At 46.1% G+C, this 143,580-nt stretch overlaps 10 protein-coding genes and 2 long non-coding RNA genes across 16 annotated transcripts in view; 4 read left to right on the plus strand and 8 right to left on the minus strand.

The window, feature by feature from the left end:
* Positions 1-799: 799 nt before the first annotated feature.
* sstn (stepping stone) lies at positions 800-5,307 on the minus strand. The gene has a single exon (XM_069505661.1). It carries the CDS (start codon positions 5,110-5,112, stop codon positions 3,991-3,993), a length of 1,122 nt encoding a protein of 373 aa, XP_069361762.1. The 5' UTR covers positions 5,113-5,307; the 3' UTR covers positions 800-3,990.
* Positions 5,308-5,820: 513 nt separating this feature from the next.
* Positions 5,821-14,761, plus strand: LOC117992250 (mitochondrial pyruvate carrier 2-like). 4 transcript variants are annotated; one of them, XM_069505666.1, is made up of 3 exons: positions 5,821-6,074; positions 6,144-6,184; positions 13,204-14,761. In XM_069505666.1, the coding sequence occupies exons 1-3, from the start codon at positions 5,990-5,992 to the stop codon at positions 13,423-13,425; spliced, it is 348 nt and encodes a 115-aa protein (XP_069361767.1). In that variant the 5' UTR covers positions 5,821-5,989; the 3' UTR covers positions 13,426-14,761. The 4 variants fall into 4 exon arrangements, with proteins under 4 accessions (XP_069361767.1, XP_069361769.1, XP_034835803.1 ...); XM_069505668.1 differs by lacking the exon at positions 13,204-14,761 and adding an exon at positions 9,231-12,336 and having other exon boundaries at positions 5,823-6,074; XM_034979912.2 differs by lacking the exon at positions 13,204-14,761 and adding an exon at positions 9,277-12,336 and having other exon boundaries at positions 5,832-6,074.
* Positions 14,762-22,266: 7,505 nt separating this feature from the next.
* Positions 22,267-47,556, minus strand: sip1 (septin interacting protein 1). Its single transcript, XM_034979911.2, has 11 exons — positions 47,225-47,556; positions 45,346-45,489; positions 44,767-44,963; positions 43,234-43,353; positions 42,947-43,116; positions 37,258-37,441; positions 36,168-36,371; positions 32,125-32,342; positions 31,242-31,660; positions 24,527-24,690; positions 22,267-23,092 (listed from the first exon to the last, which is right to left on the minus strand). Exons 1-11 carry the CDS (start codon positions 47,328-47,330, stop codon positions 22,724-22,726), a joined length of 2,295 nt encoding a protein of 764 aa, XP_034835802.1. The 5' UTR covers positions 47,331-47,556; the 3' UTR covers positions 22,267-22,723.
* On the minus strand, positions 40,713-41,310 carry LOC138403789 (uncharacterized). Its single transcript, XR_011237952.1, has 2 exons — positions 41,074-41,310; positions 40,713-40,878 (listed from the first exon to the last, which is right to left on the minus strand). It is a non-coding gene; the product is annotated as an uncharacterized lncRNA (long non-coding RNA).
* Positions 44,959-46,973, plus strand: LOC138403788 (uncharacterized). The gene is made up of 2 exons (XR_011237951.1): positions 44,959-45,119; positions 45,916-46,973. It is a non-coding gene; the product is annotated as an uncharacterized lncRNA (long non-coding RNA).
* Positions 47,557-49,329: 1,773 nt separating the features above from the next.
* Positions 49,330-101,875, plus strand: LOC117992251 (FHF complex subunit HOOK interacting protein 2A-like). Its single transcript, XM_034979913.2, has 14 exons — positions 49,330-49,677; positions 50,097-50,237; positions 52,215-52,436; positions 53,425-53,811; positions 53,971-54,161; positions 54,679-54,784; positions 57,065-57,239; positions 57,362-57,483; positions 58,485-58,648; positions 60,131-60,235; positions 69,675-69,765; positions 72,201-72,994; positions 73,112-73,468; positions 101,858-101,875. Exons 1-13 carry the CDS (start codon positions 49,633-49,635, stop codon positions 73,224-73,226), a joined length of 2,658 nt encoding a protein of 885 aa, XP_034835804.1. The 5' UTR covers positions 49,330-49,632; the 3' UTR covers positions 73,227-73,468; positions 101,858-101,875.
* Pi4KIIalpha (phosphatidylinositol 4-kinase II alpha) lies at positions 83,477-106,288 on the minus strand. The gene is made up of 10 exons (XM_034980002.2): positions 105,912-106,288; positions 101,442-101,560; positions 97,542-97,742; positions 96,719-96,844; positions 86,639-86,736; positions 86,286-86,415; positions 84,522-84,667; positions 84,258-84,333; positions 84,052-84,191; positions 83,477-83,710 (listed from the first exon to the last, which is right to left on the minus strand). Exons 1-10 carry the CDS (start codon positions 106,135-106,137, stop codon positions 83,623-83,625), a joined length of 1,350 nt encoding a protein of 449 aa, XP_034835893.1. The 5' UTR covers positions 106,138-106,288; the 3' UTR covers positions 83,477-83,622.
* A 1,257-nt stretch (positions 106,289-107,545) lies between these two features.
* LOC117992185 (sarcoplasmic reticulum histidine-rich calcium-binding protein-like) lies at positions 107,546-113,761 on the minus strand. Its single transcript, XM_034979844.2, has 3 exons — positions 112,716-113,761; positions 108,021-108,388; positions 107,546-107,690 (listed from the first exon to the last, which is right to left on the minus strand). The coding sequence occupies exons 1-3, from the start codon at positions 113,609-113,611 to the stop codon at positions 107,584-107,586; spliced, it is 1,371 nt and encodes a 456-aa protein (XP_034835735.2). The 5' UTR covers positions 113,612-113,761; the 3' UTR covers positions 107,546-107,583.
* A 20,488-nt stretch (positions 113,762-134,249) lies between these two features.
* On the minus strand, positions 134,250-135,345 carry LOC138403815 (uncharacterized). The gene has a single exon (XM_069505719.1). It carries the CDS (start codon positions 135,326-135,328, stop codon positions 134,354-134,356), a length of 975 nt encoding a protein of 324 aa, XP_069361820.1. The 5' UTR covers positions 135,329-135,345; the 3' UTR covers positions 134,250-134,353.
* A 2,374-nt stretch (positions 135,346-137,719) lies between these two features.
* Positions 137,720-138,845, plus strand: LOC117992186 (uncharacterized). Its single transcript, XM_034979845.2, has one exon. It carries the CDS (start codon positions 137,720-137,722, stop codon positions 138,656-138,658), a length of 939 nt encoding a protein of 312 aa, XP_034835736.1. The 3' UTR covers positions 138,659-138,845.
* A 932-nt stretch (positions 138,846-139,777) lies between these two features.
* LOC117992187 (uncharacterized) lies at positions 139,778-141,262 on the minus strand. Its single transcript, XM_034979846.1, has one exon. The coding sequence runs from the start codon at positions 141,260-141,262 to the stop codon at positions 139,778-139,780; it is 1,485 nt and encodes a 494-aa protein (XP_034835737.1).
* Positions 141,263-143,468: 2,206 nt separating this feature from the next.
* Positions 143,469-143,580, minus strand: part of LOC117992188 (R3H and coiled-coil domain-containing protein 1) — a 29,327-nt gene continuing 29,215 nt past the window's right edge. For both annotated transcript variants that reach the window (XM_069505657.1, XM_069505659.1), the window contains one exon: positions 143,469-143,580. This exon is cut by the window's right edge and continues 4,483 nt beyond it. The gene's annotated coding sequence lies outside the window, so the exon portion shown is untranslated.

Here is a 143,580-nt window from a genome sequence, read left to right on the forward strand (position 1 = left end):
CGCGACGACGACTTCGGCCCCGGGCTGCGGCGACGCGGGTGAGTCGTGCTGGGGCGAGGGATCCCTTCTTATACGGTATAACAACTGCACAATAACAGAATCCAAACCGCAATTTTGCAGTGCCAGTGCAGGCCGTTTTCAGCAACTAGATGGCTACGGAACCCGTCTTAAACGTGTTTGAGCTCGTAAAGTTAAAGTAGTTGTTAGGGTTCAATACCCGGAGGATAGAGGGACCCTAGATATTACCAAGTCTCCGCTGTCCGTCCGTCCTGTCAGCTGTATCTCGTGAACCATCATATATAGAGTTTTTCACAGAATGTGTATTAGTATTGCCGCTATAACAACAAGCAATAAAAAATGGCCGCCATGAAAATTAGAACTTTTATTTTCATTTTAGTTCAACGATGGTACCCGTCGTGTGCGTTCAAACTCAAACTCTAATTGCGAACCTGGTGGGGTCAACAGTGGATATGTTACCTACTCAATTCCGCCTATTTATTGCCTTTAGTTTCTCAAAATGTGTACAAAATATAGTTTTCTCTTCCAGATAACAAGAAGTCGAGTGACGCCTACCTCGCCGCTCGACTACGCTACATACTACTGGCGAAACTTCTCAACGACGCGCAATTCTAAAGTTCCTCTTAAATATACAATGGTTGATACAAGAATATATACACTCTACGGCGTATGAAAATGTTCTTTTGATAAGACCTTATTTATTTCTGAAATTAAACTTATAGGTACCTACCTACTACATATTTAAGGATAATGTTTCTTCCAGTAAATAAGACAAGGTACATAGTTGTAAAATAACTTTATTTGACGTAATCAAACCTGTGCTCTTCGCACAGTCGCTATATAAACAAACCTGTGCTCTCCGCACAGTCGCTATGTAACCCAACAAACCTGTGCTCCCCGCACAGTCGCTATAACGTTTTATAAACAATACAAAAAATATTTCTCTCCAATTTTTGATAGCGCAATTTAGAATTGCAATATCAATAACTATACAAACTACTTAGTTCATAGTGATGTGTACATCATCAACTTGGTGGACGATAGGCTCGTGTGACGTCACACAGGAGGGCAGTGCACCGACGTCCTCAGATAAAGTGTACCTACTATGTTGGGCAAGACGCGTGTCAGTCTGCGCTCTGCAGTAACTAACAAGGTAGAGTGCGCTACACGCTACACCTACACACGGCCGCGTCGCGCGTCGCGCTCTCCACACACAGCAGCAGCACGCAAGTGTCGTGTCGCTGTCGCGTGTCGCGGTCGCTCTTCTAATGCTCTCCACACACAGCAGCAGCACGCAAGTGTCGTGTCGCTGTCGCGTGTCGCGGTCGCTCTGCCGTGCCAAGGCAATATACTGTATCTTTAGATACGGTGTTTTATCGTAACAGATAAATGAGCTCGCACATGACAAATTCCAAATTGAAATATAAGTACTGTATCTCGTAAAACGCTAGAGTCCGTTTTGACAAAACAACTGTATTATTAAATACAATGTTTTGTCAGATCAATGCCGCGAACGAGGTAAATGTTTACAGTAAAAAACAGAAATCACGATTAATGAAAAATGCTTGTTTTTTAGATACAGTACATTGTCATGGCAAACTCACAGCCTCGAGTCACCTTCACAATAATATTTGTACATAGATTCTTCAAGCACTGCACAAGTAACCTGGCGTAGACCACCATCAAATCATTATTCCTATCTATTATATTATAACAATAATTTTATTTACAAGTATATTATAAATACATTCAACTACTTAATAATCGTATTGTATTTTGGACGACATAGGACAAGGCAGTCGATAAGGCTCAGTCACCCGGCATCGGCAACTATCACCTGACTATAACATGGACTCCCCCCACACCCTGAGCTCCCCACTCCGAGGTGTCAATGAGAGCAGAGCGGAGCTGATCTTCGCCGACCAGGGAATGCAAGTGGAGCAGGTCACAGGTCAGCGGAGGTCAGCTCCAACATTACAATATGTGAGTTCTCCTCTCGCAAGTGGCATAGCAATAAGATCACTTTACAAAGTGGTGAGGATGGAGCATATCTGTCACCAACAAGTTACATACAAATGAATCAAACCAAAGATGATTCTTGCAGCAGCTTGGTTCACTTCGGCCCAACATCAAATGTATATAAGTATACAAATAATGATCACTATACCTAAGTTACTGTGTATTTTAATCACACAAAAACTGAATGATTGTATTGAAATAATAATATAGTATGTGTACCCTTTGATACACCACGAGGAAATAATAATATAGTAAGTGTACCCTTTGATACACCACGAGGAAATAATAATATAGTATGTGTACCCTTTGCTACACCACAAGGAAATAATAATATAGTATGTGCACCCTTTGATACACCACAAGGAAATAATAATATAGTATGTGACAATATAGTGTGATAATATAGTAGCTGACATTACAAATTGCATTAATCATTGCTTGTACCATCTTTATGCTGATGATACACAACTGTACATCTCTTTTGGTGACATAGACACAGCGGCAGCTGAATCCAAACTTAATTCCGACTTAGAGCAAATACATATGTGGTCAAAAAGGAACTGTTTAGTACTAAATCCTGGTAAGTCTCAATGTATGGTATTGGGTTCCAAAAGTGTTGTTGCTAAAATAAACTCGCTCAATCCTATAATAAAAATTAATAATAATATAATTGAAAAGGTACGAGAAGCTCGAAATTTGGGAGTAGTTTTTGACACCACACTACATTTCGAGACTCACATCCTTAACGCTGTCCGTAATAGCTTATATCGCCTAAAGTTGCTTTATAAAATGAGGCCCTATATTAGTGTAAAGCTAAGAATACGTTTGTGCGAATCACTTGTTCTGTCAAGGTTAAATTATGCTGACACGGTGTATGGACCTCGTCTCCTTAGTAGGACTAAAAAGATTATTCAGCGTGTTCAAAACGCCTGTGCTAGGTTTTGCTTCAATATTCCACCACGCTCACATGTCACTCCTTACATTAACGAAGTAAATCTCTTGAAGATGGAAGCACGTAGAAAGCTACATCTTGCCACGCTACTTTTTGGGGTACTTAAACACGGAATTCCAGAATACCTGCGTAAGAAACTAATGTGGTTTGGTGATAAGTCAGCACGCGTTACACGAAATTCCCACCTCTTTCTATCTACACCAAGGCATAGAACAGCGGCATTTAAGGGAAGCTTTAAATTTGCAGCTACTAAGTGCTGGAACGATCTACCACCGCCGTTAAAATCGTCAATATCTCTTGGAACTTTTAAAACTAAATTAAAAACTTATCTTCTTACACAACAAAAAATTACAAGTTAAAATTAATTACTTAATCATTTCATACTATTCGGATCAGCACCTATCGTTTCAGCACTTATGTCACATATTATATTGCATTTATTGTTTTTACAATCATCATTTATAATAATTCCGTTATACCTCTTCTCATATTTATTTTATTTATTTTTTTATTTTTTTTATGTACGGTCTTAGTTTTCTTATATTGTTTGTCTTTTTTTTTTTTTTTAGTTACTTGTTCAAACCTTAGTTTAGTTGTTTGCGTATTTTATTTTTATAATATACTGTACTAGGTAAATCGTCCGTGACTTCACTTGTTAAGGCTCCCACTGAAAACCAGCGCTGCAGCTTGCTGCAGCATGATGCTGAGTGGGAGACCTATATTTGGTCACACGTACTTGTATATATATAGGTATTATTTTTTATTATTATATTTTTTTGTTATTAGTTTAATTATGTAGATTAACTTAATTAGCTTTTAAGGTTTATTGTAGTAGGTATTGTGATCAAATAAAAGTTTTCTTTCTTTCTTTCTTTCTATGTGTACCCTTTGATACACCACGAGGAAACCAAACTGAACAAAGATACACAAGTGCTTGTTGTAGAGATCCTGATATCCTGATAAGACTGCCGGGCACGTTGTGACCAGAGCTGGGCGCAGTGTCAGTGCCACTGGTTGGGGTGGCAGGGGGGCGGCGCGCGGGGCGCGGGGCGCGCGGCGGAGGCCTGCCGGAACTTGGTAGAGTACTTGTAGAAGTCCGACATCTCGAAGGGCTTGGTCTCCTCGCGGTATGGGATGCACCTGCCCTGCTCGATGACGGTCACGTTGCCGGGCGCCTCCAGCGACGCGGCGCCCGGCGACAGCGCCACGTGACGCCCCGCCGACCCCATCAGCTCGTAGGGCGGCGCGCGCTTCAGGCTGCCGCTCTTGCGCAGCGCGGGCGCGTCCAGCGACGTCTCGTACCACTGCTTCTCCTTGGCGCGCCCCTCCGTCGGCGACAGCGGCGAGAACCTACTCGTGCTCACCGAGTCCGAGTCGGTCGGGGAGTAGTCGTCGGTGGCCCCCTGCAGCTGCAGGAGCGGCGGCGGGCGCGCGGCGCGCTCGCGCAGCGGCAGCGTGCTGGGTACAGGCACGCCGCGCGCGCCGAGCGGCTCGTGCGGCGCCATGGCGTCCAGGTGCTGGCTGTAGTCGCTGTGCGAGGTGAGGTGGTACGTCTGCGTGCGCTGCAGCGCCACGCGGCGCGCGCGGTGCGGCGGCGGGGGGCGGGGCGCGCCCAGGTGCTGGCTGTGCGCGCGCAGCTGCGCCGCGTACTGGTACAGCAGCGGCGTGTGGCGCGCGATGTCGGGCTGGCTGGAGCTGAAGTGCGGCTCGGCGGGGTGGCGGTAGGGCGCGGCGCGCGGCGGCTCGGCGCGGATGCAGAACGTGTCAGGGTGGCGCTCCTGCGGCGGCGAGGGGAAGAAGTTGGAGCGGCCGCTGTCGACGCGGCGCGCGCGACGCGGGGGCGCGCCGTCGGGCGCCGCGGCAGGCGTGGACAGGCGGTGCGCCGGGTGCTTGGCGTCGGGCCGCGCGCGCCGGCGGTCGGCGCCGTCCTGCACGTCGGCGGGGCTGAGCGGCGCCTCGGGCGGCATGACGCCCGTCAGCTGCACCTCCTGCACGCACAGCTTGTACAGCTCCTCGTTCTTGGAGGCGAGCATCAGCTCGAGCTCCTTCTTCCGCGCCTGCAGCTTCAGCAGCTTGTCCTGCTTGTCGGAATGTAGATCGCCGCCCATCGTGCTCGTCCCCATCTTCCAAACTAAATAAGCACTTAAAAGTTAACACATAAGTCTGTGATCATGAAATTAAGGAAGACGTGAGAACAGAAAGTTTGAACAAAGTAAAATAAACAAACAAAGAAACGATTATTTTTGGAGACACTGACACCTCAGTCACTTCCATTGGCGGCCGCCATGTTTTGTTTTGAAAATTGACTTTTGCCCCAGTTTTTAAGCTCTACTATCGTGCTCATCTGTGGTGCTCATACTGCACATATTATTAATTTACTTTATTTCAAAAACACATTGTGTAGGTACTTATGTATGTAGGTACTTCCTATTTCACTCTACTTATTTTTGATTATTTTTATTAAAATATTAATTATTGCTGTTTAAATGAAAAAAAATTGTTAGATTTTTTAACAAATCTTGAACGTTCTTTTTTATTTTATTTTACATCTGTGGAATGTAAAAATAAAAGTTGAGTTACCAGGTCTGAAGTTCAATTTTACCCCAAATTCCTGTTAAAAAAAAATTTAAAAATCCTCGACCCAAAAACCCGTTTCTCAAGCTACGATACCACAGACAGATACACAGATATACAGACCTCAAACATACCTTATTACACCCCTTCTTTTTGCGTCGGAGGCTAATAAACCATATATCAGTCGTGTTTCACCCTAAAATGGGGTGAAATTCCTAAAAGTGTAAGCACTAACATGGTCGTGAAGTGACATTGACAGATGACAGCTCGTTACATACGTCGCTCAGTGAATTTTAAATTAAAATAATTTTATCATTATTAATTTCATTTCAAGGTCCCTTCTCGGCTGATTCGAGTGGCATGCAACCCAGCGTTTGTTAATATTAATAATTAAATTAAATAATCTGCCAGCTTCAGTGAGGAATCATGTCCAAAGCGTACCGAGCAGTAGTGGCGGTGGCGGACAGGTTCGTGCCGTCGAGGCTGCGTCCGCTGTGGGAGCACGATGCTGGTGAGTGCTAGTTGCGGAACGCTAGCTGCGGCGTAGTAGGTGCCATGCTAAACGCGAGTGTGTTTCCAGGTCCTAAAACGATCTTCTTCTGGGCGCCAGCGTTTAAATGGGTATGTATTATGTTATGGATGATCTACATTACACAAGGTCACTTAGTTTCGGGGTCCCCCTCACTGAGAAATGCTATTGTTATTATTATTCAACTTTAAACTTAATTGATTAAGTAGGTACCTACTAGATAATGTCAGTGACTCTGCAAGGTCTTTTATAAATCCTCCGGGAACTCTTTGATTTTCCGGGATGAAAAGTAGCCCATGGCCTTCTCCAGGATGCAAGCTATCTCTGTAGTAATTTCGTCACAATTGGTTAAACGGTTGGGCTGTGAAAAGCTAGCAGATAGACAGCGTGTCTTTCACCTTTACAATATTAGTATGGATATAATTGAAGTATAATGTATTGCATTTCTGGTCAGTTGAATTCAAGTAAACAGTAGATTTGTTGAACCTCATGGTGTAGCAGTCGTAATGTCTCAAATATAATATACTGTTGGTTGTGTGTGTGTGTGTGTGTGCTCACACTGAATGTGCTACAACATAATGTTGGCATAACATTCACGTGGCTCCGATCATAACTCTCCCCTTAGTAAGAAGATAACCGCATGTAATAGAACCTTGTGAGCACTGCTCACCTGCAGGTGGACTGCTCATGGGGGGGAAGGGGGTTGTGGGAGAGTGACAGCAACATTGAATTTCTTATGTTTATGACAACTGTCCTCAAGTAAACTTTTCAAGTGCTTTTGAATTGTCAGACTGATAATTGAGCATGAACTCAAGTATTGTAATGTACATAATATGTATGTAGGTGCAGATCTGGCAGATAATGTATGTATGTAGGTGCAGATCTGGCAGATAATGTATGTATGTAGGTGCAGATCTGGCAGATAATGTATGTATGTAGGTGCAGATCTGGCAGATAATGTATGTATGTAGGTGCAGATCTGGCAGATAATGTATGTATGTAGGTGCAGATCTGGCAGATAATGTATGTATGTAGGTGCAGATCTGGCAGATAATGTATGTATGTAGGTGCAGATCTGGCAGATAATGTATGTATGTAGGTGCAGATCTGGCAGATAATGTATGTATGTAGGTGCAGATCTGGCAGATAATGTATGTATGTAGGTGCAGATCTGGCAGATAATGTATGTATGTAGGTGCAGATCTGGCAGATAATGTATGTATGTAGGTGCAGATCTGGCAGATAATGTATGTATGTAGGTGCAGATCTGATAATCAACATCTGAAACTAATAACATGTTTGCCTCAAGTAGTGCTCAGTAGCTAGACGTTGGTAGTCACAAAGCAGTCCCATTTGTTGTTTGTCTTGACTGTATGTGTTCATAGTCCATGAGTAGTCTTTGTCCACAAGTAACTAAGTACATAGTTGCTAGTCTCTTTGTCCTGGATGTGTGTGTTACATGTGTCAGTATACAATATGTGCCATTGTTCATGTCAGCATACTGACAACATTACACAGATGCATCCTAATTAGAATATTGTACAATAGTGCTCAAGTGATGTCATATCATCTAATTACAATAATCATTATCTTCATACAAACATGGTGTATAATATAATGTTCCCATCTTCATGTAAGTCACGAATCATGCGGCGGCATGCGGGGCTCCATGCGGCATGCTCACCTGGCTACGTCATCACATTACAGTGGTGAAGCAGCCACCAGGGCGCGCTGACGTCACCGCGGCACGGCGGGCGCCGCGCTGACGTCACCGCGGCACGGCGGGCGCGCCGAGCTCGTTCGTGTCTGTGCCCTGTAATGCCAATATAGTTGTGTGAACATTTGCTTACGAATTGTAATGACGCATGTGGTTTTGTACAACACGGACGCGCGCGCTCTCTAGTGACGTAATTATAATCATAATAATAATAAAATTTATTTATTTAGGAAGAATATGTACATTTTACAACAAGTTTAGGTGTAATCATAAACTTTAAATCATAAGTTTTCCGTACACCAATGCCGTCGATAGTAGATAGGTACACGTAACACATTAATTTATTGGTATAATACTTAAAAACTAAATAACAATTGCTTATAAACTAACAACATTGAACTAAATGTAGGTTATTTTAAACTAAACATACTTAATGGTGACCAATCAATTGACAAAAACAAATGACAAAGTTTCATTTCCCAAACAAATTCTGACAAAATTATGAATCATTTTATGATCGTTATAAAACTTATGTTTCTACAAATAATTCACTTGATAAAACAAATTACCAGACAAATTGTTATTTCATCAAATAATTCAAAAAAAATTCTCTTTCCTCCCCCCCTCCCACCATCAAGAGCGAGCGAAGCGAGCTCGGAACTTGGGGCACTCGAAACGGTTAGGTTAGAAGGGGATGGTGGGGTCTGTAAGACCCCACCATCCCCCCTTCGTGGGTTATTTCTTTTTTTACCACCCAGAAAAAAGGAGCCCCGCGAAGCGGGGCTCCGTCAACGGGCCCCGGTTGACGAGAAGAGACCACCACTATGGTGAAGGGTCTCTCTCATTCCACCCGCTCCCACCATGAAGAGCGAGCGAAGCGAGCTCGGGACTTGGAGCACTCCGACTCGGAACGGTTAGGTTAGAAGGGGATGGCGGGGTCTTACAGACCACTTTTTTTACCACCCAGAAAAAAGGAGCCGCATGATATTATTGCTGCGTAATGCGTTGCATAGGGGTTCGCATATGTATGCAAAACAGACTTTTTGTGTGTTTTTTGTTAATTAGTTATTTTATCAAATAATAAATTTTTCATCTATTATTTTGTAAAATCGCGAATTTGAAAAACAAATTATTTGGTGAAATAATAATTTTTTTAATGATATTTTAACATTCGCAAATTTGCAAAGTAAAACATTTGTGAATAGAATATTTGTCAAATGATCTTTTGTAAAATGATATGTTTGCGGTATACAACGTTTGTGATTTGATTAGTTTTTCAAAAGTTTTTGGTGAACTGATAATTTGTCATAAGTTTTTGTCAATCATTAGTGAACCATACTTAATAGGTAAAACACAATCCGAGCAAGTGTCCGTCGCTGCCAGCACGGTGCTGCGATGTGGCATGTCATAGTGTTATGTAGTGATCGGCTCAGGAGGCTGGCGGTACAAGGCGGGTGTTCCCGGCAGGGGCTGGTGTTGGCGGGGCTGGGCGACCTGCGCCGGCCGGTGGAGGCGCTGTCGGTGCCGCAGTGCGCGTCGCTGGCCGCCACGGGGCTGGTGTGGTCGCGCTACTCGCTCGTCATCATCCCCAAGAACTACAGCCTGTTCGCCGTCAACGTGTTCGTCGCCGTCACCAACCTGTACCAGATGGGGCGCGCCTACCGCCACCAGCGGGCGCTCGACACGAAGCAGTGATCTCCTGCAGGCGGCTGTGCGGTGCGCAGCAGCAGGTCGAGTGGTCGTCGCCTGCAGGCTGCAGCTCCACCGACGAGCGGAGGGACATGTCGCGTCTAACTCCTTTTCACCGATCGTTCCTCGACGCAGCATGCGGGACAAGCGGGTGGCATGCCAGGAATGCGTTTTTCAAATCTTCCGCACTCCTCACACACACGGCTCATGTCGGGCAATGAAAATGAACATTTGGGCTGAATTCACTTGTGCTAAAGCAGAATTTGTATGATGTCAAAAGGTGCTAAGGTTGCTGCCTGCTGGCTCGAGCGTGGGGAGCGAACCCGGACGTGGGGGGCCCGGATCTGTGCCGGGCTCGTGTTGGCTCGTGCTGTAGAGGTGCCGCCGAGGCACATGGTTCAGACACAAGCGCATGGGGCCCTCCACTCCGCTTCGCTCCGCTCGCACGGCCGCTCGACTCTCGGACCTCGTTGATAGCGAATAGATACAAAAGGTGAACGATAAAATAAGTAGTTCGCGTATATTTTATTTATTCAATTTTTCGTAGTTGGTTTTTGAAAAGATGCATCTGTAACTAAATAGGATCACATTACTTGTCATCAGTACCTACCAAGAGTTGCCATCAAATGTGTTCCCCTTGGTACTGAGCTTGTTAATGTGTTGTCACAGACACACAGACAGACACTCAATAACGCATAAAATTTAACTCCCCACGCGCCATTTTAACTTTAATTGTATTAAATTTCATGTTAAAAGTATGATTTTATTACGTACTTTTGACATGACAGTTAGCATGGCGCGTGAGGCGTCATGTTGTGACATGTTGTCAGCTGTCGAAGTGCTGACAAGATGGTGTCAAGTGTGATAAGAGGATCGTGATGTTGTTGAACTGCTTGTGTGGAGTATACCGGACACAAGTTGGTAGGGCGCCCTCTGTGACGTCATTCCGTATTAACTACACAGGCAAAAATCTCTGTGGGCGTTAACCAACGTTATTTTGAATCACCAACCAATCACAAACATGTTTTCAAAAACATTCGAAATTCAATTAGTTACGCAGGCGAAGCCAGCGGCTGACACATAGTGAGCCAGCGCAACACGCATTGCCATTCGCACGTACGAAGACGAGCCGTATAGCTGAAGCGGCGTAATACCACATGTGAGAATCGAAATAAGGCAGAATATTCTCATCCGTAGATATATAATACCACATGTGAGAATCGAAATAAGGCAGAATATTCTCATCCGTAGATATATAATAAATACCACATGTGAGAATCGAAATAAGGCAGAATATTCTCATCCGTAGATATATAATACCACATGTGAGAATCGAAATAAGGCAGAATATTCTCATCCGTAGATATATAATACCACATGTGAGAATCGAAATAAGGCAGAATATTCTCATCCGTAGATATATAATAAATACCACATGTGAGAATCGAAATAAGGCAGAATATTCTCATCCGTAGATATATAATACCACATGTGAGAATCGAAATAAGGCAGAATATTCTCATCCGTAGATATATAATAAATACCACATGTGAGAATCGAAATAAGGCAGAATATTCTCATCCGTAGATATATAATACCACACGTGAGAATCGAAATAAGGCAGAATATTCTCATCCGTAGATATATAATACCACATGTGAGAATCGAAATAAGGCAGAATATTCTCATCCGTAGATATATAATACCACATGTGAGAATCGAAATAAGGCAGAATATTCTCATCCGTAGATATATAATAAATACCACATGTGAGAATCGAAATAAGGCAGAATATTCTCATCCGTAGATATATAATACCACACGTGAGAATCGAAATAAGGCAGAATATTCTCATCCGTAGATATATAATACCACATGTGAGAATCGAAATAAGGCAGAATATTCTCATCCGTAGATATATAATAAATACCACATGTGAGAATCGAAATAAGGCAGAATATTCTCATCCGTAGATATATAATACCACACGTGAGAATCGAAATAAGGCAGAATATTCTCATCCGTAGATATATAATACCACATGTGAGAATCGAAATAAGGCAGAATATTCTCATCCGTAGATATATAATACCACATGTGAGAATCGAAATAAAGCAGAATATTCTCATCCGTAGATATATAATACCACATGTGAGAATCAAAATAAGGCAGAATATTCTCATCCGTAGATATATAATACCACATGTGAGAATCGAAATAAGGCAGAATATTCTCATCCGTAGATATATAATACCACATGTGAGAATCGAAATAAGGCAGAATATTCTCATCCGTAGATATATAAGCACTAGTTTTTAGTCTTTTCATTTAAATGTAACTTTGAATATAATTTTTTTATAAGGATATTATCGCCAACTAGTTTTCTTCCATCCACCTGCGAGCCTAAACATTACTGATTAGAAAACATAGTTTCAATTGTTGTGATTGGTTGGTGACACAAAATGTTTAGCGTCCATTGTCTATCATTTGTGTGATTACGTAACAGAGAGAGCGCTATACAGTATACTATCATTGTTATTTCCGCGGAGAAGTCGCCTGCATCGCCGGCTGCCAAAATGTAGTTCTTTGTATATTCACTGTAAGTTCATATTTTTGTATGAATCTTGTGCAGATATGAGTTATGTAGATATGTTTGTAGTTTAGGCACTGTTGTCTTCCTAGATTATCATCACATGCAATGGTAGGTGGTAACCTGCTGGTGCGTAGTGTAGGCGTATATTACAGTTAACTATTAAACTGTTATAGACAAGAAAACATGTTGACTATTTTTGTAACAACCTTTTTCAATTAGATAAGTAAATCTATTTGTATACGAGTCACTTTTGTTTTGTTTCTCTTGTTCATCACGTCAGCTTCATCGGTGTTCGCCATCTCCTCTCCATCCTCCTCAGCCGCATCTGCCGCCTCACTCATGTCGCGGTGTCGGTAACGCGCATAGTTCCCGGCAATTAAATAGTCGCTTCCGACCTACTATGGTGCGAGTGCGAGCTCGCGCACGTACCGTGTACTGATGTAGCACTCACACTAATGCAGGTGGCGAGCGCGGGGTGAGGTGTTCCCCTCTCGTCGCGCGTCCCACTGACGCCTAAAAATGCTATTTCAACGCGTCTTGCGGTTAATTTCAATAGCGACTATTTGATTGGCGCGGACTATATCTAATGCTCATATATCGGCGTGTCGAGGTGTCGAGGTGTCGAGGTGTCGGTAACGCTCACGGGGCAGGCACGCGAGCGGCGAGGCGACGCTCTGCATGGGATGAAGGCATGTGACAGTTGACACCATGATGTCGCCACGATGCACAACGCTGCGCTGTTGGGAATGGGTTTCATTTTGATATGCACATAATACTCTCTGCAAGCATGTTTGAAACTTACTTGAGACTGTTTTAAAAAATTGTTTTATTTAAATTTCGTGAGATAGGTGTTCGTTAGGCGTCGCACATGTGTGAGCTCGCGGCTTGTCGTACGATCAACAGGAACGATGCCACGTGTGTCAGTACCAACCGGTTCATAATGCAGATTGGTACTGAGAAGAGCCGGCAAGTAACTCGGCAGTTGCTCTTTCCAAATCATAATTTCAACTTTCAGCAGACTCAAAATTGTAAAGTGAAACTCTGGTGTGTAGGTTTTCTGTGGTAGCACTCGCTCGCTCGTATGATTCACGAATGCTTGTCGGTCGGCGCAGGCGCTGGTGGCGGCGTCGCTGGAGCAGTACCGGCGGCCGCTGGCCACGGTGTCGGCCACGCAGTCGGCCACGCTGGCCGCCACGGGCCTCATCTGGACGCGCTACTGCCTCGTCATCCGCCCCGTCAACTACTCGCTGTCCATCTGCAACTTCTCGCTGGGCGTCGCCAACGCCGTGCAGTGCTTCCGCGCCGTGCGCTACCAGCGCGCCGCAGCCGAGTAGCCGCCGTGCTCTACCAGCGCGCCGCAGCCGAGTAGCCGCCGTGCGCTACCAGCGCGCCGCAGCCGAGTAGCCGCCGTGCTCTACCAGCGCGTCGCTGCCGTGGGTAACAGTGTCACCTGCTAACAGTCGCGCTCAGCTGATGTCCAGTCCCACAGCTGGGCACCTCGCGCTAGTTAGCAGGAATCACAAACCGCGCGTGTCAGCACTCGAATAAAGGTATTAGGTACTATTTCAATGCCATAGAGAATAGAGTCCCAGATTGTAAACTGAAGGTAGCAAATTATAGGTAATATTAATTATCAGCGCCGAACGCACACCGCACCGTGCGGCACGCACACCGCACCGTGCGGCGTGCGGCACGGCACGACGCACCAATGTGCCAGCAGCATTATAAACTCTAACCTTACTCGAATAGTCTGACCGATCTAAGATGTTCTTCTTTCTTCTGGCTTTAAACTGAATGTTAACTTGTCCAGTATTGAGCAATGTAACGAGTAGGTATATTGGACAGTAGGTACTCACAGTACACATGTCCAATATTGAGCAATGTAACGAGTAGGTATATTGGACAGTAGGTACTCACAGTACACATGTCCAATATTGAGCAATGTAACGAGTAGGTATATTGGACAGTAGGTACTCACAGTACACATGTCCAATATTGAGCAATGTAACGAGTAGGTATATTGGACAGTAGGTACTCACAGTACACATGTCCAATATTGAGCAATGTAACGAGTAGGTATATTGGACAGTAGGTACTCACAGTACACATGTCCAATATTGAGCAATGTAACGAGTAGGTATATTGGACAGTAGGTACTCACAGTACACATGTCCAATATTGAGCAATGTAACGAGTAGGTATATTGGACAGTAGGTACTCACAGTACACATGTCCAATATTGAGCAATGTAACGAGTAGGTATATTGGACAGTAGGTACTCACAGTACACATGTCCAATATTGAGCAATGTAACGAGTAGGTATATTGGACAGTAGGTACTCACAGTACACATGTCCAATATTGAGCAATGTAACGAGTAGGTATATTGGACAGTAGGTACTCACAGTACACACTGCCAGTAGGTATGCTATATGGGAAGTACACAGTGTAGTGGCATCCATCCTTGTGTTCACGTTGGTGTACGAAGGCAATTAAACTTTAAGAACATGTTAATTTTCTATTATAATATATGCCATTGATAAGTGTTAATCTTAAGTCGTATGTGCCAAAATATACTATTATTTACCTAATGAAGTAGGTCATTACTTCATATTATGATCTACAAATGCAAGCTGTTACTATTTAATTAATAAAAACATCATGTTATTATTTTATCTAATTATTGACTGTAATGTAGTAGGTAGGTAGTTCTGTGGACAAGGTTGGAACTTTATCTCGTGTCAACATTGCGGAGGTCATTCAGAGGTCAGAGCAGTGGCGGCGAGGCGCCCCATGCGTCATGCGTGTCGGACGTCGGTACACGTACCACGTACTGACGTCACGCGGGGCGTCCCCACCCCGACTATAAATACATTGCAACCGCAAAGATGCCAGCTGTCTGCTGTAGCGCCGAGTGAGGATTCAACTGATGTCCTCGAATGGTTAGTACAGTAAATAAAGCCGTTTTTTTTTTGGTCAACCTCGCACTAAATTTCCGATCCAATTTCTTTTTTGTTTTGGGTTAAGGGTCACTTAACTGACAATAAAATCACAAAATGCTGACAGATCCAGGTGGAGCTTCGATCGCAATCTTGAAGAAAAGTTTTTGGCCGATATCTCGAAAACTATCCACTTTATGGTAAAAATTATACAGACCATTATTGTAGAGAATAAAATTTTGCATCTTTTATTTCCTGTAAACTTTTTTGTAAAACTTATCGTTTACGATTTATGGCCGATTTAATGAACCGGTTTTTCCAATATTTTAAAAGTTATCAGCCGAAATAGAAAAACCACCAATAAACGGTAATATTTACAAAAAAGTTTACAGGAAACAAAAGATGCGAAATTTTATTCTCTACAATAATAGTCTGAATAACTTTTGCGCTAAAGTGGATAGTTTCCGAAATATCCACTGAACGAATAACACGAAGCTCCACCTGGATCTGTCAGCATTTTCGTCATTTTATGGTCATCAGTAGGTAAGTGACCCTTAACCTAAAAAAAAGAAATTGGATCGGAAATTTAGTGCGAGGTTAAATGCTCTATTTACTGGCACCATAGTGGTGTCCTCAAAGCCTTATTGCCTTCTTTGCTCAGTTTACACAACACTTATCATATTCTGTTGTGTACATAACAAAGTGGCCTTATCTGTACAAAACACGAATTACCTACCTACGTGCGACACACAGACGCACAGATATCGTCTGAACTGCAGCAGTGGGCAGTGGGCAGTGGGCACAGTAGGTACAGTAGAATGATTTACAATATACTAGTACCTAAATACTAATTATAATATTTTCCTCATAGACCTCTCGGGTAAACTATTTTTATATAACTACTAGAAATCCACGCGAAATTTACATTTTTCAAAATCCCAAATCCAAATGTGTGTTAGTCCAGGGTATAATGTATCCGTTCCACACCCAAATCCGTTCAGCCGTTATTGCGAGGTTGAGTAACAAACGTCCACACTTTATTTATGTCAATGGTGACAAGACGTCTAAACAAGGAAAATTTTGTAAATTTTAATTTATTATTTTAAAGTAACTACAAAAAGGCTCGAATTTAAACAAAATTAACAGGGAACAATTAAATTAACAAGGCAATTGTTTCAATATCGCACTTGCAGCTGAGTCGGCTGAAATGGAAACCCTTTGATTTACCAACGAAAGAGTTTGTTAGGGTCCAAGTGGAAAACTGGTCTCCTTGGCACTGGGGAAGCTTTTGGTCTGCGGCACTAACAGCTTCAAGTCCGTCTGCAGAGTGCAGAGAGTACAGCGTTCAACGGGACTCCTACCACGTGGTGAAAGAGAAGTCCGGCCAAGCGGTGTATCCACACAACCCCGACTGCCACTTCGATTGCGGACAACATTTGCGACTTTTATTGAGGCAAGAAGGCAAGCTACGCGTGTGCCCTGTGCACCCCCGTGTGCGCGTGTGCGCGTGTGCGCGTATGCGCGTGCGCTTGACCATTTTCGTCAAAGTTTATTTCGGCTCTTTGGCAGTTATTTGTGAAATTAACGGCTCCCGAAATTTATAATTTTTTATTACAATGCTATCACGAACCATCAAAATTATTACACAAAAATAACGAAATCCTTTCGGAAGTAGGTAGGTTGATCCCCTCGGCCCAGCTTTATTTAGTTTAGCAATCAATTCGATTATACACAGTCTAAATTCAAAATTAAATGTATGGTACCTTGACGATGGCACGCTAGGTGGTGATTCTCAGACGGTCCAATCAGATTTAATTCAAATTAATAACAAATTTAAAGATATTGGCCTTGAATTAAACTTCAATAAATGCGAGTTGTATATTTCTGAATCACTAGATTCTCCTATTGCAGTTCAACATCTTAAAAATTTCATTAACGTCGCGCCTAATATTAAGATTGTATTCAAAGAGAGTGTACATCTCCTTGGATCACCCGTTTTGGATGAAACTGTAGCTGAAGGGTTGATGTAATGAAGAACCAGCTACATATAGTGATGTTTATTTTACACTTTACAATTGATATGTTATGTACAATACAGACGGGCTCGCGAGCTTTATATAATACAATGGTAGAAGATGTTGACGTGACGAGCGGATGATAGGGAATGTGGAATCTTGTAACGTGCGTGACCAGGAGGATTCTCCACTGCGTTCCAAATTTGAATATTGTTGTGTGGCAGCTGCGAAGTTATCTTAATAGCTGCCAGCCAAGTAACGGCAGAGGTTGCACCTCTACAAAACCATCCCAACTGTTCTAACAAATTTGATACCTATCTAAATTTAATAACCATTCGGTCCGCCTTCTTAAAATTAGCAGCCACTCCGCTCTTTTTATTTTAAAATTTTGTCGTTTCGTTCCAAAATTCACGTATTTACTCCGCTGCTGTCCTACATGGAAACAGCCAATTGATCAGCTTCTAAAGTCGCAGTTAGAAATCTATACTAAATATACAATTCAATGAGCAGGCATGGGCGCAAGCCACCTTGCCGATAAGGTATGGTGGCTTAGGTATACGCAAAATTTCAGGCATTGCGCTACCAGCATTCTTGGCCTCAATCCATAGCACCTCCGATCTCGCAGGTAAAATCCTTAAAGCCCCTCTGGGTACGAACTGCGAGGTTGCGTGCTCGGATGAGGGCAAGAATGCCTGGCTAACAGATACAAAGGATTAGAATTTTGCTTGAAAATTGCGAGAATAGTCATTGAAAGGAACAGAACCAGATAATAAAGGTCCAATGTTGTTTTATATTATAAGAATACATAAACTAACATGGACAGAAATTGCATGGTTCTGTTCCTTTCACCTTGCATAAAGTGACACTTCTGTCAACAAATAAAATTAAATAAATAAATTAAATAAATAACAAATTAGCGTAATTCAAAATTTATAGTCTAAAAAAGTCTCTGACATCTTGTCAGGGGAGCGGTGACACTTGTCATAGCGACAAGTAAAAAAAAAAAAAAAAAAAAAAAAACAGATACAAAGGGCTTGGGACGACTTAATATCGGTCATCGACACCGCTGTAGGCAGGCACCGGGCGAGGCTACTACCCCTCACCATTACGCATTGCCGCTGCACTGTGCGTAGCCCACGAAGGTGCCTCTTGCGGAGCCCACGTGGCCGCTTGTCTCGCCACTCGCGCGCGTCAGTGCCGACGTGACGATACACTGGCGGCGTCCTATACACAATCGAGCCGGGGCTGCGGCGGACGCGCGAGAGCGCCACAGAACAAGCAAATACAGTTGTCTCGGCGCCCAATACGAATTTGTCCCGTTTGGCGCCGAGACACTGGGTCCGTGGGGCAAGGGTGCCCGGGGGCTCCACAAGGACCTCAGCAAACGCCTTAGGGAGGCAACAGGCGACCCTCGCGCGGGCAGCTTTCTCGCGCAACGACTTTCAATAGCTATTCAGCGCGGGAATGTTGCCTGCATAATGGCCACCCTACCTAGGGCTCAAAGTTTTGATAAGTATTTTAATTCATAGTTTTAGTTATTTTAATACTACTCACTACTAGCACAAGCCTGACGCTTAGTTGGAGAGGAAAGGGGAATATTAGTCATTTAACATGGCTAATATTCTTTAAAAAAAAAAATTATTGATATTTTTAAGTATTATAGTTTTACATAATAAATTTTATTCCACACTTTCACATTTATAATATTATCAGGATAACTGAAGAAGGTAGGTATTTGCCTTTTCGCTTTTCAGTCTTATAACAAGTCATATGCAGTGATGTCGGTGCTGGTCCCGGCTTCCCCGGGATGCAAGCTATCTCCATACCGATTTTCATCGAAATCGGTTAAACGGATGGGCCGTGAAAAGCTAACAGACAGACAGACACACTTTCGCATTTACAATATTAGTATGGATGATCATCAGCATGTGCAGCCTATCGCCAGCCCACTACAGAGCATGGGTCTCGTCTCAGAATGATAGGGTTTAGGTCATAGCCCGCCACACTGGCCCAGTGCGGATTGGCTGACTTCACACACCTTTGATTATATTATTATAGAAAACTAAATAAACTTTGAATAAGTAAATTATTCAATGATGAAAACAGTGCTGAAACATTAGTCACATCTAAAGTATTGTAAGAGAAGGTATATAGCATTCACACGATTGTGGAGGATGTTCATACAAAACATATACAAACTAAAATGACGTCTGACATACAAGTCTCGTTTGAAGGTTGTTCCGTAGAGAAAGTGAAACATCCGATTGGATTGCGAGTGAAACTATCTTCGTTACCACCATAGCACCATAGCACCATAGCACCATAGCACCATAGCACCATAGCACCATAGCACCATAGCACCATAGCACCATAGCACCATAGCACCATAGCACCATAGCACCATAGAGCTATATATGTGGCATGAAAGTGAGGGTGGAACGCTACATGGTTCAAGTGACGCAGTGTAGTAAGTGTTGGAGATATGGGCACAGGCATGAAAGTGAGGGTAGAACGCTACATGGTTCAAGTGACGCAGTGTAGTAAGTGTTGGAGATATGGGCACAGGCATGAAAGTGAGGGTAGAACGCTACATGGTTCAAGTGACGCAGTGTAGTAAGTGTTGGAGATATGGGCACAGGCATGAAAGTGAGGGTAGAACGCTACATGGTTCAAGTGACGCAGTGTAGTAAGTGTTGGAGATATGGGCACAGGCATGAAAGTGAGGGTGGAACGCTACATGGTTCAAGTGACGCAGTGTAGTAAGTGTTGGAGATATGGGCACAGGCATGAAAGTGAGGGTGGAACGCTACATGGTTCAAGTGACGCAGTGTAGTAAGTGTTGGAGATATGGGCACAGGCATGAAAGTGAGGGTGGAACGCTACATGGTTCAAGTGACGCAGTGTAGTAAGTGTTGGAGATATGGGCACAGGCATGAAAGTGAGGGTGGAACGCTACATGGTTCAAGTGACGCAGTGTAGTAAGTGTTGGAGATATGGGCACAGGCATGAAATTGAGGGTGGAACGCTACATGGTTCAAGTGACGCAGTGTAGTAAGTGTTGGAGATATGGTCACAGGCATGAAAGTGAGGGTGGAACGCTACATGGTTCAAGTGACGCAGTGTAGTAAGTGTTGGAGATATGGGCACAGGCATGAAAGTGAGGGTGGAACGCTACATGGTTCAAGTGACGCAGTGTAGTAAGTGTTGGAGATATGGGCACAGGCATGAAAGTGAGGGTGGAACGCTACATGGTTCAAGTGACGCAGTGTAGTAAGTGTTGGAGATATGGGCACAGGCATGAAAGTGAGGGTGGAACGCTACATGGTTCAAGTGACGCAGTGTAGTAAGTGTTGGAGATATGGGCACAGTAAATCATTTTGGCCGTCAAAAAAATACTTCGGAACTGTATTTATAATATTTTTTTGCTATGCAGAACTTGCAGGCATGCAGGTTTTTGCTATGCAGAACTTGCAGGCATGCAGGTTTTTGCTATGCAGAACTTGCAGGCATGCAGGTTTTTGCTATGCAGAACTTGCAGGCATGCAGGTTTTTGCTATGCAGAACTTGCAGGCATGCAGGTTTTTGCTATGCAGAACTTGCAGGCATGCAGGTTTTTGCTATGCAGAACTTGCAGGCATGCAGGTTTTTGCTATGCAGAACTTGCAGGCATGCAGGTTTTTTGCTATGCAGAACTTGCAGGCATGCAGGTTTTTGCTATGCAGAACTTGCAGGCATGCAGGTTTTTGCTATGCAGAACTTGCAGGCATGCAGGTTTTTTGCTATGCAGAACTTGCAGGCATGCAGGTTTTTGCTATGCAGAACTTGCAGGCATGCAGGTTTTTGCTATGCAGAACTTGCAGGCATGCAGGTTTTTTGCTATGCAGAACTTGCAGGCATGCAGGTTTTTGCTATGCAGAACTTGCAGGCATGCAGGTTTTTGCTATGCAGAACTTGCAGGCATGCAGGTTTTTTGCTATGCAGAACTTGCAGGCATGCAGGTTTCTCGCGATGTTTAATTAATATCAGTGTTGAGTAACATAATATTCAACATTTATGAAAGATCATGGATAATTTTTCCCAATAATTTCATAACAAAATAGAGCCCTTTTGGAATATTTTAAAACAAAGTATTACGCTTGCATGTGTGACGCACACGCGCATGGCGGCACAGACCACACAGAGCTGGCGCGGTGTGTGACGCACACGCGCATGGCGGCACAGACCACACAGAGCTGGCGCGGTGTGTGACGCACTAGCGCATGGCGGCACAGACCACACAGAGCTGGCGCGTTGTGTGACGCACATGCGCATGGCGGCACAGACCACACAGAGCTGGCGCGGTGTGTGACGCACTAGCGCATGGCGGCACAGACCACACAGAGCTGGCGCGGTGTGTGACGCACTAGCGCATGGCGGCACAGACCACACAGAGCTGGCGCGGTGTGTGACGCACATGCGCATGGCGGCACAGACCACACAGAGCTGGCGCGTTGTGTGACGCACATGCGCATGGCGGCACAGACCACACAGAGCTGGCACGGTGTGTGACGCACTAGCGCATGGCGGCACAGACCACACAGAGCTGGCGCGGTGTGTGACGCACATGCGCATGGCGGCACAGACCACACAGAGCTGGCGCGTTGTGTGACGCACATGCGCATGGCGGCACAGACCACACAGAGCTGGCGCGGTGTGTGACGCACATGCGCATGGCGGCACAGACCACACAGAGCTGGCGCGGTGTGTGACGCACATGCGCATGGCGGCACAGACCACACAGAGCTGGCGCGGTGTGTGACGCACATGCGCATGGCGGCACAGACCACACAGAGCTGGCGCGGTGGGTGACGCACATGCGCATGGCGGCACAGACCACACAGAGCTGGCGCGGTGCGTGACGCACATGCGCATGGCGGCACAGACCACACAGAGCTGGCGCGGTGCGTGACGCACATGCGCATGGCGGCACAGACCACACAGAGCTGGCGCGGTGTGTGACGCACATGCGCATGGCGGCACAGACCACACAGAGCTGGCGCGGTGTGTGACGCACATGCGCATGGCGGCACAGACCACACAGAGCTGGCGCGGTGTGTGACGCACATGCGCATGGCGGCACAGACCACACAGAGCTGGCGCGGTGTGTGACGCACATGCGCATGGCGGCACAGACCACACAGAGCTGGCGCGGTGTGTGACGCACATGCGCATGGCGGCACAGACCACAGAGCTGGCGCGGTGTGTGACGCACATGCGCATGGCGGCACAGACCACACAGAGCTGGCGCGGTGTGTGACGCACATGCGCATGGCGGCACAGACCACACAGAGCTGGCGCGGTGCGTGACGCACATGCGCATGGCGGCACAGACCACACAGAGCTGGCTTAGTACGGGAGCGGTGTGTCGTCGGCTCCACCGTACAAGGGGGAGATCTCCCTCCGAGCGGCTGTCATGCTCAGGGGCCGGGGCCCAGCTGATTCCACCGTTGTCATTTGTATCTCGGAACTTGTAATATTTTCGGATTAAAACTTCGTTAGCGTGATTCAGGCTCGTTGTAAGTTGCTTTTCGTCTTAGGTTCGTATCGCGTCAACATTGTGGCAACCTACGAGTAGGCTTCAAAGTATGGCGGTTCTCTGATGACGATCTATGGCGATGACTTCTTCTGTGTGCACCGGCTCACTCCGCCACCAGAGCCAGCAGCCGCTCCAAGGGCACGGGCGCGAAGCTGCGGCCGCCGTCCGACGAGTACATGATGACGTTGCGGATGACGTAGCACTGCAGCGCGCCCACGGCGTACAGCGGGCGGCCCTCGCGCGCCTTGCCCGGCAGCGGCACGCACGTGACGCCGCGCTCGGCGCAGCGCGCCTCCAGCAGCTCGGAGAAGCTCTTCTGCTGCGAGGACGGCGCGAGGTCGGCGACGGCGGGGCGCGGCGCGGGCGGGGGCTCCACGCCCTGCAGGTCGGAGCTGCGGTTGAGCATGTCCAGCGCCTTGCGGAACAAGTCGCGCACGGCGGGCTCCGCGAGGATCTCTTCGGGGAACATTTTCTGAAATAGTTAACATGGTTGAATTGTTTGCGTGTAAGTATACAGGCGGCTGAGCAGCGCTCGGGAAGCTGCGAGATGTCTTCTCGTCCGAACTTGAAGTACTTATGGGCCTTATCAGAAAATGTCTGTCACTGAGAACTGTCGAGCGCGGATCAGTTACCTTGAAGTCGGTGTAGGAGGCCAGCACGGAGGCGTGCGGCGGCGCCGTGTTGAGCCACGCCGCCAGCGCGGCAGGAGCGCGGATCAGTTACCTTGAAGTCGGTGTAGGAGGCCAGCACGGAGGCGTGCGGCGGCGCCGTGTTGAGCCACGCCGCCAGCGCGGCAGGAGCGCGGATCAGTTACCTTGAAGTCGGTGTAGGAGGCCAGCACGGAGGCGTGCGGCGGCGCCGTGTTGAGCCACGCCGCCAGCGCGGCAGGAGCGCGGATCAGTTACCTTGAAGTCGGTGTAGGAGGCCAGCACACAGGCGTGCGGCGGCGCCGTGTTGAGCCACGCCGCCAGCGCGGCAGGAGCGCGGATCAGTTACCTTGAAGTCGGTGTAGGAGGCCAGCACGGAGGCGTGCGGCGGCGCCGTGTTGAGCCACGCCGCCAGCGCGGCAGGAGCGCGGATCAGTTACCTTGAAGTCGGTGTAGGAGGCCAGCACGGAGGCGTGCGGCGGCGCCGTGTTGAGCCACGCCGCCAGCGCGGCAGGAGCGCGGATCAGTTACCTTGAAGTCGGTGTAGGAGGCCAGCACGGAGGCGTGCGGCGGCGCCGTGTTGAGCCACGCCGCCAGCGCGGCAGGCGCGCGGATCAGTTACCTTGAAGTCGGTGTAGGAGGCCAGCACGGAGGCGTGCGGCGGCGCCGTGTTGAGCCACGCCGCCAGCGCGCCAGGAGCGCGGATCAGTTACCTTGAAGTCGGTGTAGGAGGCCAGCACGGAGGCGTGCGGCGGCGCCGTGTTGAGCCACGCCGCCAGCGCGGCAGGAGCGCGGATCAGTTACCTTGAAGTCGGTGTAGGAGGCCAGCACGGAGGCGTGCGGCGGCGCCGTGTTGAGCCACGCCGCCAGCGCGGCAGGAGCGCGGATCAGTTACCTTGAAGTCGGGGTAGGAGGCCAGCACGGAGGCGTGCGGCGGCGCCGTGTTGAGCCACGCCGCCAGCGCGGCAGGAGCGCGGATCAGTTACCTTGAAGTCGGTGTAGGAGGCCAGCACGGAGGCGTGCGGCGGCGCCGTGTTGAGCCACGCCGCCAGCGCGGCAGGCGCGCGGATCAGTTACCTTGAAGTCGGTGTAGGAGGCCAGCACGGAGGCGTGCGGCGGCGCCGTGTTGAGCCACGCCGCCAGCGCGGCAGGAGCGCGGATCAGTTACCTTGAAGTCGGTGTAGGAGGCCAGCACGGAGGCGTGCGGCGGCGCCGTGTTGAGCCACGCCGCCAGCGCGGCAGGAGCGCGGATCAGTTACCTTGAAGTCGGTGTAGGAGGCCAGCACGGAGGCGTGCGGCGGCGCCGTGTTGAGCCACGCCGCCAGCGCGCTGAGCCAGCGCGGCAGCAGCGCGCGCGCCGCGATGGCGCCGATGGTGGGCGCGCCCACGAGCTCCACCCACTCCACGCACCACAGCCACGCCGCTGCAACACACGCCCACGAGGAGCTCTACACCCGAGCGGACATCTGGACAGTACAGATATCCACCACATATGTAGTTCCTGAGCTCTCTAAGTATATCCGATAGAAGCCCGACAGTGCGACAACAGCGCCGCGGCCGGAGGCAGCGACTCGGCCGGGAATCACGTGAAAAGCCATTTCATATGTAGCATTTGCTATTTTCCATAAAATAGCTTGTGAATAAACGTGAAGCAAAATCGCACTAAGTTTGAGAGTTTAATCGCGCTTTATTTTTGTTTTGCATACGCTATAACGTTCATGAGTGTGCGAGCGAGAACACTCGGCTGCGTGTTTAACATGAGTGTGCGAGCGAGAACACTCGGCTGCGTGTTTAACATGAGTGTGCGAGCGAGAACACTCGGCTGCGTGTTTAACATGAGTGTGCGAGCGAGAACACTCGACTGCGTGTTCAACATGAGTGTGCGAGCGAGAACACTCGGCTGCGTGTTTAACATGAGTGTGCGAGCGAGAACACTCGGCTGCGTGTTTAACATGAGTGTGCGAGCGAGAACACTCGGCTGCGTGTTTAACATGAGTGTGCGAGCGAGAACACTCGACTGCGTGTTCAACATGAGTGTGCGAGCGAGAACACTCGGCTGCGTGTTCAACATGAGTGTGCGAGCGAGAACACTCGGCTGCGTGTTCAACATGAGTGTGCGAGCGAGAACACTCGGCTGCGTGTTCAACATGAGTGTGCGAGCGAGAACACTCGGCTGCGTGTTTAACATGAGTGTGCGAGCGAGAACACTCGGCTGCGTGTTTAACATGAGTGTGCGAGCGAGAACACTCGGCTGCGTGTTTAACATGAGTGTGCGAGCGAGAACACTCGGCTGCGTGTTTAACATGAGTGTGCGAGCGAGAACACTCGGCTGCGTGTTTAACATGAGTGTGCGAGCGAGAACACTCGGCTGCGTGTTTAACATGAGTGTGCGAGCGAGAACACTCGGCTGCGTGTTTAACATGAGTGTGCGAGCGAGAACACTCGGCTGCGTGTTTAACATGAGTGTGCGAGCGAGAACACTCGGCTGCGTGTTTAACATGATGTGTGCGAGCGAGAACACTCGACTGCGTGTTCAACATGAGTGTGCGAGCGAGAACACTCGGCTGCGTGTTTAACATGAGTGTGCGAGCGAGAACACTCGGCTGCGTGTTTAACATGAGTGTGCGAGCGAGAACACTCGGCTGCGTGTTTAACATGAGTGTGCGAGCGAGAACACTCGACTGCGTGTTCAACATGAGTGTGCGAGCGAGAACACTCGGCTGCGTGTTCAACATGAGTGTGCGAGCGAGAACACTCGGCTGCGTGTTTAAACATGAGTGTGCGAGCGAGAACACTCGGCTGCGTGTTCAACATGAGTGTGCGAGCGAGAACACTCGGCTGCGTGTTTAACATGAGTGTGCGAGCGAGAACACTCGGCTGCGTGTTTAACATGAGTGTGCGAGCGAGAACACTCGGCTGCGTGTTTAACATGAGTGTGCGAGCGAGAACACTCGGCTGCGTGTTTAACATGAGTGTGCGAGCGAGAACACTCGGCTGCGTGTTTAACATGAGTGTGCGAGCGAGAACACTCGGCTGCGTGTTTAACATGAGTGTGCGAGCGAGAACACTCGGCTGCGTGTTTAACATGAGTGTGCGAGCGAGAACACTCGGCTGCGTGTTTAACATGAGTGTGCGAGCGAGAACACTCGGCTGCGTGTTTAACATGAGTGTGCGAGCGAGAACACTCGACTGCGTGTTCAACATGAGTGTGCGAGCGAGAACACTCGGCTGCGTGTTTAACATGAGTGTGCGAGCGAGAACACTCGGCTGCGTGTTTAACATGAGTGTGCGAGCGAGAACACTCGGCTGCGTGTTTAACATGAGTGTGCGAGCGAGAACACTCGGCTGCGTGTTTAACATGAGTGTGCGAGCGAGAACACTCGGCTGCGTGTTTAACATGAGTGTGCGAGCGAGAACACTCGGCTGCGTGTTTAACATGAGTGTGCGAGCGAGAACACTCGGCTGCGTGTTTCAACATGAGTGTGCGAGCGAGAACACTCGGCTGCGTGTTTCAACATGAGTGTGCGAGCGAGAACACTCGGCTGCGTGTTCAACATGAGTGTGCGAGCGAGAACACTCGGCTGCGTGTTTCAACATGAGTGTGCGAGCGAGAACACTCGGCTGCGTGTTAACATGAGTGTGCGAGCGAGAACACTCGGCTGCGTGTTTAACATGAGTGTGCGAGCGAGAACACTCGGCTGCGTGTTTAACATGAGTGTGCGAGCGAGAACACTCGGCTGCGTGTTTAACATGAGTGTGCGAGCGAGAACACTCGGCTGCGTGTTTAACATGAGTGTGCGAGCGAGAACACTCGGCTGCGTGTTTAACATGAGTGTGCGAGCGAGAACACTCGGCTGCGTGTTTAACATGAGTGTGCGAGCGAGAACACTCGGCTGCGTGTTTAACATGAGTGTGCGAGCGAGAACACTCGGCTGCGTGTTTAACATGAGTGTGCGAGCGAGAACACTCGGCTGCGTGTTAACATGAGTGTGCGAGCGAGAACACTCGGCTGCGTGTTTAACATGAGTGTGCGAGCGAGAACACTCGGCTGCGTGTTTAACATGAGTGTGCGAGCGAGAACACTCGGCTGCGTGTTTAACATGAGTGTGCGAGCGAGAACACTCGGCTGCGTGTTTAACATGAGTGTGCGAGCGAGAACACTCGGCTGCGTGTTTAACATGAGTGTGCGAGCGAGAACACTCGGCTGCGTGTTTCAATATGAGTGTGCGAGCGAGAACACTCGGCTGCGTGTTTAACATGAGTGTGCGAGCGAGAACACTCGGCTGCGTGTTTAACATGAGTGTGCGAGCGAGAACACTCGGCTGCGTGTTTAACATGAGTGTGCGAGCGAGAACACTCGACTGCGTGTTTAACATGAGTGTGCGAGCGAGAACACTCGGCTGCGTGTTTCAACATGAGTGTGCGAGCGAGAACACTCGGCTGCGTGTTTCAACATGAGTGTGCGAGCGAGAACACTCGGCTGCGTGTTAACATGAGTGTGCGAGCGAGAACACTCGGCTGCGTGTTTAACATGAGTGTGCGAGCGAGAACACTCGGCTGCGTGTTTAACATGAGTGTGCGAGCGAGAACACTCGGCTGCGTGTTTAACATGAGTGTGCGAGCGAGAACACTCGGCTGCGTGTTTAACATGAGTGTGCGAGCGAGAACACTCGGCTGCGTGTTTAACATGAGTGTGCGAGCGAGAACACTCGGCTGCGTGTTTAACATGAGTGTGCGAGCGAGAACACTCGGCTGCGTGTTTAACATGAGTGTGCGAGCGAGAACACTCGGCTGCGTGTTTAACATGAGTGTGCGAGCGAGAACACTCGGCTGCGTGTTTAACATGAGTGTGCGAGCGAGAACACTCGGCTGCGTGTTTAACATGAGTGTGCGAGCGAGAACACTCGGCTGCGTGTTTAACATGAGTGTGCGAGCGAGAACACTCGGCTGCGTGTTTAACATGAGTGTGCGAGCGAGAACACTCGGCTGCGTGTTTAACATGAGTGTGCGAGCGAGAACACTCGGCTGCGTGTTTAACATGAGTGTGCGAGCGAGAACACTCGGCTGCGTGTTTAACATGAGTGTGCGAGCGAGAACACTCGGCTGCGTGTTTAACATGAGTGTGCGAGCGAGAACACTCGGCTGCGTGTTTAACATGAGTGTGCGAGCGAGAACACTCGGCTGCGTGTTTAACATGAGTGTGCGAGCGAGAACACTCGACTGCGTGTTAACATGAGTGTGCGAGCGAGAACACTCGGCTGCGTGTTTAACATGAGTGTGCGAGCGAGAACACTCGGACTGCGTGTTCAACATGAGTGTGCGAGCGAGAACACTCGGCTGCGTGTTTAACATGAGTGTGCGAGCGAGAACACTCGGCTGCGTGTTTAACATGAGTGTGCGAGCGAGAACACTCGGCTGCGTGTTTAACATGAGTGTGCGAGCGAGAACACTCGGCTGCGTGTTCAACATGAGTGTGCGAGCGAGAACACTCGGCTGCGTGTTTAACATGAGTGTGCGAGCGAGAACACTCGGCTGCGTGTTTAACATGAGTGTGCGAGCGAGAACACTCGGCTGCGTGTTTAACATGAGTGTGCGAGCGAGAACACTCGGCTGCGTGTTTAACATGAGTGTGCGAGCGAGAACACTCGGCTGCGTGTTTAACATGAGTGTGCGAGCGAGAACACTCGGCTGCGTGTTTAACATGAGTGTGCGAGCGAGAACACTCGGCTGCGTGTTTAACATGAGTGTGCGAGCGAGAACACTCGGCTGCGTGTTTAACATGAGTGTGCGAGCGAGAACACTCGGCTGCGTGTTTAACATGAGTGTGCGAGCGAGAACACTCGGCTGCGTGTTTAACATGAGTGTGCGAGCGAGAACACTCGGCTGCGTGTTTAATGTTTAAACAGACTGTGTCGAGCGAGAAAAACTGGCTGCGTGTTAACCTGAGTGTGCGGCGCGAGAAACACTCGACTGCCGTTGTTCAACATGATGTGTGACGGCGAGACACTCGGCGCGTGTTTAACATGAGTGTCGCGAGCGAGAACACTCGGCTGCGGTTTAACATGAGTGTGCGATCGATCGAACACTCGGCTCGCTGTTAAACATGAAGTTTGCGAGCGAGAACACTCGACTGCGTGTTCAACATGAGTGTGCGAGCGAGAACACTCGGCTGCGTGTTTAACATGAGTGTGCGAGCGAGAACACTCGGCTGCGTGTTTAATATGAGTGTGCGAGCGAGAACACTCGACTGCGTGTTCAACATGAGTGTGCGAGCGAGAACACTCGGCTGCGTGTTTAACATGAGTGTGCGAGCGAGAACACTCGACTGCGTGTTTAACATGAGTGTGCGAGCGAGAACACTCGGCTGCGTGTTTAACATGAGTGTGCGAGCGAGAACACTCGACTGCGTGTTCAACATGAGTGTGCGAGCGAGAACACTCGGCTGCGTGTTTAACATGAGTGTGCGAGCGAGAACACTCGGACTGCGTGTTAACATGAGTGTGCGAGCGAGAACACTCGGCTGCGTGTTTAACATGAGTGTGCGAGCGAGAACACTCGGACTGCGTGTTTAACATGAGTGTGCGAGCGAGAACACTCGGACTGCGTGTTTAACATGAGTGTGCGAGCGAGAACACTCGGCTGCGTGTTTAACATGAGTGTGCGAGCGAGAACACTCGGCTGCGTGTTCAACATGAGTGTGCGAGCGAGAACACTCGGCTGCGTGTTTAACATGAGTGTGCGAGCGAGAACACTCGACTGCGTGTTTAACATGAGTGTGCGAGCGAGAACACTCGGCTGCGTGTTTAACATGAGTGTGCGAGCGAGAACACTCGACTGCGTGTTCAACATGAGTGTGCGAGCGAGAACACTCGGCTGCGTGTTTAACATGAGTGTGCGAGCGAGAACACTCGGCTGCGTGTTTAACATGAGTGTGCGAGCGAGAACACTCGACTGCGTGTTCAACATGAGTGTGCGAGCGAGAACACTCGGCTGCGTGTTTAACATGAGTGTGCGAGCGAGAACACTCGACTGCGTGTTTAACATGAGTGTGCGAGCGAGAACACTCGGCTGCGTGTTTAACATGAGTGTGCGAGCGAGAACACTCGACTGCGTGTTCAACATGAGTGTGCGAGCGAGAACACTCGGCTGCGTGTTTAACATGAGTGTGCGAGCGAGAACACTCGACTGCGTGTTCAACATGAGTGTGCGAGCGAGAACACTCGGCTGCGTGTTTAACATGAGTGTGCGAGCGAGAACACTCGGCTGCGTGTTTAACATGAGTGTGCGAGCGAGAACACTCGGCTGCGTGTTCAACATGAGTGTGCGAGCGAGAACACTCGGCTGCGTGTTTAACATGAGTGTGCGAGCGAGAACACTCGACTGCGTGTTTAACATGAGTGTGCGAGCGAGAACACTCGGCTGCGTGTTTAACATGAGTGTGCGAGCGAGAACACTCGACTGCGTGTTCAACATGAGTGTGCGAGCGAGAACACTCGGCTGCGTGTTTAACATGAGTGTGCGAGCGAGAACACTCGGCTGCGTGTTTAACATGAGTGTGCGAGCGAGAACACTCGGCTGCGTGTTCAACATGAGTGTGCGAGCGAGAACACTCGGCTGCGTGTTTAACATGAGTGTGCGAGCGAGAACACTCGACTGCGTGTTCAACATGAGTGTGCGAGCGAGAACACTCGGCTGCGTGTTTAACATGAGTGTGCGAGCGAGAACACTCGACTGCGTGTTTAACATGAGTGTGCGAGCGAGAACACTCGGCTGCGTGTTTAACATGAGTGTGCGAGCGAGAACACTCGGCTGCGTGTTTAACATGAGTGTGCGAGCGAGAACACTCGGCTGCGTGTTTAACAGAAAATCAGTAGCTACTGCTGTACTAAGAGATTGTGCGAAAATTATTGGAAACTTAGTTTCCGTGACAAATCACCCGTGGAGTGGAGTCATTGAAACAGAAATTGCACTCACAGTTCTGCTTGGCGTGCAGCAGCTCGATGGGCGCGGCGTGCAGGCAGTGCTCCAGCTTGGGCGCCACGTGCTGGTGCAGCAGCGGCGCCAGCGCCGGCCCCCAGGCGCCGCGCCAGGCCGCCAGCAGCGGCTTGGCGCTCTGGTCGGCGGGGTGCCAGGCCGCCAGCGCCGCCGCCAGCCGCGCGCGGATCAGCGGGTACACCTCGCGCGCCAGCGTGTCCCCGGCCAGCGCGTGCCAGGGCAGCACCCAGGCGTGCAGCGGCTGCGGGTCGCGCGTGGGGTCCCACGCCTTGACGCCGGCCAGCACGCGCGGCACCACGTGGCGCGCCACGGCCGCGCGCGCCACCCACGCGGGGCACGCGTCGCGCCACGCCTCCAGCACGCCCAGCAGCAGCTCCGGCGCGCGCGGGTTCCACTCCCTGCCACCAGAACACGCTGTCACACCTCTCTCTCGCCCACACACCGCCGCATCACCATACGAAAGAACACCAATCTCGGGGCCCGTGAGCGAAATAAAATTCGATGAAATACTTTGTGGCGGTTGCCACAATAGAAACTAGATGGCGCTGTTCAATCGATGACATAGTCCCGAACAAATGTACCGCTGACAGTACTCGCACTAACAGAGTGTTCTGCAATCTGGACTATATATAGAAGTTTCAAGATACAACCGTCGGCCCAGCTGGCGCTACCGAGCACAACCAACCGCTCGGTGGGAGATCTCCCCTTTGGTACGGTCGAGTCTGCACACCGCTCTCGTACAACTTAATACGCGATCGGTCCACTTGGGGTTTTATGATCCTCTCCCCGAGTCGGAAAATAACTACCAGCCAGCCCAGCTCCAGCCCGCCGTGAGCGCCGTGTGGCGCGACCAGTGACTCACTCGGCGGCCGCGGCGAGGCGCGGCACGAAGTGCTGCCACAGCAGCGCGTTGTAGGCCTCCTCGTCCAGCAGCGCGCGCCACTTGCGGAAGGCGGGCGCGGGCAGCGCGGGCGCCGCCAGCGGGTTCCAGCCCGCCGTGAGCGCGCTGAACAGCGGGCTGACGATGCTGCCGCCGATGGTGCCCAGCCCGAACATGCCGTACTCCAGCGGAAACGCCTCCTGCACAACACGCGCACACTGCAAACTGCACACTACACTTCACCCACCCTCACTTTGGAGGTTATTGGGAGCTTGATACTTGTGTCCCAATAACCTCCAAAATGAGGACTAATGAGGAATGTTAGTGTATCGCGCCTGTACGTCGGCCCAGCTGGCGCCACCGAGCACAACCAACCGCTCGGTGGGAGATCTCCCTTTGCTACGGTCGAGCCTGCACACGGCACACGGCACACGGCACACGGCACACCGCTTCCGTACAATATATATATTGGAGGGTCGATATTGAAAGAGTTCTTACTGTCGTAGACTCCGTGAAAAGAAACGTATGAAGGAAGCTTTACTCTACGGAAGGTAGCCATCTTTATTTTAGTTGTCAGAGTTGGATTTTGACACGCACGTATTTTGTTGTTGTTCAGATTATTATTTTTTTAAGAATATTATGACTAATATTCCCCTTTCCTCTCCAACTAAGCGTCAAGCTTGTGCTAAGAGTAGGTACGACAATAGTGCAACGGGCGGGATTTGAACCGTCAACCTTTCGGTTTTCAGTCCACTCCTATACTGGTTGAGCTATTGAGGCTCTAATTCTCTCTCGCGTTAAATTAATTAAGTATCAGATTATAGCTCAGCTAATTATTATTATTTGAGATAGGTAGGTAGTTTCTTAATCGTGATATTGAATTCGGTATAGTTAGAACAGTAATTGTTCGATGCTAATGTACATTGTGTTAAATCGTAACATCTAGTGCCATCCGGTGACTTTGTCTGCAAAGCACTATTAATAATATTCTCGTGATAAGTGTTTAACGAATATCGAGTATCGAGTATCGATTACTGTTTAATAATAGAGTAATTCGTGAGTTCAAATGATGACTGAGTTATCAGATTGTGTTTAGTGACTGTCCTTGGCTAATAATACGATCAGATTTAGATCAAGGGTGATGATTCTTTAAAGAATGTTCATTGTTGAGATTAGTGATTGAGTTAGTCGTCATGCGAGTTTCTTGCTGCCTCTTCTCGCAGTAGTAGGCTGTGGCATTCCGAACCAGTGGTAGATTGCCTTTAGATTTTCAGATAAAGAAATAGCTAGTGATTTGATTGAGAGGTTGCAATAGCAATTGTGCCCTAATCACATGATGCGATGATGATGATGATGATAATAATAAATAATAATAATAATAAATAAAACGTTTATTTTTCAATCATCTAGTTACACACATACATGGATTTGATCTTGAACAAATTTGCGTGCTCGTTGACATAAGCATACAGGGTTACAGGAAAATAGGACACGATCCCGTTAAGGGGTTATAGTACAGGACATTAGCTATCAAACGACCCCTAAAGTGCTTATGCGAAAGTGTATCGTTTTCGAGTTATTCATTTTTTTATTTTTTTCTTGGTAAAAGGGCGTTTGCCACTTTAAAAATTAATAAAAAAAAGGAACAATGTATTTCAGCAGATTTTTTTTTATTTCTTGCTAGTACATATCCTTGTTAATAATAAACAGTTATAAAACTAAAAAAATCTTCAAGCATTTTAAAATTACAGCCCAAAAACTGTACAAGTTTTCGCTTTTTAAATTTAATTCTTTGAATAACTTGCAAATTTTCTGTAAAAATTACTATGGCACTTATCCTGCGGATTATTTTAAAAACATCTACGTTTCGTTAGCTATCCATTGGTACAAAAAAATTATAAAAAAAAATTATAAAATCAAGAAAAAATTACACAACAAAGAGACCAGGTAGAAAATTCTAACAAAAAATCTGCTGAAATACATTGTTCCTTTTTTTTATTAATTTTTAAAGTGGCAAACACCCTTTTACCAAGAAAAAAATAAAAAAATGAATAACTCGAAAACGATACACTTTCGCATAAGCACTTTAGGGGTCGTTTGATAGCTAATGTCCTGTACTATAACCCCTTAACGGGATCGTGTCCTATTTTCCTGTAACCCTGTATACAATATTAAAAATGGTACAAGATCTAGAACTGGCTATCCTAGCTAGATTTTTAGATCTGTGTTAAGGATAGCCATACGATAATGATAATGATATTGAGATTAGGTTAGAGTGAGGTGAGGGGTCGCTGTGAGGGGTGATGGGAGGCGACCTAGGTAGGGTTAGGTTAGGTTTACCTATGTTACGTTGCGCTAGTGGTTTTCACGTGTGATAAGTGAGTATTACAATGATTGTAATTGAAGGTAGCTCATGTCATTTGATAACAAAAGAATATAGTTAGTTCAGATACAAGTGACAACAAGGACGCGTCGGGGCGCGTGAGCTGCTGCACGCGCGCCAGCATGTGTGTGAGGCAAGCGGTGACATGTTCCAGTGCTACCTTCAGGTCGGCGAGCACCTCGTGCGCGGTCTCCAGCGACACGTCGGGGCGCGTGAGCTGCTGCACGCGCGCCAGCATGTGTGTGAGGCAAGCGGTGACATGTTCCAGTGCTACCTTCAGGTCGGCGAGCACCTCGTGCGCGGTCTCCAGCGACACGTCGGGGCGCGTGAGCTGCTGCACGCGCGCCAGCATGTGTGTGAGGCAAGCGGTGACATGTTCCAGTGCTACCTTCAGGTCGGCGAGCACCTCGTGCGCGGTCTCCAGCGACACGTCGGGGCGCGTGAGCTGCTGCACGCGCGCCAGCATGTGTGTGAGGCAAGCGGTGACATGTTCCAGTGCTACCTTCAGGTCGGCGAGCACCTCGTGCGCGGTCTCCAGCGACACGTCGGGGCGCGTGAGCTGCTGCACGCGCGCCAGCATGTGTGTGAGGCAAGCGGTGACATGTTCCAGTGCTACCTTCAGGTCGGCGAGCACCTCGTGCGCGGTCTCCAGCGACACGTCGGGGCGCGTGAGCTGCTGCACGCGCGCCAGGATGTGTGTGAGGTAAGCGGTGACATGTTCCAGTGCTACCTTCAGGTCGGCGAGCACCTCGTGCGCGGTCTCCAGCGACACGTCGGGGCGCGTGAGCTGCTGCACGCGCGCCAGGATGTGTGTGAGGTAAGCGGTGACATGTTCCAGTGCTACCTTCAGGTCGGCGAGCACCTCGTGCGCGGTCTCCAGCGACACGTCGGGGCGCGTGAGCTGCTGCACGCGCGCCAGGATGTGTGTGAGGTAAGCGGTGACATGTTCCAGTGCTACCTTCAGGTCGGCGAGCACCTCGTGCGCGGTCTCCAGCGACACGTCGGGGCGCGTGAGCTGCTGCACGCGCGCCAGCATGTGTGTGAGGCAAGCGGTGACATGTTCCAGTGCTACCTTCAGGTCGGCGAGCACCTCGTGCGCGGTCTCCAGCGACACGTCGGGGCGCGTGAGCTGCTGCACGCGCGCCAGCATGTGTGTGAGGCAAGCGGTGACATGTTCCAGTGCTACCTTCAGGTCGGCGAGCACCTCGTGCGCGGTCTCCAGCGACACGTCGGGGCGCGTGAGCTGCTGCACGCGCGCCAGCATGTGTGTGAGGCAAGCGGTGACATGTTCCAGTGCTACCTTCAGGTCGGCGAGCACCTCGTGCGCGGTCTCCAGCGACACGTCGGGGCGCGTGAGCTGCTGCACGCGCGCCAGCATGTGTGTGAGGCAAGCGGTGACATGTTCCAGTGCTACCTTCAGGTCGGCGAGCACCTCGTGCGCGGTCTCCAGCGACACGTCGGGGCGCGTGAGCTGCTGCACGCGCGCCAGGATGTGTGTGAGGTAAGCGGTGACATGTTCCAGTGCTACCTTCAGGTCGGCGAGCACCTCGTGCGCGGTCTCCAGCGACACGTCGGGGCGCGTGAGCTGCTGCACGCGCGCCAGGATGTGTGTGAGGTAAGCGGTGACATGTTCCAGTGCTACCTTCAGGTCGGCGAGCACCTCGTGCGCGGTCTCCAGCGACACGTCGGGGCGCGTGAGCTGCTGCACGCGCGCCAGGACGGCCTGCACCTTGCCGATCACCTCGTCCTCGCCGCGCAGCTTGAGGTTGCACTCCTCCAGGTCGCGCTCCAGCACCACGATCTCGTCCTCGGCTTGCTGCAGCTCGCGCGCGTTCTGGATGATGTCCTGCGGACGGCGCACCCACGTATATTATACAATAGCTCCACTATGAGACAGGTCAGAAGTGCCTAAAAGTATCGATATATTTCAAACTAGCTTCGCTCGTGGGAATACCCACGTGCGCGGCGCGGCTCGTGCTCGTAGCGCGGCGCGGCTCGTGCTCATAGCGCGGCGCGGCTCGTGCTCGTAGCGCGGCGCGGCTCGTGCTCGTAGCGCGGCGCCGCGGCCCTCAGAGCGTGGTAGCCGCTCAGCACGTCATGTCGATTGTTCACTCACCCGCTCGCAGCAGTCCACGGCTAGATGCAGGTTGTGCGCGAGCGCGGGCGCGGCGAAGCGCGTGCAGGCGCGGCGCGGCTCGTGCTCGTAGCGCGGCGCCGCGGCCCTCAGAGCGTGGTAGCCGCTCAGCACGTCATGTCGATTGTTCACTCACCCGCTCGCAGCAGTCCACGGCTAGATGCAGGTTGTGCGCGAGCGCGGGCGCGGCGAAGCGCGTGCAGGCGCGGCGCGGCTCGTGCTCGTAGCGCGGCGCCGCGGCCCTCAGAGCGTGGTAGCCGCTCAGCACGTCATGTCGATTGTTCACTCACCCGCTCGCAGCAGTCCACGGCTAGATGCAGGTTGTGCGCGAGCGCGGGCGCGGCGAAGCGCGTGCAGGCGCGGCGCGGCTCGTGCTCGTAGCGCGGCGCCGCGGCCCTCAGAGCGTGGTAGCCGCTCAGCACGTCATGTCGATTGTTCACTCACCCGCTCGCAGCAGTCCACGGCTAGATGCAGGTTGTGCGCGAGCGCGGGCGCGGCGAAGCGCGTGCAGGCGCGGCGCGGCTCGTGCTCGTAGCGCGGCGCCGCGGCCCTCAGAGCGTGGTAGCCGCTCAGCACGTCATGTCGATTGTTCACTCACCCGCTCGCAGCAGTCCACGGCTAGATGCAGGTTGTGCGCGAGCGCGGGCGCGGCGAAGCGCGTGCAGGCGCGGCGCGGCTCGTGCTCGTAGCGCGGCGCCGCGGCCCTCAGAGCGTGGTAGCCGCTCAGCACGCGCCGCGAGCGCCCCGTCATGTCGATCACAGGCGTGCTGCATGCCGTCGCACTGCTGCAAGTTACATAACACTCAAAATCCAGTTCCACATCCATCCACATTCCAGTTGGAAGGATCAGATACAGATTCCTGCTTGATGGACCAGAAAAGCGAAATCCGGCTTGAGACACCAAAAACACAAAATCCGACTCGTAGGACCAGAAATGCCAGCAAGCAATACACAATTCAGGTACGAGGGACCAGAAATGCAAAATCTGACTCAATGGTTCAGAAATACAAAATCCAACTCATAGTATTTATTTACATATTAGTATTATACAATTACAAAATTTAGGCCGCAAAACCAGACATACACAACCTGCTTTGAGGGACCAGAAATACAAAATCCAGGTTGAAGGACCATAATCAGAAATACACAATTAGACTCAAGGAACCACAAATTCAAAACTGGGTTCGAAGGACCAGAAATACAATATTCGACTCATAGAACCAAAAATACAAAATCGTGCTTGAAACCAAAATTTTAGTTTTACTATTGATTAAAACCTCCCTAAAAGTCAAAATGTATTAGACACTTGCCCTCCTGTATAACATTAGCATGTTGACGGAGGAGTGGTAGAGTACCTGGTGACAGTGTGCATGGTGGCAGTACCTGGTGACAGTGTGCATGGTGGCAGTACCTGGTGACAGTGTGCATGGTGGGCTTGCCCTCCTGTATAACATTAGCATGTTGACGGAGGAGTGGTAGAGTACCTGGTGACAGTGTGCATGGTGGGAGTACCTGGTGACAGTGTGCATGGTGGGAGTACCTGGTGACAGTGTGCATGGTGGGCTTGCCCTCCTGTATAACATTAGCATGTTGACGGAGGAGTGGTAGAGTACCTGGTGACAGTGTGCATGGTGGCAGTACCTGGTGACAGTGTGCATGGTGGCAGTACCTGGTGACAGTGTGCATGGTGGGAGTACCTGGTGACAGTGTGCATGGTGGGCTTGCCCTCCTGTATAACATTAGCATGTTGACGGAGGAGTGGTAGAGTACCTGGTGACAGTGTGCATGGTGGCAGTACCTGGTGACAGTGTGCATGGTGGCAGTACCTGGTGACAGTGTGCATGGTGGGAGTACCTGGTGACAGTGTGCATGGTGGGCTTGCCCTCCTGTATAACATTAGCATGTTGACGGAGGAGTGGTAGAGTACCTGGTGACAGTGTGCATGGTGGCAGTACCTGGTGACAGTGTGCATGGTGGCAGTACCTGGTGACAGTGTGCATGGTGGCAGTACCTGGTGACAGTGTGCATGGTGGGCTTGCCCTCCTGTATAACATTAGCATGTTGACGGAGGAGTGGTAGAGTACCTGGTGACAGTGTGCATGGTGGGAGTACCTGGTGACAGTGTGCATGGTGGGAGTACCTGGTGACAGTGTGCATGGTGGGAGTACCTGGTGACAGTGTGCATGGTGGGCTTGCCCTCCTGTATAACATTAGCATGTTGACGGAGGAGTGGTAGAGTACCTGCACGGCTAGCATGGGCCGAAGATAAAAATTATATCCCCCGATTTTATCCACTGCACAGGAGATAACATTAACTTCTCCACCCCTCAGAGCACGGCAACAGGGGAGAGGAGAAGTTTATCCCCGTTTGACATTTCACGGGGACTCGGGGGACTATTTATCCACCGTCTATAGCATGGGGCCAAATAAAAGAAGATAAACTGTCCTTTTTTGACATTTGAGAGGGATAATTTTATCATCGAGATTAGAGGTGGGTATAAGCTCATAGAACTTTAACTCAATTATTAAAAGATCAAAAAACATGTCTCGCGCTTTTTTTATTAGTTTGAAATAGAGAATTTAGAACGAAAATAACATGAGCACGTAATTAGTGATGGAAGTAATCCCTTTGAATTTCCCGACGCTAATTCCAACACTTGTTTCGGATAGACAAATATTATGTGCTGTACTTATGCGAGCAGCTTAATGAAGCACTAAAGCCGATTAATTCGGTGGATGGATTCTTAAAAGTAAGTAAGTACTTACCTATTACCTAAAACCATCTTGTGCAAACGAATAGGTACCTAATTTAGGTTACCTACTTAGGTAGGTAGTAGATACCTACAAATAGGTATTCGCGGCTATTCTCTATTTATTCTACGTCCTCACATCTATAAGACTCTTGGCAGATGGTAGTTACCAGTGAGATACAAGTCAAGGTCATGGGATGTTTATTTCCCGCGGCTTCATCTGTGTGGATTTAGGTTTTGAAAATCCTGTGAGAACTATTTGATTTTCCAGAATAAAAAGTAGCCGGTGTCCATCCTCGGGATGTAAGCTAACTCTGTAGGTACTAAATTTCATCTAAATCGGTTAGACTGTTGGGCTGTGAAAAGCTAGCAGACAGACAGGCAGACACACTTTCGCATTTATAATATTAGTATGGATTATTGGAAATATAAAATAACACAATGACTCATTATAATAAAATCATTTATTTGAACAAAATAGGCAGGAGTCTAATTTAACAAAACAATTCTTAAATTAAAATACACACCTATATCATAGTTAAATACATAATGATACACAAACACAATAAACACTACAAATTATAATGGTTCATCATAAGTGTTTTGTAAGAGTAAATATGTTAGCCTATTATACTTTATAGACCATTTCAGTATATCCTCTTACTCTTAATTTATTATTATTGAAAATCATTAATGTATAAATTGTATATTTCAGAATTCCAATGGAACAACCAAAGGACAGACTAGAAAATGTAACAAATAAAGAAATCTCACATATCTATGGATCAAACCAGACTGCTAACTGTTGCCCGACAATAAAAGGGAAAAAGGGATGGAATAATAAATACATATTTGCATTAAAATATATTTCTTTAAGTACCTATTACCTAAAACCACCTTGTGCAAACCCATCCTTATATCTACTACTACTACTAGGGTTCTGTAGGGTATCAATGGGACCCTATTACAGTCTCAGCTCTCCATCTGTCTGTCTCCTGAAACCTAACAGGTTAAAGTTGAAATTTTGTACTTATTTCTATTGCTGCTATAACAAAAAATAAGTTTCTTCAAAAAATAATTTTGCTTTAAGTACTCTTTCTGTGTGATTGAGTAACAAACACAAACTTTTAGGCATAATATTAGGAATACCAATTAAAACAATGCTTATTTGGATGTACACAAATCTCTGATGTTAACTTAACAGATCTAAAAGTAGTGCTATTATCCTTAAGAAAAGGAAGTAACAAGTTTAATGTTCAATCAAACCACACTGCCATAGAATAACTTCCTATATTCATAACTATTTACAAATTACAAAAATGTACATATCCTCTACTTACTTTTTATTTATTTATTGGCATTTATAGGAAAACCACTCGGGGCTATTGGTTTTATAAAGTACCCACTGTGTACAAAGTGGGTTAAACGACAGTCTCACCATAGTCCACCACCGACACTTCAAAGATTTCCTGCCATAAGATAAAAACATTGGCTTGACATGCTTATAAAGAAATAAGTTAGTTTAATAGCTCAAACCATACCAGCTTAACCAATTTTAAGTGATATTGAACTCTTCTCAGTGCAGTGTGCTGAACTGTTAGTTTTATCATCATCTCAAACAATAATGAAAAATTTTATGTTGATAAGATGTGTACCTAACTTACCTATTCCAATAGGTAGGTACCTAAAGTTATTTTGAGTTTGTTATACAAGACACACATTTAATAGAACTAAATTAATACACGCATCTCCCTGGCTGGCCCATTATGGAGTCTTCAGGTCCAATTCCTGTTGAGCATTTATGCCCAACAGTGATAATTAATATTGAACACTTATGTGCTCATATATGTGACCGACGGCACTATTGAGACATTTCCCGGTGGTCCTACATCCCGAGCTGCCTCATCATACTTGTCAGTCAGTGGCCAGTGCCCTTCTTCAAGTACCTACATATTTCCATGTCTGCAAATAAAACAACAATTTATGCATTTCTTTGTCGCTAACAATATCAATATATTATCACTTCAATTTTGTGTACTGACTAACACAAATTGTCTTTGTGATACTTACTGTGATAGCTAGGAATTTCAACTATTCGATTATTTTTTAGTTTGGATAAATCAAAAGTGGAGTTAGGTTAGGTAAACACAAACAATAACAATACTTACGTGCATAATCTTCTGTGAATGTTTTTTAAACTATTTTACGGCTCCGGCTTCTAGCTCTTTTAAAATAAAAAGCAGCCACAGACGAGTTACGAGTAACGAAAACGAGCAAAATCAAAAGCACAGATAAAAAATAATAACACTTTGACATTAACCGAGGACTAGTCTTTCCCCGCCTTATCACCGGGGATAATTATATCCAACCCTGTGCCCATGCTCGGAGAGTGGAAATAACTATCGGAGGGGATAAAATTTTTATCCTTTCCTCGGGGAGAAAATTTCCCGGCCCATGCTAGGCCTGCTGGTGACAGTGTGCATGGTGGGAGTACCTGGTGACAGTGTGCATGGTGGGAGTACCTGGTGACAGTGTGCATGGTGGGCTTGCCCTCCTGTATAACATTAGCATGTTGACGGAGGAGTGGTAGAGTACCTGGTGACAGTGTGCATGGTGGCAGTACCTGGTGACAGTGTGCATGGTGGCAGTACCTGGTGACAGTGTGCATGGTGGGCTTGCCCTCCTGTATAACATTAGCATGTTGACGGAGGAGTGGTAGAGTACCTGGTGACAGTGTGCATGGTGGGAGTACCTGGTGACAGTGTGCATGGTGGGCTTGCCCTCCTGTATAACATTAGCATGTTGACGGAGGAGTGGTAGAGTACCTGGTGACAGTGTGCATGGTGGCAGTACCTGGTGACAGTGTGCATGGTGGGCTTGCCCTCCTGTATAACATTAGCATGTTGACGGAGGAGTGGTAGAGTACCTGGTGACAGTGTGCATGGTGGCAGTACCTGGTGACAGTGTGCATGGTGGGCTTGCCCTCCTGTATAACATTAGCATGTTGACGGAGGAGTGGTAGAGTACCTGGTGACAGTGTGCATGGTGGCAGTACCTGGTGACAGTGTGCATGGTGGCAGTACCTGGTGACAGTGTGCATGGTGGCAGTACCTGGTGACAGTGTGCATGGTGGCAGTACCTGGTGACAGTGTGCATGGTGGCAGTACCTGGTGACAGTGTGCATGGTGGCAGTACCTGGTGACAGTGTGCATGGTGGCAGTACCTGGTGACAGTGTGCATGGTGGGCTTGCCCTCCTGTATAACATTAGCATGTTGACGGAGGAGTGGTAGAGTACCTGGTGACAGTGTGCATGGTGGCAGTACCTGGTGACAGTGTGCATGGTGGGCTTGCCCTCCTGTATAACATTAGCATGTTGACGGAGGAGTGGTAGAGTACCTGGTGACAGTGTGCATGGTGGCAGTACCTGGTGACAGTGTGCATGGTGGCAGTACCTGGTGACAGTGTGCATGGTGGCAGTACCTGGTGACAGTGTGCATGGTGGCAGTACCTGGTGACAGTGTGCATGGTGGCAGTACCTGGTGACAGTGTGCATGGTGGGCTTGCCCTCCTGTATGACGTCCGCCGCGTCCTTGTAGAAGTAGCGACCTTTGTGGGACTTCTTCCAGTTGTATGTTTTCTCTTTTGTGCCTTTCTCCTCTTCTTCCTTCTCCTTCAGGCGACGCTCTTCTTCCTTCTTGGCTTTTTGCTACAACAAGTATATTTTCACTTCATATATCTATCATCACTCATACTACTTAACTCTCATTTTACTTTAAATTCACTGTAATTATATTATGTGTATTATGTAGTGAATATAACTTACAGCAGCTTTCTCCGGCCCGTAGGCGCCCACGGCGCCCCGGCCCTTCCGCACGGTGGCCTCCACCGGCGCGGAGATGCCCTGCAGGTCCTTGCCCAGGCCCTTGCCCGGCTGGTAGCCCATCTACAGGACACGCTACTATTATTATAAATGCACAGATTGAAGGATTCAATGATTTCATTACAACATAAGAGTAGACGCACAACAGAAGGCAGAAACCGCTGGACTACTGGCCAGAAAGTAGATGCTAGCGACGCACAACAGAAGGCAGAAACCGCTGGACTACTGGCCAGAAAGTAGATGCTAGCGACGCACAACAGAAGGAAGAAACCGCTGGACTACTGGCCAGAAAGTAGATGCTAGCGACGCACAACAGAAGGCAGACACCGCTGCACTACTGGCCAGAAAGTAGATGCTAGCGACGCACAACAGAAGGCAGAAACCGCTGCACTACTGGCCAGAAAGTAGATGCTAGCGACGCACAACAGAAGGCAGACACCGCTGCACTACTGGCCAGAAAGTAGATGCTAGCGACGCACAACAGAAGGCAGACACCGCTGCACTACTGGCCAGAAAGTAGATGCTAGCGACGCACAACAGAAGGCAGACACCGCTGCACTACTGGCCAGAAAGTAGATGCTAGCGACGCACAACAGAAGGCAGACACCGCTGCACTACTGGCCAGAAAGTAGATGCTAGCGACGCACAACAGAAGGCAGACACCGCTGCACTACTGGCCAGAAAGTAGATGCTAGCGACGCACAACAGAAGGCAGACACCGCTGCACTACTGGCCAGAAAGTAGATGCTAGCGACGCACAACAGAAGGCAGAAACCGCTGCACTACTGGCCAGAAAGTAGATAAAAATATTGAATCAATCAAGATTATTAATTTTGTAACATTTTATCATGTTTTTGAAGATACAATTATTGTGATTCAAATTATAGCAGTTATTGCAAAAATCCAGAAGATACTTTTGATCACTGTCTCTGGTAGAAGATAAGATTGTGTTTGGGTAAACTTTTCTGTATAATAAACTGTTGGAACCCCCAATTTGATAAATAAACATGATAAAAGCGAGAAGAGTGCAGCGTGGTGGACCTGCAGCAGCAGCTTGGCGCCGATGCCCTTGGTGTGGCGCTCCCACGTGCCCACGCTGCCGCCCAGCTGCGCGCTGCGCATGCCCTGGCCCGCGCGCCGGATGCCCGCCGTCTGCTAGAAGCGAGAAGAGTGCAGCGTGGTGGACCTGCAGCAGCAGCTTGGCGCCGATGCCCTTGGTGTGGCGCTCCCACGTGCCCACGCTGCCGCCCAGCTGCGCGCTGCGCATGCCCTGGCCCGCGCGCCGGATGCCCGCCGTCTGCTAGAAGCGAGAAGAGTGCAGCGTGGTGGACCTGCAGCAGCAGCTTGGCGCCGATGCCCTTGGTGTGGCGCTCCCACGTGCCCACGCTGCCGCCCAGCTGCGCGCTGCGCATGCCCTGGCCCGCGCGCCGGATGCCCGCCGTCTGCTAGAAGCGAGAAGAGTGCAGCGTGGTGGACCTGCAGCAGCAGCTTGGCGCCGATGCCCTTGGTGTGGCGCTCCCACGTGCCCACGCTGCCGCCCAGCTGCGCGCTGCGCATGCCCTGGCCCGCGCGCCGGATGCCCGCCGTCTCGCTCTCGTCGGGCGCCGGGGCATCCTCGTCCGAACTGTCCACGAACTTGGCCTTCGACGAGGACGCGTCGGACTTTTGCACTTCTAAACAAAACAATAAAATATAACTATAAATAAATATATTCCTAAGTAAAAATTCACTCAACACATGTTTACCAAATGAACATGAAACAATCAAGTCATTGCAGAGGACGCCAGTGTTTACTGCCATGTTTGCAGAATGCTGCAACTGACCGAAAGGTACATACACTCACAAAGTTCACAGCTTATTTATATTTTATGTGTCACTAGATTACTAAAGGTGTTTAGAGCCCCGGGGAAACACTTTGATTTTCCAGGATAAAAGTAGCCGATCTGCTATGCCTGTGCAAAATTTCATCAAAATGGGATAAGGCCATGGTTACAAACAGAGTAAGAGAACAGAGGATTCATGTGTGTTGAGATCTGTGTCACAAATGTATTGAACCTCGTTTGTCCTCCTTCCTCTTGCCCGCCTGCTGCACGCCGCCCGCCACGAAGCCGATGGGCGCGGAGAAGTCCTTGGGCTTGCGCGTCCGGCGCCGGATGTTGTCCTCGTTGTCCTCGTCGTCGCTGTCGGCCGCCCACACGCCTGCACACACACTACTCACTTTCAAAACGTTTTTATCTTTTTATTTATCTGTACAAAACTACTGTACAAGTTGATACAAAACATTTCCAGTGCTAAAGCAAAACTGAAATCAAATTGTTCATTAATTAGTTAATTATAATTATGAATTAGTTAGCCAGCAACAGCTGCTCGTTTATCAAACGAACTGATAACTATTGAATGCTTGCTGCTACACAGCAATGTGCACCTCTGCAGTCACCACGAGTCACGACCTCCCTACAATGTAAATAGTAGGGGTTAAAGTAAAGTAATAGGTACTTCCAATTGACATAGAACCTTCGTGCTTTGAGATTTTTAAGTGAAACTTTTTTCATACGGTACCTATGTCGTTCTTCTTTTAAAAAATGTGCAACATTCGATTATCAACTTTCAGTTGTTTTTTTTCAGCTTAGACAATAAAGATGGATACTTCGAAAATTCGTGTGATTTTTGAATACGAGTTCCAGCGAAACTAACGCGGCAGAAACAGCTCGCAATATTAATGTTGCGTTTGGAGAGGGCACTGCTAATGAACGCACTGTGCGATTTTGGTTTAAACGCTTTCGTGATGGAAACTTCGATGTGAAGAACGAACCACGTGGAAGACCGCCCACACAAGTGAATAACAATGATTTGAAAGAGATGGTGGAAGCCGATCCAAGCCAAACTACCCAGGAATTAGCGGCATGGTTTAACGTTACCTTACCAACAATATTGAGTCATTGCGTCAAATCGATAAAATAAAAACCCATGAAAAATGGGTGCCTCATGATTTGACTGATCTGCAGAAAGAAACGCGTGTTAAAACTTGCGTTGCCTTGTTGAATCGATACAGAAATGAAGGAATATTGGATCGAATTGTAACATGTGATGAAAATGGATTCTTTACGATAATCGTAAGCGGAAAATGCAATGGCTGACCCCAGGTCAAACGCCGCAACAGTGTCCTAAAGCAAAGCTTACCAATAAAAAGGTAATGGTAACTGTTTGGTGGTATCAGCGTGGTGTTATTCACTATAGCTTTCTCCGATCGTCAAGCAATAACGGCAGATGTCTACTGCGCCGAACTCCGAACAATGATAGCGAAACTAGCAGAGAAACAGCCCCGACTTATGAATCGATCTTCACCATTATTGGTCCATGATAACGCGAGACCTCATAGAGCACGAGAAACTGTTTTAACTCTCCACGAACTGCAATTAGAAACCATTCGTCACCCTCCGTATTCGCCAGACCCTTCTCCAACGGACTACCATTTTTTTCGTGATTTGGACAATTTTCTGCGTGATAAAAAGTTTTCTTCTCAGGAGGCAGTGCAAAATGCTTTCACACAGTTTGTCGAATCTAGATCACCAGAGTTCTATCGCAAAGGCATAAATGAGCTTCCTATTAGATGGCAGCAATGTATAGATAATAATGGTAATTATTTTGATTAAATAAATATGTTAAATTAAAAAAAACTAATTTTTATTTTTCAGTACAAATCGGCAATTTCATACTTTAACCCCTAATATCAATGAACATTGTTAAAATACTTATGTAATATACATTATTAATAGTGGTCATTTCAGGTTGGTCTACATTACAGATTCTTGAAAAGTTTGTCATATAAGTTCAGTATAGTTTCATCAGTTCTACTGAAGATATTATATTGTGAAGGTACAGCTGAATACTGCTGCTGTTGGCTGGCAGTCGGCAGAAGAGTTAACGTACGTACCGTATATTTGGTGTTCTTTTTTCGCGCGTCGGTTCCGGTTGGGATTGAACTCATTGTCCAAGTCGTGGTCGGTGATCTCGAAGCGGATAACCTCGTCGTCGGACATGGCTACAGCCTACATCACATTCAACTCTGGCTTTGATTGCAGATTCTTACTGTAAATACGATAATGTATTAAATGGATAATTAATACATGTACTCTGTTTTTACGCAAATTTCACGTAAATATTCTATTGGCATGTGACGTAAATTCAAAATAATTGTACAATTTTTTGAATTTTGATTTGACGTTGCTGAGCTTCCCTTAACATTTTGACAACACCACAGATTAATAGGGATTCTACGTACTGGACAACACCACGACAACACCAAACACTTTGACAACACATCCAAGACCATTCCAAGACCATATCTACACTAATATTATAAAGAGGAAAACTTTGTTTGTTTGTTTGTTTGTTTGTTTGTTTGTTTGTTTGTTTGTTTGTTTGGTTGTACTGAATAGGCTCAAAAACTACTGGACCGATTTTAAAAATTCTTTCACCATTCGAAAGCTACATTATCCACGAGTAACATAGGCTATATTTTATTTTGGAAAAAAATAGGGTTCCGTAAGATATTTGGGTTTTTCGGACACAAGGTGTAAAAAATCAACCAGAAAAGTTACTTATTTTGCGTACGCTGCCTAAACTATAAAAGATAGAACCATAAAATGTTCTAATTAATTGTAGATCTTATAAATATCTACAAAAAAGTCCGCGACACACTATACCCATCTATGTCGAGTGAGGCACAGCAACCATTTTTTTATTTAAAAATCTTGAATTTTTTTTGGACTACATTTAAACGCGTTTATTTTACTCATGCTATTAATCCTTATCAAAATAAATGATTTCATCACTAAGAACAGTTTATGGAGATAATGGGGCCGATTCTCTTGTACACAATCTCTAAACTAAACTAAATTAACAGGTCTAAATCTAGTGCTATCCTTTTCCGCAAGCAACATTATGAAAGGGATAGCAATAGATTTAGACGTGCCATTTTAGTTTAGTTTAGAGATTGTGTACAAAGGAATTAGCCCCAATATTTGGTCTTTGAATGATTAAAATTGGACGTTTGGTTTTGAAGTTATGGCGAAATTAAAATATTACGATTTCTGCTGCACGGCCCGTTGTATTATCTACACTAATATTATAAAGAGGAAAACTTTGTTTGTTTGTTTGTTTGTTTGTTTGTTTGTTTGTACTGAATAGGCTCAAAAACTACTGGACCGATTTTAAAAATTCTTTCACCAGTAGAAAGCTACATTATTCCTGAGTGACATAGGCTATACGGGATCTTTAAAAACCTAAATCTACGCGGGCGAAGCCGCGGGGATCAGCTAGTTATATTATAAAGTTGTAGTAGGTACCTACCTACCTCAAACTAAGACCTCAAAGTACTCTGTGGACAACACCGACGAAAAAAGATTTGACAAGACAAATGGTTGACAAACAACGTCCAACGACATTATTTTGACAAAATGAATCCACAGACTAACGATTGTGCAAAGGATACTCAAAATAATCGATATTCATATTCCATTCGATAGAAATCTAATTTAGTCATAATATGCATCCTCACTAAAATGAAAATATGTAACTAAATCTTTATCAATATAAGATAGGTAATCTTTTAATGTTTGAATTTTTTACAATAGGTTTTGCAAAATTAAAATTATTGCACTGGATCGTGTTGGATGATAATAATTAGTGTCACATTAGTGTTTATTGTTTACCACAGAAGTCAGAACACTACCTATTATACCGGAGGTGTTTACCCTATAGTAGATAATCTATGCCCGTGTGCTTACAGTTTACTGCTGCGCAAAGAATTTGGAAGTACTACTACGTAGTACTCCACGGAGTACGGTGTATTCCTATGTCGATGCTGCTGCGTTGTCCTCACAGAGTACTTTGTAATATATGAAAGTTGTCCTACTGGATGTCTTGCTGCTGTTATTATTTAATCTGTGGAATTTTTAGCATGTCATCATGACGACTGGTCGATTGCGGGAAAACTACATCAAACACTATTACAATCGCAATCGTTACGATTGGCTAAATTTATGGTATTCTTGTTGCAATAATACATTGTAACCAATAGTGAGCGAGCATCATCAAGAGGTGATTACGATTGTAGCTTCTGTCACTCTAACCTCAAATGTCAAGAAAATGGAAAATATTGGAAAATTTACTTGTTTGACATTTTGAAAATAAATATCTCAAAAACTCGCTGTTTTTTACAATTTTGTGTAATGTAAAATTTTAAAAATGCCTTAGAAGTAATCGAAGATCTTTCTGAGGACTTGAAATCATAGCAGGGTCGTAATTGAATGACATGGTGGTAAACGGAGCGTGTCAACAATGCTAAGTCGATTTTCCGACGTTCTGCAGAGTGCCGCAGACGTTGTAAGTATAATTAATTAATTACAATCGCTACAAATTAATACATATACACATTAATACACTAGCTGATAATACATATTCATCACAATGAGCATTACATAGTGCATTTCATTTATTAAAGGTACCAATAGAACATAGTACATAGTACATAGTACATAGCTCGTCTGATAACCTTATAAGGTTTTGCTCATTTATTTTTTTATACTACCTATTCTTGAAAATCTGAAATAGCACTTTATGTTTTTGATGTTATTCCAAGTCCTAAATGGTGCCTCAGGTTTTCAAAGTCCAAGTCAAAGTCAAATATTATTGGGATTGTACTGAGCTCATGTAGGACGTCAGTCGGGGGACTCTCGTACCTCAAAGTTTACATTGTTGGCTCAATGAGCTTCACCTAAGTGTTACATGCGCGTGTGTGTCAGCTGGCGCCGCCGGCGTCCCGGCTGGAGGACCTGGAGTACCACTGGAAGATGGTGGTGAACTTCTACGGGGGCTACGACGAGAGCAGCAAGCTGCACATGGAAGACACGCGCGTGCCGCACCATCTGCACCAGATGCTGCAGGTAACACACACATAGTGATATTATAAATGTAAAATTGTGTCTCTCTGCCTATCTGCTATATCCTTTCGACCGATTTTAATGAAATTGGGTACAGAGATAGCTTGCATCCCAAGAAAGGAAATAGGCTACTTTTTATCCAGGAAAATCAAAGAGTTTCCAGGGATTTATAAAAACCTAAATCTACGGGGAGCAAGTCGCAGGCATTATCCAAAAATTTACCTGCTTATAGTTCACCTGCTTGTAGTTTACCTGCTTGTAGTTTACCTGGTTGCAGTTCACCTGCTTGTAGTTTACCTGCTTGTAGTTTACCTGCTTGTAGTTCACCTGCTTGTAGTTTACCTGCTTGTAGTTCACCTGCTTGTAGTTTACCTGGTTGCAGTTCACCTGCTTGTAGTTTACCTGCTTGTAGTTCACCTGCTTGTAGTTTACCTGCTTGTAGTTCACCTGCTTGTAGTTTACCTGCTTGTAGTTCACCTGCTTGTAGTTTACCTGCTTGTAGTTCACCTGCTTGTAGTTCACCTGCTTGTAGTTTACCTGCTTGTAGTTCACCTGCTTGTAGTTCACCTGCTTGTAGTTCTTCAGTTTATCTGTTATTACTGATGTCAGTTAATTAGCTGAGCATACAGTCATCTGAATGAGCGGCCACTTAGACCGGTAAGACCGCAAACCCGCTTCCTACGCAGAGACGGTCATCCCTTTGATTTTCTGGTATAAAATTTACAAATAGCTACATCAGGATCTGATGGACATTTATTTTCAAATCCAAGATCATGAACTTTTTACAAAAAATAGACACGGGTGTCGTTTTCAGGGTTTTCAAGAATGCTGATTTTGATAGTGACATTTATTTTCCTCGAAAACGACACCCATGCCTATTTTTTTTTTAAAGTCTATGTCTGCCATCTTAGATTCGAAAATAATTGTCACTATCAAAATCGGCATCCTCGAAAACCCTGAAAACAACACTCATGTCTATTTTTTGTAAAAAGTCCATGTCGGCCATCTTGGATTTGAAAATAAATGTCACTATCAAAATCAGCACCCTGGAAAACTCTGAAAACGACACCCATGTCTATTTTTTGTAAAAAATCCATGTTCGCCATCTTGGATTTGAAAATAAATGTCATCATCAAATTCAGCATCCTCGAAAACCCTGAAAACGACATCCATGTCTTTTTTTGTAAAAAGTCCGTGTCCGCCATCTTGGATTTGAAAATAAATGTCATTATCAAAATCAACACCTTGGAAAACCCTGAAAACGACACCCATGTCTATTTTTTGTAATAGATCCATGTCCGCCATTTTGGATTTGGAAATAAATGTCATCATCAAATTCAGCATCCTCGAAAACCATGAAAACGACACCCATGTCTAATATTTTGTAAAAAGTTCATGTCCGCCATCTTGGATTTGAAAATAAATGACATCACGGAAAAGTGCACATTCAGTTAACACTTGTTACACACGCAATATTATGTAGGTGTCACTCAACGGGAATAACTCCCAGCACACAGGGTCACTCCTATCTTTCCACTGGTCGAAATGATCCAGAACACCCACTGTTCACTGACTCTAGTTTCGCTCGGGGATCCCGAGATTAGGATTCTACCGCATTTAGCTGGTGAAGTGGTAAAGCGGTGACCTGAACAGGGGTATCGTTACAATCCTTATCATCCCGAGTGACACTTCAGTCATTTTTTTCAGATAACATGATGACTCGTGTTTAGATCTCTAAGATAACTTAAAGATAGGCCGATGCAACGGTAATCCGATACAACCGGTGAGAGATCAGCTCGGGACAGAAGGCACTGGGGTGGAACATCGCCAAATTCCTAATTTCGGGCTGCTGTTGAAACTATTTTGACAGAATATCATATAACTGTTCCGACTCGGGAGCTCGCGATCAGCAGCGCCCGAGCTCCGAGGTGTATATGCTAGTCGCTAGACGCAGTATGTAATGCGTGCCGTGTGCGTCAGCTGATAGTGGAGGAGCAGACGGAGCAGGCGGACGGCTGCGTGGGGCCGTGCCTGGAGGCGGTGGTGCGGCGCCGCGTGGCGCTGCTGGACGCGCTGGCGGCGCTGGCGCGGGCCGACCGGCCGACGGGCGCGCGCTCCGCTGCGCTCACGCTCGCCGCCGCGCTGCTGCGCCGCACGCGGCAGCCCTGCCTGCACAGCGCGCACGTGTACAGGCCGCTGCAGGTGAGTGATGTCACACTCGACAAACGATATTTGATTCGTATCTGATACGAGATAGTTTGTGATGCATCTTGTTGCAATGTGCACAAATACGGGATAATTATATCCGGCTGTGGTTCAATCGATAACATTTCATGACGTAGTCCCGAACAAATGTACCGCCGACAGTACTCTCACTAAGTTTTCTGCAATCTGGACTATATATAAAGTTTCAAGACAACCGTTGGCCCAGCCGGCGCTACCGAGCACAACCAACCGCTCGGTGGGAGATCTCCCTTTGGTACGGTCGAGCCTGCACACCGCTCCCGTACACGGTTATTAGAGAAGACTAATTCTTGCATCTTATTGATAAGTGGATTTAATTATTTGATGACCACTCCTTAATTGTGTTGGAGTAGTTTCTATTGGAATTGTGGATATTCAAATAGTGAAGTGTCATCTCCAATTATTGTCGTGATACAAATAGTGGTGCACCAAGAAAGTGTTGCTACATGGATTCCGGAGACTGTCGGAAAATTGGGCTATATGGATCCCAATTTTTTTTCTAGAAGTGCTAGATTGAATTACAACTAAATTTTTTAATACTAAAATCTAAATATTTAAAAGGAAAAGGTGACTGACTGACTGACTGACTGATCTATCAACGCACAGCTCAAACGCTGCAATTTGGCATGCAGATAGCTATTATGACGTAAGCATCCGCTAAGAAAGGATTTTTGAAAATTCAACTCCTAAAGGGGTGAAATAGGGGTTTAAAATTTGTGTAGTCCACGCGGACGAAGTCGCGAGCATAAGCTAGTATTAAATAAAATTAAAACTTGCTTTTTTTGTAATATCTTAGATATCCCTATTGAAATACAATGTTGCGCTTCTTGCTAACTCTGCTCACAATTATTAATGTTGCCAACATTTGTGAACGTGTAAAGCTTATATAAAACTGTGCCTGTTATCATTTGATTGGGGCGTAAAAATGTAATGTAATGTTTGGCAGCGGATGTTGCTGCAATGCAACGAGAACCCCGCGTCTCCCACTGAGAAGGAAGAAGTGGAACTGCTGCTGACGCTGTGCGGGCTGGTGCGCAAGGAGCCCGGCCTCGCCAACCTGTTCACGACGCCCTACGTGGAGGAGCGCGCCGGCCTACTGAGCGTGCCCGAGGATATCCAGCGCCTGTTCCCTGTGCGCAGCGAGGCCCGCACGCCGAAGAAGAACCCGCTGTTCGACGTGGAGCCGCCGCGCGCGCGCGTGGCCATCGTGCGCCTCGGCCGCGACGACGAGGATGAGGACGAGGAGGGCTCGAGCCGCAGCCGCAAGACGCAGTACGACGACAACGACAAGTTCCTGCTCATCGACCTGCTGCTGACCTACTTGCACAGTGCTGTGAGTTACTTTCTTACTGGTTCACTTAAAGCGACGCTTTTATCCTGTCCCAGGGAACTTGTTCACTATAGTCTCTGTGTGACTATTAATTTTACTGGCTTCACAGCTCTAGGTTCTTTGCCCTTTAGAGCGTCTGCAAGTGTCTGTGTGTGTGCGCAGGACAACCAGGTGGTGCTGCGCGCGTGCGAGGGCATCATGATCGTGTGCTCGCTGCCCGAAGACGACATCGCCAACCTGGTGACCAGCAGCCCGGCCTGCGAGAGCGTGGTGGAGCAGCTGCTGCGCAAGTACCGCGCCGTGCCGCCCGACCTCGACCCCGGCGACGTGGACCAGCTCAACATCACCTGGGCGTGAGATACTGCACTTGTTACAGCCCAAATCTCCACCAGACACACTCGACCTTTGGGGGGTGAACATGAAATACGCAGTTCTTCCAAATATATCCGATGTTCCTAACAGGTGACCAGAGTGGCTAAGGAATATCCAAAGGTGTCGGTCATATACTGTATTTTACTAAGCTTCAAGATCCGTTTGATTTGACCAATGTGTTGATTATGATCCTCATTAGTTTTTTTGTTTTAACCAAAGAAATTTAAATTCAATTTTGGGAACGATAGTTGTAGAACATGGTTTGTCCTTCGATTCGTTTGAGAGCACAGGGTTTTGATAAAGCTTCCCATGCCAGACCAATCGCTCTAAGTTTATTTGGCACTGATCGTTTCCCAAGGTTCAGACAATGCTGATTTCCGTCAAGTGTTCAATGTGACGCTAGTTGATCTGGTTACGTTACGGAAGCTGTATCCGCGTCAACTCCTGAATATCTTGGAACATGAGGAGCTGACTGATATTATGTTGTATTGTGTCCAGGTACGTATCCCCGGAGTTCTGCGAGCAGAGCGCCCCGCGGTTCCCCGGCCGCAGACAGCTCACTGCCTTCTTCTCGTGGCTCGACTACTGCGACACGCTCATGAAGGTGAGGCCCGTATGTTGTATTGTGTCCAGGTACGTATCCCCGGAGTTCTGCGAGCAGAGCGCCCCGCGGCTCCCCGGCCGCAGACAGCTCACTGCCTTCTTCTCGTGGCTCGACTACTGCGACACGCTCATGAAGGTGAGGCCCGTATGTTGTATTGTGTCCAGGTACGTATCCCCGGAGTTCTGCGAGCAGAGCGCCCCGCGGCTCCCCGGCCGCAGACAGCTCACTGCCTTCTTCTCGTGGCTCGACTACTGCGACACGCTCATGAAGGTGAGGCCCGTATGTTGTATTGTGTCCAGGTACGTATCCCCGGAGTTCTGCGAGCAGAGCGCCCCGCGGCTCCCCGGCCGCAGACAGCTCACTGCCTTCTTCTCGTGGCTCGACTACTGCGACACGCTCATGAAGGTGAGGCCCGTATGTTGTATTGTGTCCAGGTACGTATCCCCGGAGTTCTGCGAGCAGAGCGCCCCGCGGTTCCCCGGCCGCAGACAGCTCACTGCCTTCTTCTCGTGGCTCGACTACTGCGACACGCTCATGAAGGTGAGGCCCGTATGTTGTATTGTGTCCAGGTACGTATCCCCGGAGTTCTGCGAGCAGAGCGCCCCGCGGCTCCCCGGCCGCAGACAGCTCACTGCCTTCTTCTCGTGGCTCGACTACTGCGACACGCTCATGAAGGTGAGGCCCGTATGTTGTATTGTGTCCAGGTACGTATCCCCGGAGTTCTGCGAGCAGAGCGCCCCGCGGCTCCCCGGCCGCAGACAGCTCACTGCCTTCTTCTCGTGGCTCGACTACTGCGACACGCTCATGAAGGTGAGGCCCGTATGTTGTATTGTGTCCAGGTACGTATCCCCGGAGTTCTGCGAGCAGAGCGCCCCGCGGCTCCCCGGCCGCAGACAGCTCACTGCCTTCTTCTCGTGGCTCGACTACTGCGACACGCTCATGAAGGTGAGGCCCGTATGTTGTATTGTGTCCAGGTACGTATCCCCGGAGTTCTGCGAGCAGAGCGCCCCGCGGCTCCCCGGCCGCAGACAGCTCACTGCCTTCTTCTCGTGGCTCGACTACTGCGACACGCTCATGAAGGTGAGGCCCGTATGTTGTATTGTGTCCAGGTACGTATCCCCGGAGTTCTGCGAGCAGAGCGCCCCGCGGTTCCCCGGCCGCAGACAGCTCACTGCCTTCTTCTCGTGGCTCGACTACTGCGACACGCTCATGAAGGTGAGGCCCGTATGTTGTATTGTGTCCAGGTACGTATCCCCGGAGTTCTGCGAGCAGAGCGCCCCGCGGTTCCCCGGCCGCAGACAGCTCACTGCCTTCTTCTCGTGGCTCGACTACTGCGACACGCTCATGAAGGTGAGGCCCGTATGTTGTATTGTGTCCAGGTACGTATCCCCGGAGTTCTGCGAGCAGAGCGCCCCGCGGCTCCCCGGCCGCAGACAGCTCACTGCCTTCTTCTCGTGGCTCGACTACTGCGACACGCTCATGAAGGTGAGGCCCGTATGTTGTATTGTGTCCAGGTACGTATCCCCGGAGTTCTGCGAGCAGAGCGCCCCGCGGCTCCCCGGCCGCAGACAGCTCACTGCCTTCTTCTCGTGGCTCGACTACTTCGTGAACGTGAGGCCCGTATGCTAGGGTAGTTGGAAATTGAAGCATTCGATCTTCAATATCGAAAATAGAATATTTCTCGCATATTGACTTTTAAATTAGAATTTTAAAAAAATATCTTTCATTTATTGTGATTTTGAAAAGGGTATCGTACCAAAACTTCCGTAAACAACGTAAAAGTGTACTTACATAAATTGCACTGACGTATAACAAGATAAAAACTTCCCATAAATGTACTAGTAGATGTAAGACTAGGTCAATGAATGTGAACATCAGAAGTGGGATAATCCTAAAGTATTTGCCAATGTTTACTGCCGGTGTGAATATAGCTACGTTCGATGCTCAGAAAGTGATCAGGCGACAGTGAGACGTAGATCGCGCGCGTCTGCTTCCTGCCTGAAGTTAGCGGAATTTGGTTAAATGATTTGACAGTTCCATGCAAACTCATATAACCTCCAACTCCAGTGACTAGAATTTTCACTCAAATATACACAGTTATAGATTTAACGCGTGCCATTCAAGAAACGAATCGAAAGGAGCAACGTTAATCATTTGATTTCACTTACACGTATACCTGTGTATAGTGTGTGAGTGTCGTGTCTGGGTGTGCAGGAGTGTCACCCCATCATCGCGCGTATACCTGTGTATAGTGTGTGAGTGTCGTGTCTGGGTGTGCAGGAGTGTCACCCCATCATCGCGGCGCACCTGGCGCGCGTGTTCCGCTCGCACTTCCTGGAGGCGGCGGCGGAGGCGCTGAGCGGAGCGGAGCGGCCCTCGCCGCGCGCCGCGCTGCTCACCACGGCGCTGCTGGCCAAGTGCCTGCGCGTCGTGGACTCGCCCGACCTCATCAACGGTGAGCCCGAGCATGCATCCGCTTGAACGACTTGTCTTGCACTATATGGTGCCTTAATTATAATGTCTTGTCTAAATATACAAAAGAAAAAGGTGACTTGTGTTATGTTATTGTTACGCCAGAGTTCTCCAACTGGCTGGTGGGTGAGGGCCACATGTCGGAATGGCCGTTGCTGCTGGCTCTGATAGACAACTGCCTCGCGGATGACCACGACTTGACGCTGGAGACGCTGCGCTTCTTCGAGGTGAGTGTGAGAGAACTGTCTCCGATTGACTGGCGAGTGACGAATATATCAGGATGGCCGTTGCTGCTGGCTCGTATAGACAACTGCCTCGCGGATGACCACGACTTGACGCTGGAGACGCTGCGCTTCTTCGAGGTGAGTGTGAGAGAACTGTCTCCGATTGACTGGCGAGTGACGAATATATCAGGATGGCCGTTGCTGCTGGCTCTGATAGACAACTGCCTCGCGGATGACCACGACTTGACGCTGGAGACGCTGCGCTTCTTCGAGGTGAGTGTGAGAGAACTGTCTCCGATTGACTGGCGAGTGACGAATATATCAGGATGGCCGTTGCTGCTGGCTCTGATAGACAACTGCCTCGCGGATGACCACGACTTGACGCTGGAGACGCTGCGCTTCTTCGAGGTGAGTGTGAGAGAACTGTCTCCGATTGACTGGCGAGTGACGAATATATCAGGATGGCCGTTGCTGCTGGCTCGGATAGACAACTGCCTCGCGGATGACCACGACTTGACGCTGGAGACGCTGCGCTTCTTCGAGGTGAGTGTGAGAGAACTGTCTCCGATTGACTGGCGAGTGACGAATATATCAGGATGGCCGTTGCTGCTGGCTCTGATAGACAACTGCCTCGCGGATGACCACGACTTGACGCTGGAGACGCTGCGCTTCTTCGAGGTGAGTGTGAGAGAACTGTCTCCGATTGACTGGCGAGTGACGAATATATCAGGATGGCCGTTGCTGCTGGCTCTGATAGACAACTGCCTCGCGGATGACCACGACTTGACGCTGGAGACGCTGCGCGTCTTCGAGGTGAGTGTGAGAGAACTGTCTCCGATTGACTGGCGAGTGACGAATATATCAGGATGGCCGTTGCAGAAACGATGACTAATATTTACATGACAAATATCTAGGTAATTTTCTGCTTGTTTAATCGAATGTATGCTTTACACGATCTTCTATTTTATGTACGAGTTGTTTATTGAACGTGTGACTGGACGCAGGTGATCATCGAGAAGGGCACGGAGCACAGCATGGACCGGCTGGTGCTGTCGCGCGTGTGCGCGCGGGGCTACTGCGCGCCGCCGCCCGCCGCGCTCGCGCCGCTGCAGGACGAGCGGGACAGGCTCAACGACCTCTCCTTCGCGAGGGAGCGGGAGAGGAACAGGTACGTGTGACTGGGACGCAAGTGATCGTCGAGAAGGGCACGGAGCGCAGCATGGACCGGCTGGTGCTGTCGTGCGTGTGCGCGCGCGGCAACTTCTCGCCGCCGCCCGCCGCGCTCGCGCCGCTGCAGGACGAGTGGGACAGGCTCAACGACCTCTCCTTCGCGAGGGAGCGGGAGAGGAACAGGTACGTGTGACTGGGACGCAAGTGATCGTCGAGAAGGGCACGGAGCGCAGCATGGACCGGCTGGTGCTGTCGTGCGTGTGCGCGCGCGGCAACTTCTCGCCGCCGCCCGCCGCGCTCGCGCCGCTGCAGGACGAGTGGGACAGGCTCAACGACCTCTCCTTCGCGAGGGAGCGGGAGAGGAACAGGTACGTGTGACTGGGACGCAAGTGATCGTCGAGAAGGGCACGGAGCGCAGCATGAACCGGCTGGTGCTGTCGTGCGTGTGCGCGCGCGGCAACTTCTCGCCGCCGCCCGCCGCGCCCGCGCCGCTGCAGGACGAGTGGGACAGGCTCAACGACCTCTCCTTCGCGAGGGAGCGGGAGAGGAACAGGTACATGTGACTGGGACGCAGGTGATCATCGAGAAGGGCACGGAGCACAGCATGGACCGGCTGGTGCTGTCGTGCGTGTGCGCGCGCGGCAACTTCGCGCCGCCGTCCGCCGCGCCCGCGCCGCTGCAGGACGAGTGGGACAGGCTCAACGACCTCTCCTTCGCGAGGGAGCGGGAGAGGAACAGGTACATGTGACTGGGACGCAGGTGATCATCGAGAAGGGCACGGAGCACAGCATGGACCGGCTGGTGCTGTCGTGCGTGTGCGCGCGCGGCTACTTCGCGCCGCCGTCCGCCGCGCCCGCGCCGCTGCAGGACGAGTGGGACAGGCTCAACGACCTCTCCTTCGCGAGGGAGCGGGAGAGGAACAGGTACATGTGACTGGGACGCAGGTGATCATCGAGAAGGGCACGGAGCACAGCATGGACCGGCTGGTGCTGTCGTGCGTGTGCGCGCGCGGCTACTTCGCGCCGCCGTCCGCCGCGCCCGCGCCGCTGCAGGACGAGTGGGACAGGCTCAACGACCTCTCCTTCGCGAGGGAGCGGGAGAGGAACAGATGCGTACATTGTTGACATTCCACCGGAAGTTTATACAAGTTTGTTTGGTTCTACACAAATATCGAAGTATAAAGCTATCCTTTTTACGACGCCTCTAGTCCCTGGAAGAAGTTTTCTTGTTTGATACTGGTAACGTGTGTAAGTCGTTCAGGACTATTGACTATTGAGTGTATGCGCCCTGCTTCGGGCGGGGATCCCAACTTTCTTTGGTCTTCTTTGAACTTTTTAAACACTTAATTTGTACTCCATAATACACAGTAATGAATACAGACACGAATGAAAGAGTTGCACAGGAAGAAAGAAGTAAAATACAGATGGCGGCTTTGTATCTATCGCGAGGAGTGACAAGTAAGGGTGCGGTCGGTCGGCAGGGAGGCGCTGCAGCAGCTGCAGCACGAGCAGCACGTGAACTCGCACGTGAGCGCGCTGCTGGCGCATGAGGCGCCCGCGCCGCTGCTGCACCGCACCATCAACAGGTGAGAGAGCACCTTTATACGCACAACATTACACTCGCGCAACACTCATGGCGACTTCATACTGCTTGCAATTTATTAAAATATCAAAATTTACGGAGTCAAGTGGTGATTTTTTTAAATGTACCCAGTTTTCCCACATCATTCCAAGACTTCGTGTATAATCCTCAAGCCTATAGCACATCATTCCAAGACTTCGTGTATAATCCTCAAGCCTATAGCACATCATTCCAAGACTTCGTGTATAATCCTCAAGCCTATATCACATCATTCCAAGACTTCGTGTATAATCCTCAAGCCTATAGCACATCATTCCAAGACTTCGTGTATAATCCTCAAGCCTATAGCACATCATTCCAAGACTTCGTGTATAATCCTCAAGCCTATAGCACATCATTCCAAGACTTCGTGTATAATCCTCAAGCCTATAGCACATCATTCCAAGACTTCGTGTATAATCCTCAAGCCTATATCATATCATCGGTTTGATATCGCAGCCGAGTATAAACAGCAATTTCTCGGTTTCATAAATATTAATTAAATCCTTAAATGCATAGCATTAAATGCTTCATCAATATGTACATTATTAATTAATTTGAATCTGTACAATATGTGGTCAGCTGACGCGCCTGTTTGCTTCTAGGCGACTAACGCTACTGCAAACACGCGTCGCGCAGCTCGTGGTGGCCGACGCCTCGCGCTCGCACGCTGCACCCGCCTCGTAGACCGAGCCGTGCCGTGACCGTGCCAGAAGCGTGCCACATCGCTACACTCGCGTTTTGAGTTCAACATTTGGGTTTAAGTGGAATTTTCAACTAAAAGACGCGTATTCAAAGTTAGCGTGAATTCTGTTTAATGATTCGACAGCTCCGTGCGAACACAGATAACCTCCAACGCCAGTGATTACACTTTTCACTTAAATATACACAGTGCCAACTCGTGCCAATCATTCTGTCACTTACACACTGTACCTGTGTATAATGTGCGAGTGAGACGGAACGATCAGTGCCACTGCTGGCACGAGTCATGCCCGCTGTGCTGGGAAGTGAACGGCACGGTCGCCGGTCGGTAGTGGGCGGGAACAGTATTATGCTACCTAGTATAAGATAAACTATAAATAGATTTTGTTGAAATAAGGTAAATACGACGACATATCAGTGGCATATTGTTAATTTAAACCAAAGTACAAATTATCTCTAACCAGAGGGCCATGGTTATCGGTTCATTGAAGTGAAACTTCTTTATTCGCGCGGAAAATACTATACCGCATAGACTTCTTGTAATCATAAGAAAACTTGCCAAAATTTTAGAAAACGACTGCTGAGTAATGAGCGTAATATGAATATAAACCAAAGAAGTTTCACTTCTTCTGCATGTACGCAACACAAATGCGCGACTATTTTTTAAATTATATACATATATTTGCATTTGTCTTTTTTTGAATATACATATAATTGATCTTTAATATATTGTACATAAACATAATGAGAAAGTTTATATTATGTTCGAATTGGTTGTGATATAAGATTGCTCAGTTGCTTGAAGTGTACAAAATTGCCATTTAAATTAGGTGTAAATAAGTACTGCTGGTAAATAAAATAAAATTATAAAAGAACAGAAAATGTGAAATAATATACATACTTCAGCATAAAATAATTTCGTTTACGAAATATCTCAGTATCAAAAAGACGATCTCCCTCGACCTCGTAACATCTAATGTATCTATCTTTAAAAACATAAGACTTTGATATAACCTTCCACCCCCATTCCACCCTCTTAGGGAAGGATTTTCTGAACGCCGTGTCTTAGCTAACACCTAAGTTTTATAAAGAACCTACTTTCCAAATTTCACCTTAATTAACAATAATAAAACTTCCATACAAACTTTCATCCCCTATTTTACCACCCTTAGGGGGAGTTTTTCCAGAATAACTTCTACAGGTTTTATTATTTAAAACTAATAACCTAAATCTCGATTTTCACGTCTGTAACTTCAAAAACCTAGGACTTTCATATAACTTTCCAACCCCCATTTCATCCCTTTAGGGGGGGATTTTCTCATAGTCGTTTTTTAGCTGACACCTCACCTCATGACTTTTTCCTTTCCAAATTTCAAGTTAATAATATCAATAACTAGCTTATGCTCGCGACTTCGTCCGCGTGGACTACACGAATTTCAAACCCCTATTTCACCCCCTTAGGGGTTGTATTTTCAAAAATCCTTTCTTAGCGGACGCCTACGTCATAATAGCTATCTGCATGCCAAATTTCAGCTGGATCCGTCCAGTAGTTTGAGCTGTGCGTTGATAGATCAGTCAGTCAGTCAGTCAGTCACCTTTTCCTTTTAAAAGACGGATAACTGCAAATTCAGCCACTTATCTAGATAACATTTTCTGTAACTGCACGATTGTCGAAAAATCCATCATCACGAATCTAAGATCCGATCACTGTGGACAGATGATATCTGTCCCCAGTGATAAACAAGACACAACAAAACTAATAAAATATAGGCCAGTTACCATTAAAAAGGTAAAGCAGTTCAAACAAAAGGTTTTAACTGCTTTACCTAAACTTGAGTTCACACAGGGTGGTCCGGATGAACACTATAATGTTTTTTTTTTGATCTAATAAACTCTCAATTTAATTCTACTTTTAAAACTGTAGAGAAAAAAGCTGTCTAAAAATCTTAAATTTAGTGACTGGGCTACTGTTGGCATTTATAAAAGCAGAAATAAGTTGTTCGACTTGTATGCAGAAAAACAATATAATTATACTCCCTCATTTGTCGAATATGTCAGAAATTATTCTAAATTATTCAGAAAGGTTTGCATACAAGCAAAGTCACTTTTCATAAAACAAAAAGTTATTAACTCTGATAATAAAATAAAAGCAGCTTGGGATGTTATCTCTGATGAAATTGGGAAACAAAAAGTGGACAGCAATAAATTGGAGCTTAAAATTAATAACCGTGTTATTGACTCCAACATTGAAATTGCAAATACATTTGAGAATTTTTTCCGGAATATTCCAGTCACCACTACTAGTTCCCTTAGTTCCTCGCCAACAGAAGCCTATGATCTACTCAGGGCCAATGTTGCTGAGTGCGGTGTCTTGTTTAGGTTTGAATACGTTACACCACATGACATTATTAAAGTGTTCAAATCTTTACAAAGCAAAAAAACAGGAGATCTATGGGGGATATCAGTAAAAATAATCAGCAATATATCGATATTATTGCGCCATATCTAGCCATAATTTTTAATGAATCTGTGGATTCAGGATCCTTTCCAGACCTCTTGAAATGTAGTAAATTGATACCTCTTTTTAAATCTGGTTGCAGAAGTGATCCAAATAATTACAGGCCAATTTCAATTTTGCCAAAACTGAGCAAGATATTTGAGAAAATCATGCTCAACCAACTGCTTCGGCATTTTAATCTAAATAAGCTACTCCATTCTGAGCAGTATGGTTTCACTAAAGGTCGATCAACAACCGACGCGGCCGCAATGCTGTTAAAGCATATATTCAGTGCATGGGAAGGCTCACAGAATGCCATTGGTATTTTTTGTGACTTATCCAAGGCATTTGATTGCGTTGAGCACGAGACTCTCCTGGTTAAATTGAGCCACTACGGAATCAAAGACACTGCGCTTGGTCTCATTGCGTCTTATCTTGGTAATCGTATTCAAACAGTGTGTGTTAACGATGTAAAGTCATCCGGATCAGCCTCACTAATGGGTGTTCCTCAAGGCTCTATTCTAGGTCCTTTCATGTTCTTGGTATACATAAACGATTTACCATATTTTGTCCAAAATACTTGCGATATTGTACTATTTGCTGATGATACGTCTTTGATTTTTAAAGTTGATAGAAATAAAGACAATTTTGACGATGTGAGTGGTGCCATATCTCAGGTAACTCACTGGTTTACCGTAAATAATTTACTTTTAAATTAAAAAAAAACTAAGTGTGTTGAATTCGCACTGCCCAATACCAAGAACACAAGTAACATTAATTTAATGATAAATAACGATACATTAAAAATAGAAGAGACTACAACATTTTTGGGGATAACCTTAGATGCGAAGCTTCAATGGGGCACCCATATATCAACTCTTGCTAGCATATTAAGCTCTGCCGCTTACGCTGTTAGAAAGATTCGGCAGTTAACTGACGTGGAAACCGCAAAGATAGTATATTTTGCTTACTTCCATAGTATTATGTCTTATGGAATCTTAATATGGGGTAAAGCGTCAGATATTGGGAGAATTTTTGTATTACAAAAAAGGGCAATACGCGCAATTTATAACTTAAGACCACGCGATTCCCTTCGAGAGAAATTTAAGGAAATAGATATCCTTACTGTAGCCTCTCAATATATTTATAATAACATAATTTTTGTAAGACAAAATATTCTTAGTTACAAGAAAATTGGTGATCTACACAATACGCTAACTAGAAACAGAGACAAACTTGCAGCTCCTGCCTTCCGCCTCAGGAAAGTCCAAAAGTCATTTGTGGGTATTGGTATTACCTTTTATAATAAAATCCCGCAAACTATTTTGGACTTACCTTTGCACAAGTTTAAAAAATCTATTAAAAATATGCTCCTGAAAAAAGCATATTACACAATTGAAGATTATCTAAATGATAAAAGAGCGTGGATTTGACCTGCAGCTCGTTCCAGCAACGCACAAGACTGCAAATACTATTTTATACATGGCATAATTTTGTACCTATATCAAATATTTGAAAAGAGCAACCGCCGAGTTTCTTGCTGGTTCTTCTCGGCAGGAAAGGCATTCCGAACCAGTGGTAGATGCATCCGACTATTCGTAAGCACTTGTAAAAGTTTATACGAATAAAAAAGTTTTTTCATTTTCATTTTCATTTTCATTTTATATATTTAGATTAAAAATTTCCCATACAAACTTTCATCCCCTATTTTACCACCCTTATGGGCCAATTTCCCAAAAATCCTGAAACACGTATTTCTTCATTTGTGACCGAAAACCCAAATACCAATTTTCGTGCAAATAACTTGAAAAATGACGGACTTTCATACAAACTTCCATCCCCCATTTAACCCACTGGGTGGAATTTCGAAAAATCCTTTCTTAGTGGATACCTACTCTTTACAAAGAATAGACCCTCCAAATTTCATGTCTTTAAGACCAGCAGTTTAGGCTGTGCGTTGATATATATGTCAGTCAGGACTTTGAATTTAATATATATAGATAGATATCTTTTGTATACTAGAAAGTATTACTACTGTACTTACTAAAAGTTTAAATTATCTGCACAATCAAACGAAATGTTGTCGTTAGATCCGTTGCCTCACTAACGAAAGAACCCTATAGTGAGATCAGGCTCCATGAGATACAGCGGTCGGTCGAATTGGTGGTTCTGGGTCTTCTCAACCGAGTGTGAAAATAATTAACCCATTAGAAGTCACTGTACTCAATTGTGTACAGCCATATAATTAACTGTGGGTTTTATATTTCAAACAATTGACGGAATTATTCTTGATATTTTATTTCATAACAATAGTGTTCAAAGCTACAGATAAATAATATGTGAGTAGTGTGATTGATTTTGAATAAAAATCTCAGTCAAAGTTGTGTCACGGGAGTACTATACAGGTAAGTGAATAATTTTGGAAATATTTTAATAATTACTGTATAATAATTGGTTTTCACATTCAATTACAATACGATACATGTCAAGGTAAATTTTAAAAAACATTCTAATCAAATAGCTATAATTACAACAAAACTATAGCAATATACATCTTGGTGTACTCGATTGTGTACAATGACAACATCCATAAGTAAAATTTTTTTTTCTTCAGATTCCTAACAATGAGCAAACAACAAATATTTTTGGCTCGAAACAACTACAAAGAACTTGAAGAGGCTGTTGACGCCATTTTGCGTGATAGCGACGATGATGCGTTTGATATGGCTATCCTAAATCCAAGTGCGTTGACTGATGAAGAAGAAGGGGCCGATGAGAATATGGTGTCGTCGTTCATACCACATGACATGCCTGGTACTATCGAGATATTTAAGAATCGTAAGGTTGGTGGTAACGAAGATAGTGGTAGCGATGTGGCGTCGAAAAGAAGGCGACAAGATGTTACTCGCCGATCAATCCCAACCTGGCGCAAATGTTTGAATTGTACCCCAGCAAATCACGAGGGTTTTTTTTGACAAATTTTGTTACCAGCTACGATATTTTAGTAGACTTGAAAAACCTAGGTTACTGTGTTATAGGGACTATAACAGAAAACGACTAAAAATGTCTACTGACTAGCACAAAGGACATGACCTTGCCTCTTACGACTACAGGTTTGACAAGCGAAGTGAGCTACTTATGGTAAGATGGAAAGATAATAGTGCGTGTACAATGGCAACCAACTACGATAGCATTGAACCACTAGGGTCTATCAAGCGATGGTGTCCAGTAAAGCGACCGACGTGGCGATACCACGATTGTTCTAAAACTATAACAAAAATATGCTGCTGGGCTTGATGAACTGGATCAGTCCATCTCGCTATATAGAATTGCTGTTCATGGTACAAAGTGGTGGTGGGTGCTATTTACATTATAATATGTTGGACATGGTTATTACTAATTTCTGGTGTTTACATGTAATAACTAATGATGCTCCCATGGATCAACTCGCATTCCGCCGTCATATTGCACGATTTTATCTACGCCAAGGTGAACAAAGAAAATTGCGCCAGTCTGTATCAGTGGTTCCAGAGCTGCCTCAAGATGGAATTGGACAGTATCCCACCAAAATTGTAAAACTGCTGCGGTGTGTCATTCAAGAGTGCGCTGGCAACGTAAGAAGTGCCTAAAACACTTTGTGTCGAAAAAGCATGTTTCGAAAATTTTCATACTTAAACGGTCAGTGTACCCATTTGTGTACACCCCTGTAATTTGCTGAAAACTATGTTTTCATAATTTTTTTCCTTGATTTTATGTTTTTTTGATCTGTATTAATACATAAATAAAGATGGTTCCAAAAAAATATTTGTACTTTTCATTTGACCTCTAATGGGTTAACCTAGACCATTTCTAAGACGGTTGAATTGGGGGTTCTGGGTCTTCTCAACCGAGTGTGAAAATAATTAACCTAGACCATTTCTAAGACGGTTGAATTGGGGGTTCTGGATCCTTTCAACCGAGTGGAACAATGATTATCCTAAGACATTTCTAAGACGGTTGAATTGGGGGTTCTGGATCCTTTCAACCGAGTGGAACAATGATTATCCTAAGACATTTCTAAGACGGTTGAATTGGGGGTTCTGGATCCTTTCAACCGAGTGTGAAAATGATTAACCTAGACCATTTCTAAGACGGTTGAATTGGGGGTTCTGGATCTTTTCAACCGAGTGGAACAATGATTATCCTAAGACATTTCTAAGACGGTTGAATTGGGGGTTCTGGATCCTTTCAACCGAGTGGAACAATGATTATCCTAAGACATTTCTAAGACGGTTGAATTGGGGGTTCTGGATCCTTTCAACCGAGTGGAACAATGATTATCCTAAGACATTTCTAAGACGGTTGAATTGGGGGTTCTGGATCCTTTCAACCGAGTGTGAAAAAAATTAACCTAGACCATTTCTAAGACGGTTGAATTGGGGGTTCTGGATCCTTTCAACCGAGTGGAACAATGATTATCCTAAGACATTTCTAAGACGGTTGAATTGGGGGTTCTGGATTCTTTCAACCGAGTGGAACAATGATTATCCTAAGACATTTCTAAGACGGTTGAATTGGGGGTTCTGGATCCTTTCAACCGAGTGGAACAATGATTATCCTAAGACATTTCTAAGACGGTTGAATTGGGGGTTCTGGATCCTTTCAACCGAGTGGAACAATGATTATCCTAAGACATTTCTAAGACGGTTGAATTGGGGGTTCTGGATCCTTTCAACCGAGTGGAACAATGATTATCCTAAGACATTTCTAAGACGGTTGAATTGGGGGTTCTGGATCCTTTCAACCGAGTGGAACAATGATTATCCTAAGACATTTCTAAGACGGTTGAATTGGGGGTTCTGGATCCTTTCAACCGAGTGGAACAATGATTATCCTAAGACATTTCTAAGACGGTTGAATTGGGGGTTCTGGATCCTTTCAACCGAGTGGAACAATGATTATCCTAAGACATTTCTAAGACGGTTGAATTGGGGGTTCTGGATCCTTTCAACCGAGTGGGAAAATAATTAATATCCTAGGGTAACCATACCACATATCCTAGGGTAACTAGGAACCAAACCAATGTGGGATTAAGTGGCTTAAACGTACCTTCTTCTTCTTCTTCATTCTGGGCTGGTTTCCGCACTTAAACGTTTCCGTCTGTTGTGCGTGCGTCGCCCCTCCCCGCCGAAGTCTTCACTCCAGCCATCCAAGCTCGCTCCAGAAGCCAAATAGACCGCCCAGGTTGCCGAGGGCTTCATGGAGTGAGGTCGGGGAACCTAAATGGCGTTCGCGTTGTTCTGCTACGCCCGTGCACTCCAGGAGCACGTGCGTCGGTGTTTCATCGACCTCCATGCTATGCCCTGTTATGAGTCCCACCACCTTCCTAAGTTTACCTCTGTCCAGGCGGAGTAGTGTGTTAGTTTGTCGTTTATCTATGTTGGGGAAAGCCTCTTTGGCTTGCCTGCAGTCTGTTGTGTTAGCCCATAGTTTAGAATGTTCTTTTAGTGTTAGTTCATGCAACCAGGTTTTATACTCACTGAAGGGTATGGGTACGATTGGTTCTGGCCCTGTCACCTTCAGTGTCGTAGCCTTTCGTGCTAGTGCGTCTGCTGCCTCGTTTCCCTGGTCTCCATCATGTCCTTTGACCCACCTTAGGGTGATGTCGTTTGACATGGCGAGAGTTTGCAGAGCCTTGTGGCAGTCTTGTATAAGTTGGGAGGTCGTCGAGAATCTAGCCAAGGCTTTAAGAGCAGCTTGGCTATCTGAGTTAATGTTAATCTTAATGTTTGTTACCTGTCGATTGGTCATGGCTATAGCCGCGGTCATAATGCCCACACACTTTGCTTGGAAGACAGAGTTGTCCTTACCTCTGTAACGTACCTTGTGAAACGAAATAATCGCAGCGATTATCCAACCCGAGAGTGGTGTTTTGATTGTAATGCGAGTAAATTGTGGGTCAAGGTACGAACAACCCGAGCTCGCGGCGGCGCGCGGTGACCACTTCCACACACGGGTACATAAATAATAAATCACCACATTCCACGGTTAACAACATAAAGGAAGACAATGTTCTGTTTTGCCCTCGGCTTTTTATATAGCTAAAGCCAATCCATAGTCTATAAATTTAAAAAAAACAATGGTCACAAATGATTTTGTTTGGTTGAACAGTTCTGTGATGCTTCGTAGCTGTAAGCATTTCATGAGATGTATGATGTTGGCGCAGTTTCCTGCTGCTGCTGCCGCGGGCCGTGCTGTCGGACCCGGGGGGCGCAGACTGCGAGCACTACGTGCACGACGCACAGCGCCACTACCAGGTACCTGATGCTGCTGCCGCGGGCCGTGCTGTCGGACCCGGGGGGCGCAGACTGCGAGCACTACGTGCACGACGCACAGCGCCACTACCAGGTACCTGATGCTGCTGCCGCGGGCCGTGCTGTCGGACCCGGGGGGCGCAGACTGCGAGCACTACGTGCACGACGCACAGCGCCACTACCAGGTACCTGATGCTGCTGCCGCGGGCCGTGCTGTCGGACCCGGGGGGCGCAGACTGCGAGCACTACGTGCACGACGCACAGCGCCACTACCAGGTACCTGATGCTGCTGCCGCGGGCCGTGCTGTCGGACCCGGGGGGCGCAGACTGCGAGCACGACGTGCACGACGCACAGCGCCACTACCAGGTACCTGATGCTGCTGCCGCGGGCCGTGCTGTCGGACCCGGGGGGCGCAGACTGCGAGCACTACGTGCACGACGCACAGCGCCACTACCAGGTACCTGATGCTGCTGCCGCGGGCCGTGCTGTCGGACCCGGGGGGCGCAGACTGCGAGCACGACGTGCACGACGCACAGCGCCACTACCAGGTACCTGATGCTGCTGCCGCGGGCCGTGCTGTCGGACCCGGGGGGCGCAGACTGCGAGCACTACGTGCACGACGCACAGCGCCACTACCAGGTACCTGATGCTGCTGCCGCGGGCCGTGCTGTCGGACCCGGGGGGCGCAGACTGCGAGCACTACGTGCACGACGCACAGCGCCACTACCAGGTACCTGATGCTGCTGCCGCGGGCCGTGCTGTCGGACCCGGGGGGCGCAGACTGCGAGCACTACGTGCACGACGCACAGCGCCACTACCAGGTACCTGATGCTGCTGCCGCGGGCCGTGCTGTCGGACCCGGGGGGCGCAGACTGCGAGCACTACGTGCACGACGCACAGCGCCACTACCAGGTACCTGATGCTGCTGCCGCGGGCCGTGCTGTCGGACCCGGGGGGCGCAGACTGCGAGCACTACGTGCACGACGCACAGCGCCACTACCAGGTACCTGATGCTGCTGCCGCGGGCCGTGCTGTCGGACCCGGGGGGCGCAGACTGCGAGCACTACGTGCACGACGCACAGCGCCACTACCAGGTACCTGATGCTGCTGCCGCGGGCCGTGCTGTCGGACCCGGGGGGCGCAGACTGCGAGCACGACGTGCACGACGCACAGCGCCACTACCAGGTACCTGATGCTGCTGCCGCGGGCCGTGCTGTCGGACCCGGGGGGCGCAGACTGCGAGCACTACGTGCACGACGCACAGCGCCACTACCAGGTACCTGATGCTGCTGCCGCGGGCCGTGCTGTCGGACCCGGGGGGCGCAGACTGCGAGCACGACGTGCACGACGCACAGCGCCACTACCAGGTACCTGATGCTGCTGCCGCGGGCCGTGCTGTCGGACCCGGGGGGCGCAGACTGCGAGCACGACGTGCACGACGCACAGCGCCACTACCAGGTACCTGATGCCTCACTTCTGACATTCGGAAATGGATGCTTTTGAATCAAAAAGAACCAGTATTTAAAACTAGGAGAAGGCGGATAGGGAGGTGTGAGGGGTGCAACGGATCGACGTGCTTTTTTGCATGGATATAGTTAGTCTGTAGAGTGACACAGGCTACTTCTATCCCGGAGAATCGAGTCCACGGGCTTTCAAACATCCAGCCGACATCGAACGGAGTCGCGGGCATCAGCTAGTATAATATCTAGGTCGGTAAGTAGTTTCCCGCGACACTGCGGTCGGTAAGTAGTTTCCCGCGACACTGCGGTCGGTAAGTAGTATCCCGCGACACTGCGGTCGGTAAGTAGTTTCCCGCGACACTGCGGTCGGTAAGTAGTTTCCCGCGACACTGCGGTCGGTAAGTAGTTTCCCGCGACACTGCGGTCGGTAAGTAGTTTCCCGCGACACTGCGGTCGGTAAGTAGTTTCCCGCGACACTGCGGTCGGTAAGTAGTTTCCCGCGACACTGCGGTCGGTAAGTAGTATCCCGCGACACTGCGGTCGGTAAGTAGTTTCCCGCGACACTGCGGTCGGTAAGTAGTTTCCCGCGACACTGCGGTCGGTAAGTAGTTTCCCGCGACACTGCGGTCGGTAAGTAGTTTCCCGCGACACTGCGGTCGGTAAGTAGTTTCCCGCGACACTGCGGTCGGTAAGTAGTCAAACAAGCAGAAAAAGTTAAAAGAGGCAAATAGAAACGATCAATATCCTGCCTGGAGAGACGAGCCCCGTTCCTCCGCAAGTACCACGGACGTGGCTGCGACACGCGACACGCGACACGCGACACGCGACACGCGACACGAGGACATGCATGTCCGTATGATCGAAGTAAGTAGACTTCCTACATAGCTTTTTAATGGAGAATTTTCTATTTCTTCTCGCCAATATTATTTTAATTTTCGTAACAGAACTATAATATTATGTAACAATGACTGTTTCAGCTGTGGCTGGACATCACGTCCTCGTACAACTGGCGAGTCGGCAGCAACGGGAGCGACACACTGCTCGACAACACGGCGAGCTCCACGCACAGCTACGACAGCCGACCCGAGGCCGACATGCACTGCGACACCCGACACGACCCCTCACAGCAGGACGCCCAAACATACACACCGAATGCTACCCGACCCGACCTCGACCACACGGACGCAGATAATGTCACCGAACAACCTCTCGTCGATCGCGACCAACAACCGGCAATCAATAAACACAACAAAACATATCCCCTCGACGAGAGACCCGCCAACCTCCACACGCGGGCGACTAACAGACGACTGTCGCAGGTCGACAGACGCGGGGAGGGTGACGCACCCGAGCCGAGCACTTCACATTCACCACGAGCGGAACGCCGAAAAGGCGAAACCTGCCCCTTCACTCAACAACTAGTCATACTAAATAGAGATGACCCTGAAACTTTCCAAGAGGAATTCGATGAGGGCCCATTTTTACGGATGCTGTTTAAACTGCTGTCGACGATGCCCGACCAGCCCTACCAAGTGAACTTGCATCTCACTTCGATAGTGTCGAAGCTGGCGCTGATCCCGCACCCCGCCCTGCACGAGTATCTGCTGAGCCCGGGGCTGCCGACCGCCGCCGCCACGCGCACGCTGTTCAAGGCGCTGCAGCGCGCGGCGCGCAGACTGGCCGTGGAGGTGCCGCGCATCAAGAACTTCCCGAAGGTGATCGAGAACACCCGGCTGCAGCTCATGAGCGAGGACCCCGCCTACGACGACATGTAAGTGTTGAGGCTCCGGTCAGTTTACAATTTGTTACGCACCAAGTTGCCTCTTTCTCTATAAAAGTGATATTTCAAGGATGTGTAGAAGTTGATCGATGGTCGTTTGGTCTACAGCGGCGACCACGACCGACTGGTGGAGAGCCTCATCGTGCTGGAGGAGTTCTGCAAGGAGCTGGCCGCCATCGTCTTCGTCAAGCACCAGCACCAGTACCTCGCGGCGCAGCGGTAGTCGTGCCGTGTCCCCCGCACCCTGGAGCCAGGCCCCGGGGCCCGTGAGTGGGGGCCGGCCCGATGCCTGCAGGGTCACGGTCGAATTGGAGCTTCTGGACCCTTTCGACCAATGGGAAATTAGTTGCCCTAGCTCCTTTCTAACCATTAAATACATTACCTATGGTATCTTTAACCAGTGATTTTACAAAAAATCCAATTATATTTTTATGTAAACAATTCGGCGCGCGGCGGCGGGACGATGTCGGGTGTGCGGAGCGTTCCCTCGCCGACGCCCCGCCCCCCGCACACGCCCGCACCGGGTTCCCGCATGGAACAAGTTAGGATGAACGTCTCATTTAGTCAGATGACGTCAAGTTGTATGTAACAAATGGGACTTACTCAAAAAGATATCACTCGGACCTTGTCAGTTTATTTGATTTGTGTACAACCGAATTATAGTCCGTACGAAATGACTTCTCACGCGCCATGCTAACTCTGTGGATCAACTGTCATGTCAACAGTGTGGTTCACCCTCAGAATAAATACCTGTAAAAGTAGCCCTATCGTGACTCTTACTGTTAGAGCGAGATAGCTAAATGCATTTAGGCTCTATTAGAACGTGACAAAATTATTTCTTTCTGTCCTTATCACCGTTGCCACTTTTTGTTTGTCAAGATGTATTTGTACGTGAGATCTTGACAAACAACGTAAAAGTAAGGTTATGTTGACTTACGTATTTTAAAATTTGAAGAAATAATTGTTTGTTTTGTTGTTTTTTAAGTTGTGCTGGGTTGCAGTATACTGGGCTACAATAGCCGAAGCGAACGTAAAATAGACGGAATAACATTTCACAAGTACCTCTGCTTGAGCGGGAGGGACTGAGGGGGCCACGCTTGTTGCATATCTGTAGGTGTATATCTGTGGGTTCACCTTTGTAATAAAGACTAAAATCGTAGGTACTTTGACACATAAAGTTAAAATGGTGCGTGAGAAGTCATTTTGTACGCATCATACACTAACACATAGGTATACAATTAAATGAATGGTTTGTATTCACTCGAATGAGTCGAATATATTTAAAACATTCGATAATAATAATAATTTTATAATCATGTATGATATTGTCAATTGTATGTTGAAGTTTTGTTCTCGTTTTAATATTCTATGATTGCACTGAATACCTACAGCGTGACAGCTAGACAGACACACACACGAGCGCGTTGCACTGCACACGTACGCGCGCGACCAGTGTTGTCGTCCTGGGCCCTACTACCGACTGCCACAGCAGCTCGAAGTAGTAGGTAACACGAGTCGTTCTACGAAAATGTACTACCCAAATATATGTATGATAGGAAAAGGTGACAGACTGACTGACTGACTGATCTATCGACGCACAGCTCAAGCTACTAGACGGATCGGGCATGCAGAATGCAGGTAACTATTATGACGTAGACATCCACTAAGATAGGTCCAGTTGCAGCAAAATCAACCAATTTCTAGTCTATGGATCAATGATTTTGAAACATTCCTTTCAAAATGTATTTTGTTGAATCCTCTAAATATTGCATTAAGTATGATTTTGTTTGTTTGATGCACAAGCCGATAATATTATATGTACCACTGGAAAGTATTTGTTAATAAATAATATACATACTCGTTAATAAAAGCATTTTATTTTCCACAGTACCATTCGAATTACTGTAATCCGTCGACAAGTTAGTTACTTAGAAACGTACTGTACCTGTCCTCACCATAAATGTCATGGTCTCTTGTAAGTTGTAACGAATAAGATCGTTGCTAAGCAACTTGCCGCCTTACAGATGGAATGAATATTGAAACCGGACGTAACCCAAGTCCTAAAGCGATATCCTTTACAGCCTACAGCAGACGGCAGGCACTTTACCATGGCGCGTGGAAAAGGTGAAGGAAATCAAACAATTGTAAAATGCAATGGTGATTATATTTTTCTGGAAATTAAATAATTATGTATATTATAATAATAATTATATAAACATGAATTACTTAGTTACAACAAAACTGTTCAAAACTATTTACAAACTGGAATTGTCTTACAATTTACACTTCCCGGGAAAAACTGACTTTACATTGTAGATTTAAGATAGTTTGATACTTAATAACGATTTCAAGAGGTTTCAATTTTTTTTAAAGATCTCGATTTCTATGTCCAGATGATGGGAATCGATATACTTTCGATGTAATTAAGCTGCCATGAACCCCAAAGACTTTGGTCGTTGAATAAAGTTTTATACTTACACCGTTACTTTTACATATGAATCTTCAATGTAAACGTCCAGTTTCTTCCCAAAGCGGGCTGTATCTCTTTCCCTTTCACAGACACGCTCTCACTCACTCACTCATACAGTACACTAACACTAGTTTCACTTGATCGGATATTGGCTACATACGTCTGTCTGTGTTCGTGCGCAGAACACACACACACACACGTGGGATTACAACATTGTACTATACGAGCTGAGGCACACGCACACTTTAATCGAAAATGGCGGCGTCAATTATTCCCTCTCACTCGCACACTATATACAAGTAGTGTGTGTAAGTGAAACGAAATGATTAACTGCCTATTTTCGATTAGTTTTGTATTGGCAGGAGATATGCTAGTTTAATCTTTATTTCAATTATCATAGGGTTCAGATTGAATATATTATTTCAGAAGTGAATGTTTTAGGCATTAGTTGTGTGTAGGTGTCTGTGTGTGTGTGTGTGTGCGTCGGCTCTCGATGAACGTGCCCTTGCATGTATATTTATGTTCCTGTCATCTTACCTTGGTTAACACATTGACACCCTATCCCCTTGGTTTCTGTATTTAATATTACCTATTTTTACATACCGCATATTTAAATGATACCTAAAAGGAGATCTTGAGAAAAAGACTGTCCTTTTCCAAGCTTACTTACAAGTCGCAGTGCTGCGAGGGTAGCTACCTACTACCTACTACCCACTACCCGTGCTACTAGCTACACTGCAAACACCCTATATTGGTATTTAGTTTAGCACTATAGGCCTTTGACTGGTGCATTTTTGGTTTGTTTGTGTGATTTTATCTAGCGAGTGAACTTGCAAACGCCATCTCGTAAGTGGTACTACTCGCGGGAATTCAATGAGACGAAAGTAACAAACGCCATCTCGTAAGTGGTACTACTCGCGGGAATTCAATGAGACGAAAGTAACAAACGCCATCTCGTAAGTGGTACTACTCGCGGGAATTCAATGAGACGAAAGTAACAAACGCCATCTCGTAAGTGGTACTACTCGCGGGAATTCAATGAGACGAAAGTAACAAACGCCATCTCGTAAGTGGTACTACTCGCGGGAATTCAATGAGACGAAAGTAACAAACGCCATCTCGTAAGTGGTACTACTCGCGGGAATTCAATGAGACGAAAGTAACAAACGCCATCTCGTAAGTGGTACTACTCGCGGGAATTCAATGAGACGAAAGTAACAAACGCCATCTCGTAAGTGGTACTACTCGCGGGAATTCAATGAGACGAAAGTAACAAACGCCATCTCGTAAGTGGTACTACTCGCGGGAATTCAATGAGACGAAAGTAACAAACGCCATCTCGTAAGTGGTACTACTCGCGGGAATTCAATGAGACGAAAGTAACAAACGCCATCTCGTAAGTGGTACTACTCGCGGGAATTCAATGAGACGAAAGTAACAAACGCCATCTCGTAAGCGGTACTACTCGCGGGAATTCAATGAGACGAAAGTAACAAACGCCATCTCGTAAGTGGTACTACTCGCGGGAATTCAATGAGACGAAAGTAACAAACGCCATCTCGTAAGTGGTACTACTCGCGGGAATTCAATGAGACGAAAGTAACAAACGCCATCTCGTAAGTGGTACTACTCGCGGGAATTCAATGAGACGAAAGTAACAAACGCCATCTCGTAAGTGGTACTACTCGCGGGAATTCAATGAGACGAAAGTAACAAACGCCATCTCGTAAGTGGTACTACTCGCGGGAATTCAATGAGACGAAAGTAACAAACGCCATCTCGTAAGTGGTACTACTCGCGGGAATTCAATGAGACGAAAGTAACAAACGCCATCTCGTAAGTGGTACTACTCGCGGGAATTCAATGAGACGAAAGTAACAAACGCCATCTCGTAAGTGGTACTACTCGCGGGAATTCAATGAGACGAAAGTAACAAACGCCATCTCGTAAGTGGTACTACTCGCGGGAATTCAATGAGACGAAAGTAACAAACGCCATCTCGTAAGTGGTACTACTCGCGGGAATTCAATGAGACGAAAGTAACAAACGCCATCTCGTAAGTGGTACTACTCGCGGGAATTCAATGAGACGAAAGTAACAAACGCCATCTCGTAAGTGGTACTACTCGCGGGAATTCAATGAGACGAAAGTAACAAACGCCATCTCGTAAGTGGTACTACTCGCGGGAATTCAATGAGACGAAAGTAACAAACGCCATCTCGTAAGTGGTACTACTCGCGGGAATTCAATGAGACGAAAGTAACAAACGCCATCTCGTAAGTGGTACTACTCGCGGGAATTCAATGAGACGAAAGTAACAAACGCCATCTCGTAAGTGGTACTACTCGCGGGAATTCAATGAGACGAAAGTAACAAACGCCATCTCGTAAGTGGTACTACTCGCGGGAATTCAATGAGACGAAAGTAACAAACGCCATCTCGTAAGTGGTACTACTCGCGGGAATTCAATGAGACGAAAGTAACAAACGCCATCTCGTAAGTGGTACTACTCGCGGGAATTCAATGAGACGAAAGTAACAAACGCCATCTCGTAAGTGGTACTACTCGCGGGAATTCAATGAGACGAAAGTAACAAACGCCATCTCGTAAGTGGTACTACTCGCGGGAATTCAATGAGACGAAAGTAACAAACGCCATCTCGTAAGTGGTACTACTCGCGGGAATTCAATGAGACGAAAGTAACAAACGCCATCTCGTAAGTGGTACTACTCGCGGGAATTCAATGAGACGAAAGTAACAAACGCCATCTCGTAAGTGGTACTACTCGCGGGAATTCAATGAGACGAAAGTAACAAACGCCATCTCGTAAGTGGTACTACTCGCGGGAATTCAATGAGACGAAAGTAACAAACGCCATCTCGTAAGTGGTACTACTCGCGGGAATTCAATGAGACGAAAGTAACAAACGCCATCTCGTAAGTGGTACTACTCGCGGGAATTCAATGAGACGAAAGTAACAAACGCCATCTCGTAAGTGGTACTACTCGCGGGAATTCAATGAGACGAAAGTAACAAACGCCATCTCGTAAGTGGTACTACTCGCGGGAATTCAATGAGACGAAAGTAACAAACGCCATCTCGTAAGTGGTACTACTCGCGGGAATTCAATGAGACGAAAGTAACAAACGCCATCTCGTAAGTGGTACTACTCGCGGGAATTCAATGAGACGAAAGTAACAAACGCCATCTCGTAAGTGGTACTACTCGCGGGAATTCAATGAGACGAAAGTAACAAACGCCATCTCGTAAGTGGTACTACTCGCGGGAATTCAATGAGACGAAAGTAACAAACGCCATCTCGTAAGTGGTACTACTCGCGGGAATTCAATGAGACGAAAGTAACAAACGCCATCTCGTAAGTGGTACTACTCGCGGGAATTCAATGAGACGAAAGTAACAAACGCCATCTCGTAAGTGGTACTACTCGCGGGAATTCAATGAGACGAAAGTAACAAACGCCATCTCGTAAGTGGTACTACTCGCGGGAATTCAATGAGACGAAAGTAACAAACGCCATCTCGTAAGTGGTACTACTCGCGGGAATTCAATGAGACGAAAGTAACAAACGCCATCTCGTAAGTGGTACTACTCGCGGGAATTCAATGAGACGAAAGTAACAAACGCCATCTCGTAAGTGGTACTACTCGCGGGAATTCAATGAGACGAAAGTAACAAACGCCATCTCGTAAGTGGTACTACTCGCGGGAATTCAATGAGACGAAAGTAACAAACGCCATCTCGTAAGTGGTACTACTCGCGGGAATTCAATGAGACGAAAGTAACAAACGCCATCTCGTAAGTGGTACTACTCGCGGGAATTCAATGAGACGAAAGTAACAAACGCCATCTCGTAAGTGGTACTACTCGCGGGAATTCAATGAGACGAAAGTAACAAACGCCATCTCGTAAGTGGTACTACTCGCGGGAATTCAATGAGACGAAAGTAACAAACGCCATCTCGTAAGTGGTACTACTCGCGGGAATTCAATGAGACGAAAGTAACAAACGCCATCTCGTAAGTGGTACTACTCGCGGGAATTCAATGAGACGAAAGTAACAAACGCCATCTCGTAAGTGGTACTACTCGCGGGAATTCAATGAGACGAAAGTAACAAACGCCATCTCGTAAGTGGTACTACTCGCGGGAATTCAATGAGACGAAAGTAACAAACGCCATCTCGTAAGTGGTACTACTCGCGGGAATTCAATGAGACGAAAGTAACAAACGCCATCTCGTAAGTGGTACTACTCGCGGGAATTCAATGAGACGAAAGTAACAAACGCCATCTCGTAAGTGGTACTACTCGCGGGAATTCAATGAGACGAAAGTAACAAACGCCATCTCGTAAGTGGTACTACTCGCGGGAATTCAATGAGACGAAAGTAACAAACGCCATCTCGTAAGTGGTACTACTCGCGGGAATTCAATGAGACGAAAGTAACAAACGCCATCTCGTAAGTGGTACTACTCGCGGGAATTCAATGAGACGAAAGTAACAAACGCCATCTCGTAAGTGGTACTACTCGCGGGAATTCAATGAGACGAAAGTAACAAACGCCATCTCGTAAGTGGTACTACTCGCGGGAATTCAATGAGACGAAAGTAACAAACGCCATCTCGTAAGTGGTACTACTCGCGGGAATTCAATGAGACGAAAGTAACAAACGCCATCTCGTAAGTGGTACTACTCGCGGGAATTCAATGAGACGAAAGTAACAAACGCCATCTCGTAAGTGGTACTACTCGCGGGAATTCAATGAGACGAAAGTAACAAACGCCATCTCGTAAGTGGTACTACTCGCGGGAATTCAATGAGACGAAAGTAACAAACGCCATCTCGTAAGTGGTACTACTCGCGGGAATTCAATGAGACGAAAGTAACAAACGCCATCTCGTAAGTGGTACTACTCGCGGGAATTCAATGAGACGAAAGTAACAAACGCCATCTCGTAAGTGGTACTACTCGCGGGAATTCAATGAGACGAAAGTAACAAACGCCATCTCGTAAGTGGTACTACTCGCGGGAATTCAATGAGACGAAAGTAACAAACGCCATCTCGTAAGTGGTACTACTCGCGGGAATTCAATGAGACGAAAGTAACAAACAGGAACAACAACATTTATCTTATACGTACCTACATTCAAATGTATCACAAATATTACGGTTTTAGCACTTCACGGTAAAGTAACGGACACAGTCCAGATGTAGTTCGACGAAGCAAACTAGCTAAAAATACAAGCAAATCAAGGGGTGAAAGAGAAATATGAAATATTGGAATTCTGTTCTCGAGGCTTCATAATAATTATGCTCTCAAAGCTATAATCTAGTAAGCTGAAAGTTTGCAGTACAGGATCCATGGAGTAGTGACCTACGGCGGAGACGTGCGGTGCCTCCACCTCCACCTCCACCTCCAGTAATGCGAGGATATAAAACTTAAACAATAAAATTATCGAGTGTCTTTTAACAAATATATTGTATGTGGGTAATTAAATTGTTGCTTCGAACATTTCATTTTGTTAATTTGTCAGCAGCCATCTTTCGTTCTCAATTTATTACATGCTATCGAATCCCAAATTTATACATACACTTTATATACATAGACGAGTCTCTTTACGTGCATAACTAGTAACATTTACCTCCTCACGCGCCATTTTAACTTTTTGTGTCAACCATCATGTCAAAAGTACTATTTTTAGTCTTTATTTTAAAAGTGAACCGTACTTTTGACATGATAGTTGAGCAATAGAGTTAAAATGGCGCGTGAGGACTCATTCTGTAGGGACTATAGGTATAGATTCTCGGCACAGGTATTATTTAAATAAAATATTACAGAATTGTATTTGTATTATGCGAGTTAGATCCGTCAGTATATTTATGTACCGACAGATTGTACGTTTGTAGTTAACTGCTCACTTGTCAATAATCTAACGACGCATATTACCAATGTTCATGCTAACATTAAAAAATCTGAACTAAAAATACAATAACTTATCACAAGTATACAAAATTAACAATAAATTATACATTACTCGATATAAATACAATAATGCTTTGCACTGTAGTTATTATAATAAACAAAAAAAATTGACTACCTACTGTATATTATATACCCCATTGTATACAAATCTCTCAACTATATTGACAGCTCCAAGAGGTGCCGTCCCGTTCAGTTTGCCCTTTGAAGAAGAGGATGGCACTACTGTTGGAGTCCGAGTTTATTTATTTTGCTTGAAAACTGATAATTTCAATTTGCAGACCTTTCAATTTATTTCAGAGATTTGTATCTAACTGAATAAAGCTGTATTCTCTTATTTCTCAATGATTTCATAAACCCTTTTAGGTACCTAACTCGAATAGAGGCAAGAAGTTTTAAAATCAATATTCTCACCAATTTATACAGAAAGAAGTATACAGACAACAAGTGTGAAATGAGTGTAACTATGAAGAGATTTTATATGAGCGAGCACTTACTCAGCAAAACGAGAAGAAGTTAGAGGGATTGCGATTGTGTCAACACTGTGAGAGCTGAGTGCTGACATCCTGCAAGTGACTCGTGCAAGTGACTCGTGCAAGTGACTCGTGCAAGCGACTCGTGTCAGTAATGTAGCAGTTACTTGTGTCACTTGTGTTGACTTCACACAAGTGGAAAGGAACAGTATCACAAACTCCGGACAGACAGACAACTTCGTACCTACACATATATATGAGTGCGAGGTTTACGCACCTTTTGACACCTTCGAACGTGTGTCAAATTATGGCGGCCCCTTTGTTAGTCGTCGGCTGCGATCTCAGCTGGTGGCGATATGTGTCCTAACATAAGGCCGGTAGGCTAGCAAACTGGACGTATCACTTCAGTTTGATGTTCACTCGACTTTGAGCCAATAGGGATAGTTATACAATGTACTCTGTATTTTCAAAAAATAGAAGTACCTTTTTTAGCGTTTAAACTATCGTGAGTGATTTCCATTGTACATGTCGCACGTGTTTAGTCGACGTCAGCCCGACTAGTTTCCAACTGAGTCCCGGTGAGTCAGGACCCCGGAAGGGTTCGAAACTGTCGGGCTACCGTCGACTAAACACGTGAGTAACGCCAGGTGTGAGACATGTATAAAAGTACCTATTGATAATTTAAGTTTAAATTGCTGCCATAAAATCGTGTCAGCTTGTATGAAATCAAACTGCATACAATAAAGTTGGTGACCGACCGTCGGCGACCGTCGGCGACCGTCACCGACCGTCAGCGACCGGTGAAACGGTAACGCCTGAGCCGCGAGCTGTCTGTCGTTCAACTTTCGTGACGCGTTCGTGTCACGTCTCTGTCACAGCTCTACAGTGCGACAAGTCTCTCTTGGCACTTGAATGACATCGACAGGGGGGCGCTGCTGGAGAATATTTAAACAAGAACAAAGGGGACACTTGACGGCAATGTTAGTTCCGATTTTCGCCACGCGCCAAGATAGCCTTGTCGCACTGTACTTATGTAGGGTTCGTTGTCTCGCTCCAACATGTATTGTCCCGTTCCCGCGCACTGTTCACAGTGCTCAATAGTGAGCCGGCGATGGGGTTGATGATGGCTATGTAACATCGACATACAATAGTATTGATGCAGTAGCCGGCAGAAAATAATGTACATAGATGTTTAGAAAGAGAGTTCGGCTTCGTACAGCGTTCTCTGTCACTCATACCTATGTGACGTTTTGTCGGTCTCAACGACAGAGACAACGCTCTACGAAACCGTTATCTCTTTCTAAAGGTCGATGTACGATATTTTCTGCCGCATACTGTAAATAGCTATAACTTGTGTCAGCAAAGGCGACAATCGAAATTGGTGGCGGTAATCACTACCTCTCACTCGCACAGTATACCTGGGTATAGTGTGCGAGTGAGACGGACTGATTATTGCCGCTTCGTTTCAATTAGTTTCTTTATTGGCACGAGTTATACAAGTGTATTCTAATTTCCAACGAGTCAATGGTCGTTTCTTTTCAATATAATATATAGTCCGCGACAGGTCGAGATGGCAATCGGGGTATGAGGCGTCCTCGTGCTCGCCCGCGCCCGGTTAGTGCGGGGGCTGTGCGGGTGCCTGCGGCGACGGCGACGGCGACGATGCGACGACGTGACGATCACCACCACGAGAAGAAGGGCGACTTGTGCTGGAAGCGCTGCTGGAACGAGTCGAAGAAGCGCGACGAGGGGGTGCCGCCCTTGGACCTGACACAAGTACCGTTTACACGCTAAACTAATTTCTCCAAATCCATGCTCTACAAATAACAAAAAGCAATGATAGTCTAGTGGTTAACAAGTCAGCCTCCTGTCCCGGGGTCGAACGTTCGATCCCGGGAACGCACCTCTACTGTTACGGAGGTGCAGCGTATACCTATCGCTTGCCTTAACGGTGAAGGAAAACATCGTGAGTAAACCTGCACTTCTGAGAGTTCTCCACAATGTTCTCACAGGTGTGTTAAATCTGCTAAGCCCCGCTCGACCAGCGTGGCGGACTGAGATCTGTGCTGGCTACGGGTCGGCATCGGCGGAGACAGGGTAGTGGGTACCTCTCGACGACGACGGCGGGCATCTGCACGAGCTGCACGGGGCTCTTGTTGTCCTTGAGCGCCTGCGTGAGGTTGAGCAGCTGGCCGCGCAGCACCGACATCTGCCGCTCGAACAGCCCCTTGTCGAAGCCCTTGTCGTGCTGCACAGACGACACAACGATCAACTCGGCCCAATGGCGCGTGCACAACAACAGACGGCGCCTCACCTTGAACAGCACGTGCAGCTCGTCGCACAGCTCCTGCACGAAGCTCATGTCGGACAGCAGCGGCAGCACCAGCTCCCTGCAAACAAACAAACAAACAACCCTCACATACATTACCTTACATCGGTATCTTCGTTAATGTGTCAAAGTGTGTTTGTTTGTTGGTTTGTCTTTCAATCACGTCGCAACGGAGTAACGGATCGACGTGGAAGACCTGGAGTGACATGTGAGCATACGTATACGTGTGTGTGTGTGTGTGACACTGACTTGGTCTCCTGGCTGAAGGGGCGCTTGGCCTGCGGCAGCCACGCCCAGTGGTAGGGGTAGGCGCGCCACGAGTCGGGGTGCTTGAAGGGGAACGCCAGCCCGTTGTCGATGGCCGCGATGCGGACCTCGGCGCCGCCCGCCCACTCCTGCGACACAACACGCCGTGTCTTCAAAGTGGAGACAACATCTCGCATTCTATCGTGCAGTTTCCGCAATACAAACTCATAGTTTTAGTATATTTGGAATGTATCCGTCGACAGTCGTGACAGACGTGAACCGTCACACAAGCCAATGTGCTTCTGCTCGAAACAAGTCACAAACTATCAACAACAAATATAGCGTGACAGGATTGGCACCAACACAAATGCGCACACAACAATCAAGCCGCAAATGTGAACCAGCTGATCAAACTATTGTCTACCCAATACCCACTCGTAACATCTCCACCAGAAAGAGATATCCGTTAAAATTTGAGCAAACTCAATTGCACTTTCTTTCACCGTAACAAAAACCGCTATTAATTTTAAAGTCGTTGATAGAAGAAAATTTCTTATATTATTGTGCCTGTACCTTGTGGTGTGTACCACGTGTCGTACTGCACGCATCACGTGTCGTACTGCACGCATCACGTGTCGTACTGCACGCATCACGTGTCGTACCCACGAGCTGGTCATCCCGGCGCTCGCTGCACTTGAGCATTAAAGCCAACATGCTTCAAGCAGAAGAAGCGCCGGGATGAACTGTCATGTTGGCACAACCCGGAGAAAGGTTCCAACTCAGCACAATGCTGTGTGCCTTCATATACAAGAGCACACCTACAGCGCTGATTTTCTAGAGTGAACCTTCTATACTTCAAAGCGCGATGGTGTCACTCACCGAGGGCTCCGTCATGGCGGCGTGGCGCGAGTCGGGCGCGTCGTACTGGATGAGCCAGTTGTCGTTGCCGCGGTCCGTGTTGCGGATCATGTAGTCCAGCACCACGAGCCGCCGGCCGCATGTCACCGAGCGCGATGGTGTCACTCACCGAGGGCTCCGTCATGGCGGCGTGGCGCGAGTCGGGCGCGTCGTACTGGATGAGCCAGTTGTCGTTGCCGCGGTCCGTGTTGCGGATCATGTAGTCCAGCACCACGAGCCGCCGGCCGCATGTCACCGAGCGCGATGGTGTCACTCACCGAGGGCTCCGTCATGGCGGCGTGGCGCGAGTCGGGCGCGTCGTACTGGATGAGCCAGTTGTCGTTGCCGCGGTCCGTGTTGCGGATCATGTAGTCCAGCACCACGAGCCGCCGGCCGCATGTCACCGAGCGCGATGGTGTCACTCACCGAGGGCTCCGTCATGGCGGCGTGGCGCGAGTCGGGCGCGTCGTACTGGATGAGCCAGTTGTCGTTGCCGCGGTCCGTGTTGCGGATCATGTAGTCCAGCACCACGAGCCGCCGGCCGCATGTCACCGAGCGCGATGGTGTCACTCACCGAGGGCTCCGTCATGGCGGCGTGGCGCGAGTCGGGCGCGTCGTACTGGATGAGCCAGTTGTCGTTGCCGCGGTCCGTGTTGCGGATCATGTAGTCCAGCACCACGAGCCGCCGGCCGCATGTCACCGAGCGCGATGGTGTCACTCACCGAGGGCTCCGTCATGGCGGCGTGGCGCGAGTCGGGCGCGTCGTACTGGATGAGCCAGTTGTCGTTGCCGCGGTCCGTGTTGCGGATCATGTAGTCCAGCACCACGAGCCGCCGGCCGCATGTCACCGAGCGCGATGGTGTCACTCACCGAGGGCTCCGTCATGGCGGCGTGGCGCGAGTCGGGCGCGTCGTACTGGATGAGCCAGTTGTCGTTGCCGCGGTCCGTGTTGCGGATCATGTAGTCCAGCACCACGAGCCGCTCGAACTGCAGCTGGAACCTGCGACGCAGACAACATAACGTCTGAACAGTGTATACAGTGTATACAGTGTATACAGGGTGAAACTAACTGACTTTTGCATGTAAAATAAGGAATTGGGGCAATTTTAGACTAAATCCATATTTATACTTGTTTATTTCTCAGCTATCTTCATATGTGCGTGTGCGTGTGTGTGTGTGACTGTATGTGTGCGCATGTGTAAGTACAGGTGTCGAGTACTGACTTCCTCATGACGTGCGGCGGCGGCGGCTCCTGCTCGAACCTGCGCAGCCAGTAGTCGGCGTCCTTGTACCCCTCCACGAACACCTGGAACGAGCCCACCTGCAACACACACACTGATATTACAAAATCCATTTCGCTAACAATGCTCCAGATCTCCAATAAAATTTTGCAAAAATCAACATGCAATGGAGTATTAGCGAAATTTTGTAGACGCAGAGTTTCCCAATATGCGCTGACGATGATGGCGCGGCCACCGAAAGGTTCCGGTACTCTTTTCCACAAGATAAATTTTTCCCTTAAATCAAAAAAGTCGTTTGCGGTTTGGCAAGAATTTATTTTGAGGATTTTTCTATATTCCAAAAAGTGCAGACGATATTCCGAATGAAGTCTCAAGAACTGTCATAAGCACCCGATACCAGTCTGAAGCTCCATTAGTGAGTTTCGGGTGGGTGCTCTGCTACTGACCTTGGGCGGCAGGCCCATGCGGTTGAACCGCAGGTTGGGGAACTGCTCGGTGATGGCGCGCTTGAGCCGCGAGCGCTCGCGGTCGATGCGCAGGTAGTTGAACGTCTCCGACACCAGCTTCACCGCCTGCAACCGACCCCTGCGTGTTCTGTCTGCTACTGACCTTGGGCGGCAGACCCATGCGGTTGAACCGCAGGTTGGGAACTGCTCGGTGATGGCGCGCTTGAGCCGCGAGCGCTCGCGGTCGATGCGCAGGTAGTTGAACGTCTCCGACACCAGCTTCACCGCCTGCAACCGACCCCTGCGTGTTCTGTCTGCTACTGACCTTGGGCGGCAGACCCATGCGGTTGAACCGCAGGTTGGGGAACTGCTCGGTGATGGCGCGCTTGAGCCGCGAGCGCTCGCGGTCGATGCGCAGGTAGTTGAACGTCTCCGACACCAGCTTCACCGCCTGCAACCGACCCCTGCGTGTTCTGTCTGCTACTGACCTTGGGCGGCAGACCCATGCGGTTGAACCGCAGGTTGGGGAACTGCTCGGTGATGGCGCGCTTGAGCCGCGAGCGCTCGCGGTCGATGCGCAGGTAGTTGAACGTCTCCGACACCAGCTTCACCGCCTGCAACCGACCCCTGCGTGTTCTGTCTGCTACTGACCTTGGGCGGCAGACCCATGCGGTTGAACCGCAGGTTGGGGAACTGCTCGGTGATGGCGCGCTTGAGCCGCGAGCGCTCGCGGTCGATGCGCAGGTAGTTGAACGTCTCCGACACCAGCTTCACCACCTGCAACCGACCCCTGCGTGTTCTGTCTGCTACTGACCTTGGGCGGCAGACCCATGCGGTTGAACCGCAGGTTGGGGAACTGCTCGGTGATGGCGCGCTTGAGCCGCGAGCGCTCGCGGTCGATGCGCAGGTAGTTGAACGTCTCCGACACCAGCTTCACCGCCTGCAACCGACCCCTGCGTGTTCTGTCTGCTACTGACCTTGGGCGGCAGACCCATGCGGTTGAACCGCAGGTTGGGGAACTGCTCGGTGATGGCGCGCTTGAGCCGCGAGCGCTCGCGGTCGATGCGCAGGTAGTTGAACGTCTCCGACACCAGCTTCACCGCCTGCAACCGACCCCTGCGTGTTCTGTCTGCTACTGACCTTGGGCGGCAGACCCATGCGGTTGAACCGCAGGTTGGGGAACTGCTCGGTGATGGCGCGCTTGAGCCGCGAGCGCTCGCGGTCGATGCGCAGGTAGTTGAACGTCTCCGACACCAGCTTCACCGCCTGCAACCGACCCCTGCGTGTTCTGTCTGCTACTGACCTTGGGCGGCAGACCCATGCGGTTGAACCGCAGGTTGGGGAACTGCTCGGTGATGGCGCGCTTGAGCCGCGAGCGCTCGCGGTCGATGCGCAGGTAGTTGAACGTCTCCGACACCAGCTTCACCGCCTGCAACCGACCCCTGCGTGTTCTGTCTGCTACTGACCTTGGGCGGCAGACCCATGCGGTTGAACCGCAGGTTGGGGAACTGCTCGGTGATGGCGCGCTTGAGCCGCGAGCGCTCGCGGTCGATGCGCAGGTAGTTGAACGTCTCCGACACCAGCTTCACCGCCTGCAACCGACCCCTGCGTGTTCTGTCTGCTACTGACCTTGGGCGGCAGACCCATGCGGTTGAACCGCAGGTTGGGGAACTGCTCGGTGATGGCGCGCTTGAGCCGCGAGCGCTCGCGGTCGATGCGCAGGTAGTTGAACGTCTCCGACACCAGCTTCACCGCCTGCAACCGACCCCTGCGTGTTCTGTCTGCTACTGACCTTGGGCGGCAGACCCATGCGGTTGAACCGCAGGTTGGGGAACTGCTCGGTGATGGCGCGCTTGAGCCGCGAGCGCTCGCGGTCGATGCGCAGGTAGTTGAACGTCTCCGACACCAGCTTCACCGCCTGCAACCGACCCCTGCGTGTTCTGTCTGCTACTGACCTTGGGCGGCAGACCCATGCGGTTGAACCGCAGGTTGGGGAACTGCTCGGTGATGGCGCGCTTGAGCCGCGAGCGCTCGCGGTCGATGCGCAGGTAGTTGAACGTCTCCGACACCAGCTTCACCGCCTGCAACCGACCCCTGCGTGTTCTGTCTGCTACTGACCTTGGGCGGCAGACCCATGCGGTTGAACCGCAGGTTGGGGAACTGCTCGGTGATGGCGCGCTTGAGCCGCGAGCGCTCGCGGTCGATGCGCAGGTAGTTGAACGTCTCCGACACCAGCTTCACCGCCTGCAACCGACCCCTGCGTGTTCTGTCTGCTACTGACCTTGGGCGGCAGACCCATGCGGTTGAACCGCAGGTTGGGGAACTGCTCGGTGATGGCGCGCTTGAGCCGCGAGCGCTCGCGGTCGATGCGCAGGTAGTTGAACGTCTCCGACACCAGCTTCACCGCCTGCAACCGACCCCTGCGTGTTCTGTCTGCTACTGACCTTGGGCGGCAGACCCATGCGGTTGAACCGCAGGTTGGGGAACTGCTCGGTGATGGCGCCGCTTGAGCCGCGAGCGCTCGCGGTCGATGCGCAGGTAGTTGAACGTCTCCGACACCAGCTTCACGCCTGCAACCGACCCCTGCGTGTTCTGTCTGCTACTGACCTTGGGCGGCAGACCCATGCGGTTGAACCGCAGGTTGGGGAACTGCTCGGTGATGGCGCGCTTGAGCCGCGAGCGCTCGCGGTCCAGATGGCGCAGGTAGTTGAACGTCTCGACACCAGCTTCACCGCCTGCAACCGACCCCTGCGTGTTCTGTCTGCTACTGACCTTGGGCGGCAGCCCATGCGGTGAACCGCAGGTTGGGGAACTGCTCGGTGATGGCGCGCTTGAGCCGCGAGCGCTCGCGGTCGATGCGCAGGTAGTTGAACGTCTCCGACACCAGCTTCACCGCCTGCAACCGACCCCTGCGTGTTCTGTCTGCTACTGACCTTGGGCGGCAGACCCATGCGGTTGAACCGCAGGTTGGGGAACTGCTCGGTGATGGCGCGCTTGAGCCGCGAGCGCTCGCGGTCGATGCGCAGGTAGTTGAACGTCTCCGACACCAGCTTCACCGCCTGCAACCGACCCCTGCGTGTTCTGTCTGCTACTGACCTTGGGCGGCAGACCCATGCGGTTGAACCGCAGGTTGGGGAACTGCTCGGTGATGGCGCGCTTGAGCCGCGAGCGCTCGCGGTCGATGCGCAGGTAGTTGAACGTCTCCGACACCAGCTTCACCGCCTGCAACCGACCCCTGCGTGTTCTGTCTGCTACTGACCTTGGGCGGCAGACCCATGCGGTTGAACCGCAGGTTGGGGAACTGCTCGGTGATGGCGCGCTTGAGCCGCGAGCGCTCGCGGTCGATGCGCAGGTAGTTGAACGTCTCCGACACCAGCTTCACCGCCTGCAACCGACCCCTGCGTGTTCTGTCTGCTACTGACCTTGGGCGGCAGACCCATGCGGTTGAACCGCAGGTTGGGGAACTGCTCGGTGATGGCGCGCTTGAGCCGCGAGCGCTCGCGGTCGATGCGCAGGTAGTTGAACGTCTCCGACACCAGCTTCACCGCCTGCAACCGACCCCTGCGTGTTCTGTCTGCTACTGACCTTGGGCGGCAGACCCATGCGGTTGAACCGCAGGTTGGGGAACTGCTCGGTGATGGCGCGCTTGAGCCGCGAGCGCTCGCGGTCGATGCGCAGGTAGTTGAACGTCTCCGACACCAGCTTCACCGCCTGCAACCGACCCCTGCGTGTTCTGTCTGCTACTGACCTTGGGCGGCAGACCCATGCGGTTGAACCGCAGGTTGGGGAACTGCTCGGTGATGGCGCGCTTGAGCCGCGAGCGCTCGCGGTCGATGCGCAGGTAGTTGAACGTCTCCGACACCAGCTTCACCGCCTGCAACCGACCCCTGCGTGTTCTGTCTGCTACTGACCTTGGGCGGCAGACCCATGCGGTTGAACCGCAGGTTGGGGAACTGCTCGGTGATGGCGCGCTTGAGCCGCGAGCGCTCGCGGTCGATGCGCAGGTAGTTGAACGTCTCCGACACCAGCTTCACCGCCTGCAACCGACCCCTGCGTGTTCTGTCTGCTACTGACCTTGGGCGGCAGACCCATGCGGTTGAACCGCAGGTTGGGGAACTGCTCGGTGATGGCGCGCTTGAGCCGCGAGCGCTCGCGGTCGATGCGCAGGTAGTTGAACGTCTCCGACACCAGCTTCACCGCCTGCAACCGACCCCTGCGTGTTCTGTCTGCTACTGACCTTGGGCGGCAGACCCATGCGGTTGAACCGCAGGTTGGGGAACTGCTCGGTGATGGCGCGCTTGAGCCGCGAGCGCTCGCGGTCGATGCGCAGGTAGTTGAACGTCTCCGACACCAGCTTCACCGCCTGCAACCGACCCCTGCGTGTTCTGTCTGCTACTGACCTTGGGCGGCAGACCCATGCGGTTGAACCGCAGGTTGGGGAACTGCTCGGTGATGGCGCGCTTGAGCCGCGAGCGCTCGCGGTCGATGCGCAGGTAGTTGAACGTCTCCGACACCAGCTTCACCGCCTGCAACCGACCCCTGCGTGTTCTGTCTGCTACTGACCTTGGGCGGCAGACCCATGCGGTTGAACCGCAGGTTGGGGAACTGCTCGGTGATGGCGCGCTTGAGCCGCGAGCGCTCGCGGTCGATGCGCAGGTAGTTGAACGTCTCCGACACCAGCTTCACCGCCTGCAACCGACCCCTGCGTGTTCTGTCTGCTACTGACCTTGGGCGGCAGACCCATGCGGTTGAACCGCAGGTTGGGGAACTGCTCGGTGATGGCGCGCTTGAGCCGCGAGCGCTCGCGGTCGATGCGCAGGTAGTTGAACGTCTCCGACACCAGCTTCACCGCCTGCAACCGACCCCTGCGTGTTCTGTCTGCTACTGACCTTGGGCGGCAGACCCATGCGGTTGAACCGCAGGTTGGGGAACTGCTCGGTGATGGCGCGCTTGAGCCGCGAGCGCTCGCGGTCGATGCGCAGGTAGTTGAACGTCTCCGACACCAGCTTCACCGCCTGCAACCGACCCCTGCGTGTTCTGTCTGCTACTGACCTTGGGCGGCAGACCCATGCGGTTGAACCGCAGGTTGGGGAACTGCTCGGTGATGGCGCGCTTGAGCCGCGAGCGCTCGCGGTCGATGCGCAGGTAGTTGAACGTCTCCGACACCAGCTTCACCGCCTGCAACCGACCCCTGCGTGTTCTGTCTGCTACTGACCTTGGGCGGCAGACCCATGCGGTTGAACCGCAGGTTGGGGAACTGCTCGGTGATGGCGCGCTTGAGCCGCGAGCGCTCGCGGTCGATGCGCAGGTAGTTGAACGTCTCCGACACCAGCTTCACCGCCTGCAACCGACCCCTGCGTGTTCTGTCTGCTACTGACCTTGGGCGGCAGACCCATGCGGTTGAACCGCAGGTTGGGGAACTGCTCGGTGATGGCGCGCTTGAGCCGCGAGCGCTCGCGGTCGATGCGCAGGTAGTTGAACGTCTCCGACACCAGCTTCACCGCCTGCAACCGACCCCTGCGTGTTCTGTCTGCTACTGACCTTGGGCGGCAGACCCATGCGGTTGAACCGCAGGTTGGGGAACTGCTCGGTGATGGCGCGCTTGAGCCGCGAGCGCTCGCGGTCGATGCGCAGGTAGTTGAACGTCTCCGACACCAGCTTCACCGCCTGCAACCGACCCCTGCGTGTTCTGTCTGCTACTGACCTTGGGCGGCAGACCCATGCGGTTGAACCGCAGGTTGGGGAACTGCTCGGTGATGGCGCGCTTGAGCCGCGAGCGCTCGCGGTCGATGCGCAGGTAGTTGAACGTCTCCGACACCAGCTTCACCGCCTGCAACCGACCCCTGCGTGTTCTGTCTGCTACTGACCTTGGGCGGCAGACCCATGCGGTTGAACCGCAGGTTGGGGAACTGCTCGGTGATGGCGCGCTTGAGCCGCGAGCGCTCGCGGTCGATGCGCAGGTAGTTGAACGTCTCCGACACCAGCTTCACCGCCTGCAACCGACCCCTGCGTGTTCTGTCTGCTACTGACCTTGGGCGGCAGACCCATGCGGTTGAACCGCAGGTTGGGGAACTGCTCGGTGATGGCGCGCTTGAGCCGCGAGCGCTCGCGGTCGATGCGCAGGTAGTTGAACGTCTCCGACACCAGCTTCACCGCCTGCAACCGACCCCTGCGTGTTCTGTCTGCTACTGACCTTGGGCGGCAGACCCATGCGGTTGAACCGCAGGTTGGGGAACTGCTCGGTGATGGCGCGCTTGAGCCGCGAGCGCTCGCGGTCGATGCGCAGGTAGTTGAACGTCTCCGACACCAGCTTCACCGCCTGCAACCGACCCCTGCGTGTTCTGTCTGCTACTGACCTTGGGCGGCAGACCCATGCGGTTGAACCGCAGGTTGGGGAACTGCTCGGTGATGGCGCGCTTGAGCCGCGAGCGCTCGCGGTCGATGCGCAGGTAGTTGAACGTCTCCGACACCAGCTTCACCGCCTGCAACCGACCCCTGCGTGTTCTGTCTGCTACTGACCTTGGGCGGCAGACCCATGCGGTTGAACCGCAGGTTGGGGAACTGCTCGGTGATGGCGCGCTTGAGCCGCGAGCGCTCGCGGTCGATGCGCAGGTAGTTGAACGTCTCCGACACCAGCTTCACCGCCTGCAACCGACCCCTGCGTGTTCTGTCTGCTACTGACCTTGGGCGGCAGACCCATGCGGTTGAACCGCAGGTTGGGGAACTGCTCGGTGATGGCGCGCTTGAGCCGCGAGCGCTCGCGGTCGATGCGCAGGTAGTTGAACGTCTCCGACACCAGCTTCACCGCCTGCAACCGACCCCTGCGTGTTCTGTCTGCTACTGACCTTGGGCGGCAGACCCATGCGGTTGAACCGCAGGTTGGGGAACTGCTCGGTGATGGCGCGCTTGAGCCGCGAGCGCTCGCGGTCGATGCGCAGGTAGTTGAACGTCTCCGACACCAGCTTCACCGCCTGCAACCGACCCCTGCGTGTTCTGTCTGCTACTGACCTTGGGCGGCAGACCCATGCGGTTGAACCGCAGGTTGGGGAACTGCTCGGTGATGGCGCGCTTGAGCCGCGAGCGCTCGCGGTCGATGCGCAGGTAGTTGAACGTCTCCGACACCAGCTTCACCGCCTGCAACCGACCCCTGCGTGTTCTGTCTGCTACTGACCTTGGGCGGCAGACCCATGCGGTTGAACCGCAGGTTGGGGAACTGCTCGGTGATGGCGCGCTTGAGCCGCGAGCGCTCGCGGTCGATGCGCAGGTAGTTGAACGTCTCCGACACCAGCTTCACCGCCTGCAACCGACCCCTGCGTGTTCTGTCTGCTACTGACCTTGGGCGGCAGACCCATGCGGTTGAACCGCAGGTTGGGGAACTGCTCGGTGATGGCGCGCTTGAGCCGCGAGCGCTCGCGGTCGATGCGCAGGTAGTTGAACGTCTCCGACACCAGCTTCACCGCCTGCAACCGACCCCTGCGTGTTCTGTCTGCTACTGACCTTGGGCGGCAGACCCATGCGGTTGAACCGCAGGTTGGGGAACTGCTCGGTGATGGCGCGCTTGAGCCGCGAGCGCTCGCGGTCGATGCGCAGGTAGTTGAACGTCTCCGACACCAGCTTCACCGCCTGCAACCGACCCCTGCGTGTTCTGTCTGCTACTGACCTTGGGCGGCAGGCCCATGCGGTTGAACCGCAGGTTGGGGAACTGCTCGGTGATGGCGCGCTTGAGCCGCGAGCGCTCGCGGTCGATGCGCAGGTAGTTGAACGTCTCCGACACCAGCTTCACCGCCTGCAACCGACCCCTGCGTGTTCTGTCTGCTACTGACCTTGGGCGGCAGACCCATGCGGTTGAACCGCAGGTTGGGGAACTGCTCGGTGATGGCGCGCTTGAGCCGCGAGCGCTCGCGGTCGATGCGCAGGTAGTTGAACGTCTCCGACACCAGCTTCACCGCCTGCAACCGACCCCTGCGTGTTCTGTCTGCTACTGACCTTGGGCGGCAGACCCATGCGGTTGAACCGCAGGTTGGGGAACTGCTCGGTGATGGCGCGCTTGAGCCGCGAGCGCTCGCGGTCGATGCGCAGGTAGTTGAACGTCTCCGACACCAGCTTCACCGCCTGCAACCGACCCCTGCGTGTTCTGTCTGCTACTGACCTTGGGCGGCAGACCCATGCGGTTGAACCGCAGGTTGGGGAACTGCTCGGTGATGGCGCGCTTGAGCCGCGAGCGCTCGCGGTCGATGCGCAGGTAGTTGAACGTCTCCGACACCAGCTTCACCGCCTGCAACCGACCCCTGCGTGTTCTGTCTGCTACTGACCTTGGGCGGCAGACCCATGCGGTTGAACCGCAGGTTGGGGAACTGCTCGGTGATGGCGCGCTTGAGCCGCGAGCGCTCGCGGTCGATGCGCAGGTAGTTGAACGTCTCCGACACCAGCTTCACCGCCTGCAACCGACCCCTGCGTGTTCTGTCTGCTACTGACCTTGGGCGGCAGACCCATGCGGTTGAACCGCAGGTTGGGGAACTGCTCGGTGATGGCGCGCTTGAGCCGCGAGCGCTCGCGGTCGATGCGCAGGTAGTTGAACGTCTCCGACACCAGCTTCACCGCCTGCAACCGACCCCTGCGTGTTCTGTCTGCTACTGACCTTGGGCGGCAGACCCATGCGGTTGAACCGCAGGTTGGGGAACTGCTCGGTGATGGCGCGCTTGAGCCGCGAGCGCTCGCGGTCGATGCGCAGGTAGTTGAACGTCTCCGACACCAGCTTCACCGCCTGCAACCGACCCCTGCGTGTTCTGTCTGCTACTGACCTTGGGCGGCAGACCCATGCGGTTGAACCGCAGGTTGGGGAACTGCTCGGTGATGGCGCGCTTGAGCCGCGAGCGCTCGCGGTCGATGCGCAGGTAGTTGAACGTCTCCGACACCAGCTTCACCGCCTGCAACCGACCCCTGCGTGTTCTGTCTGCTACTGACCTTGGGCGGCAGACCCATGCGGTTGAACCGCAGGTTGGGGAACTGCTCGGTGATGGCGCGCTTGAGCCGCGAGCGCTCGCGGTCGATGCGCAGGTAGTTGAACGTCTCCGACACCAGCTTCACCGCCTGCAACCGACCCCTGCGTGTTCTGTCTGCTACTGACCTTGGGCGGCAGACCCATGCGGTTGAACCGCAGGTTGGGGAACTGCTCGGTGATGGCGCGCTTGAGCCGCGAGCGCTCGCGGTCGATGCGCAGGTAGTTGAACGTCTCCGACACCAGCTTCACCGCCTGCAACCGACCCCTGCGTGTTCTGTCTGCTACTGACCTTGGGCGGCAGACCCATGCGGTTGAACCGCAGGTTGGGGAACTGCTCGGTGATGGCGCGCTTGAGCCGCGAGCGCTCGCGGTCGATGCGCAGGTAGTTGAACGTCTCCGACACCAGCTTCACCGCCTGCAACCGACCCCTGCGTGTTCTGTCTGCTACTGACCTTGGGCGGCAGACCCATGCGGTTCAACCGCAGGTTGGGGAACTGCTCGGTGATGGCGCGCTTGAGCCGCGAGCGCTCGCGGTCGATGCGCAGGTAGTTGAACGTCTCCGACACCAGCTTCACCGCCTGCAACCGACCCCTGCGTGTTCTGTCTGCTACTGACCTTGGGCGGCAGACCCATGCGGTTGAACCGCAGGTTGGGGAACTGCTCGGTGATGGCGCGCTTGAGCCGCGAGCGCTCGCGGTCGATGCGCAGGTAGTTGAACGTCTCCGACACCAGCTTCACCACCTGCAACAGCGCACAGCTCTCACTTGTTGTTGTTGTTGTCGCGTGTCGGTCGGATCGTTCAGACATTTTGGTATCGTCCAATGTTTGGCTTCAATCCAAATTCAAAGATGACTAACAACAGTAATTTACGCTGGGTGTTTTTCTTAGTCTGCCCTGGTGCTACACGAAACGGACACCATAACAAAGGAATACTTATCGAGAAAAAGATGGGTTATATTATTGTGTGTTTGTAAAATTTTATTCAAATAAACTTTAAGCATTAACCACTGTAATACTGCAGTGGAAAAAGATCTACAAAGCTGAAAACTTTACATCGTGGAAGAAAGATTTGTAGGGTAGAATTAAATGGAGAAAATTCGTAGATTGAGGTTAAAGCTCACAAAGGGCCGTAGGTTCTTCTGGGAATTAAAACCTGTAATGAAGAAATGTAGGAGAACCAAAGTAACCCACAACCCATGGCTCGAAGGATAAAATTAATCAAGCTGAAAGGGCAGTTGGAAATTATTGTGGAGCGGGAGATGTGCTCTGAAGCGGGAACTCTGCGCACGTCACGAGCGCAGCTTGCGCCGACGTCTCATTGAGTGTCGTCGAGCACGATGCACCAACCATATGCAGAAGAGGCGGGATCTCACTGGGAAGTAGTGAGACCTCCTCCATGTCAATCCGTGCGTGATGTACCGCTATGCCGCACACTCACTTTGGTGTTGGGCACGACGCCCAGCCCGATCTTCTGGTCCACCAGGCTGGCGCCCGCCTCCGACAGGTAGCCCTGGTTGGGGATGAGGCACGAGCGGCCGAAGCAGCACGGGCAGCACAGCTTGTGCATCCACTTGGTCCACTTGGGGTTGAGGCGCCCGTACGGCTCCTCGTCCTTCGGCTTGAATACGCCGATGATTTTCTGCACCGAAGTTGACGTGGATTATTTACATTTTAGGGTATAGTTGACAAATCTATATTGGAACTATTTAAGAGTAAACTGATCGACTAACAGATCCCGTACCATGGATCCATATCCATACTTCCATACTAATATTATAAATGCGAAAGTGTGTCTGTCAGTCTGCTAGCTTTTCAGGGCTCAGTTTAACCGATTTTAATAAAATTAATTAATACAGAGTTAGCTAACATCCCGGGGAAGGACATAGGCTACTTTATATCCCGGAAAATCAAAGAGTTCCCAAGGGATTCTTAAAGGCAGCAACACACACCCGAAATAGTTCGATAAAAGGTTCCAGCGCAGCACAATGCTGTATGCCTTGATAGTTGATACACAAGAGCATAGAGCCGGGACCCTGAGCCCACGGAACTATATACAAACGAATTGAAGACGAAATAGTTCGATAAAAGGTTCCAGCGCAGCACAATGCTGTATGCCTTGATAGTTGATACACAAGAGCATAGAGCCGGGACCCTGAGCCCCCGGAACTATATACAAACGAATTGAAGACGAACTTAGTCCGACTGCCAATGTACATCGTGTATATGGCATGGCATGGCTCGCCGCTCGGTGACATCAGCGGGTGCACTAAACTGATTTGTCCACAGAGAAAGGATGTTTGTTTGACTTCTAACGGGTATTTTCCAAGCTGATATTTATTGTTAACTGACTTCATTAAACAAAATATTTGGAACTTTGGATGTACATTTGGAAAGTCTATTAGCGAAGCCGAGCAAAACTCAATTAGATCTGAAAGGTTCCCCATTTCACATTCCTATAAAAAGCCAAAACCTCTCTAAACACAAAAACGTTCTTAAAATTAAAAAAAAAGCAATTACCTGCCGCACCTAAATAACAGCCAACGAACAAAGCTATCATATCGCAAAATACACACAATCACATTTTATCGATAGCGGAATATGGTCGGAGCCCGATATCAATACGAGCCAAATATTACACCTAGCATATCGAGTGTCCCGCAGTACCGCCGAGGCTCAAGTTTCCTCCATACAGCACCAACTATTCTTATATAACTCGTAGACGATGCAGATGCGGGTGGACACGATACGTGTAACGTGGTTGCTTACCCTATTTTTTCATATTTTAAAAGACGTCAAATACTTAATACTGGTAATGAAACAACGTCGTGTGGCGAACGAACAAAGGCGTTTTTTCTATGAATGCGAAAGCGTCTGTCTGTTGTATTTTCACGGCTCAATCGCAGAACCGATATTGACGAAATGCACAAAACGGCTGCCTCCGCGCTCCATCTCAGTTCAAATCACTTGCCAGCAGGTTGGATTGCATGAAAATATCCTGAAATAGAAAAGTTTCCACGGGAATTTTGAAATGCCTAAATTCATGTGGAACAAGTTGCGGGTTGCGGAGACCAACTACAAATTAATCTAAATAGGTTTTACAGTTTCTAGTAGCTCTATGAATTGAGCTGAAGTGGGTTAGGGCATTTTTGAGTTTAGAAATCAATCTCGCCGCATCGTCCTGAATGATGATGTCACTACAAAAATAATACAAATCAATTATTTCGATTCATTTCATTTCATTTCAATACATTTTGGATGTACCTATATATAATTTAGTGTCATTTTGTCCGACTTCAAAATACTAGTCAAACTGACTGGAAACTGTTGATGATGATTTTTTAAATAAAGATAGCGAGCAAACGAGCAGGAGCGTCACCTGATGTTAAGTGATTACCGCCGCCCATGAACATTTGCAGCACCAGAGGAACCGCCAATGCCTTTCAGAAATTTGTTGGTCCGCTCCTTGAACAACCTTGATTGTGCTTGGCGGTATACAAGAATACAAGGTTAGAATGTTTCCTTTACACCAACTGAGGACACCACGCTCCAGGCCTCCTCAACCCCGCGAAGGAAGTATAATGTGTGCTCCGTCACCTGGAGCTGCTCTCTATTCCTCTACACTTGTAGAAGACAGCAGCTCCTGTTAGCTCCGAAGCAAATACAACTATATCCTTATATTTAGGAGTTTAATATAGCTAGGATTGAGGTATAGTAAACTAGTGTGGAATTTCGAAAACTGGAACTTTTCCTAGAACACGCCCTGAAAGCCCAAATACCTTTCAAACCACTCAAAATCACCTCTGCTTGGTTGACGCTCGCTCACTATTGGGTACAATGCGTTGTTGCAACAATAATACCATAAATTCAGCCAATCACAACAAGTGGGATTGTAATAATGATCGATGCAGGTTTTGCGGAATCGGCGTACAGAGATGGCAGACGGGCGAAGTCGCTGCTGGGCGCTAGCGAAGTGTGTAAACGTTATCTTGTACCGGCTCGCGAGGTGCACACTGCACGCGTCCTTATCGCGCGACGGACGCAGCGGTCAGCGGTCAGCGGTCAGCAGTCAGCAGTCGCCACTAAACGGTTGCCAACTACTTACTACTCAACTTACACTTGACCGATTTTAATTTAATTTATTTTATTTTGTAGAGACAAACAGTTACAATTTGATAAATAGATAGATAGATATATATATTTTTCGGTTATTTTGTTTTAATCCATACAGATTATATTATTTTCCACGTGAAAGTGTGTCGGTCTATTTATCCTAGCTTTTTGACGAAAGGTACATCTTGGCCTGTGTATCCCGGGGCAGGTATGTCCTGCCCCGGGATACAAGCCAAGATGTACCTTATAGAATACTTTTGGTGCGGGAATATCAGGAAGGACAAAAGCTACATTTGATCCCGGAAAATCAAAGAGTTTCCACGAGATTTAAAAGGAAATGTAAATTGACGTGGACAAAGTATCACGTAATTGGCAGAGCTGTACAGAGGTAGTTTGCACCCGGGAGAGGGCAATAGGCTACTTTTATTCCGAAAAATCAAAAAGTTCAATCAAAATCCACGCGAACGAAGTAGCGAGCATCGTCTAGTTCACAATATAAAGTAGCACAACAAGGGAATAAGAAGGAGTAGGCAGTAGACAGATGTTGTTGTTGACTTTGACTTTGACTTTGAATTCTTAGAGCACACAAATGGACATATTGTTAGGAATAACTTACATTTAAGTAGGCAAATAATTCGCAACTTGAGGCTCCTTTCAGCATTAACCTTGATGAAATGAGATCGAAATTCGCTCGATGGAATAATAAATAATATGCAAATAAAAGTGGAAGCACGACTCACGAGATCGAATTGTTTATTGTGGTTCGGCTCCATCATCGGGATTCAGCAAATGATTCGTGATATCGCCAATTGAATGGCTGGCGGCAAAGGATTGACGACTGACTGAGCTATCAACGCACAGCTCAAACTACTGGACGGATGGGACTGAAATTTGGCATGCAGATAGCTATTATGACGTAGGCATCCGCCAAGAAAGCTTTTTGAAAATTCAATCCCTAAGGAGGTGAAATAGAGGTTTGAAATTTGTGTAGTCCACGCGGACGAAGTCGCGAGCACAAGCTAGTCGTACTAATAATGCCCACGACTTCATCCACGTGGATTGAGGTTTTAAAAAGTCCCGTGGGAACTCTCATCTCAATAAGCCTACGTCCTGGATGTAAGCTAACTCTGTACCAAATTTCATCAAAATCAGTTAAACTGTTGGGCCGTGAATTTGGAGTGAAAAGAATTTTCATGCAAATATGTAAAACGGTTTTGGGTAGACTCACTCCCGCTGGGTTCTTGACGAAGTAGGAGCCGCTAGAGCCCTGGTAGATCCTCTCGGGGAAGATGCCGTTGTCGATGGCCACCTCCGCCTGCCACACCAGCTCGCTGAAGGCGGGGTCATCTGCAACACACACGAACCGAAGCGATCACCATCATTTATTGGTATTAGTTACACATCTACAGTACATAATGTACATCGCCTAATATACATTTAGAAGGAGATAGCTGATTTGTAGAGCACTCTCTCTGTCGTTGAGACCGGCAAAACGTCATAAGTGTATGAGTGACAGAGACAACGCTCTACGAAGCCGCAATGTCATTCTAATGTGCATTATTTTCTGCCGCGTACTGTACATAATCAGTTGTTATATTCGTTTTTGTTTTTGGACCAGAACCTACAAGTGCGCGACAGGTTGAGATGGCAATTGGAGTATGAGGCGGGGGGGGCGCACCGGGTTATCCCTCCCCGATTGCCATCTCGAGCTGTCGCGCCCCACACGGCCGCACGTGAATCATCCACATATCGGATTAATCCAACGTAATCACACAGTTTATTGTTATTGTTTTCGCCTTTCATGAATTTTCCTTTCAACGATGATTTCATAGATTTTAAATATAAGCGGCTGTTTTGCGCTGACCCAGCACTCAGCACTCAGCACTCAGCACTCAGCACTCAGCACTCAGCACTCAGCACTCAGCACTCAGCACTCAGCACTCAGCACTCAGCACTCAGCACTCAGCAGTGAGCAGCCGATTCTGGCTTTGTGTTTGGAGGTTGGAGGTTCGATCCCGGACGTGCCCCACTTACTTATCGAAATGACGAGTATGTGCGTTTTAACAAACTAAGTATGTGTATAAGAAAATATCGCGAGGAAACCTACATGTCTGAGAGATCTCATGAATGTAAAGTCTGCCAATCTAGGTACCAGTCGGCCGTGCAATCCACACTCGACCAGCATGGCAGGCTGCGTCCTAAGCTCTTGTCATCCTAAGAGGAGAGCCACGCACAGTAGTTTACGCAATGGGTTAAGCATGATGATGACGACGACGCAATGATCGCAGGACTAGCCTGGGCTTGGTGACACTTGGTGACACTTGGTGACACTTGGTGACACTTGGTGACACTTGGTGACACTTGGTGACACTTGGTGACACTTGGTGACACTTGGTGACACTTGGTGACACTTGGTGACACTTGGTGACACTTGGTGACACTTGGTGACACTTGGGCCGCGGCAACACAAAGAGCTACAATCACAGAGTACATCGAAGGCTACAATAACGATGTCCCAAATTAGTATGTGGCTAACTTCCACAATCATTTCATTCTCCAGCTTTACGTGAGGAATCTGTTGTACATTGCTGCTCTATACAAAAGTAGGACAGTTCTTGCAATTCACGAAGGCTAATGAACTTTACTTGTGGTAACGTCGTTTACATGGTCATTGCGTAAGTGTGCGTGCATGTCGGACCAATCAGCCGCGAGCAAACACTCGCAAACGCACACATTTAGTGTACCTTACGTATACCCATACGACTTAAACACAAGCATGAGTCAGTGGCCTTCGTGAAATGCAAGAAGGTACTATAGAAGATATTTTCCACTGAAGAGAGTCCAAATCATACTGGCCATTCAGGGTATTGGACTCACCGCAAGGCCATAACAATACAAGTTATGTATGTACTCGTAAGATATTTGAATCAAATTAAAGTTAAATGTCATAGGTTGGTGACTGATAATCTAAAGACTGTGCCACAGCTTATCTCGGCAGCTCTACAGCAACACAGTAGTGCCCTCTTATCTCTGCACACCAAATAAATGCTTATTGAGTTATTCATTAATTACTGAGGTGTTGTTGCAAACTTACGACTTGACATATTGCGCAGTGGTTCCTAATTACACAAGTAAAGTCAGACCACCGTTGTTTTTGGGGTTCCGTACCTCAAAAGGAAAAATGGAATCATTATAGGATCACTTTGCCCATCTGTCAAGGTCCATCTAGGGAGTCAAAGCCTACAGGGTACTTCCTGTTGACTGACAATCATGAAACTTGGCAGGTACAATATCTTATAGCTAAAACAACAACTCTGACACAAATCGGAAGATTTCTGACGATAAAAAAAATCTTATAGCACAAATAATAAGAATAAGAATAAGAATAATTTATTTTAATAAAGGGAAAAATCCGAAAACTGTGAATTTGTACTTAAGTACATCACAAAAAATGTTATTTCTTGTAGAATGGTATGGAACCCTTTACATGCAACTACAACTCCCACTTGGCAGGTTTTTTTTATACAACTTAAACAACCACGTTTTCTGTTGTTTTTTTTTAAACTAAGTACAACCTTTATGCCACTTAACATTAAGAGTCCCCGCAGACCACAAACTTTTTATCAGCTGGTAGTTTCGTCGGTTTCTTAATCAGTATGAAGATGTATGTAAGTGCGCAAATTCTAACATTACATATCTTCATACTGATTAAGAAACCGACCAAACTATCGGCCGATAAAGTTTGTGGTCTGCGGGGACTCTTAGATGCGACTTAATTGGGCACCACAGTGCTTTGCAATTTTGAGGGGAGTCCAGAAACAATAGAACATCATCTTAAGTATTAGCTAAGAGATACACTCTTTACACTATTTAATTTACTCATATACAAGGCTTTGTGGTTTTTACATTATCTTTACATGTGAGGTCAAGTAAATATAATATTTATGTGAATAATGTTGATATGTACCTAATAAGTTGTTTTTTAAAATTTAATTTATATAAACTAGTGCTTGGCTGCAATCCGATCTGCTGACTACTTGCCAGCAGATGTGATGATGATGCAGTGTAAGATGAAGCGGGCTTGTCTAGAAGGTGGTTAGTCACTCTTGATTTGAACATACCTTGATGATGCCTTGCAGTAGGATGGTAGAAAGGTGAAGGAGGAACCAGGAAGAACTTTAATTAGTTAGACATGAGAAAAACACTTGTACAGTTTAGTAAAATCATTTTTGTGTTGGAATTTCAAAACAGTAATTAATATAACTTGTTATATTAAAATATAATCAAGGAAAGACCATGAAACTATTCATTAACATAATTTGAGTAGCAGCAACTACCAAGATAAGCAGTCATAGTATGTTTTATATCAGTACAATAACAGTGGGTGGAATAGGTAGAGTTTAATATTGCAGTCCCCTGCTTCATTGGCTATACAACAGGTCACTGCAGTCCATAGTTCCACACTAGTAGTATCATAAATGCAAAAGCATGTGTGCCAGGTTTTCACAGTGTCTCTATTTAACCATTTTTGATACAACTTGGTACAAAGATAGCTTGCATCCCGGGGGTGGATATAATACATATGTTTTATCCCAGAAAACTATAAAGTTCCCACAGGATTTTTAAAATCTAAATTCATAAATTAAATTAAATAAAAAGCTGGGATCTACAAAACTTGAGATTTGCATACATGTAAGTTAAGTGATGTCCATCAGGTCTCTTCTCCGAATGAGAAGTGTTTAGGTCATAGTTCACCATGCTGGCACGTGCAGATTGGCAGACCTCACAAACTTTTAAGAAGCTGAAGATTATGGAGAACAATCAGACATGCAGGTTTCTGCAGGAAGTTTCCCATAGATATTTAATTGCTTAAAATGCACATATTTTAGAAGGTGTGCTTGGGATAGAAGCTCAGGTCCCCAGACCTCCTGAAGGAGGTTGAAGTGTTCACCAGCAGGCTAGCATCACTCCCAATACACAAGCCCTCACACAAATACTAGTTACAATATCAAGTAGGTACTCTGAACTATGTATAATATGTGTACTATCTGTTGGCAAACCAATAAAATAAAATAAAATAAAATAAAAAATAAAACTAAATGTAGATCTACATACTATTATCATCATTACAATTAAATGTTTTACATTACATGTTATTTTACATTCATTTCCAAGTACTTGATATTGTCACTTTGCACACAACACCATATGGTATGCTTGTATTTATTTTGTGGCATATTATTAAAATACTCTTAATTTGGCAAACAATGGAGGAGCAATGAACTAAACAACTGTGTACTCACTACACACAAACAGCAAGTCCATCACCACAATCACTGAACAGTGTACACTGCTGAACACAACAGCTGTTAAGCTCCACTGAAAATTGACATGAAAATCTAATCTGTGCCTATGTTCAGGCCAGTGAAAACAATATCAACACACACTTACATCTTTAAGAAAAAAATCTGAAGTTGGCCAAATTGCTAACTAAGTTGATTTCAAGAAACAAACAACATTTATCAAGGAAAACTACGTTTTAGTGTCAAGGGGATCGAATCTCGTTAAAATTCGTGCATCGAGGTGCAATGGCAGCAGATTAAGAGTAATACTGCGAAGCTGGTAATTAGTGGCAGGAAGCCCTACGTCGTCGGAGGAAGACGCATAAGTGCCGCCTGCGCGTGCGGGCGGCGGGTACCTGGGAAGTGGTTGCAGGAGAGGTCCAGCTCGCCGCGGCCGCCCAGCAGCGGCTGCGACTCGCGGTTGACGCCCGGGGAATCCACGTTGCCTTCGAAGCCGACCTCTGGCACTAGGCAGATGTCCTCGGCGCTACTCGACAGAGACACCACGCCGTCATCGGGAGGCGTAGGGGCAGTGGGGACTTTGTCGAAGTCGAGATTCAACAGAGTCTCTTCCGTACTCATGAGTGATGTTCGACAATTTGCCTCTACCGAACCTCATTTATTTCGTATTGTAATATTCTTTGTTTCACAATCATTTACACAAACACTTCAACTTCAACGTTTCAGAGACTATAGAATTCGATATTGGATTATTGCTATTGACATCACCGATTGACATTTGAAATTTGAATCGAGTGACAGCTGACAGCAGCAAAAGTGACGTTAAACATAGTCAAGAGTTTATTTTTTAGTATAGTGATTTGCTCTTACTTTTTACGATTTTAGAATCGATTCTATTTGAAATCTTGGTACATTGACATGACAATATAAAAAACGCTATACTGTGTGCAGTCTGTGGGTTGACTATACCCAAAAATCTATAAACGCCCTCCGAGTCTATAATAACATCTTCAGAATAATGTTGGGACTGCCTCGGTACTGTAGCGCGTCCGGTATGTTTGCGGATAACTGTGTAGACGGCTTCTTCGCAATCATACGGAAAAGGATCGCCTCAATTAAAAGTAGGTTGGAGAGAAGTCCTAACATTATCCTGAAGGTGATAGCAGACAGACAGGACAGCGCTCTCAAGGCGCACTGGATGTCTGCATTAGTTAATAAGTATATTAATTATATTAACTAACACAGAATAAGTTTCTTACTAACATACATTATATTATAATATAGTTACTAACATAGATTAAGATGGTTACTAACATAATATTGTGGGCCTTGATGTCTGTGAAATAAAGATTATATACTAGCAAAATAACGTTTAAATCTTATTTTTTGTTAAACAACTAACTAACAAGCTGGTAAACTTTCCCGTATACCCTATGTAAAAAGTCAAAAAAATACTCTGTGATTTCGTGATTGCTTTCAAATCGATTGCGCCTGAACTGAAATGGCGTACACAACGGCTCATGTAGGTACCTACATGTATAGTGATCTGTGATTCAGGCCCTGAATGCCCTGTTCCCTGTGCCTGTTGCATACGCGCATATTAAACTGTGCATACGCGCATAATATACTATTAGAGGTGAGGTAATTTTTAATACAAAATGTAGGTAATAAAAAATAGTTTGTAATTATGATTAAAATTAGGTACCTAAGTAATATTAGAATGAAAACCACTTTGATATACTTTAGAAGGCTTTTATTCACTGTTCACATAGTAATTCTTAGTTTTATCAGCAAAAGACCAAACTACTCTTTTTACGCGCGATTTCCGAGTGACGTTTTCCATAGATTCGCTACTCCGCAGAGCAATCAACTAGTTTTTATCCGTCTAACAGTAACTACCTAGTTACTTACTGTTATTTTGTATAATTTTAAATTTTGGTACATAGGTTATAGGATACTGTACAGGAGGTAGATTATTCATAAAAGGTTTTAGGATACCTAAGAGTTAAGAAGACTCATTAAGTTTTGAAAATACCTGTCTTTCTTTGTTCACGTTTTATTAAATACTTATTTATTATAGTACTTAGGATCAGTGTACTCGATTTCAAACTGTTTGTTACTTCGTCGTGATTCATATTCCCAGGGACAAATCTCGTTTAGAATAACTTTGAACGCTGAAAAGAAATAAAATGACATATTGAGAAGGTCTGTTAGCCAACGGTCCTTCTGACAGACCTATCCATTTAGTTCAAAGATGTTTAATTAATACAGAATTAGCACATTTCATTAATGAAAAGCTTTCCTAACAGCCTTTTGTAATAAGTCTGGCAAATTGCTAATGCGCGTGGCCGCCATTTTAGTGACATTAGCACTAGACTAAAGTTTCGAGCTGATAGTATATTTTTACTTAAATATAAGCGAAATGTCGTTAAAAATGACGTTAATGAGACATGGTTCCAGCGCAATAGCAATCTGCGGGACTTATATGACTTACGAGTACTTACATGTATCAAACCTGCAGTTATGTTTTTTAACGTCACAACTATTTTTAAAAGTAACAACATTGCCCGTATTGAAATTGCAGGCGCACACAGCCGACGTCGTTTCTTCTTCGAGACATGGTATCAGAGAACAGCTGAACTCCTTGGTCCGGTATCCAGCGCTCGTATCATCGTCGGGTACAAACGAAGGAGGCATTATAAGTCCAAAGGTTTTTTGTCCAGTTCGGAAGGGGTCTGTTTCTGAATCCAGGTGAAGTGGATTGTATAGTACAGGTGTATTCGATAGAATCACACTGCTGGAGCCTGGAGATGGGCGTAAGTTATCGCAACAGGGAAACGATGCGGGAACTAAATGTAAGCAGTGTGCACAACTAACTACAACAACTGTTAGAGCTGAAACAAGATTGATATTTTTAATATCATTTTATTAATTTAATAGAAATTTTCGTGGTAAGTATAATTTTATGTTTAGTCAGTTAAGGTATTATGATGAACCTGGAGGTAGATATTTTATTTCTTAGAAAAATATTCAAGAATTTCAAAAATGTACCTGCCGGCGTCAGTCGGCAGTCGGCACCGTGAACATTAAAACAATGACAAGTAGGTGCCTACTGCCTACTGCCTACTGCCTACTGCCTACGCGCCAAACTTACCGCATAATTTAACAAACTTCTGCTGTGACCACCCCATGGTAATAAAAGGAGATATAAATGCGCACTGTTCAAATTATAAATTACTTACATACTACTAACAATTTTGTATAGAAACCTTTTTAAATACACAAGTTCTACGGATATTAAATTTGTAGCGTAACAATCTACTTAAATTATTAATGTACGCTTTTCTGTTTTGATTTGAGTGATTTACTGATTTAGCTTGGGAGGTAACTAACTTCTTAGTCATGGAGCTTAGTAGCTAGGTACCTACTCGTAATTACAATGACGACGTTTTTAAATTTTATTGTTTTTATATTTTTGGTATACATGTAGGAGAAACCGGCATTACTCACGTATTTAGTCGACGTTAGCCCGACTAGTTTCGAACCCATCCGGGGTCCTTTTTCACAGGCTCAGTTCAAGATAATGGAAATCACGTACGATAGTTTAAACGCTAAAGTTTTTGGTATATTTTAATAAAACCTAGCAAAAAAATCTCTTTACATAGAAAACAACAAACCTTAAATAAATATCTAGAAGCCTTGAGTCGATCATCAATGAGTCGCTCACAGATAAATAAAATCTGAATTTACACTTAGCGGTCACTAAAATTCAATAACTAAGTAGGTACTTAATTTAAAAGCAAAAACATTCGCGCTATTCACTATTAAAGTAAGCATCAAATCCTTGAGAATCACTGAATCCTTCATATTCCTTATTCAATTTCCCTTTATTTGAAAATCCTTCTTTACCGAGTAATCCCTTTTCGCGATCATGATGAAAGTAGCCTTTCTTTATTCCCGCACCGGCACCGATATTAAATCCTATACCTTTGGCACCTACTTTCTTTATCTCTCCATTTGTTTCATCTTCCTCATAAAATTCTTTTTCTTTGTTATACTCGTCCTTGTGCGAAATTTTATGAAATCCTTTGGATTTTGTGCCTTTTTTATATTTTCTTTCTTCGTTTCCAGTTATACCCACCCCGGATTTAGTTAAACCTTTTGCTACGGCATAAATAGCACCGTCGTCGTAGGATCCGATATCGTGTAATCCAGCCTGCTTGAGAATTTTTTTCAATTTTTCGATATCGAACTTTGCCTTTACACCTTTAGCGTCCGAGCTTTTCTTCTTGAATTCGGATACGTTGAATTTACTTTTGGACTTTTTCTCGTCTGCATTTTCTTTTCCTGAAGATTTAAAGAAGTCATCCAAGTCTCCAGTTTGTCCTTCGTACTTCAAGTCGGATATATCGGTGTCGAGACTGTCAAACTCCAGTGAACCTAAGTCGACCGGCGAGGAGGCGGCCCAGCATAAAATCGATGTCAGTGACAGCACAAAAAACAATTTCTTCTGCATGTTTTAATTTACGGCCCAATCTTGCGCAATCGAAGTGGGTTACGACACTGACATACATGCGATCTGCTAACTTTATATAGCCTTAGTGGAAAATTCGCGGACAAGGATAAGTTTTTTGTCAAAGATTCCTCGTTCGGTGGTTCCGCTTAGCTGAACTTTAATTGATTCCACTAGGCACTAGCTAATCGACTTTCCGACGACGATCGCCGTCGGACTGCGGACATATCAGTCTAATAAACTGAAACAGGACCAAACACATTTAACTATTAGTACCTAATTAACTATATTCTTCACCTGCTGGATCATTGATCCCCATAGCTAAATCTTTTTTGTGTACCATAGTCATTAACCATGTGCCCAGTGGCGTGCAGGTCATAGAGGCATAAATGCACTGCTTACCCCAGTTGTAATAGCTCAATGCATATTTTTCATTAGGACCTGCCAGTAAATAGGTTCCTACCTAACTAATGCCTACCCTGGCTTCAAACACTGTGCACGCCACTGCATGTGCCATGTACCTACTTGTATGTATATATTCCCTAAGAATCTTTCTCTTAGCTTACATGACAAAACGTATAAGAAAGGGAAAACATTATATTAAAAATAATTAATTATGGGGCTCTAGAATTAGAATTAGGATACGGACAATAAGTATAATGTAGTAGCTTAGAGTGGAACAATTGTGGATGCACAAATTTACTTGAAAAGGCACTTACAATTCTATAAGTTCATCCTTTAATTACTTAATTCTACTACTTACAAGCATTTGTAAAAGTTTATTTGAATAAAATACATTCTTGTCTTTTGGATAAATCATAATATTTAGAATGTGTCAAATTCATTACTACTTAGGTACTTTCAAGGTACACTACTTGCATTTATTTAATGCAGGTGTTAAATTCCAATGTGGGTACTTAATAACAGTTTCGGTGACTTTCATTTCGAGCAGCGTGCTGAAAATCAAAGAAGATGAAGTACTTATCAATTATTGATTAAAGATAAAAATATAAAATAGTCTACCTAGCTACTTAGTTAAGTTAAAATTAGTAAAAGTAAATTTAGACTGTGCTCTAACACAAAAAGTTACGAAGTTAGCAAAAAATAAGTATGTAAAGATAAGCGTCTTATGCAAAATTCAATAAATTAATTAAATTATCGTCCACTTTGATTTGATTTCGTTTGGTTCAAGATTGGTTCTGCGGTTTAGCCACGTCTTCCCAAGTATGCTAGATGAAGCCCACCACTTCTTCCGCGTGGATTTCTGTTCTTTAGAATCTCAGGGGGAGTTATTTTTTCCGGTATAGAAATTAGCCGTGCACCCTCTACCCGTCTCCAGGATGCAAGCTAGGTAGGTATCTAATTTTCAGCTGAATTTTCATCAAAACGAATGGGCCGTGAAAAAATAACGGACAGACAGATAAACATTCTCATATAACATGTATTATTAGTATCGATTTATAATGTGAAAAGTTCAATATTGGTGTACTTAATCATTTAAAAATATATATTTATTTGTACTGAATTAGATATTCTTAATTTAATTTACAGCGCTTATTTAATCGATTAAAATTAAATCGATTCCCAAAATGTTCAGGGTCACTTCTAAACGATATATTTACCGTAACGTAAAATAAACGTCACAAGGTGACACTACTTATGCCGCCAAATAAAGTGATAAAAACTTTGCAAAAACTAAAAAATGGACTTGAAGTGGCTGATTCATTTTATTTATTAACAGTCACAGAACTAAGAGGTAAGATAAAACTTCAGTGATGACTTTTAAAGTTAACTACGCTTAATTAAATCGAATGAAGTAATGAACACTGAGTAGGTAGTAGGTACAGTCCCACACTACACACACTACACTCACTACACTCACTACACACACTACACACACTACACACACTACACACACTACACACACCACTACCACAGCTACTACACTAGGTAGTTAGGTACATTCCCTACACTACACTAGTAGTAAGTAGTAACTAAGTATCTCAAGTAGTGTTAGATGCCATGGATGTTGGAATCCCCTTTACGGTAATATATAGGTATAGGTTATATACTAACGTACACTACTTACCAATATAACATCTACCTATTTCAAATATTGAGCAAGCATTTTACGTCTGCCAGAATTTGTCCACATTTCAACAATATAATTATATATAGTACCTAGGTACCTTTATACGTGCATGTCAATATTTACCTACCTAAGTTAGATATAGTAAATATAGCTCTACTTGTAATTAGGTAGGCATATAGTATTTTATCTACATAGGTTCTTACTTTTAATCGGTCATTAAAAGTTCTTAAATGTGTTATTTATGGTTGAGACCTGTGATGCCCACATTATCACATAAGTATTTAATATCCCACGGAGGGTCACGGCACGAGGCACAGGACACCGCACCTACCTGTTCACACAGTTCTGTATGTAGAGATGAGAGATCCTCGCATGAGCTCTATGTCCAGCGTCCAGCCAGACGGAGGACGACGTAGAAAGGTCCACAAAATGAATAGAGTAAGTACATGCTATGCATTTTTAATTACAACTATAAAATATAAAAATATTTACAGCCTCATTCAGTACCTATATCAAACATAACAAAATAACCAAGAGTAGCAATTAGGAAAATAAGTTAAAATGTACAACAGACAAAGTAGGAGTTAGGTTCACTCGTAGTCGTCGTCGCCCTCGGCGTACGCGAACTCCTTGCCGTGGTCGCGGGCGCCCTTCTCGCCGTAGTCCTCGCGGCGGCTGTAGTGGCTGTCGGCGCCCTGCTCGGCGGCGCGCTCCTCGTCCGCCTCGTCCGCGCGCGCCTCGGTGCGGTGCCCGGCCTTCCCGTACCCGTCCTTCTCGTAGCCCGCGGCGTTGTGCCCACCTTTCGCGTGAGCGCCCTTCTCGGCGCCGTGGTGAGCCTTGTGGTAGCCGTGCTTGTTGAAGTGGCCGTCCTTGGCCGCCTCGTCGTAGAAGTCGTGGTCCTTCTTGAACTCGTCCTTGTGGAACACCTTGTGGTAGCCGATCACGTCCTCGCCCTTGCTGAAGTGCTTCTTGTGGCCGCGGTCGCCGCCCTTGTAGCTCTTCCCGGCCTGGTGATGCGCGCCGTGCGCGTCGGCCTCGTCGTGGTGGGCGCCCTTTTCTCCCTCGCTCTCGTGGTAGAAGCCTTCGTCCTGGGCCTTGCCGTAGTGGCCGGCGACTCCCTTGGCGCGGTGGCCCTTCGTAGCATAACCCTTGCTCTCCTTCTCGCCGTGAGCGTTGTGATGGTTCTCGCCGTAGCTGCTGCCCCCGCCGCTCTCGTGTCCGCCCGCGACGAGCCCCTCGCTGCCGCCGTCGTCGTCGCTGTCGTCGTCGTCGTAGCCGTTCTCGTCGTCCTCCTCGGCGTCCTCGATGGCGATGGGCTTGGCGTTGACGTAGGGCAGCGGCAATGGCGCGGCGAAGGCGGGCGTGAGCTGGATGAGGCTGGGCGGGCCGGCGTTGTCGCTGCGGTAGACGTAGCTGGTGGCGGCGGGGTAGCCCACCTGCACGGCCGCGGCGCAGGCGGCGGCGCACAGAACGATTGTCGCGATCCTCATGCTGAGATGTGTCGAGCTCGGCTGGCGGTGCTGCAATACTTCATCGAGCCCGTTGCCCAATATTTATATGTAGGTTAGAAACAAAGAAGGCCCGCCGCTGCGCCCGAGCCCCGAACCTTTCTCGTAGCCATGTACCAGATCACTCGTCCGAGGTTGGTGGTGACAAAGCGGCGGTAATGAAAAAATAGCTTATTGACTGATTGTGTAATGCCATGCGGCTGCTGCGCGCGCGCCGTGAAATGCGTTTTGTTTACCGAAGACATAGTAAACCGATCGATGCAAAACATTGGGATGATTTTATTTCTTGTAGCAAAAACAAGTTTAATAATTGTGGATAAACCGATTGAATTTAATTAAGCAGAGATATACATTTTCGTATTCAGAATGAATATTTGATGATCTTTATACAATTTTCATACCTACATAGGAAAGTCGTAAGTAGATTCGCATGACTTTGTTCGGCATCACAACACAACAGCAACACAACCCTTAACTAAGTACCTAGGTATTAACCTCTACGATTTTCCTCCATTCTCATACTTATTATACTTCATTTCTTTTTTCATGGTGTGAGTTTTTCAATAATTAATTGTCTGTAGATGTTTCTCTGAGCAATCTTTTTCTTGATCTTCCTTTTTAGGCAGCAACCTCTCTAGCCTCATCCTTATTTCATAAGGTACAGTTAGTAGGTACCTATATCTTCGACTTTGTGATATATCATGTCTAAACAGCGTCTAAACAGAGCTTCATTGTGGCCACAAGAAACGAAAATTCGCTCAAAGATTTCGAGGAGCAACGCACCAACGGAGTAGGTATTTCTCTTTTCCCTTTCCTCTATTCAAATAATAAGTATTACTTAAGTAAATAATAAATCTACTAATACATTGATGTGAGGCGTGGACCATTAAAGAAGACCTCAGGAAACGTATAGAAGCTTTCGAAATGTAGGCCAAACGTATGCTGGCCATTAGCTGGACTCACAGAGTCACGAATGTGGAAGTTCTGCGACGCGCGACGGTGGCGCCAATCAAAAACGCGAACTTATGCAAACCATCGAGATGAGGAAAGTCGCATATTTGGTAAAGGTACGAAGTCATCGTGATGGGAAAGTTGTCGGTCGCAGAACAGAGTCCTGGCTGCGCACGTCCGGGAGTGGACGGAACCGGTTCGCCTCGCGAAGAACAGAGCTGACGTCAACCTGCGCTAGTCGGAGAGGCACGCGAAGAAGAAGTACCTACCTAATCTCCTCTCACAGACTAACTCATCGGCGCTCAGCTCAAACCCTTGGACCTAGAAAGCCGAAATGCACAAAACCCGGTGTCATTGTTTCCGGTCTACATTATAAAGGAAATTTTCCCTTTTAAAATGTACTTAATAAGGAATAAGGCCGGATTTTTCGAAATTCCCGCATGATAGGGAATAAGAAGGATGTTATATTTTCGTCAAGCGAAGTTGCGGCCAGTCGCTAGTTTTTACAAAACTTCGCCGGCACCAAAAAGGGTAAGTAATTAATGAGTACCTACCTAAGTAATTTTGTATGGGCCTTGGACCCAAACAAAATTGATTGTAGCATTATGAACTATTATGTCGGCTTTTGTAGTCCTAATGATAATGTAACAACTTGGAGAAAAACGATAGGTACTTATGTTTGTTAGAAGAACTGATTTTTCGTAAAAATTAATTCATTTTCCATGTATGGAATTAAATGATAAATAATTGATTAAATAGGTAGTGAGCACGAAGCGGCATAAATATTCAACTAGCTTATGCTTGCGACTTCGTCCGCATGAACTAGGTAGGTACATTTTCAAAAATCCTTTCTTAGCGGATGCCTACGACATAATAGTCTATAAATATTTCTCAAGAAAAAACCTATTTTCCAAATTTCAAGTTAATAATATCAATAATTAAAACTTTCCCATACAATCTTTCATCCCCTTTTTTATCACCCTTATGGGCAAATTTTCCAAAAATCCTGAAACACGTATTTCTTCATTTGTGACCGAAAACCCAAATACCAATTTTAATGCAAATAACTTGAAAAATGACCGACTTTCATACAAACTTCCATCCCCCATTTAACCCACTTAGGGGTGAAATTTCGAAAAATCCTTTCTTAGTGGATACCTAGTCTTCACAAAGAATAGACCCTCCAAATTTCATGTCTTTAGGACCAGCGGTTTAGGCTGTGCGTTGATATCTATGTCAGTCAGTCAGTCAGGACTTTGAATTTCATATATATATATTACTTATGGTTAAAGGTGTAGCGTGAATAACACCAATAGCCAACTACAATAGCGTACTATAAACAACTTAACCTCCAATCCGGGTTTATTAGTCTTGGGATGACCCTAATATGAATCAAACGCAGTTCCGATGTCCACAGTCTTATATTCAGGTACACTTGTAACATCCACTTAGTTTATATCTAGCTTAATTAATCACCTAGTACTTATATCTCGCTTAATTACTTTTTTATCGTCCATCTTTTTTTCTCTCGCTCCGTCCGTCCGACGCCGCTACCACTGTCACACCTCCACTCACGGGTGACAGATGGCAGGTTTTCTGTGTTGCCTACAGTCGTCCATCCTGCTCCAGATATGTCCTCATATCTGACCACTCGGCCTTCCAACCGAGGGTAATGCCCTCATACCCATAACTCAATAGGAGCAACATAGAATACCTTAACAGTCCTATATTATAATTAATATGATTAGTATAATAATTCCTCTAACAGATCAAAGCTAACATTGTTAGATTTAACAAGTGCACAAAACAAGTGCCAATGAGACCTACAAAATACTGGTATCAATAATCATTATGTACATTGCAATCAACATCTTTAAGTCTAATTCTTATAAATACACAACAAATCACACTGAGATAAGTAAATAGTAAATACTATAAGTCATTCTGATTTAAGCTTGATATTAAGAAAATTGTATGATCTAGTTATTGTTAGTGATATACGTATACAACCAATTCACAATAGTATAATCAAATATTGAAATCAACACAATTTATGTTAATACTTAATACAAGGAAATTATAGTGAAATCAATAATTTTATTTTTAAATATTATTATGAACTACATATTCTTCAAGTTTGTATTTGTATTTAGTAATACGTGAATAAATATTTGCATGGCAAATGTGGCAATACTAATTATGAGAATTATAAAACATCTTTGGTAATTTGCATTTAAAGCGAATAAAATATAATCAACCTTAAACAAAACAACAACGAGGAAAGAAAAGAAGGATAGTGAATTATCACCAACTTGAATTCTGAGTGCTAAGTACTCTATGATTTTAAACAATGTCACTATCAGTTTTCAATTAAAGTAAGTTTGTTTGCCCTTTCCTTCTTACCACTGTAATGACATGAATTCTAATCCTACATAATGCTCTAATGCAACACAAATTACAATATTTTCACTAGTATATACATTTTAAGAGATATGGTAAGAGTTGTTGGATCCCATTGACCATTACTAACACTTTATACAAAATTAATCACAAAGTTTTACAATATACTAATGAACCTAACTACTTCTGTAGACTTCATAATTTCTTTAAACTTAAAAATAAATTAAAAGAATATCTTATAATCCAATGTTCTCATACAATTGATGAATATTTGATATGAGTTGACCTTGATTATAATGTCTTTGTAGTGTTTCATGCATTACCAATTTGATTATCGTGAATTGACATTTAATTATTCTCAAGTGGTACCTACTGATTGACACCGTTGAAAAAAAATAAAATAAAAAAAATATATATATATATTACAATATAAGTATGTAACGTAAAACAAATAATAAGAAAACAATATGCCAATCTTTAATTGCATATATGTAGTATTATACTAAGCAATATCGGTAAGTATATGAATAATGATTGTAAAATAATTTTGCAGACCAGAAAGGCAGAGATGTCGGCACAGATATTATGTGACCATATTTTGTACTCTACTTGAATAACAATAAAAGATAATTACCTATCAAATTGAGTTATTGAATATTGAACCTATGTCTACGAAGTCAAGATAAATAATATGGTTAAATGTAGTTGTTATTATTAATAAGTACTAAGATCGAAACAAACCACAATGTATTCTAAGGAGACCCCAATAATCATATTATTCCAGAAATTTAAAGAAACATGAATCCACTAATTGATAATGATACACACAGTACAGATCACTATGAGATCTACAATGTGTAAAATGTAATCCTATATTTTCAAATAACTGAGACGACTGCCTCTGACTGTATCTCGATTGTAGCACAACAAATACTATTATTAATATAACAAAATAAGTCACAATGATGTTAGCCAAGGTATTATTGTATTATTATAAACTCGTTACCTGTGATGCCCCATATCATCCTTGCACTAGGGGCAGATGCATGCATAACTGTGTCTACCATAAGCCCCGTAAGTGCGATAGAGAGCGCAACAGACGGCGTTTTGTTGCCCCATTTTATTGTCTCGCAAGCAACGAGTCCTTCATGGCACTATAGACTTAATTGATGTAACATACAATAAAATCTGATTTCTGGAAACTTCCATTCTTGTACATTCTTGAGCGCGTAAGGACGAACGATGCCAGAGACCCTCGTCCTCTTATGATAATATGGTTAACTTGAACACGGTGATTGAGGACAAACAGCACCAAACGCTGCACCAACCCAGCGTCATGCTGAGCCGTGAATTGCCGCATCGGTCACCGTTGCTTGTCTCGTGTCAGTGTGTAACAAATGAATGACAAAGATGTAGGAAATTATTTCGTGATACATTGGTGTACTTATACGCTTTAATAACATATCAGCGATCCATACATTAATACCTAGCGAGTGAAGTAAGCAAGCCTTCGTGCGCGAACTGCTTATATAGTCTATTGGAATAGATGTTACTTGAAATAGTATTTAAGAATTTGCTCTTTACTGTGCTGTTTCCACCAAACATCAACGTAATACAATGAGTGACTGCGAAGATGTACATTAACATGAACCGATATTTAGCATTTACAATCAGCATGTCATTTTAGATCTACTTTAAAGGGTCTATACAACTTCTAGCTACTACGTACCGAATTCAGCAAGACATAATTAATATATCATTACGGAATACGTCAATTATAAGAACTTTAATTTGAATTTAAGTAACCCTTGAACATTAGTGAGTATCTGCTAGAACAGGTAAAGTGATTTCCAACCATGATATCTACTTCTGTACCTCTATTCTGTAGATAAATCTATTATTATTAATAAAAAGGATACACCCTTTCCACTTGCCGACCCCGAATTAGTCTGCTTGTTTTCCATCAAATTAACTAGACTCCCTCTTGTCACCATCGCGACCCGATCAGTTGCTGAAGTTCATACTGAAGATCACCGTCCACTCGCATCGGGATTATCGAATCAGGTTTTACCAGACTATTATTGTTCGTCATTTTTCAGACGCTTCGTCAGCCGTTTTCCAATTCGTTTGTTGGTTCTTACTAGGACCAGCTTTTGTCACCGGAATACGATCCATTGTTTACGTCAGTATTGCCACCTTCCATTTGTCATTCTTGATTCCTTATTCTTAGGTCTATATTATAGTCAATGCTGCCCTCCTTTGGCACGATTGCTTTGACACAATTGGGACAAGTTATATTACATAAACTATTCTCAGTAATTACCGCTTATCACACCAGGAATAAGTCCATACATAAGTCGGTATTCTTTTCTCCCATTTGCCACTTGGTTCATCATAAAATATTCTCAGGAATCACCGCTTATCACACGAGGAATAAGTCCATACATAAGTCGGTATTCGTTTCCCCTATTTGCTTGTTGGCTTATCATAAACTATTCTCAAGAATCACCGCTTATCTCACCAGGAATAAGTCCATACATAAGTCGGTATTCTTTTCTCTCATTTGCCGGTTGGTTCATCATAAAATATTCTCAGGAATCACCGCTTATCACACCAGGAATAAATCCATACATAAGTCGGTATTCTTTTCAACTATTCTCAGGAATCACCGCTTATCGCACCAGGAATAAGTCCATACATAAGTCGGTATTCGTTTCCCTTATTTGCTTGTTAGGTTATCATAAAATACTCTCAAGAATCGCCGCTTATCACACCAGGAATAAGTCCATACATAAGTCGGTATTCTTCTCTCTTATTTGCTCGTTAGGTTATCATAAAATACTCTCAAGAATCACCGCTTATCACACCAGGAATAAATCCATACATAAGTCGGTATTCTTTTCAACTATTCTCAGGAATCACCGCTTATCGCACCAGGAATAAGTCCATACATAAGTCGGTATTCGTTTCCCTTATTTGTTTGTTAGGTTATCATAAAATACTCTCAAGAATCACCGCTTATCACACCAGGAATAAGTCCATACATAAGTCGGTATTCTTCTCTCTTATTTGCTCGTTAGGTTATCATAAAATACTCTCAAGAATCACCGCTTATCACACTAGGAATAAGTCCATACATAAGTCGGTATTCTTTTCAGATATTCTCAGGAATCACCGCTTATCGCACCAGGAGTAAGTCCATACATAAGTCGGTATTCGTTTCTAATATTCTCAGGGATCACCGCTTATCGCACCAGGACTAAGTCCATACATAAGTCGGTATCCTTTTCTCTTATTCACTGGTTGTCAGTTCGTTTAGAGTCTAAAAATAATAATCACATTCATAACAATGACACGTTATATCATAACAATATTAAACACCATTTTTTTTATTAGCTTCCCCAAGACAGCCACCAGAAGCGATTATTTGTGTACAGTCAATAGAATGAATATTATAGTGTCAACGTTTATGGCAAACCCGCTAAGTGTTTGCTCCCTTAATATCTCATTTGATTAATCTTCTTCTTAATTTGCTTTATGGCTTTCAGTAATTTGATTAATGATTTGAAAGACTAGTTATCGAGACTATTGATTTCAACACTCAAATCGATATTCTCAACTATTTGTGGAGTATCTACAGTAGTAAACATCTTTAGTTCACCGTGGGCTCTACCGCGGTTGTTTGACAGCTACAATGTCACGATCGCAATCATCTCTGATTGGTTAATGCTCGCTCACTATTGGCCACAATGCATTGTTGCAACAAGAATCGCACAAATTCAGCCAATCAGAACAATAATGATTGATGCAGGTTTTAGACAATCGCCCTACGTGTAATGTCTGCAGGTGATAATAATTGTGCAACTCGTTTGAAATTTTAATATAATTTAAGGGCACACACACAAGAGACAAATCCGTCTTTTGTTTATAATAATTATATTAATAATTTATTTATTTAGTAAAAATATGCATCTCATAAGCTCCTTTTTCCAAAGTCAAATAGCTAGTCAAAATTTGGGCAGTAAAGGTAGGGAGTCCGTTTCTCCACTATTTATCCGATGGGGCTTGCAAGGTTAAGATTTACACTTCTCTGTATACTGACAATTTCATTTCTTATTTCAGATCTAAACCTAAGTCAGAGATCGAATTATTCGTGCATTATTTATACCCGAGAAACAACGATATGATAAAATTATGTGTTAGTAGGCTATATAAAGAAATACAACAATCCAGACCCTGTTATACATAACATTGCCACAGTCATTGCCGCTTCATTTAATAACACCTTCGTAACTCTCTTTTGTTATTAGAGACACATCTTTTAAAGTTTCCTTTACTCGTACATAAAAATTGAACTTCGTAACTTAGTATTTCTTTCTAATTTCTATTATTACAGCAGATAGTATCATCTATTAAGTTGGTAAGCCAATCCAATAATAACAACAGTAAATATGATGTACTTGGTAGTTAACCTGTTGTTCAGTGTGTGTTTTTCCGAGGTAGTAAGTACCTAAAGGCTTTGATTTATGAAAGCAGATTGTACAACAAGGGCACCAAACAAGCCACTTGAGCCGAGTTATAAACACTGATTTTCACTTCGATTGCGAGGAAATGTAACAATATAATATTACTATAAGTACATATCTATAGATTGACCGAAAAGAGTAGGGATTAAATGAGGGTGCTGTAATGAGTTTGTAGGTAGGTATAGGTCGCAACCTCAATACAAGTGCAAAAGTTCACTGGCACCATAGAAATTACATAAATTCTTTCTCATCCATATGTCATTCAGAGAGACTGTTGTTTACCTCTAAATACCTTGTGTATAACAGCATGAAACGCACTTTAGTCCTCTTATAGCCTGCGTAAAATAGAACCTTACGAGCATGAGAAGTGGAAACGTGTTTTTATTTTATTATTATTTTTATTTTCCAAATTCTAAAAATCACGAATGCATGTCATCTATTAGTATAAGAGGATGTCAGCTACTAGTGACTTTATATGAATGTGATAGCTCACATAATTTTACCTTTTTTAATTATAAAACTCTAAGAACATTTGAAAGAACCACTGTTATGCTGATAAATAAATATTTTAATTCAAGTCCATTTATTTATTTTCATCTGATCTGATCAGTTAAATTCACTTTAGGTTAATATAATAATGATTCAATTCATTTTCCTTTCATAACCTCACCTCTCCTTAAATGGTGGTTGCAGCAAATGTAATTTATAATTTCCACAAGGGTGAGCAAACGGAACAAAAGTACATACTAGCACTTAATATAAATTTTATTGGTATAAGAATCAAATAAAATTCCAACATCCACATGGCTACTTTCGTGAGCATGAGTGTTGTATGTCTTTCTGTTTCTGGTATGTACATAGTTAGATTAATTCAAACCTGATATTTCATACCCTATACTTACTAGGTATTCAAAGTAATCTAATAACTCTAATTTGGTCGAATAAGTAAACCTACAGATTCAAAATAGGTTCAATGTTACCTACTTTATCTAGTGGACCAATTAATTATTTATTAGCTGATCCACCCCAGGTCTAATTTTCCAAAATCTTTTCTTTATGTCCAGTAGTAGCTTAGTAGAGAACTCAAATCATATTTGATTATGCAGGGCCTGCGGGTTGATCTATGTCTGTCAGTACATAATACAGACTATTCAGTCGGTAGATAGGTATTCAATGGGTGCATCTGGCAATCGACTCTATTAGTCTCCCTATCACTGTCTATCATTCTCACAACCATACCATGCCTACCATAGACCCAAATCCAAAAATCTTACATTAAATGGTAGGTAATGAAAACACATGCACCTGACACATATTTCAGGCATTCTATCCTTAAATTGTACTAAAATATTACTATGTGTATAGTTAAGTATGTAATTATTTAATTAAAGAAGAATAACTACTCATATTGAGACTATTCAATTCAAAGTTTTAAGACTTTATTTTAGTTACTAGGTAAACTAGATTTGCCTCAATTAACCATAGTAGTATTCAGATGTTTCTTACCTTCTTATTACTGTATTACATAACAATACCTTGAGGTTACAGCCTCCATCATAATGAGGCAGGCCGGGATGGCTTTTTTTTCTTTTGTATCATTACAACAGGCCTCACACCAAGAGTTACTGTGTTCTTATCCGATCCATGCAGGTACATGACTGCTTCCAATCACAACTTGAAGGTTATGTGCACTTCTCCACCACAGATGCAGGCCAAAACCACTTGTTCATCTCACATTCGTCGACCTCATCGTCAAGTCGGGGTCACAGGGTCGTGGACATCATCAGAAAGTTGTCAAAACATGAAAAAAAATGGTAACAGTTGAATAATCTCGGAAATATTTCATTTAAGTGACACCAGTATCAAGTACATACCTACTTGATTATATCAGACCCCTGTATATAACCCAAATTTTGCACTAAAACCATTGATTGACCCATTGATGTAGATATGACCGTTGTTATTGTAAGATTATTATTTCTATTTTTAACTAAAGCACATGTACATATTTCTTTTTTTAAAATGATTGTTGAATGATTTAAATTAAGACTTGAATAAAATTATACTGTTAACATTACTTCCTAGATAGATAAAGTTAAGTAGATATTCATTCTAAATTTTCACATTTTATTATGCTATGATAATGTACTATAGGTAATAATTTGCACACTCAGTTATTGGTTGAATGTGTTAGATCAAAACAGATTTAAGACCAAATTGTACCACATTCTAGCAAATAAACTCTATTTTTTATATTTCTACACTAGCTCATGTATCAAGTACTTACCTACATAATAATCTAATTGTTTTCTTGATTCTACTTTAATATAGGTAGGTGCCTATTTGGTTTAAAGTATTTCATATCACTTATTACCTTATTTCGATTTTAAAATACAAGGTGTTAGTACTACGGTGCGTTGCATCCAGTCTTGAAATTAAACTACTTATAACTTCATAGATCAAATCTTGGGCTAGGTATGTCCCTACATAATAATCCATTAAAGCGGTCAGAACAAAACTATAATCCCTTACTTTGAACTCTCAAATAAGTCATAATGCTGATATCTACTTACTATTAATAATTATAGCCTTCACTTACTCTGTTCTAAAAGTATCAATTGGTAATATTGTAACTTATCAAATACCTACTTAGGTATTTTGATGCAGTAATCTAACATTAGGCACTCTTAATATTCACCCATGCTTTAATGAACATCCACTGTAAGAAGGTAAGTACACAGATTCACCGTTTCAATACAACCTATGGATGCATTGGACCCATCGACCTACGTACTTCTGCTTGTTCCAGACAGTGCAAGGTGCTTTCCTCAAACCAATCTCTTGAGTAGTTGCGTTGGAGACAAGCCCTCCAACTCGATACAGGTCTACTCAAGTACTCCCAAAGTAATAGTGTAGCACCATTGCAGTTTGTATATATTTCATATTCACTTTGTTATTCGTTCAGGTAGGTTTCTTCATATAATTTCCGATATAAGTACCTAATAAATATGTTGCTATGCGTCTTGTACAGGCACTTTTAACATCTTCCAGGATAGACCCGCATTTTTGGGCATGAATCACATCCAATCTTCTGATATAAACAACTTAACCTCCAATCCGGGTTTATTAGTCTTGGGATGACCCTAATATGAATCAAACGCAGTTCCGATGTCCACAGTCTTATATTCAGGTACACTTGTAACATCCACTTAGTTTATATCTAGCTTAATTAATCACCTAGTACTTATATCTCGCTTAATTACTTTTTTATCGTCCATCTTTTTTTCTCTCGCTCCGTCCGTCCGACGCCGCTACCACTGTCACACCTCCACTCACGGGTGACAGATGGCAGGTTTTCTGTGTTGCCTACAGTACGGACTACGGACCTACTCGTAAGTCGTATAGAAGCTGATAAAGCTCATTGAAGGGTAAATTTCTATTATCTATATATTTTATATATATATATCTATATATTCTATATATTTCTATCTTATTTTCACGTGAAATCTGGTTTATATAACGCGGTGGAAATAGCTACGACGCATGCGCGAAGTTTAGTGATGGAGAAATTCGATAGAATTTACTCGATAGGTTTGGACGCCCAGAATTGTTTCCAAATAAAAAAAAACACTGTAAATAAGATAGCGTGGTGTTTTGTGCAGATTTAGGACTACTTAAAACCAAAATAAACAAAAAGACAATCTCTAAATTAATAGTAAAAAACATAATCACAATCCATGTTTGTCTGGATTGACTGCTCCATTGTTCCTGAGTAACATAGGCTATATATTTTTTTTAAAATAGAGATCCCTATAAAAGTTGGAATAAGCTGCGAAGCTGAGGCGGATCGCTAGTTTCTAAATAAATATTTTTAGATATTGTGGTTTTTAGTACTAAACCACGATACATAATATACATAACAAGTTGACTTTTTGATCAGTTAAAGCAATATCAATAGCAAATACATACCTATTCATTTACTTCAATTGTTTTGTGTCAAGTCATTGTAAGTGTTTAGCTACCGATATTTTGAAGTTTTGGAGATATTCTGTGTCCAAGTTATTTTCCTATCATTTTGAATTCTTGATATGTAAATACTACCAGTATATGAGACATTGATTTTAAGTTTCTCTTTTAAAAATCATTTGTTTAATAAATCCTTTATTTTGGAAACTATTCGATTTATCGACAGTCGATGTATTTTAAAATGTATCGATAGAACACTTGCCATCACTATAGTACTGCACATGCGCTGAAAAGCTCTAGTGGTGTGAGCGTGGCGGGGGTGGTTGCTAGGCAACCGCCGCGCCGGCTAGCTACGAATGCTACGATACTATTTCTGAACGTAAGCCGTAAAATGGGTTCATACTTTATCAGTCGGGCTGTGCCCCTCAAAATGGAAGGACCTATTCTAGCCGTTGATTAATTTGCTTATTTATTTTACTCAAAACTATTTTTTTAAAGAAATATAATGCGTTTATGCTACTATTTATATCCTTTGTATAAGCCACTGTAATTAGGCAATAATATTTTTAGTTAGAGGATGAATTTCAGTCGTCGATCCTTAGATTGCTTTAATTTCGCATGAGGAGATTCCAAAAATAAGCCTTTTTATAAAGAAAAAACTCCATATCTATATAGGTAGCCATTCCATGTTCAAAATAGAGTTAAATATAAGCCAGTGAAGAAAATAGGGCCTTGGACTGTACTAATAAAATGATGTGGTTTTTTAATTAAAGAGTACCCACAGGATTTCCTGCGGACAAAGTTGCGGGCATCAGCTAGTACTCATATTATACTTGTAAATAATACTAATTAACTAAATTACTGGTCGAAAAACTATCTTGAATTTACTTTTAAATAGAAAACGTCCTTTGTAGAGCCCTGTGACCCAGATGTTATATTTTTAATATTTTACATGAAAAGCTGAAAAACGACGAGCTCGTCAATTAGTGTAGTGAGGTTACGTTAAACCAATTTGCGTGTTATATGATTCAGTTGCACTCATTAATGTGATGCTCGTGAGAATCGTGAAGCGTTTATTTTGAATATTCGACGGTGCAAACGGGCAAAAATCCTTAATTTTCATATATCATACTAGCTTATGCTCGCGACTTCATCCGCGTGGACTACACAAAATTCAAACCTACTAGGGGTGAATTTTTAAAAATCCTATCTTAGCGGATGCTTACGTCATAATAGCTATCTGCATGCATAATTTCAGCCTGATCCGTCCAGTAGTTTGAGTTGTGCGTTGATAGATCAATCAGTCAGTCAGTCAATCAGTCACCTTTTCCTTTTATATATTTAGATATTCGACGCGTGGTGAAAACGGCAAAATCCTTAATTTGGTGCTAAGGCTATATGCGTCCCAAAAGTGGTGTTGAGATACATTTCGGATGTTCAAAGAATCAAGTTATGACCGCAAAAACCACAATTTGATTTTTTATTTTTTTTAATTATAAAAATTAAAGATATTCTTTAGTGAATTACGAGAGCCAAAACACGATTGGCACAATTTTACAAAAAAATCGCGAAGTTTACAAATAGTTTAAAAATACGCATTTTTCACACGAGCATTAAAAGAAAAACCAGTTTTATTCGATTAATATAAAACTAATTTCAATAAAATTTCTATAAATCTCTAAAAATGCCTATGTCGATTCAGGATAAAACCGAGAGTTTCCTTTCTAGTTCACTCTCCGGTACTACTAGGTAAGAGTTTGTGAAGTTCGTAGAAGACGTACGTAGGTAGTTTTAAAACTGTTGACACGTATTTTTTAAACTCTGATAATTTTTACTCAATTTTAAAATAAATACATGATATTTTAATAATAGAATGTGTTAAAAGTGTTCATAAGCCTACCAGCTAGTGATTCCTTTAAAAATCCCGATCTGTGCACATGTGTAACAATTTTTGCACTAACTTTAATCACTAAACACTACTTAGTATCTGTCACTGAAAATATAAAACACATCTTCAAAATGGATTCTATTAAGAAAACCATAACAGAGCTTAGTGCACACTTTAATGCTAGGATGGAAGAATTCCAGCGCACTATCCAGGGATCAACTCCTGCCACCAGCCCAACTTCCAACATTGCAGCGGAGTTTAGTTCCTTCAGGAGCTTTGTTCTGGCTGCACTTGAAGGTCTGCAAATACAGGTCCAGCTCCTACACAAAGCCCAGGACGATATGGAGATGAGAAGCAGGCGTAAGTTTCTTCTGGTACATGGCATTCCCGAACATAAGGATCAGAAGGAGAACATAGACTGCGTTGCCACTAAAGTGCTCACTGAGCATCTCAAAATCCCTGTCAGTACAGAATGCATTAGTCGCTGCCATCGCTTGGGTCGCACTAAAACCGACAAACCAAGAGCTGTACTTATAAAGTTCCAGGATCATGCGCTCAGGAATAAGGTGTGGTATGCCAAGACTGGCCTAAGGAACTCGGGTATAACCCTGTCCGAGTTCCTGACTACGGGACGTCATGACACCTTCATGGCTGCTCGCCGGAGATTTGGAGTCAATAAGTGTTGGACTAAAGACGGACAAATCTACGTGGTTGGGCATGACGGCTCCCGGCATCGTATCAGCACGGATTCAGAGCTTGATTCTATTCCCGTTCCAACCCCCGCACCGTCGTCATCAGCTGTTAACACTCCCACATCTGCCCCAGGGACGTGCCCCGTCGTGACGGCTTCTTTGAACATAAGATCTAAGAGGGCAGGCAAGAAATGAGAATTCCGCTCTAAACGAGTGCTTAAGCAATTGATGGTCTTATCTTTGTAGCTTATCATAGTTAGTACTCGTTTTTTTTTTTCTTTAATTATCATTATCAATATTATTTTAATGTACTATTGTAATATATAGGTAGTTTTCGGGAGTGAGTTAATTAATAATATTTCGTGGATTTTGTGTCGACCGTCAAAATAATAATGTCTAATGTCAATGAGACGGTTACCATAGACTTAATTTAATTCTGTGTGACTGTAGATTCCAGTATTTTTGATTTATTAAGTTATGATGGGTAACATTGGTATTTAAGTAGTGCTACAAACTCATAATGTTTAGTTTGCTAAATTTAATTTGTATCCTTACCATATGTAAATTTAAATAATAGTTTAATAATATCAGTAATCCAGTAATAATATGATATTGGTTTTACATTTTTACATATTAGTGAAATACCTACCTAATAATAGTATGAATTAATATTTTTCTTTTCGAGGAATCTCATTTCACTCTGTCACATGTATTTTGTTTTTTGCTTTTTAAAATTATTAGGTAGATTACGTGTTATTTGAAATTATTAAGTAGATTTTATGTGTTACAACTTTGTTGCTGGTGGGTTTAAGTGGCTTATTTATATTTGTAGCACTCTATTATTTTTATTTTTTATTTCATATATAGTTATCATATTTTATATATTTATCATTAATTACTAATTATTTATTATACATTACATAGATGGATACCTCTATAAATTCTGACATTTTTCATTCTTGTAGTTCCAACTCATCATTCGAGTCTATTGATGAACCACTAAGCGATCAGCTTCATAACGCATTTAACTCGGTTCATAAGAATCTGAATATTTGTCATATTAATGCCCAAAGCATTCCGGCTCACCACTCCGAACTACTGAATACCTTCAACTGTAATTACATTCATGCCTGTTTGATATCTGAATCATTCCTAAAACCTACATTGCCTTCTTCCTATTATTCACTACCTGGCTACGTGTTAATAAGAAATGATCGCACTGGGAAAGGAGGTGGTGGCGTGGCAATATATCTGCGGTCCAACATTAAATATAAAATCATTGACCTGTCACCAACGATCTACTCTAATAACATGGAGTACATTTTCATCGAGTTAAATATAAGTGGAGTTGCCTTTATGCTTGGAGTGGTCTATGCACCTCCTGCTGTTAAATACTTTGAAACGTTTGAACATATCCTAGAGTCATTTCTACCAAGTTATGAGCACTGCCTAATAATGGGTGACTTTAATACCTGTCTACTAAGGGATGACAACAGAGCAAGACATTTAAAACATATTTCTAACGCCACTAATCTCACTATACTCAACTTAAATCCTACCTTTCACACTAACGACTCCCGTTCTCTACTTGACCTCATCCTTACTACTAAACCTGACCACATCCTTACACATGGCCAATTTACTGCCCCCGGGTTTTCACATCACGACCTCATATTTGCCTCTTATAAACTTAAACCGGCTAAGGTCAAGCCTAAGGTTGTTTTTCAACGCGGTCTTATGAATATAAATAAAGATGCTCTTTTAATTGATGCTATTAATACTGACTGGACCCAAATTCAGAAGCTACAGCACATTGATGACAAAGTCGAGTGTTTTAATAAACTCATCAACAATTTGTACGACAAACATGCGCCAGTGAGAGCTGTTCGGATTAAACGTCTACCCGCTCCTTGGATGACGGATAAAATTCGGGGGTTGAGGGCTAGGCGTGATAAACTGAAACGGAAGTTTAAATTAACTAGGTCCGATGACGACTGGGTAGCATTTAAGATTGCTAGAAATCGCTGCAACCAGGCGATTAGGAATGCCAAACGATGCCACTCATTCTCCTCTATTGAAGAGTGTCCTCCCCAAAAATTATGGGATTTGCTGCGAACTATGGGGTTTGGTAAGCGACGTAACCAGCTTGCTAGCGATTTTGACGTTAACACACTAAATACACATTTCAGCACCCCACCATTTCAGTTGGATTCCGTTACAAAAGCATCTACTATAAGCAAAATTTCTGCCCTACCACTGCCTGGCCATTCTTCATTTCAATTTGAAGCCACCTCTGACTATGAGGTTAAGAAACTCATTGCATCCGCCACAAGCAAAGCTGTTGGCAGTGACCAAATCGGTCGGGAAATGATCTTACTGGTTCTTGACATTGTTTTACCTTTCATCACACACATTTTAAACTTTTCCCTGAGTTCGGGGGTATTTCCAACGTTGTGGAAAAAGGGACACATTATCCCCATACCGAAAAAATCCGATCCAACTGACGTAACACACTTTAGACCGATTTCAATACTGCCTTTCCTTTCAAAGATCTTAGAACGTATCGTACACCATCAATTCTCTAATTTTCTTAACAATAATTCATTATTAAGTCCTCTTCAATCAGGCTTTCGACCCTCTCACAGTACATGTACGGCGCTCATAAAAATCACCGATGACATCCGATACGCTATGGATCAATCACAAGTTACGTTAATAACACTCTTAGATTTCAGCAATGCCTTCAACTGTGTGGATCATGACATATTACTAGCAATACTACGCTCTTTCAATATCTCTCAGGTTGTAGGCGAATGGTTTCTCTCATATCTTCGGGGTCGTAAGCAGTGTATTCGTACTGAGGAGGCTACATCTGAATGGGCTGACACTAGTATGGGTGTTCCCCAAGGCGGAGTGCTCTCTCCTTTACTTTTTTCAGTATTCATCAACACATTAGTCTCCATCTTAAATTTCAGCTCCTATCACCTGTATGCAGATGACTTACAGCTGTACATTTCATTCAATGCTGAAAATGCGCTAGACTCCATTCTGAAACTCAATAGAGATCTAGAGGCGATCCGTATCTGGACCGAAAACCATGGTCTCCTCGTGAATCCCTCTAAAACACAGGTTATGTTAATTGGTAGACCTAGGCAAGTTTCAAAACTGGACTTAAATTCACTTCCTCCTGTCATCTTTAACAACTTAAATCTACCATACACCACTCAGGTCAAAAACTTAGGGCTTTATATCTCGCAAGGTCTCTCCTGGTCTTTTCACGTTGGGGAAATTAGTCGGAAGGTTTTTGCTTCTATGCACGCACTTAAACGGATGCAGAATATGTTGCCCCCAAAGGCAAAACTTGTGCTTGTTAACTCTCTGTTGCTCCCCCTTATAGATTATGCGGACATTTGCTACACTGACCTTACAGAAGAGCTACTGAACAAACTCGATCGTCTACTCAATCTATGCATTCGGTATATATTTGGTTTGCGTAAGTTCGATCACATCTCAAAATTCCGTTCCGAACTAGGGTGGCTCAATATTCGGTATCGCCGGAATGCGCACGTTCTTGCCTGTCTCTATGGCATTCTCAATGACCCATGCTCTCCTATATACCTGAAAGAACGTTTTAAACCCTTTGGCTCCTTAGGTCGCGTTCAGCGTTCCTCAAATATAGATATTCTTGCTTACCCGAAACACAACTCGGCGCTATATTCAGATTCCTTTACTGTTACAGCAATCAGGCTATGGAACGCCCTTCCTCAGCAGGTACGACAAGCTCCGTCTCTTAACGTTTTCAAGACTCGTGTATATAAACACTATCTAAACTGTCAGAACCCTTCTATGTAATTACACATTATTAAATATATTATCCTACAATTAAAACATCAATATTACTCATAATATTATTGTTGTATATTTATTATTCATCTATCACTATATTATATATTAATATATGTATATATATTATGTATTATATATGTACCTGTGTATATCTTTATCTATATATTATTATTAAGGCATTTCTGTGCCTATTAATATACATATTACTTATATTATAATTATTATCTTACAACTTACGTACACCTTAAACCCAGTTTTCACTAGCCCTTAAATCCTCTTCAACCTAGTTGCCTGGTAGAGATCGCTTCACAGCGATAAGGCCGCTGATTGTATGTTCTTCTTTTACATATTTCTTTTTGTGTCTTTTTATTTTTATTTCTTGGTGTACAATAAAGAATATTAAACTAAACTAAACTAAAGTTCTACGTATCCCCAGGGCGTCGATGCGATTAATATTACCTACCATAAAAATTAGCTAAGTGTGGCGTTTATTAATCTCGTAAGTATTAATAATAATTTTAAATATTTGACGACACGAAACGAAGCGGCGAGCGTGCCAATTAGCTCAGTCGAATATCGTTAAACCAAAATGAATTACGTTCTATAAATTCATTTGCACTCATTAATATTGCACTCCATATTAATAATATAAATGCTAAACCATAAGTTGATTGCAAAATTATGGGCTTAATTATTCATTACCTTTGTGTATTAGAGTGAGATGAATATCAAAATAAAATTGTATCGGATTAGTGCTCGATACAATAATATCGCATTGGAATTATATGAATTATTTTATTTACTCTCTGAATTATTATATTCTAGTTGAATTATCGAGTTTGTTATAGTATGATTGCCTTTAATCAAAAGAAGTTATCTAAGACAGGAACGATCGCATCGATGGACTGGGTAATTGATGGTCTTTCTACACTACACAAATTTTAAACTCCTATTTTACCTGCATAGGGGTTGAATTTTTACAAATCCTTTCTTAGCGAATGTCTAACGTCAGAATAGCTAACTGCATGCTCAATTACAGCCCGATCCGTCCAGTAGTTGATAGATCAGTTAGTCAGTCAGCTTTTCCTGTTATTTAAATGTAGATTGTACACCATATTTATATAAAGAAACATGTTATTATCTTTCTCAATTATAGCGATCTATTTTAATGTAGATAACGGGTACATGCCACGATTAATTTGATGTTTTTATTTGTCGATATTTCAACCCAATTGCACGGGTCGTGGTCACGACGGGACTGCGCTGTTACGAGAGATGAAGTTCGAGCTGTCATGGGCAGTAGCGAAATACCCTCTTTCTTTTTAAAATCATTAGTGTATAGCGATCTCTTCCAGGCAACCTTTGGCTAGAGGATATAGTAAAAATTAAAGAAAGTGGAAGGGGTAAGAGACGCTTAAATAAACCTGTACCTGTAATGGATGAAATCGATTCGAGTATTTACTACGTAATAGAACCGAGCAAGCCTGGAAGGTTTCCCGGGCGAGTGTTTACTTTCCTTCCTTTATGTGCCTGATAGCTCCGAGCAAACCTTTGCGCACGTAGGTTTCTTTAATAACGCTTAGGGCACGTCTTTTTATCTTTGACAAGTTCGTGGCTGGGCTTCGTTCGGTCTCTCTTGATGATAAATGTATGAAGAAAAAAGCTATTTACATATTTTGGCATACTTACTTTAAATATTTAAAAATAGATGATGATGATGCCTACGATTTCACATGTAGAAAAATACAACTCCTCCTTTTTTGAAAGTCGGTTAAAAAAAGCCTATGTTTCTCCTTGCTTAATCTTCAATTTATCTGTGAAAGTCCCGTCAAAATAGGTTTAGCCGATTTAGGTAGATCAGAAGATTAGCCCGTTCAAACAGTCAAAAGTTATTTATTAAAGTATAGATAATACCCAATTAATTATTAATGAATATTAAAAGAAAGAATGACCTCTTTTGAATGAATTCTTTGCCTGAAAGAATGACTTTAACTGATTGTTCTTTCCAGGGTGTACTTCGGGAGCTGGAGCAGAAAAAGCCGCAGTTGGACGAACTCCTGCACACGGCGGAGAGTCTTAAAGGCACCGAGAATCGGCAGCAGCTACATGGGAAAGGTAAGTCTAGACTCTAGAATCTAGATAATAGTTTTACCTTTAGTATCCATTTTCATCTTCTGTGCTATACGCACGAAGCGGGCGTGGTCATCACGGAGTGACTTATTTAAGGTGACGCAGTACGCTCGACCTAACCTAACGTTATTTAGAAATATAAATATAAAGATAAGTATATTTTACTAATTACATAATTTAATTTCGATCGCCGAATGGGTTTAGTTTCGATGATGAGAGAAATAATTAAATCCAATCAGAGGTTATGGCTTATTTTTATCTAAAAATAAATTACATATTTACAAAAGTTAACAAAACTATAACAACTATCTTTAACGCGCCCTCGTCAGTGCTCGACCTGGTAGCCGAAGCTGCTGCCTCCGGCCCGCCCGCCCTCCGACCCGACGTCTGCGGGAGTCTCGGCGGACGTCGTGGACTCATCAGAGGAGCGCCTGTCTGCTCGCTCTGCGGCCTCCTTGCCCTGGCCTTCATCGTGCTCAACTCTAGCTGCGTAGTGTTTGGGTTCATATTCGTAATTATGGTGTTTGTGTGTTCCATCAGCATCACCCGTTCCATAATATTGATGTCCATCTGCGAATGCTTTGCCCCCTTCGCCGAAGTAGTCGTGCTCACCCTTGTCGTTATCGTAGCCGCTGTGAAAGCTCCGGGCGCCATCTTTGCCGTGGCCGGCGTCTCGGCCGTCTTTGTTGGAGCCTCGGTAGTGGTCGTAGTGCTTGTTGCGAGCGTCGTGAGCATCGCCGTCGTCCTGGTCCTTCTTGTGGTCTCCTGAGATGGAGTAGCTCTCGAACTTCTCGTTGTGGTAGCTCTTGGCGTCGTCTTTTCCGTGCTTGTGGCGCTTAGATCCCTTGTCGTCCTCCGCACTGTCTGCATCGTATTTACGATAGAGTCCGCCTTTGAAACGCTTCAGGTTGTCGAGGTCGTCATCGTAGGAGCGACGGTGGCCGTAGTCGTCGAAGATCTTCTTGTAGTCGACGTCCGCTATGCCGTCGACGTGTTCCTCGTGGGTCTCTTTGACGGGAATGACGCGTTCGTTAGCGCCGGGTTTGCCGTGCGCGGCGTGCGCGGCGTGCGTGGGGCGCGTGTAGAGCTTGGCGAGGTGCTCCATGACCTCGCTCTCGGCCATGTGCACGACGCTCTCGGGCCCGTCGTCGTCCTTCTTGTAGAGGTAGCCGGTGGCGGCGGGCTGCAGGTCGGAGCCCGAGGTGCGCACCATGACCAGGCGCTGCACCGTCTCGCGCGTCTCCATGGCGCCGACGCCGGCGAGGGCCGCCATGGCAGTGAGCAGCACGCGGGGCAGCATGTCGTGTCGGCCGCGGCGGTGTGGCAGCAATGGCGGCAGAGGTCAGCTGCACCACTTATATAGCGACGTTGACATTCATGAAACATTTCAGCGCTCTCGACATTGTGCAATATCTTCTGTGTCAATGATAATGAATAACCCTACAAGTTGCGCGCACGCAGCCGCGCGCCGGCACGGGCCACGGAGCTCGGAGCCGCGACGCCAAAACGGTCACGTGTACGCGCGTGTCTGACGACGAAGGACGTCCATTGATTAATTATTATAGATAGGTATCCTAATATACTTAATCACAAAACGTAAGAATTGATTAGGTAAGTTCAATACGTTTTGATAGGTCTGAAATAAGAAATCATACAATCAAAGACTACGACGGAAAATTCAAAGAAATAAAATCTAGTCAGTGCGTGGCAACACAGAAGGTAAGGTTGGGTTCCGTACTCCGTAGGCTTGGAAGCAAGCTGTCGTAATATTAAAAATATTTAGATATACCTACCTACTCGATTTGTCTACGTGAAAAACTTAAGAAAAGACGTTTTCAAACATGCTTATTTAATTTATTATTTCTAGTAAGTACGAGTATTATTCAGTATTGACATAGGTAGGTACAATTTTCAGGGGCGTCAAAAAGAAATCTAGGTATCTATTTCAATTTGTTTCTTTTCGAATACTATCTACCCATAGTTTTATATAAATTAGTATTTATACAAGTAGGGTTATATTAAATAACTTATTTTCTGCTGAAGTTGGGGTGTAGGAAGCTGCTGGCGCTGCCGCGGCCGCAGGCGCCGTCGGCGGTCTCCTCGAGCGCGACGCGCGGGTCCAGCGGCGGCGCCTCCTGCTCGTGGCTCGCGCGGTAGAACAGCGCGCGCGCCGGGCTCGCTTCGCTCTCGTAGAGCCCGACGCGGCGAGGTCTCTCCCCTCGCCGATACGTATCTTCACTTACACGCACGTATTTGGGAGAATTCAGTCGGTTGTCGTTTTGCCCATATATCGTTTGAAGAATCGATTCTTTATCGATCGTATTTCTTTTCCTGTACTGCTTATCTTTTACGTTGGGAGGTTTTTTGTTGATTGCGGTCGGTGAGGTCCCGGCGAGGCGGCGGGCGCTGCGGTCGCCGTCGAGGTTGGCTCCGCGGAGGGTCTTGTCCCTCACTTGGGACAAGTTGTACAGCTTCTGGCGGAAGTTGGCGCGATGCGGCCGCCGCCGGTAGTTCCTCTCGATGCCCTGGTTGGTGTGTTTGTCGTGAACGATGTGCTTCCTGGAGTGTTCCTGGCGGTTCGGTTTGGTAATCTGGTTGGTGGTCGCTTTTTCGTTGTCTCCGTGGTTTGGTCTCGGATGGTCTGGCGGCGCGTGTGCGGTGTTGTTGTCGGTCTGTGTCAGGTGTCGCTTCGGAGCCTCAGTGTCGACAGCGAGGCTCCCTCGCTGAGGGGAGCCTGAGGGGAGCTCCGTGAGCGCGGCGACCGGCGGTGGAGCTCGTAAGATTCTGAAATATGAATCGACCGCTCGCTCGTTGACTAGTTTAACGTTTTTCTGGTTGGTGACGTAGTGCGTCTTCGGCGCGGACATCCTCCTGCGGTGGACAACATCGTCACCGGCGGCGGGGCGGGCGGGAAGCAGCCCTAGCGCGAGCAAGGCGCCCAGCAGAGCCAGAAGCGTCTCCATCTCGTCCGAGCGCCGACTGCTGCGCACACGCACATGTCGCTCTTATACAAGGAGTGTCGCGTTGTTGACAGCAACATCTCGCGGCTCAAACAAACAAACAAATTCCACGAGCCGAGACAATGAGTCGCTCACTGCTCAGTGCTCAGTGCTCAGTGCTCAGTGCTCAGTGCTCAGTGCTCAGGCACCTCAGGGTCAAACCACGCTCCATTCATGCGCTTCAAGTTTTTCAAGCAAAGTTTTTGAGCGCGGAATAAGATGTAACAGTAACTGATATAATAAATAGGTTCCGATTGGTTAGTTTCCGATAAACTTACCTGTACCTACCTGTTGAGTAGGTACTTATATTGTTTTTTCCAATTAATTTCTGTTTGCTGTGCAAGAAAATACAACTTGGGTTCACAAGGAAAAAATCCAATTTTATTTAATACAGTTGTCTTAATTACAGGGTATTATATACTTTTCTTTTAAAATTAAATTTTAATATACTTAGGCAACATTACAAAAATATTAACCCCCCCCCCCCCCCCCCCCCATAGCAGCAAGTGTGTCAGTTATGCAAAAATGTTATCAAAACAGGTTGTATGAATAAGATGACATCTCATACGTTGTTTAATTTTGTCTGCGGATAATAATAACTACAAACACTTGAGTTGTGTTCATTCAATGTGAAACAATGTGTGCTCCATAGTTACCGTACAACTGGACGCCCGCGCCGCGCCATGCGAACCATGAATATAAGCAGCTTCACTATTTGTTATCTTCTGTACGCTGTAAATGCTAAACTGGCAAGAAGCAAGAAGATTGAAGAGAAAAATGCAGCGGCAGCAACCTTTAGGGCTGTAACAACTTCCGAAGAAGGACGCGGTAGTAATAGCGAATATTTGACCGAAACTATCCGAAATCCGAGGCGTGCCAATGAACAAGCTGCGAATCCAAATGTGACGCAGCTCAAACAAACAACAAAAGCGAAGGTGGCTCTCGTTAAGAAGCCGATCCCAAAGTTTACATACACCGAGAGTGAAGAGGATTATCCAGCGAAAATGAGACTTCCGCATAAGATCTCAGACACCGCAGAACACGAAGACGAAGACTTCAGCTTTGACGATTACGACTTCGATGTCAATCATGATGAGTACGCTGGAAGAGGCAAGCCGTTGGAACCGAGAGTGAAAGTCAAAGCGAGGCAGCGAATTCCTCCGCCGGCGAAAGTAGAGCAGCCGCTCCCGGCTCCTATCCTGAGTCAGACCAAAGTTGAAGTACTACACAGCGAAGGGAAACCGTCGATCAAAGTGGTAAGGAAAACAGCCCCTAGTGTAAAGGTGGATGAGGAATATGACGAAGAGTTCTCAGCGGTTACCAAGTCGTCGGGAAAACAGAGAAAAACTATTGCTGTCAGGGATACAGCATCCTTCAGCGACGAAACTGAAGACAGTGGAGAAGAAGAAGAAATGAGGCGGCCGATGAGCACTTTCAGCTTGGACACTTACGGGGACAGGTTGGGAGAAAAACCTTCTGAACTAGCTACCAAAATGTTGTCATATTTACCTCTGTTTCCGCAGAGATATTCAGCGCCGGAGAAAGTGAACGACGATGTCATTGCTGAAGAGCCGGGCGCGGTGGACCACGGCGCGGCGCGCGGCGAGGCAGTACCACTTCCCATAACATGACGTAATAAATCATGTATGTACTATAAAGGTTACAATAAGGTACCTATAGCCTATAGTGCGCAACAGGGTATGAGCCGGTGACTCCGCACACCCGCAAAGCCTCCGCGCTAGCCCGGTGCGGGATAGGGCAGGTAACGTGCGGGTGTGCGGGAAGTTCCCCCGCCTCATACCCCGATTGCCATCTCGACCTGTCACGTATATTATTCCAATCTATCCAACTTGGTATTTGATCGACAGTAGTAAATGTGCTCAAATAAAACAGTTGCATTCTAAGTAAAGTTTTATTTTTAACAAAAGGTAAAAAACTTAGAAAATGTCAAAATGTTATGATTGCATTGCATTGCATTGTATTGCATTGCATGCATCGCTTCAGAACGACAACATCCACGTATGCAATAATAAAATTATTAATGAAGATTAAATTACTTGAGTATAGGTAGGTACAAATAAAATAAAAGTATAGGTAGGTACAAACAAAATAAAAGCAATACCTATCTATCTACTGTACCTGGCAAGAAATAATGCACATCGAACTTTAGAAAGAGATAAGTAATAATTTTGTAAAGCGTTATCTCTGTCGTTGAAAACGATTAAACGTCACATAGGTGTAAGTGACAGAGACGATGCTCTACGAAGCCGAATCTATATATATAAAAGGAAAAGGTGACTGACTGACTGACTGACCTATCAGCGCACAGCTCAAACTACTGGACGGATCGGGCTGAAATTTGGCATGCAGATAGCTATTATGACGTAGGCATCCGCTAAGAAAGGATTTTTGAAAATTCTAAGGGGGTGAAATAGGGTTTTGAAATTTTGTAGTCCATGCGGACGAAGTCGCGAGCATAAGCTAGTCACTTTCTAAAGTTCGGTGTGCAATATTTCCTGCCGGTCACTGTACACTATTTTCGATATTTTTAGTCCTTAATGCGTATCACTTCCTATATACTTATATAATTTTGTACTGGCGATACTAAGCAAATAAACCTAACGCACATATACCTATAATAATCATAACATATAACGATCCACATAATCGCCGTCGTCGCTCAGTGCGGTGTGTTTGGCCACATCTCTATGTCGCTCAGTGCGGTGTGTTTGGCCACATCTCTATGTCGCTCAGTGCGGTGTGTTTGGCCACATCTCTATGTCGCTCAGTGCGGTGTGTTTGGCCACATCTCTATGTTGGTCGAGTTCGCGTTCGATCCCGTTGTATCGCTGTTTATCTTCATGGTTTCTTTCAAACTCATTTCTCTCAATATTTTCAGTATTACGTAATGTATTGGCATCACTTCCTGTCGCCGCACCGGCCGAGGAACGCAGAAGAGCCTCCGAACCACCGATATGAACTTTAGATGAACCTTTTTCTTCAGCATTTTCACTATTATCTGTATCATCGAAAAAGTCATGGTGCTCTTGATATTCGTCTTTATGATGGATCGTACGAAAGCCTTTCTTTTTCTCACCTTTATTCGCATTATTTTTCTTAGCGTAGTTGGTCTCTCTGTCGTGATCTTCTGAACCGAACATGTGCGCAAAAGAATCAGCAAAATCTTTAAAGCCCCTATAGTTTTCTCCGTCGTACCGGTGCCTCCCCTCGTAGCTGTGCTCCCTGTCGTCCCCCTTTTCCCTGGACTCAGATTCTCGATATAAATCGCGACCCTTGCTATTTAATGACTCGCGTGTTGCGTCGTGTTCCGTGAGCGTATTCGTTTTCTTTTCGTTTTCTTTCTTACTAACTTTAGGAGTATTTTCTTCTAAGCGTCTCATTCGCTTAGAGTAGTCGTCGATGTCTTGTAAAGCCATTTCCTGGTCGAACTCTTTCCCCCAAGAGTGTCCTTTCAATGTAGTCGGGTCGTTTGCATCAGTTTTATCAAAGTAGTCGTTTATAACATACGATTGATTGCCATAAATTGGATTATCAGTGGTCCCTGCGTTAGTATGTTTGTGATGTTGCGGGGAATCGGCTTTGTTCTCAGAACGTCGGTCGTCAGCCGTTTCGTCGACCTTTTCGTGAACCGGTATAACTTTCTCGAGCTTTGGAATAGCCGACCGTTTATCTTTCACCTTCTCGACGTTTAGATCTAATTTCTTGGGTACATATCCACGTAGATTTTGATAAAAGAAAGGCCAGATGTCGTAGGAATTCTTAAAACCAGTGCGTATATCTTCGTCGTCGGCTCGAAACACGGAGCCGTAGCTTTTCAGCACGCTGCTCGCCGCAAGCGTCAGTTTCCCGGTAGCGTCTGTCTTCGGCCAAAGTTTGTGTTCCCTGAACGAGATGCTATTTTTGGACATCATCGTCGGAAGTCCTTTGCTCGGCATTTTGTTGCGTTTAATCTGTTTTGAAGGCTCTGTAGAGTTTTGGTTGAGTTGGTTCGCTTCTGAATGTGTCGCATTTTTCCCACCGCTACCTTCGTCCTCGGTACCGGCGTGGAGGCTATGGAAGGTCTGGATAGTTGCGGGTTCATTGTTCACCTGGCTGTAGCGGTAGGCGCTGTGCAGCGGCGCGGCGTCGGGCCTGGCCCTGCGCGCGGCGAAGTAGCGCTGGACGGATTGCAGCTCCGCCGCAGCGAGCACGCACAGCAGCACGATGCGAAGCATGGCGGCTACATGAGGCGTGGGTACTGTCGCGACCTTTTGTTTCTACTGGAACTTGCCAATCGACTGATGTTTAAATATCAACTGTTTACTTTCCCCACTTCAGCGGTCATTGTTTTAATCACAATAGCTGTATACCGGTAAATCATTGAGACATGTCCTGTGCAGTTTAATAATTTAGGTAGGTAGCTATGTGTACCTGCTAGCTAGGCACGAACAGGTACGAGGTAGGGCCGGTATTCATCATAGCGAGGTAGCGATAAGGCCGCTGCCTATATTTTTATTTTGCTTTGTACCTGTGTTTTTCTGTACCTACTATTTTAATGGTGTACAATGAAAGTATTCATTCATTCATCATCTCAAAGGGTAGTATAGGTACAGCTTATGCGAACGCCTATATTAGCATGTACGCACTGCAGTTCCGACATCCGAGTTGTATGCTGTATGCGTCATCCGTGAGAATACCGGCGATTATCTAAGACATATATTTTAATGTCATGAGCTCCCATACAAAACAAAAAGGTACGTATTTTGACGGACGCGGATCGGATGAGTGCGTAACCGCCGTAAACGATTTGTGAGTGTAGTAGGAGTCGACTGATAGATAGTATAGTACCTACCCAGGTACAAAAACACAACGGCGAACCTGACGTCAGAATGGCCGGTGTATGAGATTCTTTAATTATTATTTAATTGATCAAGGTACTAATTATCTTAATAAAGGTACTAAATAGTACAATTATTTGGAAGATATTTCATCAGTTTCCCAGCACCTCACCGGCCCTCCTGACGTTCACCCTTCATTGTGTTACTTGTTAGCACTTTGCTACTAACAACTAGATACCTAGTTACTTACCCATTCAATTCCTGTGTTTCTCAACGCGCTACGTCGTCCATTGATTAGCGGCCGCCGCGCGCCGCCGCGCCGGCCGGACAATCGGTGCAGTTGCGAAACTCTACATCTACAATAACAACAGTAGATACCTACTCAGTAGATAGATACAGCGCCACAAGTAGAGGCCGCCACTTCCCTGTCAAGTATCAGCTGAAACCGCTCTTGGACATTATCATTTTATTGTTATAAGGATCTAACTAGATAAAGCATGGATGATGAGGCGAATGTCGGGAGTTCAAATCGTCGCAGAACAGATTCCTCCTCGTAGTAGTAAGAAGCTTGGTTTGTTATAATTCTAAGTAGGTAGGAAGTAGGTACCATTTGATCATCATGATCAACCCATTACAGTGGAAACGTAACTTGGAATGGTCATGGCAGAGTTGGAGTTTTTTGTACCTCGCGCCTAGACCTGGATCTACGATTGCGACATCGACACTATTGTATTCGTTGCGATCTCGCCTTGATACTTCACTGATACCTATTTATTCATATTATTTTATTCAACAATAATTGGGCACATGACCAAATTAATTGTTAAAGGTCTGCGTTTCTTTGATCGTTTTAGTTCTTTTTTAAATGTATAGACTAACGCTTGGCTGCAATCAGACCTGGTGGCAAGTGATGATGCAGCGTAAGAGGAATCGCGCTTGCAGAAGATGTCTATATTCACCCTCGACTTGAACCAACCTAACCTGCTATCTGAAGTGAAGAATTGGAGGTAAACGAATCCATACCGGAATGGAAGGTACACCCTGAACTGATCCACGGTGCCCACACCCAGGACCACTCTTCCAAAGTAACATCATTATCAATCGACAGACGTCCACCGCTGGACACTGGACAGGTCTCCAAGTTAGGTATATCCATTTTTGGATAGGAAAATTGGTACATTTGAAAATAGGTCACCTAATTATTTGTTTCATGATTTCTTTGACTTCATTAATTCAAAAAAATGCAATCGATCGAAGCCGGGTGGGTGAGCTAGTAATAACTAATAACATATTACGAGCCTTGTACATGACACCAGGTAAAAATAACTCTGGCTGATTTATAGATTTTATTTGGTGACTGGGCGGGAGTAGGTACCTGGCCGCCGCGCTATTGGTTCGTCAGTCCACCGTCCGCTTTCCGCACTTTACGAACACACATTACCGCCCGACGAAACGGAGAGGCACAATACCTTATAGCATGCGACAGGTCAAGAACTCAAAATGCCACCCCGATTGCCATCTGCAACTGTCGCGTACCTGTGTCCTACATATAAGTGGCCGTGGGTGATGCAATTGATAGGAACAATTTAATAAAACACAAAAATGTATTTGACTATTTATTTTATAAATTAAAAAATGAAGGAATATAAAAATATTTTTCAAATATATTTCATAGTGACGTCGCTTTCGAAACAATATTTATAACTTTCTAGATC

This window comes from Maniola hyperantus, chromosome 21, assembly GCF_902806685.2.
Source record: "Maniola hyperantus chromosome 21, iAphHyp1.2, whole genome shotgun sequence".
In the NCBI taxonomy this organism is placed as follows: Eukaryota; Metazoa; Arthropoda; class Insecta; order Lepidoptera; family Nymphalidae; genus Maniola; species Maniola hyperantus.

Excerpts from the sequence above, each read along its gene's own strand:
- sstn (XM_069505661.1), bottom strand. The coding sequence starts at position 5,112 with ATGGGGACGAGCACGATGGGCGGCGATCTACATTCCGACAAGCAGGAC.
- LOC117992250 (XM_034979912.2), top strand. The coding sequence starts at position 5,990 with ATGTCCAAAGCGTACCGAGCAGTAGTGGCGGTGGCGGACAGGTTCGTG. Across the intron at positions 6,075-6,143 it reads GCTGTGGGAGCACGATGCTG|GTCCTAAAACGATCTTCTTC; the intron begins GTGAGTGCTAGT and ends GTGTGTTTCCAG. Across the intron at positions 6,185-9,276 it reads GGGCGCCAGCGTTTAAATGG|GGGCTGGTGTTGGCGGGGCT; the intron begins GTATGTATTATG and ends TGTTCCCGGCAG.
- sip1 (XM_034979911.2), bottom strand. The coding sequence starts at position 47,330 with ATGTCCGACGACGAGGTTATCCGCTTCGAGATCACCGACCACGACTTG. Across the intron at positions 31,661-32,124 it reads CGCCTCGCCGCGGCCGCCGA|GGAGTGGAACCCGCGCGCGC; the intron begins GTGAGTCACTGG and ends TTCTGGTGGCAG. Across the intron at positions 24,691-31,241 it reads GCTGCACGCCAAGCAGAACT|CGGCGTGGCTGTGGTGCGTG; the intron begins GTGAGTGCAATT and ends CGTGTGTTGCAG.
- LOC117992251 (XM_034979913.2), top strand. The coding sequence starts at position 49,633 with ATGCTAAGTCGATTTTCCGACGTTCTGCAGAGTGCCGCAGACGTT. Across the intron at positions 49,678-50,096 it reads TGCAGAGTGCCGCAGACGTT|CTGGCGCCGCCGGCGTCCCG; the intron begins GTAAGTATAATT and ends CGTGTGTGTCAG. Across the intron at positions 58,649-60,130 it reads AGGGAGCGGGAGAGGAACAG|GGAGGCGCTGCAGCAGCTGC; the intron begins GTACGTGTGACT and ends GTCGGTCGGCAG.
- Pi4KIIalpha (XM_034980002.2), bottom strand. The coding sequence starts at position 106,137 with ATGAGTACGGAAGAGACTCTGTTGAATCTCGACTTCGACAAAGTCCCC. Across the intron at positions 97,743-101,441 it reads TCGTCAAGAACCCAGCGGGA|AAAATCATCGGCGTATTCAA; the intron begins GTGAGTCTACCC and ends ACTTCGGTGCAG. Across the intron at positions 84,668-86,285 it reads CCGCCATGACGGAGCCCTCG|GAGTGGGCGGGCGGCGCCGA; the intron begins GTGAGTGACACC and ends GTTGTGTCGCAG.
- LOC117992185 (XM_034979844.2), bottom strand. The coding sequence starts at position 113,611 with ATGAGGATCGCGACAATCGTTCTGTGCGCCGCCGCCTGCGCCGCGGCC. Across the intron at positions 108,389-112,715 it reads GAGGGCGACGACGACTACGA|TTGTGCACACTGCTTACATT; the intron begins GTGAACCTAACT and ends TGTTGTAGTTAG. Across the intron at positions 107,691-108,020 it reads TAACTGCAGGTTTGATACAT|CGTTCAAAGTTATTCTAAAC; the intron begins GTAAGTACTCGT and ends ATTTCTTTTCAG.
- LOC138403815 (XM_069505719.1), bottom strand. The coding sequence starts at position 135,328 with ATGCTGCCCCGCGTGCTGCTCACTGCCATGGCGGCCCTCGCCGGCGTC.
- LOC117992186 (XM_034979845.2), top strand. The coding sequence starts at position 137,720 with ATGAATATAAGCAGCTTCACTATTTGTTATCTTCTGTACGCTGTAAAT.
- LOC117992187 (XM_034979846.1), bottom strand. The coding sequence starts at position 141,262 with ATGCTTCGCATCGTGCTGCTGTGCGTGCTCGCTGCGGCGGAGCTGCAA.